The sequence below is a fragment of the Rhinolophus sinicus genome, chromosome 15 (genome assembly GCF_057876585.1).
Source record: "Rhinolophus sinicus isolate RSI-liver-muscle chromosome 15, RSI-T2T, whole genome shotgun sequence".
Classification (NCBI taxonomy): domain Eukaryota; kingdom Metazoa; phylum Chordata; class Mammalia; order Chiroptera; family Rhinolophidae; genus Rhinolophus; species Rhinolophus sinicus.
The window spans coordinates 8,985,302-9,129,480 of record NC_142515.1 but is presented as its reverse complement, the minus strand read 5'-3'; the positions used below and the strand labels follow the sequence as shown (position 1 = coordinate 9,129,480).

Sequence of the window (144,179 nt, the reverse complement as noted above, 5' to 3'; positions counted from 1 at the left end):
TGGGCTATTACCACCGTCCCCCCCCCCCCCCCCCCCGCCACATTCACCTCTCACCTGCTCTACCGCGATAGCCTCTCACTTGCTCTCTCTGCTTTCACTTTTGCCCCTTGTAGTGGGTTCTACACAGAGCAGCCAGTGAACTTGATCTTTGAGATGAATGAGTCAAAACGTGAGTCCCCTGCTTAAAATCCTTGGAAAGTTGCTGCTTCAAAAGAGGAAAATCCAAGCGACTCAGCACAGCCCCTCCCCCCTCTGGCCGGGCTCACGTCTCATCCCCTCACTCAAGCCCCACACACATGAGTTTCTTTGCTCTTGAACACGCCAAACTCCTGCCTCAGACCCTCTGCTTCAAAGCCTTCACCTCCGCCTCCCTGGGCTGACTCCTTTGCCTCAGTTAAACCTGTGCGTAGGTGTGACCTCCTCGGGAGGTCACCCCTGACCCTCCGTGATAGAAGGACTAATGGTCCCTAAAGACGGCACACCCTGATCTCCAGAACCTGTGAGCATTTATTTCACACGGTGAAGAGAGAGACGGCAGAAGTAATGAAATTCAGGATCTTGAGATGGGGAGACCAGCCTGAATTATTTGGGTGATTACAGGGGTCCTTACAAGAGGAAGAGGAGGGTAAGAAAAAGCAATGTAACGAGGGAGATAAAAATAGAGGGGAGAGACAGACAGACAGAGGGAGACGAGAGAGAGAGAGAGAGAGAGAGAGAGAGAGAGAGAGAGAGAGAGAGAGAGAGAGAGAGAGGCTGCACGACTAGCTTTGAAGACGGAGTCTGGGGTGAGGAGCCACACAGTCCACCTCTAAAAACTGGGAAAGCGAGGACATGGCTTCTCCCTTAGAGCCTCCGGAAACAGCACAGCACCTGCCGACATCTTGATTTTAGGGCTTCCGCCCTCCAGAAATGTAAGAGGACACATGTATGTTCATTTGAGCCACTAAATGCGTGGTGATTTGTTACAGCACCAGTAGGGAAGTAATACCCCTTCCATGAATTGTTACCCTGGATTATCTTTTCCCAGCACCAACCACAACCTGATCAGTCAGATTCATTGTTTGTTTGTTTGTTTACTTGTTTGTTGTCTGCGACCCCCAGTAGAACCTAAGTCCCACGAGGGCAGGCACATTGTATCAGTCACGGCTCTACTCCCAGCAGCACCCAGAGCCGGGAGGTGGCTTTGCACCGTCTGCGTGGTCACACAGGGCCCTACCAATTCTCTGCCTGACACTTCTTGTTGCAAGTGTGATGACTCTTTCCACCATGACCATCGAAAAATGCTTTCTTGTATTGACAGAGACTGACTGTGATCCTTTTCTAGCTATGCCTGAATTGAAGGGGTTTTTTCTCCCCAGGTTTGATATGTTTGCACTGAGCCAGTCCAACCTTCCACCCGGTTTCGTCATGGGTCCAGTGGCACTGGCTTGGGTCTTTTGCTTGCCAGGACCATTCAAGTTATCCCCAGCAATGGGGGTGGTTATTCCAAATGAGAAGGACAGAGCAGCGATAGAGCTCGGTCTCGCCTGGAGCTGGAAGTCATTCGGGTTTGTTTTACTACTATTTTCGAGGTGATGTCATTATGTCTCCCACTGGAGGTGGCCATTCACATTGCTCCCTTTTCTGGAGCTCAGCCCTCATGGCAGAAATGCTTTGGGCCTGTTTTTGCCACCCCCATGGATTTCTTTCTATCCTATAGTTCCTACTTCCTCATAGCTTCTGTGCACATGGAATTTCTACCCACTCATGGTTTCCATCACCTTATGATTACAACGCTCTGCCTTCCAGAGAGGAGCAAATGCTTGTTGTACAGACACCAACTTGGTTCCCTGTTGTCAACAGTGGAGGAAAGGCAGATTTTGTAGGTTTGCAGTGTAAACTACTTTTGGTCAAATTAACACATAAATTAGTGAGGCTGTGAACTGAACACCAAACAATTTACATTGGGAGTCAGAAATTTACCAAGTCATTTCCTCATTAAAGGAGAAATCACTTTGAACAGCCACCACAGGCTTGGTGAAATTAGCATTTTAAAACAATTGAATGCATTCTTTCATCTTTTACGCTCTTATATAGACTTTAATGGAGTAAACAGGGGAGGGGGAAAAGTTAGTAAAATATGAAAGGGAGAAATTAGGCAGACTGCTAATCCTTTAGCAGAATTAAACTCAGATGCCTCAAAGGTATTTCTGGGCTGCTTTACAGAAAATAGCTAAGTAATGAATTCACTTTATATATCTTTGCGTGGCCACAAACGCCAAATCTCTTTAAAATGTTGTAACATTTATTTCTGCGTTTCTCTGGAAGTTACATGAGGAAGGACTTTTAGGTGGCAGTGTTCAGAATCTCTAAAACATGTACCCTGTCATTTAGAAGAAGTGAAAATTGTCTTAGTGGACTGTGCAGGATTCCGGGCCTGGGGTCGTGCCAGGTGGAGGAGGAGGGAGCAGATTGCTATCCCTCTGGTTTCTTGGGAGAAACACCTCCTGATGACAGATTGGTGGAGATGTGCTGAGTCTGTGAAACTGTGTGCTTGGTCCTGGAAATGTGGTTGGTTAGGTGGGCAACCGGAAGAGCCATTAAAAACAATCCTGGGGAGGTGGTGGGGCTCCTTACTTGAGCTGAATCATTTACTTAGGGCAGTGTATTCATTCATCAACTAGTGTTTCTGAGCACCTACTGTGTACCTGGTGCTGTCCTTGGTGCTGGGGCAATTTGATGGTTTGGCTGCCAGACCTGGTCCTTGTCCTTTTCGGCCTGCATTCTAATGGGACGATAACTGAGGTTCTACCCTCTTAGGTTCAGTGCCTGGAGCCTGTGAATTTAACTGACAAAAGACAGATTAACGGGAAAAAAGAATAGAGATTTTATTAATAAGTTACATGCACAGAAGTTTACAGAAAAGAAGTAAAGCTCAGAGAATTGGTTAGACTTGGGGGCTTCTATACCATTTTAACAAACGAAAGAGGGGTTGTATTTCAAGGGAGGATAAAGTGTGAGAAAGTGACTAGGAAATGTATGGGGAACTAATGGAAGATCAGAGTTATCTCAGTACAGTGTGTTTATGTAGACTCATTGGGGTGCGGACCCTCCACCTCTGGTGATAAGGGCTATGCTCCTCTTCCTGGTATAGGGGGACACATTCACAAAGGGGAATTTATGCCTGGCTTGTAGGCAGAAAAGGGAAGGTAAGAGAACTCTTCCTGCATCTATTGACTCTCAAATCCTTCAGCTCAAAATAATCCTCATTCCAAAGTGGCCTTTTTGGGGATGGGATATCCTGACACCTTTAAGAGGCACAAGGGTAGGTAGCAGAGGGCAGAGGCTATACCTTGGAGATGCCCCTGGTTGGTAGAGGCAGAAGCTGGGCACCTTCACAAATAAAGAAGGAAAGATTTCTTAAATTACCCTTCATCTCTCCCTTTGTATGTTTCTGTAATCATTGGAAATTTCTTAGGGAGGAAGAAGAGGAGAAAGAAGATTCTGACTTTTTAAAAAGTCTGGGATGTTTGAATTTTTATAATGAAAATGCAATCACATATTGCTGATTTATATTGCGTTCATATTGTATTGAAACGGTTAGGGGAGGGAGATAAGTCATACTTGCTTAATATTGGCAAAAGTTAGATTTCAACCCTTGTTGACTTTTCTTTTGTAAAATGAAGTGGTCCACTTTTAGAAAAGTTCTAGATTATGGGCACCAGGATTGCTGTTCAAGGACAGCCTCCTGCACATTGATGCAGCTTCCGGTGGTAAGGAAGTAAATTCAGAGGGTGGCGGTGGGACCAGGCTCAGGATCTGCCCGGAAGGGTTCGCTCCATCCTGCGGAGGCTTGCGTGTGGACCGTGTGTTATGCAGACGTCCTCGCCTGTCTCTTCAAGTGAGAGAACACCCAGCTGGTCCTGGATGGGAGGGTTTTGCAGGACTGCCTGATGTGGCACTGCAGCGTCCTCACCGACACTAATGTGACAGGCGGTTTTCCAACTTGCTGTGGTGATTCCAAATCCGACACAGCCGGATCTGAAAACGGATGATTCAGTACACTCCACCATTCAAACAGACACTTTAAATAACACTTATCAGTGTCTTTTTTATTCAAAAAAGTAGAATAAGAGGAGGGGAAAAGTCTACCATTCTATTGCCCATAAATTTAGTCTATTAATTCAATTTACTTTTACTTTATTTAAAAATAAATTCATGTTTATTGAGGTATAATTTACAAGCAGGAAAATTTACCCTTTGGGAGTATCCTGTTCAGGGATCTTGGATAAGGCCATGTAACCACCACCACGACTGAGACACAGGACATTTTCATTACCCCAGAAAGTTCCCTCGTGCCTTGTGGCATCTCTTTGTTTCACCTCCAGTCCCTGGAGATTACTAAATTGATTCCTGCCCTTACAGTTTTGCCCCAAATCTTAAGAAATAATATAAAAAAATTCATTCATATATTTAAAATCTATTTTTTGAACCAACTTCATGCCAGGGCAAAGGGCTTTGATTTTCACAAATCCTGAATTAGTGGGGTGAAAATTAAAGTGGTTTTCATTGTTTTCCCATTCATATTCACCAGCCTTCTGACTCTTTTGATCCTGTGCCTGGCTTCATGGGAGAAATCCTGCAAAGAAAGTGCACCCCTGGGGCTGTGTCAGCTTGTTGTTTTTTTTTTTTTTAAATGAAATTCTTTAACATTTGTTCATGAAACTTTCAAATTTGGAGGGCAAGGTTGCTATGGCAACTAGTGTACCTGGACAACTCCTGTAACTGGATGAACAGCTGTCTGGAACATTCCTCCCACAGGACATTGCCTCTGCATCCTGCAGCCATTGCCTTGCTGGGGCCTTGCAAGAGTTCTGGTCTGTATTCTAACCCCAATACAGGTCATATCTGAAGACCCTGTCACACTGCAGCCTCGAGACAAAGTCCGTGAATGGCTTATATCTAGCATCTTCACCACAACTTTTATTCTCCTCATCATAGAACTTGCCAGTGGGTGAGAGACTTGCGTGATGGTAGAATTAGTGTTTTACCTGGAGAGATGAAAAAAATATTTTCTAGACCCACGAGAGCCTGAAGAACCAAAGAAGAATACAAATGAAGTTCATATTTTCTTACGCTTTACATTTTACAAGATGGATGGCTCTAGAAACACTACAAATTATACTTCCTAAAAGCTGGCATGGAGTAGGGAAAAGAACATGAACAATCGTTTGCTTAACAAATATTTGTCTTTTGATGGTTGCCAGATGGGAGGGGAGTTGGGAAAGGGTGGAAAAGTTGAAGGGATTAAGAAGTACAACCTGGTCGTTACACAGTAGTCGTGGGGATGTAGAGTATAGCATAAGGAATATAGTCAATAATATTATAATAACTACCAATGGTGTCAGATGGGTACTAGATTTACTGGTGTGATAGATGAGAAGAGGGTTGGGAACAGGGTGAAAAAGGTGAAGGGATTAAGAAGTACAAATTGGTAGGCACAAAATAGTCACAGGGATGCAAAAGTACAGCATGGGGAAGATAGTCAATAACATGTTAATAACTATGTATAGTGCCAGGTGGGTACCAGATGATTCAGGGGATCACTTCTTAAATTATATAAATGTCTAACCGTATGCTGTACACCTGAAATTAATGAAAAATAATATTGAATGTCAACCGTAATTGAACAATTTTAAAAGGGGGTAAAGGTGAAGAGGAATAAGAGGTCCAAATTTCCAGGTATGAAACAAGTCATGGGGCTGTGGGAAATATAGTCAATACATGGTACGGCGTCAGATGGTTGCTAGACTTATGGTGATCTCTTCTTTAGGCATATAAATGTTGAACACCTATGGTGTACACTGAAACTGATATAATATTATGTATTAGCTATATTTTAATAAAAATCCTAAAAACTTTTTATTGAGCACCTACTATGTGCTGAGCACTGTTCTAGATGCTGGAGATTCGAGGTGCTGGAGTCAGATGGTTGCCAGTTGGCACCTCGCTAACCGTGTATGAACAAGGGTGATTATGACTTGCTCCATGGAGAGAGTGCCCTGGAGTCTGTCTTGCGTGGTGTCCTGTACATAGCAGGCGCTTCACAAACATTGTCAGGACGGTAATAAGGGTGAGGAGCAGCAGGCTGAGATAAAAGGAACAGTGGGTTTCAAATCAGGAGGCCTAGGGACCCCAAGACAAGTCACTTTTGCCTCCCTCAGCCCCCTTCGTTTTTTAAAAAGTGGGAATAGTAATATCTCTCTTGCAGAGGTGTTGTGGCAGTTTAATGAGCTAATATCCTTGAAAGTGCCTCGCGTAGTGGCTGGCATTAAGGAGCCCTCTGAAAGAATGTCTGCAAGGTGTGGGAGAGGAGGGTGGGGAAGGAGCAGGCTGCTGAAAGAGTCCTATTAGCCATTTTGGACTTTCTCCTAAAAGCACAGGGAGCTGCTGGAGGGTTCTCAGTGACAGGGCCAGGCTCTGCGTTTTTGGTAGCTCCCTCTGGCTGCAGCCTGGAGTCGGGAGAGACAACTGGCAGGCTTCTGCCCTCATGCAAATGTTAACCTATGCAAGGAAGTGTCCCAGCCGGGCTGTGGCAGGTGCATTCAGGTGGGTGCGTCGAGGGTTTAGTGCGTTGAGGGTTTAGAATTAGCACCTAATGTTTGTTAGTAGGGGTGGGAGATGAAGGAGCTATTCAAATGCAGAGTCAAGATGACACCCTCATTTTTAGCTTGTACAACTAGGGGAAGAATTGTGCCTCCAATCTGAGGTGTTGAGTAAAGTAGGAGGAATGAGACTGTGGGACAAATTGCAGAATTTAACCTTGCACACAGGAAATGTGAGGGGTCTGCAGGCTGACCCAAGGGGAGGTCCAGGACTTGGCAGCAAGCCAACAAGCCCCAGGGAAAATGTGCTCCTCCAATGAGCCTACAATCAGCAGATCTGTGCTTGTGTTTCAGCCAAATGCTTTACTAATCACATCACTCGTGGTTCCATACCGACTAAGCACCAACGTCCATGACACAGCGGTGAATGAGACAGATCTGGACCCACTAGAGTTTGCATTCTGGTGTGGGAGACAACAGCAAGCATGGGACCAGTATGTGGATAGAATAATTTGCCCCCAGTTTGAGTAATGGAGAGAAAGAGGTTGGAGTGTTTGACAGTAGCTGATGTGGCTTGTTGGTGGTGTGGTCAGGGAAGACATTTAAAACAGGTGACATTTAAAACCAGGAGGAGGTGACCTTTAAAATCAGGTCAAAAGAATCAAAGACCTTGGGTGAGTCACACAGACTCTTGGAGCCTCAGTTTCAGAATCTGCAAACAGGAATGATGATGTTTTCTTTATAGATCAATGACACCATTCATCAGTGCAACTTTTAGCTCCACAAATGTGAGGCCCTGTTATTGGGTAACAATGGAAGTGTGGGAATTTTTTGGCTCTGTCCTAATGGCTTTGATGGCATCAGAAAGAGAGAAGGGCATTTGCTTACTGCCCAGAAGTTTCCTTAGAATCAGAGGTCCTGGCCTGGTGAAGCAGTCAAGGTTTCACATGTGGACTCAACTCCACCCCCTCCACAACTGAGGGCTGGGTGTGGGGGGAGAGAGGGGAGGGTGGTGGTGGTGGTGGTGGTGGTGGTGGTGGTGGTGGTGGTGGTGGAGGTCTTGGCTGCATTGCACTTTATGGCCACAAGAGGGCTCATAGCTCACAAACTTTTCCTCCAATAAATCTTCTATGCTCTCTTTTGACACAGTTTCATTGAATGGAGGCCCATCCTGTAACGTTTGTAATTGCTATTTAATTATGCATGATTATCGGACAATTAAGCACTTTGATAATAGCTAAACATTAATTTTAGCATTTTGATTTTTGTAAATGTTTAAATATGTTTCTCATACAGAGCTATTCAAACGCTGATGATTAAATCAAATGGTTGGGTTTATAATTTTCTGGAGGTGTTTCCTTTGAAATTAAATTTCCCCACTAAAAGTTTCCTTTCATTGTACCCTTGGTCAGCTGTTGGGCTCACGTTTACAATGGTAATTGTTCTCTCTCCACCTTATGCACGTGTGAGCCTTGGTTTCAGCTGCCAGATTTGTTAGGCACCCTGCATGAGCATAGAGCCCTGCTCGGTGATTCACTGTCTGACCATCCAGTATCAAGTTGGAAATAAGCAAAAAGAGAAGTCTGCAATAACTAGAGACTTGGAGCATCACTGTGCAATAAATAGAGTTCACGCTGAGATTTTCAGGTTGGCACAAGCACAGGCAGTAAATTTGGCTGCAGGTTCAGCCTTTGCTCAGATGGAAAAAAACATCCCATGGTCATGGTGACTCCTTCTGTTCATAGGAGGTCAGCAGAGAGCCGTGAACTTCACCTTCTCAAGTGCATTTTCCTGCTACAAGTCCTCTGAACATCGGTCATGCTAAGAGCAATGTGTTCAGGGTGGTTAGGAGAAAGAGCTTTCCAGCCCACTCACTCTGGGAGTATTCAGTCATATTATGGGCCACCACACACCCATCACTTGTAACAGGAGCTGTCACCTGGTTGGGATTGGGACGTCTAGATCTTAGAGCTTTCCTGAGGAGCGGGGGCCTTTTCACAAGGCTGACTGGTGATGCTGACCCCAGTCAGCATCAAGTGTGGATGTCTTTAGTGCTCAGTAAACTACCTCATGAAAGAGGCATGCTGGTTCCCCTCTGTCTTGAACACGTGGCTTTGGCATCCAGCTTCGCTGGTCTTCAGGATCTCTGCTCACCTGGCACCGCGGCATCTTTGCTCACGCCTTCAGCAGCTGTCGTGGATGTTTGGATTTGGGAGGGGTCACGAGGGCCTCCTGCATTGTGCGAATCTTGGTGCCAGAGATTCTGGAAGCTGAAAGAGGGTTTGTCCCCGGCCCACCAATCTGATGCCCTCACCTGAGGGCATGACACACCAGTGATTGGACACTGAGAGCTAACTCACAGCCAACGGTATCTGAGTCAGGGACAGGACACAGTTCAGGGTCTGGGAACAGTGTCCCAGCCAGACTGTTCTTCGGGTGTGACCACAGGATATTTTCTGCTGCTTGAATCTCACCTGTTCTTGCTTTTTTGTGGGTTGGGGGTGGGGGCTGGGTCTGGTTCTTTGTCTTTTCTTTTGATGCTATAAAATCCATCCAAAGAATTGCTTGTTAGCTTAGTTAACTTCTGTTCTTTACCACCAAGACCCTTGATGTAGCTACTGACAAAGCAGCTCTTCTTCCTCACTTCTCCATTCTTTTCTTCTGATTTGAGACTGAGTTGTCTTTTTTGGCACTTGCTTCTGGCCCAGGGCTGGCTCCACCCTCTTTTTGACTCATGCAAATAATTTCCCGAAGCTATAATGCAAATGATTTTCCCAGCCCACACTCACTCCCTGGTTCTCCCTTCATCTCTAGGCCTACGTGTTCCCTTTTCCTAGAGAGACAGCTTGGGAGGGTGAGTTTTCAAATCAGAGTCCCCAGGTTCAACTCCAGCCTCTACTATTTACTTCTGTGTGACTTTGTGCCCTATTCTAATTTTTCTGTGTGTGTATCTCAAATGCCTCATCTGAAAAAATGGGCATAATCATGTATAGTTTCTACTGCTGCAATAAGAATTCAGTTCATGGAGACATGAAAGTACCTAGGACAGTGCTTGGCATATAGTGAGTGCTCAGTAACAATAGCTATTACTATTATTGTTTTGTCGATTTGTTATGAGAATTCATTGAGGTGATGACTGTAATGTGTTCAGTGTGGTTCCTGGCACATAGTAGGTACTCACTTGTGGTTAATTATTATCATCCATCTGATGGACTCTCTCACCCTTTAGATATGGTTCAAGTCAGCTCTACACAAAGTGTCCTGACCTTGTTTGTTGTTGGTTGACTTAACCCAAAGGAGCAAGTGGAAAGAAAAATAAAGAGATGTAGGTTTGGGTTAGGAATTCAAATGTGGTGGACAAAGATCCTGCCCATCAACTTGGGCTCCCTTGGCTGCTGGCCTGTCTCTCTGGACAGCCCTGTGATCTCTGTTTAATAGGAAAAATATCAATTAGCAGGTACTTATGGAGCTGTTATTGTAGGATCAAACCCTAGTCCGCAGTGAGCATTACTGGTTTTCTGGGGTTTGCATTTGTTTCTCTGATTCCTTCGCACTTCTTTATATATATATTTCCCCTTCTCTCTCTTTTGGTTTTAATACAGTTTTGGTTGGAAAATTCCAGCCTGTGTGGGAGGATATGAGGGAAAGGCTTGTATGGAAAGACAGGAGAATAGTACATTTTAAAGGCAGACCATGGGGGTGCAGGTGGGCCAAGGAGAGAGATCTGGGGAGAGACAGGGTGAGGAAAGAGCTGGGCTCTGCCTAGGAGTGGTCTCCACCTCCTTCCTCATCCCTGTCCCCATCCAACCCATTCTTCCTACTACGCCAAGGCCCTCCCCAACTCATTCTCTTCAAATATTTCCTTGGTTGGGGAAGAATCTGGCTGGAAGTGTCTATTGAAAGAATCATGTCTACATTCTAGGGCCCCTCAAAGCCAGGAGTGTTGATGCTCTAGGCTAAGCAGGCCAGTGGGAGGAAGAGTTTGGGCAGACAGGCATGTACTTTGCGCAAGATGGATTCTGTCTACAACCTTTGCCTGGGCACTCTCTGAGCTCCTGAGTTGGAATAACTCTTCCTGTGCTACAGTTCCCACTTGTGACTTACAATTGTTTCCCTTTTAAAAAATATTTCTTACCAAATGCTATTGTATTCATACAGGTGATAATAGTAATAACCCCGCACAAACATGTCCTGAGCATTTGTCGTATCCTATGCACTGTCCGCATTCTGGATGTGTTTTCCTCATTTAATCCACGTAACACCCTATATATTAGGCCTTATCATCCCCATTTCGCAGGTAAAGAAACAGAGATTTGCAGAGATTAAATGATTTGCCTAAGGCCACATAGGTAGTAAATTGTAGAGCCAGAATTTGATCATGGATAACCTTGTAGAACTCTAACTCATGGCAAGGAATTTACATGAAAGTTTTGTTATGGTATGTTCTAGATTTGGTTATTTTTTTCTAGGCCAGTTTTCTCAAATTTGGAGGACTTGTGAAAATACAGAATATTGGGCCCTATGCTACAGGTTTTGGTTCAGTAGGTCTGGGGTGGACCAGAGAACTTGCATTTCTAGTAAGTTCTTAGGTGATGCTGCTTCTGCTGGTCCAGACCACATGTTTCGAACCACTGCCCTAAACCAATATCAACTGATGGTAGTGTGTTGATGGGAAATATTCAACTGTAAAGATTTTGTCAATTTAGACTCAACTTGTAGAAAGTTTCTGATCACGTAACTAGGGCTGAGATGTCAGTTTGCACACACAAAAAATAAGGTCTTTCTAGTGAATCAACAGCACATATGGTTCTCCAGAAGAGGTTTGAACTGTGAGAAAGCAAACTGCCCTCTGGCAGTCACAGGTGTGCTAAGTACAAAGCCATAATTTATCAACAAGTTGTTTCCCTAAGAGGTGCCATAAATTACGCCCTTGGCGGCACTGACTCCCAAAATGCGAAAGTCACTCATTTTAGCTCTCTTTCAGTTCCAATGATGTCAATAAGAAAGCTTTAGTTTTGAGCTATTTCCTTTAGCACCGTTCAAAAATGCTCTTTAATCTCCTCTTTCAACAAAGAGAGAGTCAGCCTCAGGACAGGCAACAGTAACCAGAATTTAGCACAGAGTTTGTTTTTACTGAAGTGCTTTATTTTGCCATGCATTCACATACACCCTATTTACACAGCTTGGCACAAATGATGAAGGCAGACCACCTTGGTGTTGAATTGGTTCTGCTATTTACCTGCTGCGTGACTGTGGGAAAAGTTCTGAACCTCTCTGTGCTTCAGTTGCCTCAGTTTTAAATGAGTATAAAAATAGTCTCTGCTTCGATGTTGTGATAAGGATGAAATAAGTTCATGTCTATAAAGCTCTTAGAAGATTGTCTTGAACATAGGAAATGCTGTACAGGTACTTGTAGATAAATATATAAGTAATTCACAGAAGGATGAAAAGTGTTGTCTTAAAGCACTTCCAGGGCAGAGATGGGGTCCTGGAAACCTGAGGCTGCCCTGGCCGTCTCAGCCCATGCCGGGCTTTGAAATCTAAGGTTCTCACAGCTATGGCTGAGACTTAGCACTCATGACGGTCCATTTGCCAACACTGGTCCAGACACTCCAGCAGACCTGGGGTGGGGGCTCTGGTTGCAGGAGGTTCAGCTCTGGTCAGGGTGCCCCCGGCGGTGGTGAGGCCATTCAGGGAAGCTGACAGTGGGCAGTAGAGGCTTCCGCACCAGGTGGGCCATTACTTTCTTGTCCTCATTAATTAAGGGTCCTGGGGGAGTAGTGGTCCACTGTCTCCCCAAAGCCACACAATGGGAGTGTCTAAGGATATTGGAAGTGGGGATGTCGGGCCATGAGGCACATGAAATGGGGCACAGGGAAGGGGGTCGGGGCTGTCCACTCAGGCAGGCCCTGGGCCCATGAGTCCGTTCCTTACAAGCTGGCCTTTTGATATGCGACCCTACGGACCAAAATCATATTTCATCTTACCCACCATCTTGCCGCAATCAGACCTTTCCTTATTTAATAAATAAGGGGTCTTATTTAATAAAAAGCAGATCCAGGGCCAGCATTCCCAGAAATTCCAATTCAGTAGGGCATCTGCATCTTTAATAAGCACGTTAGTGACTCAGATACAAATAGTTCATGGAACACACTTGCAGAAATCCTGTTTCCGTCTCATTTCAAAGTGTGTATGTGGGGGGGTCCTTTTGTTTTTATTGGTTTACAATCTTCTGTGTAATTCTTTGCTGGCACAAAGGTCCCTTTTGAGAGGAAGAAAATGAAACAATGCTGCCAAATAGGTATGAGTGATGGCACTGAAAGGAGGAATGAATTTATAATGTGTAGACGGCTTCAAAAACATCGTCACGGTCTCCATTTAACCTTTTCATTCCTTGCCTATTATGAAAAATTACAGATACGGCTCTTAGGTTATTAGCAGAACGTTATGCAGGCCTAAAATTTTAGCTTAAAAAAAGAGATTTTTTTTAGTCTATGTTAAAAAGTTCAACCCAATGTGCATTTCTGTGCCGAACTTTTGAAATAGGAAGCCTAGAGTTTAGGATATTACAACCCTGTTTTTGTTTTAGTTCTGCCCCCATAGTTTCTTACATCCAGTGGAAAGTCTATGGCACGGGGCATCCAACTTGAAAAGAGTCATTTGTCCCAGAAGAACACCTTGTCAGCCTCAGAAAAAAAGGAGGTGAAAATGCAAATGAGAATGTAAATGAGAATCAAAGGGGTCCACAGTGAGAGCTTTGAGGGTTGCTGTGAACGTTGCTGTGTTTGGTTATTTGGTTGATCTAAAGACATCAAGATGGGAAATTCTTCCAGCAGGGGATTTTTTTAAATTGTAGTAAAATACAAGTAACATAAAATTTACTCTTTAAGCCATCTTTAAGTGTACAGTTCTGTGGCATTAAGTATATTCACATTGTTGTACAACCATCACCACCATTATCTCCAGAGCGTTTTCATCTTGCAAAACTGAAACTGTCCCATTAAACACGAACTTCCTCTTCTCCCTCCCCTGAGCTCCTGGCATCCACCCTTATACTCTGTCTCTCCAAATTTGACTACTCTAGGTACCTGATATACATGGAATCATACAGTACTTATACTTTTGTGTTGGCTTATTTCACTGAGCACGATGTCCTCAGGTTCATCCATGTTGTAGCAGGTGTCAGAATTTCCTTCTTTTTAAGGCTGAGTAATATTCCATTGTAAGTATAGACCACTTTTGTATATCCAGTCATCTGTCAGTGGACACACAGTTTGCTTCCACCATTTGGCTATTGTAAATAATGCTGCCCTGATATGCAAGTCCTCCAGCAGGGGATTTTAATATAAAAATCAATGACCCTCTGCCAAGTCTGGTCTGACATTCTGGAGCTAGCAAAGAACTTGCTTGAGTAATGCTCAATAAGAAATGGGCTGAGCGAATGGCTAGTCTCCCAGAATCACTGGCCAAGCTCATCACAATTTCTGTTCAGGCTGAATATTTTCGGGTAGTCCATCAATTTACACGTTCTCACACTTTCCCCTACAAGGAGACAGTAACAAATCCTCTAAGCAAAGCTGTTTGTTTATTTTTTTAATTGAATGAGACCTAAACATTCCATCAGATGATTTGAAACCACAGAAAATAATGACGTTTGGGGGTGGGGATGATAATATTATTGTCATCTTTTGCATTAAGTGTTGCTCCCTGTCTGTGTGTTGCATGCACTTTATTTTACAGGTGTAATCTCAGAGTTAGCTAAATCACAGTGGAGCAGAAGAGAACTCCTGGTGAATTTGGTTTGATGTGCAAGTCGGAAGCATATGCTGCTTGCTCACTGTCTGACAGATTTATAAGGTGGTGCATACGAGTCGCTGGGCAGCGAAGGCCAGCATCACAGAGGCAAGGCTTGTTTCTGAGCAACTTGTAGGAAGTTCCCCTCCCAAATGCCAATTCATCTGTAGGAACAAGAAATCAGATGAGACGAGCAGTAAGATGCACCTCCGATTTCCAAGGCTGGACTGAAGGTCAGCAACCTACTCCCTCCGAAAGCGGTTTTTCAAAGTTGTTGAACGCCCTGGAGCAGCGGTGGGTGGTCAGACCAGAGCATGGCTGCCTTTTGCTTTTTCCTTCTGGTTCTGGCCCCTCTTTCTGAAGTGTGTCTTTGCTAATCCACCGAGGTCCCACAGCCTTCCTCCCAAAATGTTCCTCTCGGCCCTTCGGCTGCTGTTTCTCTTCCTCGGTTGTGTACTCAGCTGGCTGCCTTAGCGCTTCTGTAACGAGGAACCTGATGTCTCACATGCCTTTACCAGGGCGTGGCTAATCCACACCATGGAAATAGACTCTTCTGAAGTGAAACCTAGACATCACCCACGATTCTTGTTGGGAGTCTCAGAAAACACATTGCGTCCTTAGGTTCCATTTAAAAGAGAGGGTGCTGAACATAATTTAACCTTTATGTGACCTCTTGTGTTGGGCACTGTTATTAGCCTGAGTGGTATTTCAATAACACTGTTTGTTTCTGCCACCCCTGAATGCTGACTCGTAGTTGATGTATCTGTCTGGCCATTTTCTGTTTCTAATTGGCTGTGGGATAAAAAATAGACTAATCAATTAGTTAACATAATAATATGAGAATGAATGAGACTGAAATTTGGTGGCGTGATAAAGGGCAAAGATTTTTTTATTGGGGAATATTGGGGGACAGTGTGTTTTTCCAGGACCCATCAGCTCCATGTCAAGTTGTTTTTCAATCTAGTTTTGGGGGCACAGCTCAGCTCCAAGTCAAGTCGTTATTTTCAACCTAGTTGTGGAGGGTGCAGCTCACTGGCCAATGTGGGACTCGAACCGGCGACCTTGCAGTGGACCCTTCTTAATCTCTTTAAAGGAGGATAAGGAGCGGAAAGATGTTTTTAGAAGTTGGGCTCCAAGATGCAATCTTAACATACCAGGGGGTGCCAAAAAAATGTATACAAGTGGGCACTTTGGTCAATTTTGCTCAAGCAGTACTTTGCCGTAATCAGAAGCGTCTGGACGCTAATGGCAACCACTTTCAGCACCTCTTGTAATTGCAGAAGTCAAATGTGACTTGCATTCATCTTTTGTTATTGGTATATATTGAGTATTACAATTTTAATACAGTTTTCCTTTCTTAGAATGTGCATACTTTTTTTGGCACCCTCTGTGTATGTTAATTTGTGAAACATGTTAATTTGTGAAACATAATGTTACCTACACCGTGATAGAAAATAGCATGTGTTACCTGCTTAAGCTTATGTGGCAAGTGGGCTTTCAGATGGGTAGTGTAACATGAACAGGCACATCTGCTGCATGTCATTGAGGACCCAACTCTTTCCTGAAATCCTTGTTTGGACCAAAGAAGAGGTGAGCAAAACAAAATCATGTGATACCATATTCAGCAGATTCTAACTCTGCTGGAAGTTCATTCATTTATTTGGTCAAATAACAAATGTTAATGTATATGGAGCACCTACTCTGTTCCAGGTATTTTTCTAGAGGCTATAGCAGTGAATACAAGAACGGTCCTGTTCAAATGGTGATTTCCTTCTAGTGAGATCTATGTGGTGGGCGTTTGAAATTTGCCTTTCCAATATTGTTCGCCCTCCTGGTAATAGTAACTGCCGTTAGCTTAAGGCTGTACCCTTTTTACACTCTCAGTCCTCTTGCTTTGAAGGATGCCTGTGACCCAGAGTTACCCCGTCAGCATAATTACACCCCAAATCTCTAGCCACAGTGGTCACATCACCCAAGCTGGTCTAATCAGAGAAGAATCTCAGGATTTTTGCAGGAGCTATTGGAAACACACACACACACACTCACACACACACACTCACACTCACACTCATTTTTCTTTGCTGAACTTGAACCCGAGAGGCTATAAGTTGCAGCTGCCAAAGTCAACTTGCCCCACAAAGAGAGAACCAATCTAAGTACAGAGAGAACAAAAACGTAGCCTTGAGCAATAGTGCAAAAGACACGGAGGCTTCATGACATTGTTTGAACACGGGATCAAGCTGAGCCCGAACCTTGAGTCCCCTCTGGACATTATTGTCCAGGTCAATTTGAGTTGGATTTTCTCCCAGTTGCTACCTCGGAATCATGACTGATTCACCTGCTGGCCTGGAAGACAGGTGAAGCAGTTTCAGCTCCAAGCACATTCTGAGTACCCGGCCTGTGCAAGCTCCTCTGATGACAGATATGCCAAACTGCGTGCAGAGCAGGAAGAGGTGGGTCTTCCTTCTCGGTATCAACCCCTTCTACTCACCGCCCAGTATTCTACCCTATGCTGCCTTCCTACCTGTCCCAGCCGCTGGTCCTGCGTTCCATGTCTGCTCTCCCTGCAGTCAGTCAATACCCACTGACTGAGGGCGGGGGCCTTGGCATCCTGGGAAGAGCGCTGACCTGTTAGTGGAAGACATACCCTTTAGTTCTACTCTGCAATTGACCATGTACGTGGTCTGCGTGAGCCACACAACTCCTTGAGCTTTATCTCCCCCCCCCCCCCCCATAGAGGTGGAAATAACAGCAGCAACAACAACAAAAACACATTCGCTTCCACGTGAGCTCGTGGTGAGGATCAAAGGAGGTCAGGTAAGGGAGAGTGTGTTGTAACCAGCAAATTGACAGAAGAAAAAGAAGACATTATTAGTAATAAGTAGCCTGAGGTATGACTCCGCTTGGGAGAATTTGCTCTTTACAAGGGGTGGTTGAAGAGGAAACGCCTTCATTGCTACATGAATGGGGCTATAATGGTGCAAATGGCAGCCGTTAGCAAGGGCTGGTGAAAGTAAGAGGCCTTTCCTACCCATCCAGTTACGTGCACAGGTACCTTATCCCTTGGTGCTTGCAGGGCAGGCCCTGTAGCTGGCTTCGTTCTCAGGGTAGTAGATATGACCTGGAGGACCCTGGTTCATAAAGGAGAACATTTTTCTTCTATTGGCGGATATTTTTGCAGCACTCATAGAAGGCAAGAGGTTGATGGAAAGGGACCGGCCGGATGAACAGGCTGGTTTCCCTCGACAGCAGGAGAAGATGTCAGTGGCGAGCTGTGTGGCGCTGTCCTTTCCTTCTTCTGAAAGGAAAAGGGTGACCGACACATGAAGCTACCAGGAGACAGATTTCTGGCCATGAAGGCTAAGAACTTGAAAACAAATGGAGAGTTGTCCCAAAAGAACGGGCTGGAGGTGTGGAGTTCACCAGTCAGATCACATCAGTGGCCAGGGAAAAAAATGCTCATTGCTTATCTGAGTGCCTCCTTGCAAGGAGCTTTTGAGCCGCTCCAAATATTTCCTGGAAGGAACCTTTCAGTTTGGGTCTTTGCAAGACAAGCGTCACATTTTGTGCTGAGTGCATTTGACCCCATGGCAGACAGAATACTTGGGGAACTGAGGCATTGGCATGATTTGTGTGTGTGCGTGTGGTGTGTGTGTGGGGGGGTGGTCCCAGTGAGAATTTCTTCTACATCCTGTGAGCTACTTTTTCTTTTTCTTAAAATTGAGATATAACTTACACACAACTAAATACACAGATTGAAAGTGAACAGTTGGATGAATGCTGGCAAATGGATGCCCCCATGTAGCCAGCCTCTCGATTTAGTACAAAATATTTTTAACACCTCAAAAAGTTCCCTTGTGTCACTTTCTGTCTCCACCCAGAGGTAACTATCATTCTGTTTTCCATCACCATAGCCTAGTTTTGTCTGTTCTAAAAACTCATGTAAATGGAATCATATGGCATGCTATCTTTTATGTCTGGTTTCTTTTGCTCAAAACTATGCTTTTGAGATTTATGCATGTGTTTGCATGAATCAGGAGCTCCTTCCTTTGTATTACTGAGTAGTGTTCCATTGTATGAATACACCATGATTTATCCATCCTCCTGTTAATGAACATTTGGGTTGTTTCCAGTATTTGGATATTATGAATAAAGCTGCTATGAACATTTGTACAAGTCCCGTGGTCTTGCATAACACAGAACAGGCCCCCCAAGAGATGGGTGGAGAAAATGAAAAAAAGTCGAACAGACCCACACAAATTGTCAGTTTTTGACAAAGCTGTCAAGGCAATTCAACTTTAAAAGATGGTATTTTTAATGAGCAATACTGGAGCAACTGAAAATCCTTATGAAAAAAGAAACTCAGCCCCTACTTCATGTCTCATGCAAAAATTAATTTGAGATAGAACATAGACCTAACTATAAAAGCTAGTATTACAAAGCTTCTAGAAGAAAACACAGCAGAAAATCTTCACAGATGTGGAGTAGGCCAAGATTTCTTAGGACACGAAAGGAACAACTAGGGAGCTGATGAATTCAACTTCATCAAAATTAAAAATGTGTGCTCTTCAAAAGGCACCGTTAAGAAAATGAAAAGTCAAGGCGCAGATGGAGAGAAGATATTTGTGATATGTATAGCTAACAAAGGACTAGTATTCAGAATATATTAAAATGCCTTCAAATCAATAATAAAGAGCAAAAGCCCAATTTTAAAATTAGGCAAAAGACGTGCATAGGTATTTCACAAAAAAAGGTGAAAGAATGGCCCAAACACATGGAAATATGCTCAATGTCACTGGGCATCAGGGAAACACAAATCAAAATCACAATAAGATTTCCCCCAAGGTACAGCTCGGTACCAGGAAAGACACGAGACCGTGAAGGAGAAGACTTGGGTTCGAATCCTGCCCCTGCCTCCCTGGGCCCCTGACAAGGAGCAGAACGAGCCGTACAAAGGCTTCTTAATCTTCCATTTTTTTCCTTGCACAAATATTCCAGGATCTTTATTTGTGTCACAGCCTCCATGACAATGTGAATCCTGTTGGTGGCTCCACACAAAGACTTCTCTTCGGATGAGGTAAAGCAAATGATACTCTGACTTTTCACATGAGGAGTTAAAAACTATGAGTAATAGACAAAGTCCTGCTGGGAAATAAAGTTCCTAACTGAAGACACTCTAAGAAATGAAGTGACATGTTCCCCTCAAGTCTTCATCAATTCATACATTTTCTCCTTTGAGGAAATAACAACTGCTCTAAAGATATGAAAGGATTAATGCACTTTCAATGTGCTTTCTCTCCTTCCTAGACGCTGGAAAATTATCTTTTATTATGTGGTACTTGGCTTGAGGCACTTCAGTGTTGGATCTGCAGTGCTATATCCTTGTAAGAATGACTACTTGAAAGAAGGTACAAGAACAGAACATTTAGATTGGAAAGAGAAGTTACTCTCTCTTCCTCTTCCTCCCCCCACCCCGCTGCCTGTTTCCTTCTCTCTTCTCCCCTTCTTCTCTCTCCCATCTCCATCTCCATCTCTCTACCTCCATCTCCATCTCTCTATCTCCCATCTCCAACTCCATCTCCATTTCCATCTCTTTATCTCTTTCCAGTTGTAGAATAATTAAAGGACTATCATGTAGAAGAATAGGTATTAAATTTATTCTATGCGGTGCACATGACACAATTTGGACCCAGGGATGTAGGCTACAGGCAAATATGTTTGTACTCAAACAACAGCAGATCTCTCCGGAAATGGAATGAGTAGTGAGTGAGTTCCACATCCATGGAGGTGTTCAAGGAGACCATCACGGAAGATATTCATGCACCGGATTGAACTTGATGACCTCAAGTTCAATCTGAAATTCCTCTTGGATCCTTGGCGTGTTAGTCACATTATCAAGTCTATACGAGGCCACCAGAGTGGAAAGCCTGGATGCGTGGGTCTTTGTAGGTAAAGCTCACCGTGCTGTCTGCCTATTGCCAGGTCATACTCTTAGAGAATCTAGGTAGGTGCCATTTAGATATGAAGCATAACTTTGGGAAATGAAATGATAAGACATGGTTGCGAAGCTGTGTTCTCCCAAGGTGGCTTTGGTTTTTGAAAATAGCACCAAGTCTGGTCAATATGGGATCATGGTCATGGACAATATTGTGTGAGGATTAAAAAAAAACCCATCCAACAGCAGACGCATGGCTCTGGAGGGACAAAGGTGATTTTCTTGACAAGCTCATAAGCTTGATATGAAATAGAAGAGATTTTCTGCAAAGTGGCACTTTGAAAATGTCTGTAGCCACAGAAGCATTGGAGAACGTGCGCTTATTTGAGTGTCTACATTCTGAAGTGATTTTTCAAAGATGAGTCTCACACTTTTTAGTTACGGTGCTCACCATGTCCAGGCAAGGGACAAACGTGTTTACTTTATTTCTCATGCTAGAGCGTTTCTGAGACTGCCAGAACCTCTGACCTATGCTTCCTTCACTAGAGAACACATCACATTCCATGGGAGTCTTGTGAGGACCCAGCAGGGGCTGCCACGCTGGGAACTTGGGTGCTTTACCTGGATTGCTTTATCAAACCTGCCTTTACTTACTCCCTGTCAACTTATTTGTCTAGTGGGATAGCAATATGGCACTTCTGGAGGGCTCTACTATTTGGCACGTGTTTGAAGCTGTCCACCATGGGAGTGGCTGTCTGCTTGTGGGATTTGGGACGAGGTTGCCATCTTCAGTTCCTTTCACGGGGAACACAGCCTGTCTGCCCTCAGGAGGGACCTGTCTTAAATTATAAATTCTTCTGTGAGAGAGAGCCCACAGAATATTCTGGTCCAGGTTTATATAATGAATGAGGCTAGAGCTTTCCCTTGACAGCAGACTTTGGTAAGTGGCAAAGAAGATTATTAGGGCAGAAGACAGAGTTGCCAAAAAGAGTGGAGAAGGAAGAGACGGGGCAGCTGAGGACAAACCTAAAGGTGACATCACAGCTTTGTTTAAAGGCCATCCTGCAAATCTGTATTGACAAAGGTGGGGCCTTACCATGGAGCACTCAGGATGAATTTTTTTTTAAATTAGTTTTCAGGTGTACAAAACAATGTAATCATTAGACATTTATCATTTATATCCCTCACACAGTAATAATCCCCTCCCCCAATCTACTACCCCTCTGACATCGCATACAGCTTTTACATTTCCACTATCTCTATTCCTAATGCTGTGCTCCACTTCTTGTGAATATATATATATATATATATATATATATATATATATATATATATATAAATAAAATTATGGTTGACATTCATTATTGCTCAGCTTCAGCCTCAGGTGTACAGTGCAGTGATCAGGCATCTACATCACCTCTGAGGTGGTCTCCCTAATAAGACAAGTGCCATTGGATACCCTAGAAAATTCTTACAACCTTATTGATTATATTCCCCAAACTGACGTTCGTATCCCCGTGGCAACCTTGTGGTTACCAGCTGTGCTTTCTAATCCCCTCACCTTCTTCCTCATCCCCCCCTTCCCATCTAGCAACCCTCAGTTTTTCCTCTATATCTCTGAGACTATTTCTGATTAGTTTCATTCATTTATTCTATTCTTTAGATTCCATACATAAGCAAGATCATATGGTATTTGTCTTTCTCTGTCTGACTTATTTCACTTAGCATAATGTTCTCTAGGTCCATCCATATAAAGATTCTGTGTTTGGATAAAAGCTCAGGGAAGCACCCTAGTTGTCTTCAATCTGCCTGGTTGAGGCATGGGAGGGGGCATCCCGGTCCTTGTTTGTTTGTTCCCCATCAAACATTTCCCTAGTTCAATGGACCAGACCTCTGTTTGTGGGTTCACCTGTCCCCCATTCTCAGCTCAGGGCCATTGGGTGAAGATTCCACTCCGAGCTTAGGGATGAAGCATTTGGCCCACGCTTGAGACTATCAACCCATCATGATTTCCTGGCCACAGTGATTGGTTCAGGGGTGGGCAGCGCCAATGACATTCAATGACACCTTTTCTGGAAGCGCTAAGATTAAGGTAGACATCTTTCCCACCAGATTTGATCATGAGGGCAATTACCAGGAACCTGCGATTGAAGCCAATGCAGTGCAGACAAAGCAGAGAGATGGAAAGAACCAAGTCCCAATGATGTTGCTTGGACCCTGAGTCCAGCTGTGCCTGAAGCCTGCCCCATCTTCTCCGCACTTGTCAATTTTTTTTTCTCAAATAAGTTGGGGTAGAGCCATCTGTTGCTTGCCATCAGAATTCTGACTTCATCAGTTCTGTGCAGCCAGGGGGGGTGGTGGGGAAGCAGGTGGGGCAGGACTAATGCACTGATATAAGTTGCAGGATGGTGTGTTGCAATTCCCTATAAGGAAGAGCATTCAGCAAAGCTGTATGAAGAGGGCACAAGCTCCCTGAAGAGAAAATTCCTTATCAGTGGCAGGATTTCCAATAAGCACAGGATGACCACTTGGCGGGGGACAGCATAGAATATATTCAAGCATCTCACAGAGGGTTGGACTGGGCAGCTCTTTAGATCTATGTTTTTCAAAGTCTCTTCTCAATGACTAAAGCAATGAGGTCACACGTCCTTTCCAACTTCCTACCTAGGTATCTCTAATACAAGGAAGAAATTATACACGTAATGTGGCGCATAGATTCTAACTCTGTGATCTTGATAACTGAGCCCACTGAGCAGAACTGCCATGACAAGATCTCCACCATGAATTTCATCTTGGTTCGCCCCTCTGCTCTGCCAGAGAGGTCGACCCACTGTGCCCTCCAGACCCCTCCCACCTCCTGCCCCCTGTACCTATGCTCTGCCTTCATCCAGAATTTCCTCTCTTTCTGCTTTCCTACCTTGACGTACAAGAACCCACTCTCCCCTATAAAGCTGTGTCCTCTGGCCACCCCAGACCACAGGGGTGACTCCAACTTCTGACCTCTGAGTGATCCAGTTTTCTGAAGCATTTCCTTGGGCTTATTCATGCCTTTGCATAGGACCTGACTCTTCGGCTTCCCACCTTCTTGAGGGCAGATACGGTTTACGAATCCCAGCACCCGGCACGTAGCTTTGCACAGGCTGCACTCAGTCCATGCTGATAGGTAAGTGATGTCTTAACGTCATGGGCTCTTATTAGTATCCCCTCCTGGGACATGGCCGCCTGACAGTCTCAGATCTGGCTCATCAAAGTGCACTAGGTTGACTATGGGCTCTCCTGCACCAGTTTGCCCACCTAGGGGAGTCGAGTTGTGTCAAGGATGGTTGCAGGGCCCAAGACACAGAGGAAACAGGCCCCCACATGTCCTCCCTCCAAATCCTTTCCACTCCACCCACACCTGACATCCCGTGTGCCTGAGGATATATATCGTCATTCATTCATTCATTCATTCATTCATTCATTCATTCATTCATCAAAGGCGCAGCAAACACAGTGGGCCAGACATCAATGTACAGTGAGGAGCAAATCAGACGCAGTTCCTGTGTGTGGGGCTGCTGGTACGGGTCCCTTCCACACAGAGTCAGGATTGTTCCTCCTCGGTCCATCTCTCTCTTCCTCTAGACCCTGACGTGTCTTGGCTCAGGAATATTGGATCTGTCATGTGTCCCTTTGGAGATAGGGTCTGTTTGTCCTTTGCTGATGCTGAAGCTCTCCTCCTAAAGTCTTCTTTCTACCTATTCCCGCCTTTGTCCCAAACTGAGATATGGCTACTTGTTCCCAGGAATATCTTCTAATCCATTTCCCCTGCTCACAAAATCCTCCAACCCAGGAGAGAGCTGGGCTCCCCAGAAACAACCTAATGGTTATGGTTAATGTGAGTTTTGCATCTTGAATACCCATTTGGTTTAAATTAGTAAAGCTAAGAGCAATAAACCCTCGCTGGGCTCTGACTTGAGGTCGTGACCCCCAAGTTACCAGTGAGGGGTGAAGGTATGGCCTTCGACTCTGACCCCTGCGGATGGATGAAGGTTCTAGTCCTACCTGCAGTCCTGGCTGCCTGCCTGCCACGGGAAGGAGCTGTGATTAGTCTCTTTTCCCCCACTTTTCATTGCCTGGCAGTCCACAGCTGCTGGAGGTGGGGATGGGGGTGCAGGGATCACATCCCCAAGAGCCACCTGGCGATGGTGGCTTGGCAAGGAGCCAGGCTCACCGCCGTCGCCTTCGGTCTGTGCCAGGGCTCTGGAGCCTGGCTGGCACTTCCTGAGGGCAAAAGGAAACCTGCGAGTGGTCTAGGGAGAACTTATTAGAGAGAAAAAAAAAAAATTTCAGGTTGGAAAGGTGTAGGGAGGGCAGAAAACAAGGAAGGGAGCGCTGCTCAGCCCGAATAGAGGGTCCCAGGGCTGCCTGGAGCTCTAGAGAATTCCCCAAGCGTCTTGTACTATATACCCACGTGCGCGTGTGTGTGCCGGGGAGCGAGAGCCAGGAGAGCGAGAGTAGGACGCAGAGCGAGGAGACGCAGAGGGACCGCAAGCAAAGACCCAGCGAGCGCGCTGCTCCGGGTCCGCCCACTGGCGGGGGGCGGGGGAGCATGTAGGGGCGGCGGCGGCCGCGGCGGCCGGGCTTCCCCGGGCTTCCCCTCCCCAGCCGCGGGCGCACGGCGCGGGCCCAGAGCGCGGAGGCGGCGTTCCGGAGCCGGGAGTCCCCGAGGCGCCTCCCGCTCGGCGCGGGGACGCGGGGCCAGGAGCGTCCCGCGAACTGGCGCGGCGTCGCCGAGCCCCCAGGCCAGAGACGGGAGGTTTGGGCTGAGCCCTCCCCGCCGCCGCCCGCCCCCGTTTGGCGTCCGCCTCCCGCCCCCGCCCGCGGCCTGGAGCGCGCCTCCCTCGCCGCCCCAGGTCTGGCGAGCCGACGCCGGCCGAGCTGCGGGAGCCGCCGTGAGAGCACCAGCAGCCGCCTTCGCGGGAGCCGCTCCGGCCGCACCATGCGTGAGTTGGCCATCGAGATCGGGGTCCGAGCCCTGCTCTTCGGGGTCTTCGTGTAAGTAGTGGCGCGCCGCGTGCGGGGCGCACGGATGCGGGGATCCACAGACAGAGCGTCTCTGCGCCCCAACTTTGTTTGCGCCACCGCGTTCCGCCGGGGCCTGGATTCCAGGTTCCCTCCCTGCCCGGTGGCCGGGTGTGTCCTATGGGACCAAGAGACACCCTCCTGGTCCCCTTCCTGGGACCCTCGGCGCGGAAGGAGCCGCGCAAGCGGGACTGAGACCTGCTCCCGTCACCTCCGCCAGGCGAGGGAGTGGGTCCAGCCGCCGCTTGGGTCCCCTCGCTTGCAGGGCTTTCCCCTGGACGCGGCCGCGCACCTTGCTCGCGCCCTCGGGAAGTTTCTCGGGTGTGAGCTTCCAAGACCAACGTTTGCAGTCGTAGCTCCTGGCTCATCTGGAGACCATTGCCTCCCGCTGTACTCAGGACCAGGCTCGGCGTCCTTCCGTGACCCTGGCTTCAGCGCCCGGGGTCCTGGTGAGCATTTTCCCAGGAGACGTTTGCAGTACACTTTGCTGCGACTGGAAAACTGTTGCTGCGCAGGCTCGGGAAGTCGGGGTTCGCAGCCGGGGGTGTGGGGCTCCATACGCCCCCAGCCCTGTGCGGAGTCCATGTCCGCTTAGGGTGCAAGAGAGGGCTCTTCGTGGGGCAGCAGTGAAATGCGCCGGGTGGCTCTGAAGGTCTGGTGTCTGGAAATAGCTTGGAAAGAGGAGGGGGCGCTGTCTCCGGTTTTTTCAGAGATGGCAGAGCCACATGGTGCCCGGGGGGCCCGCTGCCCACCGGCCTCCCGGGGCCCCATCAGCAGGGAGCTGCCGCGTCTCTGCCTTTCGGACCCAAGCCCAGAGCACCAGCTCAGACCCACTCCACAGCCCCCTGTGATGGGCTGTTACCTAGGTGCCCACACCTGCACTTGTTCCTCCATCAGCCAGCCAGGTTCTCTCTGTCCATGGCTGTTTGATGACACATTTGAAGTGTTAAAGTTGCCTGAACTTTCTGGATTTGCCTTTTTTTTTTTTCTTCTTTTTTCTTTTTGTGGTTTGTTTTGCAAAGCTCACTGAGCCATTCTAAACACGAGGCCCCTCCTCTCTGGATTTCTGCCCCGAATCTGGAGTCATTGCTGGCAGGTGGGAGGCTGTGAGATGACTTCTGTTCTGGGCAGCCCAGGATATACACATGGGAAGAAATGCCCTTTCTTGCATGTTTTTCTTTACTAGGGATGAAATTCACCCGGAGTATTTATTCAAACCATCAGAAAGGGCGGTGAGCAACCCCAGATGCAAGCAAGCCCTCTCCCCCAGCTTCTGACTAAACACTAGTGTTATTCAATGAGCAGAAGGACCGAGGAGAACTTCAATGGGTCTGGATACATTTGGGAAAGCAGAAAACACTTTTCCTTCCTTTTATTATATTTTTCTACCTTTGGAATAAACATTAAAATTAGTGATTGTCTTGTGAGCCACTGAGGACAGTTTGTAATTGGCAGATAGGCTAAGCCCCGTTAAATTATTATGTGATGGAAATGATAAAATGTTCCGTGCACAGTAGTTTAACATTTGTTGAGTGACTGTGAGTGATGCTGAAGGAAAGTGAAATGGGCTGTTAGGCTGCTTGGTTTGATAGCTGCTGGGAGTTCTCGGATTTTTTTTTAAAAGGGGTCCAGTAATATTTATATTTTCAGATTTCCCTTGAAATTTCTTCAAACATTTATGTGATGTTTACAAATGTATAATGGCCTATGCGGTGGATTTGAAGATTTGGTAATTATCGTTTATGTGCTTCTTGCATTCTCTAAGAATGTTATGTAAAAACCAGACAGGCAGTTTATATTCTTTTCTCCAAACTTCCCCTTTGTATTAATTACTTAATAGGGGATCTGCTGACACCCAAAGGGAAACACTTGGGCATTGATGGCATTTTTGGACGGTTCCCTGGTTTCATATCAAATTGGAATTATTAGCACCGTGTCTAACTTGTGGCTCTTGTACCTGCAAAGACCAGCTTTGGTATCTGCGGGAGACTCCTGGGTGGGAATCTTGGATGTTCAGAGCTGTTATCATCAGGCAGATGATGACTTCCGGAACTGGCTTGGAGCGCACAGATACAGATGACCCTTTGTTTTCTCAGATCAGCTTCTGGCGAGATGACAGAGGCTGAATTTTGCGGGAAGTTTTATTCTTCCTTTTGCCAGCACTAGTCTGATGGCAAGATTCAGTGGCTTGTACTCACCTCTGCTCATGACGGTGGTGGTCTCAGCAGCAGGGCCTCAACGGGGTAGGTTTGGAAGGTCCCTCTGGGCAAGCAGAATCCAGTTTCTCCGCTGCTGGGTCCAACTTAGCTGATATAATTCATCTGGTTCTGCTTGGTATTTCTACCCTATTTCTCAGGATAAGAGAATAATCTTACTGGGGGGGGAAGCGGGGATGGGGGGGATACCTTACTTTGCCAACTTGTACCTCTAGGGGGATGTCATCTGTGGCTGCACCTTTTCTGTGACCACATTGGTTCTGCATGAGGGCTGGAATCCCGCCACACTCTGGCCGCACGCTGCCAGAGGTCCTAAGTTAGCACCAATGAAATGCCTTTGGGACCCCTCGATAGTGGGGATGTACGCTTTCCCTGGCTCTCTTAAGGAACCAGTTCTCTGTAGAGCAGATTTGGTGCTGAGGTTTGGTCTCAAGATTCCAAGAAGACACTCTCCAGGCAACCTCCGTAGATTGCCTTATCGTTGCCCAGAGCCTTTGGAAAGTCCTGCCCTAGAAATGCGAATCGCTGGGAAGAAAATTAGTAAAGAGTAACGCCAGTCAGAGCTGGCACATAAGGTTTACCCTCACAGGAAGTAAATTGGTGAGAGGAACCCAATGTTTAGGAAACATCCAAGTTCACTGTGTAGCTTTGAGGCTGCATTTAATGCTTGGGGGTCTAGAGGCCCCTTTTCTCTTCATATGGGAGGTGGGCAGAGCAGGGAAAAGGAGAAACGCAGTGGACTTCCTCTATCCTGCTGCCTGCACCCCACCCCCCCTTCCAGGAGAGATTCTGTGAGCATTTCTGCAAGTGCTAAAGGCAGCTCTGGACCTTGTTGAGGAGCACAGTGTAGAAATGAGGTGGCCGGTCAACAACCTTGAAGCCCAATGGCACACTGCTAGTACACTACTTCCACTTTTACTCCTATCGCCACTACAATAGCTACCACCTCTGGCGGGCTTACCATGTGCCGCACACTAAGGAACACAATCACATATACCACGTAGCCCTCATATGCACCTCAGGAGGGGAGCGTATTCATATTTCTGTTCTTGGACGAGGAAAGTGAAGCACAGGCAGATTAAGGAACTGCCCGGGTCTCGGAACTAGGAAGGGCGCTGAGATCTCAATCGCGATGCTTCTGCTGCATAGTCTGGGCTCTCAGTCACCTCGCTGTATTGCTTTAGAAAACTAGCATCCAGGGTTGGTCAGTCGGGAGTTTACTGCGTGCCAGATATTCCATGGACTTTCTCGTTTAAGCCTTGTCTCACGGAGGTAGACACTCTTCATTCTCTCTACACTACGAATAAAGAAAACAAGGTTTAGAAAGGTTAAGTAACTTACCTGAACACACTCAGCCAGCAGGAGGTACCACCTGGGTTCAAACAGGCAGGCGACCTCCTGTCTCTAAGCCATTGGCCACTGAGATGGAATGTGTCCAGCACCCGGCTAGCAGGCTGGAGCGAAAGTGACCACATCCTGGAAGCGGTCCCCTTATGTGACCCGTTATCTCCAGAGAAGCAAAGGGGTGGCCGGGAGTCATATGTGGCAAGAGATGTCACTCTAGTTCTAAAATCAGACTCTGAGGATGGCACCTCAGCAGTGGAGCGGTGGCAGCTGTGGCTCACATCCCCTAAGAGATGGCATGAGGGTGTCTTACAGATTTTGAGAGGGTCTTTAGGTCTTTGGAGCCCAGAGGCCAGATGTGGTGAGTAAATTGCTGGTAAGAACATAAAAGGTAGTTTTAAAGAACCAGCAACATACCACTTCCTCTTGGCAGCTGTTGGCCATGGCCCTTCAGGGTCAGATAATTCGGGAAGCACTTTATTTACAGCCTGCAGAAAGGACCCTGGGAGAATAATGACGATCTGAAATGCTGACGGGGGAAAGGTGATCTTTCTATTTCACTTGTGAGCCCGGGGTCCTCAGTGCCTCCCTCTACCCCTCCCTTCCTCCTTTCTTTCCTTCACTGTGGCTGCTAGTGGCTCCCTGTCTGGGATTTCCCTCCAGGACCTGTGGGTCTGCTCAGAAAGCTGCAATGCTGGGGTAATGGCATTTGTCTCACCTCAGATCAGTCCGACATCCATCTTTGGGTACTTCCTATGCAGGAGGCCTGTGCCGGGTGCTGGGGATGATGGCGGGGCGGGGGGGTGAGGCAGGAGTTTCCAAGATGCCCAGTCTGGCAGGGCAAGCTCACGCAGGCCGCTGTTGATGTCCCCTGTGCAATCATTAGTTTTAAAAGGTTTGCTTCAAACATTTCTCTTTTTATCATTTATTCAGTCGACAGATGCTTATTTGTCACCGTCTAGGTGCCTGCCTTGTAGCAGTTATTTTTTCCCCGCTTCATTAGTAAACTTTGGTTGGTGTAATTCTAAACAGACACAGGGAAACTTGATGCTTTTGCTGGTCCAGGTGACTTGCTTGAGGGCACTGGGTGTCAGGTAGATTTTGGGGAATACTGACAGTAACTAACAGATCTCTCATCATAACCCCAAGAGTCCAGTCTGAGGCTCCAGGAAGGAGGCGGTTGTGGGAGGTGGAACGAAGTGCTCAGTTTCCTGAGATGGAGGGATTAATGGGGGATGAGGGGCTGACAGGTGCCAGGCTTCCCAGAGCTGACATCTCACCGGAGTCTTGAGTATCGAGTGGCAGGTAGAGAGGGCCTGGCCCAAGGACAGTCCTTCAGATGGAGTGTCCTGGAGCAAAGGCCTGGAGGCCTGGACTCACATTTTGGGTGGGGATCATGTCATAAGGTGTGGCCTCAGCATAAAGTGTGGGTTTGGGGCTTTGGATGGTAAGAGTGGCAGGAAGTGTCTGGGGCAAGAATGTGATGCCCAGCTGGGAAGTGGGAACGTTTTCTCAGAGGCTCTGACTGGGGAGCCCCGGGAGGTTTGAAACAAAAAAGCTACATGAGCAGATACTTGCCCCCAGGTGAAAAGCGACAGCTCCCTTGGGCACATAGTCCCTGTTTACTTTTGTGAGCGACAGTGCACAGCTCTGCTGCCGCTGCTGAGCCACTGTGCTCCCTGGAAACCTGTGCTTTATTCCGTCTTGTGTTGCTGTCGGTCACCTTCATGTCTGGCTCAGGACTAAACACCTTCGGACAGTGTGGGCTCATTCTGCATCTTCACCCTCTTGGCTTTCCTCACATTACCAGCCAGGACTTGGCACGAGCATGGTGGGCTCAACACATTGCATTTGATTCCCAATGATGGTTTTTGTAGACCTCTCAGTGTTCTGCATCCATCCTGGAGCAAGGCTTCCTATAGCTCCGCCTGCTGAGCACCTGCCTCAGAATTACCTGGGCCCAGTGCACACTTAATTATACCCTAATTTTACCAACATAGCAGTGGGAGCCCTGGGAATCTTCATTTTCAACAGGTGACCCCTCTGTCCACCTCGTTTGGGAGCTGCTGCCGTGCATTCTGCCCCGTCTTGCGGTTGAAGGTCTCCTCTGGTTCTTCTCTCCTTTCTGGCCACACAGGAGGCCACCTGACCCAAAGCCCTGCTTTTAGTGAGGCCACGTGGAACATGGGTGTAATGACAGGTGTCACTCCGGGTGAGGCAGCATAAGTCCCCTTAGTGGCCTGTCTGTTGGTGGCAAGCATGGGGCTGTGTGTTGAGATGGCCAAGCTGTAAGACGCAAGCAGCAGGACAGCTGTCCTGGGGTGCCATGCTCTTGGAAGTGGACTCTGTGGGAGAGAAGGAAACTTGTGTTCACTGCGGTTTGCAGATTGATTGATGATTGTAGCCTTAAGTCTGTTCCAGCTGACTAATACACCTGTGATAATTTTGCGCTCTCTCTCTAGAAACAAAATGTTGTTTGGGCCAAAGTGGTGTAATGAAAGACCCTGAGCTTTGGAGCTAGACAGGAGTGTGTCTGGGTGTTGGTTCTACCACTAGCAAGTTGCCTGACATCTGTGAACCTCAGTTTCTTCATGTGGGAAATGGGAATAATTCTGTAGTACATATAACAAAACTTAGGGGTCTTCTCCCCACTCTTGTGAATCCTTGTTGTATAAATTTTTGTCTCAGAGTGGCGGTGTGTGGTGGTCACAACTGTGGCGTTTGGCTTTGGGTTGTTGGCGCTTGCATCCTGGTTTTGCCTCTTATTAGCTGTGTGAGCTTTTTGGGAAAGCATTTATCCAGCGGAAGTCTTTGTTTCCCCATCTGTTGGGTGGGACTATTCCATGAATGTAAGACTTGTGAGTATTAAATGTGAGCGTAGTCAGCTCATTGTGGGGGGCTCAACAAATGGTTATGTTACTATTATTGTTATCCTTTTATTAAGAGGAATCCATAAAGGACACTAAAGAGAAACACCATAGGTAGCTAATGATATTTTTGTTACAAATAATTTACTACAGGATTTCTGTAAAATGATAAACTCTTTTAAGTCTATTTCAACTGATTCCTTGTAGCCCCCCAAAGTGAGGTGTGAGTTCATGGGGCTCCTTCAGCGAGCTGTGCCCCCATAGAGCAGTGTTGGTGGCTCACTGTCCGATGGAGGGGTGGGCTCAGCCCTGCAGTGTCTCAGGGGTGACTTAAATTACTGGCTGTTTACAACAGTGATTCTAGGATCTGCAATCGAAAGTGTTATCCATATAACTGCGTTAGATAATGTACAAGGAAAAGGCTGTGTGCCCAGCATTTGTTTCCGAGTGGGCGTTCATCAGATTTCTGTTAGAGGCCTGGGCACGAGTTCTTTTCCTCAGCACCCTTCCCACCCCAGCCGCGGGTGCTGGACCGAGCGTGCCGGGCGCTTCTCCCCTCCCGGGGGAGCCTCCTGCCTTTCCTCTCATGCATGGCGCAGCCGTACGTTTGAAATATTATTGGCCGCTATAAAGTGAGTCGGCTGTACCCAGAATTCTGAGAATTGATGATGTTTTTCCTCAGGGAGATAGATGCTTATCACACTACAAAAGGAGCTCATTAGTTTTATAACTTGTGGATAACGTTATCTCAATTAGTTAGAACGATTGTGCCTTTTATGACTCACGCAAGGCTCATAAAAGCTCCGTACCTCTATTTTTCTGATAGTGTTTTTAAATATGGAAATCATCTTCGTAATGTTGCTTCTGTAAGAAATATAATCTTGGTGTTCTGTGAGTAAGTTGGAAATGCTGGTCCACAGCGAGGAAGTGAATTCAGGCGGGACCATGCCTAGCAGTGTGTCCTCATCATTCAACTAAGGGCTCCAAGGTGTGAAGGGGGGTGTGTGGAGAGGCGAGCAGCGGAGAGGAGCTGGGACTGGAAACCAGGGACGGCTTCGTCACAGCCTTTCAATATGTGACAGTGAAAAATTGTCCTGCAGAGGTGAGGGACTGGTTGTTATTCTGTCTCCACCAAGGAGAAAGGAGCAAGAAACGGGAGCGTTTGCTCTTGCAGAGGCATTTAGGTTGGTTTTCAGAAAAGTAGCAATCAATGCTAATCAATGCTAGACATTTCCTTCTTCTTTACCAGGTTTTTTTTAAAAAATGTGTTTTTATTGAAGTACTAGTTTGAGCCACATGAAATTGCTGACATTTGACTCTGTTGACCTATGAAAGTGGGAATTTCATTGAGTTCAACCTAAAAATAAAATGTACAAAGAAAAGTGCACGATACATAATTGAACAGCCGGCCAGAGTACCTACCCCCTTCCTGCCAGGCCCCCTCCGCCGCCCCTGAGGGTCTCCACCACCCTGACTTCTCACATCGTTTCTGAACTCTGTATAAATGGAATCGTACAGTGTGGACTGTTGTGTGTGATGCTATTTGCCCAGCATGTTTTTGTATTTCATCCATGTTGTATATAGTTGTAGTTTGTTAATTCTCGTTGCTAGAGCATTTCGTTGCATGAATATACCTCTATTTATTTACTCATTTTACTTTTTATGGGTTTCTGGATTATTTATTGTTTTTGGCTACTAAGAGTAATGCTACTGTTTTTTTTTTTGTTTTTTTGTTTTCTTATTTTTTGGTGAACATATTTATAATATCTGTTAGGTATATACTTAGGAGTGAAAGTGCTGGGTTATTCATCTGAGGTTTTTAAAGAAGGATTTGGCTTCTCTCTTTGTCCACCTCCAATTCTGAAAGCGAGGTCTAGTCTGTATGCTGCTTTAATCTCGATCTGTTGAACAGCTCCTTTGTGTAAAGCACGTGGTGGCTCTGGAAAGTGACACGAGGAAGCCCAGAGCTGGGTCCCCACTCTGCAGGAGGGAGGGCAGCGTGTCCCCACAGTCCACTCATGGGCTTTGGAGTTAAATCGTGACTGCTGATTATAGAGATGTGCTTTGGAATCTTATAACTTTTATAAGCTTCCTGATCTGTGAAATGGGGACAACAGGCTTACCTCCTGTAAAGATGAAGTGATGTGTGATGGGTGCCTAGGACACAGCTGGCACATGGTAGATGTTAAAGCCAGTGTCCTTGCCTCCTCCCGTCTCCCTTCCCTCCTATGAGGAGGTGAAGATACAGGTCACTTAAAATATACCTAATAATCACAATGTAATAATAATAATAATAATAATAATGAGTGCAGCTCTTAGTACAAGAGCGCTCAGCCTTGAACTAGGATTTAGGAAGTTTGGGGAGGCATTCTGAATAATTGACCAAGATGCCGTTGAGAAAAGGAAATGGTCCATATGTATGTATGTGTAGGTATCTTTTAATTGATCTATATGTCCACCTTGGGTAGGAAGGGAGGTGGAAGAAGGACAGGACACAGCTTTCCCTTACTGTGTGCCAGCTTCGCACTACGGTAGGTACTTGTCACTGCCCCCCTCACCCCCCCACCCCCCTGTTAACTCTGTAACCCTAATTTACAGAGTTAAGACTTGATGCTCTTCATGGGCAGACAACGCTTACCAATCAATAAGGAGAGAGAAGAGCTCTTCAGTAGAAAAATGGGCAACAGACAGGAACAGGGAACCAACAAAAATACAAATAACTAACACACCACTACATCTGTGATTTCCATAGAAGTGCAAGATACACATCTGAAGACAACAAAGTAGCATAGGGGTTTCCTGTTTGGGGGGAAAAAAAAGAAGCTAATGAAATAGCCTCAGAATTGCAACTATTTGAAATATGTTTGATTTGGGCAAATATTAGAAAGGATTACACAAAAATGAATGTAATGGGAATGAATGTGTTTCCATTCATTTAAAAATTCTTTTTAAGAATATAAAATAGTTGTAAAAATCCAAACAGTTCACAAAATGTCAGACTCGCTGAATTCCTTCACTTCTCTGTGCCAATTCTAATCTGTTCACTTTTTAAAGTTAAACTTTTAAACACACATTTGTATATAATAATAATAATAATAATGATAATAAAGGCTGAGAACACATTTTCTCTATAGTTTAACATTTTTTGCTTAATTTATTTTGGAGATATCTTTTATCTATATAGATCTATTTGATTCTTTTTACTGGCCATGTGGTGTTCCATTGCATTAACGTATTCATGGAATTTTAGGGTGTTTTCCTTTTTTGCCATAACAAACGACATTGCAATTGTGCATCTGTCGTAGTGCATCTGTTAAAGAATTGTTGTGCTAAAGTTTTGCAAATGAAATTTCTTGGTCCGAGGTCACATGCATTTTAACTTCTGATGGGCACTGCCAAATTGTCCCCCCGCCAAGGGCTGTACCTTTCGCCAGCAGAGCGAAGGTGTCTAGTTTTTGACACCCCCGTCAATGCTGGATGTTGTTAATGTTTTTTATATTTATACCACGGAGGTAATATAACATTTGCATCTTTTCACTCGTGTATTGGCAATTTGTATTTTTTCAGTGAAATAGCTGTCATTTCCCTTTATTCATGCTTTTATTGGATCTTTAAATTTTAAAAAGATTGTTATTAAAATACAGCTAACGATCAATATCATATTAATTTCAGGTGTACACCATAGTCACTCGACATTTATACACCTAAAGAAGTGGTCACCATGATAAATCCAGCCACCGTCTGACACTGTGCCAGCTATCACGATATTATTGACTGTATTCCCCAACCCATACATTACAGCCCCATGACTTGTTTTATACCTGGAAACTTGAACCTCTTATGCTCCTTCACCTTTTAAAAATTTTTCAATTACAGTTGACATTCACTGTTATTTTATATTAGTTTCAGGTGTACAGCATTGTGCTTGGACATTTATATAATTTACAAAGTGATTGGATCTTTAAATGTATGTTACTATTATGTAGGAGTGCTTTATGCTTTAAAGATATTAACCTTTTATATGTTGCAAATATTTTCTCCAGATTTATGGTTGACTTTTAAGTTTCTTTGCAATTTCTATTATTGTGCACATTTTAAATTTTATGTAGGTACATCTATCAGTCTTTTCCCGTATTGTTTCAGTGTGTCTGTCCTACTTAGAAAGTCTTTTCTCATCTAAAATAGAAATATATTTCTTCATTGTCTAGTATTTCATACTGTCATTCTTTAATTTTAATTCTTTAGTTATAAGAAATTTATTTTTTTATTTATGGAGTAAGGTAGAGCATTTATATTTTTCTTGTATATGGTTTGTTAATTGTTGCAAAAGACATTTTTTCATCAGTGATATCTTTACCAGATACAAATTTTCATATACAGGGGTACCTCTGTTTTCTAATGTAATCTGTTCTGGAAGACCGTTCCAGTTCTGAAACGTTCGAAAACCGAGGCACGATTTCCCCATAGAAGGTAATGCAAAATGGATTAATCCATTCTAGACCTTTAAAATCAACCCCTGAAACTGCAAATTTAGCATGAATTTTACTATCTAATGATACCATAGGTCCATAAAATTTACGGCATTCATAAACTGAAATGTTCGTCAACAGAGACGTTCGAAAACCGAGGTACTACTGTGTCCATGAAATTGCCAGTGAATTCTATTCTGATTATCTATTTGCGTGGTGGTGGCTCAATATGATTTTAATTATTGTAATTTTAGAGTATATTTAGCAATCCGAGGGGAAATGGCCCCTTCTCCCTGGGAAGGAATGTAGCATAGTGAATAAGACTGCGGGCTCTAGAGCAGGGGCGTCCAAACTGCGGCCCCGCGGGCCAACTGCGGCCCATGATCCATTGTTAACTGGCCCGCAGCAAATTCCAAAAATATTTTTAGTTTACTTAAATAAACCAGGTGAGGCAATACGTACTTCACCTCGAGTGAGTGGCCCGGCTGTTTGTGTATTTTACCGCGTATGGCCCTTGGTGCAAAACGTTGAAAATAGTTTGGACACCCCTGCTCTAGAGCAAGATACCTGGATCCAAGACATTGATCTGCTATGTACCAGTTATGTGAACTTGGTTGCTTTATCTCTTTGTGCTTCAGTTCCCTCATCTTAAATATGGGGATAATGATAGTGCTGAAATAGTTTCATTGTATTGAGATCAGAGACTGCGGCTTGTGTAATTTCTGTGTTTTGTTATTTGTTAGGCTTTTCTGTATGGCCACACAGCCAATTTTTTGTAAATTTACAAAGCTTGAACATAATGAATAGTTTCTGTTTGATGGGTACAAAGCTCTAAATATATTAAAGCAAGTTAGCTGTGCTATTCAAATCTTCTATGTTCTCTTTTATGTTTTTCTTTTTAATTTATAATTTTTAATGTGAAGATATGCTACCTCTGTCAAACTAGGGTAATAAAAGTATTCACTTTTTCTGGAGCTAATATTTTGTCTTATTGCTGCCAACATATTCTGTTGACTTTTGTAGTGCTTCATTTTAATGTTCTTTTCCTTTTGTTTCTTGCTTTTAACTGAATAGATCAAGTTATTTTTTGTTTTGTTTTTGCTACCCTCCTTTATTTCCTTTAGTGATAATTTGAAGGTCAAAATTCCTGTTTCCATTTCTAGTTAGAGTTCTTACATTTTGTTTCCTTCCGATGATCATTTTATCATTAAGTTCCATCTTTGTGTTAATGTTCCTTATCTTGAAGTCTATTTTATCTAATATTAATATATAACTACATTATTTTTCTTAAGATTAATGTCTTCATAGAACATATTTTTCTATCCTTTTACTTTTATTCTATCTGTGTTTTTATGTTGAATATGTCTCTTATAAACAGCATTTAGTTTTACCTTTTGATCTTATCCAGTCTGGCCAATCTCTGCCTTTAATGGGAGTGGTTAAGTCTTTTACAGTTCATGCAGTTATTGATATGGTGGAGTTGTAAGATTGCAAAAATGTATAAAGGAACACCTCATTCAAAGTGGAGTCGGGAAGCTCTGAAGCGGGGAGCTCTCATGCAGTTACCACTCATTGAAGCTTTAAAAATTTGGGCTAGAAGAAGCTTCCTTGCTGCTCTAGTATGAGGAAGGAACATTTTTCTTCTTGCCTAACAACAGTCCAGCCAATGAGAAACCACCTTACTCAGCCAATGAGAAGCTACTGCCACCTTGAACTCTCCCTCTTGTCCAGTGGACTTTTGCTCATAACTGCCCCTTCCAACTTCCTTCTTTTTCTCTATTAAATGAGGCTCCCCTCCTTTGTTCTCCAGACTTGCCTGTGGTTCACCATCGTTTGCATGTCCTGAACTACAATTCCTCTGCTATTCCTGAATATACTCATTTTTGCTGGTAAAATAACTGGCTATTTTATTTTTAAGGTTGACAAGTCCGCCATGTTGTTATTTGTTTTCTATTTGTCCGGTTTTTTATTGCTCTTTTCTGTCTTCTTGTTAGATTTATCAAATACTCATCCCATTTTTCTTCTTTATTGTATTTTTAGCTATACATCTTAAATTTTTAAAAATAGTCTCTCTAGAGATTATAATATGCATTTTTTACCTGTCACCATTAAGTCAATATTACACCATTTCACATAAAATGTAAAAATCTCATGACAGCATACTTTCATTTATTTCTTTGGTATATTGTTATAGATTTCACTTCTACCTGTAAGTTGCATTAATCATAGAAATTATTTTGTCTTAATCAATACCTCTTTACAGAAATTACATTAAAAATTTTACCCACATATTTACCATTTCCAGTGCTGTTTATTACTTTTTTTCAGGTTTGGTTTTTCTTTTAGGATTATATCCCTTTGGCCTGAAGAACTTCCTTTAGAATTGTTTGTAGGGCAGATTCGCTAGACCTGAATTCTCTTGGCTTTTGATTTATTGGAATTGTCTTTAGTTTGCCTTTACTTTTGAAAGATATTTTTGTTGGATACAGAATTCTAGATTGTCAGTTTTCTTTCAGCACGTTAGAGATAGCTTTGAATTATCTTGTAGATTCCATTATTCCTGATGAGAAGTCAGCTGCCACTGTTATTGATACTTTCCCAAATGTCCTGTGTTTTCCCCCGTGGCTGCTTTTGAAACTTTCTCTTCATCTTTGGTTTTCAGCAGTGTGACTATGACTTGTCTAGGTTGGTCTCATGTGTATTTTTTCTGCTTGAGTTTATGGAGATTATTAGAGCTATGGTTTGATGTATTTCATTAATTAAATATTCTTGACATTATTTTTCAAACATTTTTTCTTTGCCATTGTCTCCTCTCCTGGTTCTTCAATTTACAGGTATTAGATGGTTTGATATGGGTCCACAGGTCTTGGATGTTCTGTTCTATTTTATTTTTAAAATCTTTTCCCTCCCTCTTGCTCATTTTAAGATAGTTTCTATTGACTTGTCTTCATATTCACCAGTTCTTTATTCTACTGTGTCTATTCTGGTGGTAAGCCCATACAATAAATATTTTATTTCAGAGGCTCATTTTTTTTTTTCAGTTCTAGAATTTCCATTTTGTTCTTTTTTTAGAGTTTTAGTTTCTTGGTTGATGTTTTCCACCAGTTGACCTATTTTCTTCATTGTTCCCTGTAATCTTTTATCATATTTATAACAGAAAGTCCCTTTCTGCTAATTCTGAGATTGGATGATCTATGGTTCTGGGTTTTTTCCTGCTGATTATGGGTCGTATTCCTTGCACATGTAGTAATATTTTGTTGTATATTCAGCATTGTGCATCATGTATTTTAGAGATTCTATATTGTTATTATCCACTAAGAGTATTGAGTTTTGCTCTTGCATGCAGTTACTTTACTGTTGGGTCATTTTAATTCTTGGCACCTTGGTCCCAGGCTATGTTTGGATAAGTCTATTTTGGTTTTTCCTTTGATCCTAGGGTGTATCCTGTAGTCTTGGGGTGTGTTTTTTACTCCTATGGTTTGGCCCTTTCTACTGAGGTTTAAGTAGAAAGTCTAACTTGGAGAAATTTCAATTCCACATTCTATCTCCTAGCATTGACTAGCTGCTGAAACCTGTGCTTCACTCTTTTAAACTGTGGCCGTTACTTTCCACTGGGGCCCTTGGAGTCTTATCCTTTACAGTGCACTTTCTAAGTTAGCCAGTGACTTGAAGGAAATTTGTTCACAGAATTTTGGGTTTTCCCTCTCTGGCTATACACCTTTCCAGGGAGGTTTTTTCTGTTGTATTATCTATTATTTTATTCCCATTTGCTTTGTCATTTTCATAATTTCTTTTCCTATTATGCTTTGACGATTGGCACTGTTGAGGCTCGTCAGCCTGGCTATAGATTTGTTTATGTTTTCATTATTTTCAGTGGAGTTCTGAGAGGGAAGAGGGACAAAATGTATGGGTTCAATCAGCCATCTTGAACTGGATGTCTCTTTAAAAAGATTCTTCAAAGTTCTCTTTGACACAGTGTTTACACTTTTATGTATAAAATTATAATTTAAAGATACATTGATTCTTGCTTTTACCCATGAATCTTTTTGTGGTTTTCAGAGTCATCATTCAGGTGGTCTCTCCTTTGCCTCTCCAAAGTCCTACCTATTTTCAAGACTGGGCTCAGAATTTGCTTTTTGGTGATATTTTGTATGATCATATCAGCCCTGAATAAATGTATATAATACGGATGACAGAGTTATATAGAAATCTCACATTTTTCCTTTTTTTAAAGGTGGAAATACTTGGTTCCTGGATGTATTGTGCTTTAATTCAGTCTTGTGGACCAGTGGAAGGATCTTCAGTCACGTAATGAGAACATACTAAATTGGACTTTAAAAATATGAATGAATAACTTATTTACAAACCAAACACAGGGAACAAAAATGTTTTGCTTTGATTTTTTTACTGATCATTTTACAAATGACTCTCTTACTGTTCGCTAAAAGTGGTAACTGGAATGTTTTGGCTCCAACAATGGTAATGATAACGGTGATGATGATAATGATAGTAATAGCTAATATTTATTGAGCACTTACTATATGCCAGGCAGTATGGTAAGGCAATTTACTCCTTAAGTCTTTGAGCAACCCTATGACGTAGGAATTTTATAATTTTTCATATTTTTGGATGAGAAATCTAAGGCTTAGAGAGGTTAAAGAATTTGCCCAGTGTCACTCTGTTAATAAGTGACATGAAAGTGCTTTTAGCGGAAATTTTAAATTGAGTGTTTTATGTGTTGGAACGATTTACATAAGATTTGGGTGGGGATGGGGAAGAGAAGGGACTGGAAATAAGGCTTTTTGAAAATTAAATGACCCTGACAACCTCAGTGAAATCTTGACATCAAGGGGATAGACACACACTGAACAAATGGAATATTGACATTTTACCAAAAGGCACCTCGAATGAATTATATTATACCCAGTGTCTGACCTGGGAGAGTCTCTAGGCATTGTCACATCTGTCTTTCTTTCCTTTTTATAAAAATAAAAATATTATTTTTAACAGAGGGCCTTCTTCTAATTCTCTTGTTGTTCAGCATCAGAGCTGAGCCTGAAACCTGTCTTTTGACTTTTGGCCCCACAGGTTGCTCTAACATGTGACCTCCTCTGCCCCTAAGAAGGCATAGGTTCTGCACATTTGAACTTCTCCTTTCTTCATCCTGTTGGGATCCTTTGAAGGCAGCTGTGTTTCTAGACGGCCTCTGGGGGCAGCTAGTTGGGAGAGCTGCTTTTTATCAAAACAAACTTGCTCAAAAGGAAGTCTTTTGACCAACATCTCCCCATTCCCCCCCACCCCCCAACTTCCAGGTGTAAGACTTTTGGAGAGCTAATGTACAGCATGGTGACTATAATTAATACTATTATATATTTGAAAGCTGCTAAGAGAGTAAATCTTAAGTGTTCTGATCACAGAAAAGAAATGGTAGCTATGTGACGTGAGGGAGGCATTCACACTATGGCGGAAACATTTTACAACATACAAATAAGTGTATCAAACCAACAGGCTGGACACCTTAAACATATACAGTGCCAAGTATATGTCAATAAACCTATGAAACAGGAATTCCTGGCTATTCCTCTCCGTGTGTTTGTCACAATTCTTTGGGATGTATGAGAGAGACGTGTCCACAGGCCCAGAGAACAGGAGATGACAAGTGAGCCATGGCTTCGGGTCGTCGTCTCTCCTCATGGCTGCCCTGACCTGAGGTTTTCTGTGATTTTGTTTTAAGAATCAGGAAAAGGGATGGGACCTACAGTTCAGGGATGGCTGTTTTTGGAGGTGTTTCTCCACAAAGACCAGCTTTAAAAACTGGAGGGCACCACGTGTTGCACTGAGAATCCCTGCATTTGGGGCACAGTGTCTACAGATGGTGACATCACTTTCTTTGGTTCGGTTCCCTTGTCCTGGAAGCAGAAGTGGATGACATGTCAGGTCAGAGTCCAGTCGCCTCACTTAAGAGAGTGTCAAAGTCACCTCCCTGCCTTCATTCCTGCAGTCTCAGATGTGTATTGGCTGTGTCCCATTGTGCCAGATCCTGTGCCAGGCTGTGGGAACACAGAGATGAGTGATGCCACATGCCCGCCTCGCTAGCTCAGGGCATGTTGCCGCTGGACAGCAGAGTCCTTGGGGGTCGAGATGCAGCCAGCCCAGTCTTCCTGGCATGGGGCATTGCCAGTGCAGGAGGACTTGGCAGGAGATATAAGGGTAGAGTGCAGTTGGGGGCTTGGGTGGGAAGAATGGCACTGCACAGAGTAGGGAGACAAAGCAGAGTGGAGGTCGTCAGGGAGCAGCTTTGCCTGGGGCCAGCTGTGCCCTCCTCTCTGTAGACCTTGATGTTGGCTGCCCAGCCCCAGGGTCTGCCCTTACAACTGATTTTCCAGGAGTAACAGCAGCTTCTTTCTTTTTGAGTGCTGACTCGGTGCCAGGTGAGGTTCTCATTCTTTGTGTGCAGTTAGCTCATCGAATCTTTAAACACCTCTGTGATGTAGAGGCTATTTTCTCACTTTACGGATGGAGAAGCCAGGTACAGGAGGTGAGGGAGCTGTCTCTGGTCATTTGTTCCCATTGCTCTGTTGTTGCAGTTGGGTGGAGGCATCGGTCTGTCCTGAGCTACCCACACACTGGCCTCCTGCCCGCTGTGCCTGGCGTGGATCTTGGTCATAACAAACTCACAGTGAGATGCGGTCGAAGTCTAGTGCTGAGGATCCCAGGATCTGGAGCCAGACTGCCTGGCATCAAATGCTGCCTCCACCTCTGCTTGGATTGCTTTAACCTCTCCTCCCTCGGTTTATGAATCTGCAAAATGGGGATCAATGGAGTACCTACTGGAACCTGTCAGGAGTAGATGCCGGCATGCAGGAAGCATGCCACAGAAGTAAACCATGGTCATCATATTCTTTGCTGCTTATCTAGAAATTTCTGTACCCTTCTTGTTCTATCTTCCGAGCAAAATGTCTTCTGTGCCCTTATCCCCATAGTCTTCCTGTCACCCTGACCTTGTCTTGCCTGTAAGAGCCACTTGTTAATAAGAATCATCTGTTGTAAGCCACCATAATCATTTCTTTCCTGAAGAAGTGGAACTTCTCTCTGAATTCAGCAGGCTTTGTTGGAAGACAGTGCATGCCTTAGAATAGCGAACATAAAAAGCATCCAGAGCCTCGGACAAAGCTTAATTAATTATGTGTACTTTATGCCTAAAGTGTGGATCCTGGCTTTCATTTTCCTGTCAAGAATGTGTGCCATCTGCTTTGAATTAATACAGGAGAGCAGTGTTTTAAAAAAGTCTCTCTGTTGCTGCGTCAGCACTTAGAATTATTGCCGGAGGGTGTTTCTTTTTCCTTCTCAGAGAACCTAAAGGTATGTCAAATAATTTTGGGATGAAATTTAATTATTTCAACTCAGAAAAAGAAGAAAAGAACTTGGTGAAGACTGTGCTCCAGAAAGAAGTGTTCCCGTTGTCACTTTTGCTTTTTCCTGAGGTTTTGAAAATCACTGAGTTTTCCTGCTGGCTGTGGTGGAAACCAAGAGCCCTTGTCTACAATGGGAAATCAGAAGCAGGTCTCGCTCTGGACTGAGCCGGGTTTGATTTCACATAGAATGGACTCAAATCCTAAGTACAAATCAGTGTCAGATATAAATAAGTCTGGGGATAATTTCTGTTTGTGGCCTTGGGTCATTCTCCCCACTCGATTATGAGCTTCTTGAGAGGAGAGCCCTTGTCTTTTGTGTTCACCTGCCACCCCTGGCATATGCTTGGAACATAGTAGATGCTCAGAAAATATTCATTGAGTGAATGAGTGAGCTGTAGTGAGGTGACTTAGGATCACACTTCCGCCTACTGCAGGAATGAGCTCTCCAAGTTGGGGTCTCCTGGGCCTGCAAACAGAAAGTGAGAGGTCAAGGCTTGTCCTTCAGACGGACAGAGAAGCTCAGAGGAAAAGTTGCAGGAAGGCAACTTTTCATCCCCAGGGAGAAAAGCAGTAAAGAAAAGGCCAGGCATTGCATTGAGCTACCCTGTGGGTTTGCAGCTCTGTCAGCCCCCCCAGAAGGGAAAGGGAAGAGTGTCCCCTGGCATACCCGCATTGGGCTTTGTCATTTAGAGGCTGTGCAGGGTAGGACCGAGCAGGGAGGTGGCAAAGGTGACCGTGGGGCAGTGTGGCTATGTGTGTATTTGATTAAATGTTCAGACACACACCATGGTTTGCCAGGTCTCCATCCCCCTTAGAGTCCATGCCCACAGCTGACTGTCCACACCTTCTCCTAAGGGGTCCTTAGTGGAGTCGGGTCCATGTCCCCAAGTGCCAATCCCATGCTCAGTGACTGTGCATCTCTTCCCAGAGGGTAAACTGTTTCATTTGGCTGCATTACTTCCCAGCCGAAGCTTACTTCTTCCACAAATACAGCTTTTAAACAAGTTGTGTTTGCTAGAATTCTTTTATTTTAAATAAGTGATTTTTTATATTATGGAAAAAAATAGGCTTGGTGCAGGAAACTTATATAATACAAAGAGAAACCCTGAAAGAAAATTAAATTATTTATGACCCTATTATCCAGAGAAAAACCACAGTTAACATTTTGGTTTGTATGCTTTTAGGGTTTTTTTTCTTCCTTTGCTATAATGCAAGATACTCATTATAAGGTATGCCTCATCTGAAATAAAATTTTGTAACCTGCCTTTTTCACTTGGCAATGCACCCTTAACATCTCTCTATGCCAATACATACTCTTCCACGACTTGCTTTTTTTTCTTTTTCTTTTTAAAGCTATGGAGAGTGGCAGAATATGCTACCCCAAAATATGCCACTTTGGCATAAAGATTATTTTGAGCTGAGGGCAGTTGAGAGGAAGCAGATGGAGGAAAGGCTACCTGCCTTCTTCCTATTTGCCTAAAAGCAGGGTATAAGTTTGCAAGAATATCCTTCCTCCCCTCTCTACCAGGAAGGGCAGAGGTGGGTCATTGGAGACATCTTTGGACCCTCTCAGCCTGGGGATTGTTTCTGGGGAATCTACGTAATAACTTTACAACTAGCCTTTATGTACCGTTAGTTTTCTTCCATACATTGACCTTCCTACAATTTGTTGTCTTTGGAGGCCCCAAACTCCTTTCATACGTCCTGTCATTTCTCCACAAATTATTGTTCTTTATTGGGGATGCTACGTAAGCTGGAGCTGTAAGCCACCATTTTGAGTTACTCATTTCCCTTTGAGTCTCTTCCACGTATACAGGAGCTATGCACGGTCGGACAATTAAGTTCGCGAACATGTTGCAACGACGTTGCTAACCTTTTGTGATATCAGAGGGTTTATTCATTATGAATTTGTACCAACTGGACAAACAGTTAACCAAGTTTACTATTTGGAAGAGCTGAAAAGGCCATGTGGAAGAGTGAGACGACCTGAATTTTTCACCACCAATTCATGGCTCTTGCATCACGACAATGCACCAGCTCACACGGCACTGTCTGTGAGGGAGTTTTTAGCCAGTAAACAAATAACTGTATTGGAACACACTCCCTACTCATCTGATCTGTCCCCCAGTGACTTCTTTCTTTACTCGAAGAGAAAGGAAATATTGAAGGGAAACATTTTGATGACATTCAGGACATCAAGGGTAATACGATGACAGCTCTGATGGCCATTCCAGAAAGAGTTCCCAAATTACTTTGAAGGTTGGACTAGGCGCTGGCTCCGGTGCATAGCTTCCCAAGGGGAGTACTTGGAAGGTGACTGTAGTGATATTCAGCGATGAGGCATGTAGCACTTTTTCTAGGATGAGTTCGCAGACTTAATTGTCAGACCTCGTACCTTGTTAATAAACTTCTGTTTATTTTTCTCTTGTTAAGCTGTCTTTTGTTATAGTGGTTCTAGTTACGAACTCAGAAGAGTAAAGGGAAAATGGTTTTTTTCTCCTCTCCAGCTGCAACACAGTTCATTAGATAGAGGCAATTTACTACAATCAGCTCTGGCATTGGACACGAAGAGGCTGCCTTTGGTTTTCAGTTGACTTGGACGACACGGTGTGGGACTTCCTGCCTCCTGCGTTGCTCTGGAGGGACTTCCTGCCTCCTGCGTTGCTCAGAGCCATATAATCACGGCTCTGATTATACTCTGATGCTTAATTCTTGCATGAGGAATTTCTGGGTCGAAGCATTTTCCCCGTCTGCGTTCGCCAAATCGCCCCCAGAAAGACTGTACCAATTTACATTCCCTCTGGGATACGGTACGTGACCTGGCCGCATCTCCTCAACACTCCTGCTCCAGTATCCCTCGCTGGTGAAGCCTTCACCGAACGTTCTGTTCAGTGTCTCACACGCCATCCTATCGCGTTACCATACGCGTTTTACTTTTTTGATAGCACTTATTTTCATCTGAAATGGTGCCGTCCATTACTGATCGGCATTCCTGTGTATCGGCAACCTGCTCTGCAGGTTGTAAGCTCTGTCAGTGCAGGGACCTTGCCTGTTGGGGTCACTGCTGTCCGGCGGTGGCTTTCCATCGCACCTGTGCGTCTCAGTATACAGGACAGTGTGCTGCGTGCGTACATGTTACCGCACTGCCAGAGACCCTCCCATCATCATGTATTTTAAAAAAGTATCATCTTTATTCTGAAACAAAGGATGCCAAACATAATTTAGCCCATTGCTGGTGCCCCGGGGCCCTCAGGTGGTCCTGTGATTCCTTTGGATGTACTGAGGCGTAAGCCCCCTTTCCCAGGCCCTAACAGGATTTTAATTATTGTGATCTGTTCCTTAGAGTTCAAAGGTTTTCCCTCTGCTTGAAACGTTACAGACAGTATGCTTACTTAACACAAGTTGTAGTTCCACTTCCCGTTTGTAGCTTGGAACCGGCCCAGGCCTTGAAAGGAGACAGTCACCTTATAAACACTGTGTGTAAAATAAGAGTTAGTAGACTTACCTTGAGGGTCTGCATAGCTCTCCTGTGTGTAAGTGTTTGAGTAGTCTGCATGCCCGAAGGCCTTTTGGTTGCTGGCTGGTTCTCATAGAGGGGTGGGGTTGATATTTGAGTTCTAGATGATTAAGGTATTACAGTTCTTGTTACTGAGTCTGTGCCTCCCTCAAGTACAGTGGAAAATGTCTTCTGGCTAATACGGTCGTTTGAGGTTGAACAAGTGGAGCACCCAGAGAGCACTGGCAATGGCTGTGCATCCGGGGCACAGCTGGGGGATGCTGTCTTGGGCCCCACCTCAGGACTCGCATTCTGACCCCCCCTCTGTCCAAGGTTGTTATCGGCAACTTGGATAAAGACATAGAAAGCAGGCTTATGACACAAAACCAGGAAGGAAGGCTAATATGGAAGATAACAGAATCAAGATTCATAAAAATCTTGGCAGGAATGATGGGTCTGATAGTAACAAGGTAACCCTAACCGGATTACACGGGAAGCCGTGCAGCTCACTCCAGCAGAGCCAACAGCAGCCGCCAGCAAGGGGAAGGCCTGGCTCGAAAGCAGTTTGTGTGTCGTAAGGCCTGTGGGTTTCCTAGATGGTAATTTTAAAAATTAAGTATGCCTTATATACTGTTAACTGCAGTAGGACCTCCAGAGCTAAAGGGTGGTAAGCTGGCTCATAGCACTTTCTTCCTGGAGCACTTCTCCTAACTGTCCCCCTCTCCCATACCCTCGCCTATTTCGTACTGTTTTTCAAGCCCGACCTGGACTCTTACTTTTTCCAGGGAGCTTTCTCTGAGCCTGCAAGATGGAGGGACTTACATTCTCCTGGGTGCTCAGACAGCACCCCTCTCTACCATTGCAGTGCTCACCAAATGATGTGGGCTTTATCTGTCTGATTGTCCGTCTTCTGCTTTGGACCCAGAACTCCTGAAAGGCAGGGACAATATCTGCCTGGTTAGATGCTGTCCCCTGAGCAGTGACACCACGACCAGCACACAACAGATGCCCAGTGGACGCCCTGGTTGGTGGTATCTCCATTCCCGGAGACCCCACGCTATTGGATCTTGTACCCTCATTGCCACCAGGTAGTGTCAGGTTTGCAGACCCTTCCTATGGGGAAAAGGTGATGGACCTGTGGGTGCTTAGCCAGACAGTGCCCAGGTATGGACCATCCTGGGGGTTCCAGGGCAGCACGGGGGATGGCACAGGGTAGGGATGAGTGTTTCTGGAATGGCAGAGCTTTAAAATCACTGGAGCTGTCCACATACAGACTGCTTACTTGGTGGGGGTCTCCGATTAACCTTGGATGCTGAACTGTGCAGAGGATTTTTAAATTGGAAGGGGAGGAGTTGAAAACGAGTGATAATAACACCGATACCATCAACAGCTAACCCTTCCTGGGCCCTCCCGGGCATCAGGCACTTTGAATAACTGAGTCCTCAAGGCTTCCCTACAGGGTTTGGTGCTCCTGTTATTTCTATTAAGCAGAGGAAGACACTGAGATCTTGTTACTTAGACCCAGCTGGTAAGTAGCTGATAACTAAAGACTATGCCCACCCTAAGGGCCGCTGATGCTGGATTCTACTGTCTTGAGGTTTAGCAGTACCTCCTCCGGTACCTGCTAAGTGTAGGAATTCAGTGACCACCTTGTGCCTGCCTTGTAGAGTCCCTCTGCCTCCTTCGTCAGGGTTTTTGGCTTGGCAACTGACCCTTCACTGCCTCAGTGTGCGCGCCCCTCGGGTGGTGGAGAACCCCAGCCACACACTGGGACTGCAAGTGGCCAAGCACGTCTGTGTTGTTGACACGCACACACTGGTCTTCCGTGGGCTTCAAGGCCTTGTGGGGTAACGGAAAGACCTCACGAACCAGAAGTCAGACAGTTCTGGGTTCGAGTCCCTGCTGCCACTTACTGGCTGTGGGACTATGATCTAATCACTTACGTCTCCGGACCTCAGCTGTGAAATGTAGAACAAGCCTCCAGTTCTGTAAAGTACTAGATTCAAGGTGCCCACTTGCTGGTGTTCCCATCTGCTTTCAGGTTCTCAGCTCCGGGTTGAGGTTGTTAGAAATCTGTGGTTCAGGTAAGCTGAGCATTTCCATGAAAACTAATTTGATTGAGAATTTCCACACAGTGAGTGTAGCTCATGCGTGGAGCTTTTCCTAATAGTCAGACATCAGAGCAGAGGGAAGGGAGAGAGTCGAATGGTCCAAGTCCTCTGGCCTCATGCTGCCCAGGAGGGTTCCGTATCCAGGCCTCTCAACCCTTGGCGTCCTGCCTGCACTCGGCCTCCTCAGTTGTCTGGGGGTGTCTGTGACCTTTCAAAGTAGCATTTGTTTTCTGTAATTCTTCTGTAGCCAGAAATATGATTACAGACCATTTATCGGAGGGGATATCAGTAAATATGTGAGTCTTTTTCTCCCCTCTGAAATTACAGAGAGCGGCTGTTCATTCCTCCAGAAATTCTTTTGTGCACCTGTTGGCTGTCAGGCAGAACTCTAGACCCTGGGCATTTAGCAGCGACCAAAACAGATACAGTCCTCGTCCACAGGGAGCCAACATTCTAATCTGGTGGGAATGACTAAATAAATAAACAAGTTAAGAGTACAGTCTGTTGGATGGTGATAAACAATAGGGAAAATATGTAGGTGAGGAGGAGAGGGAGGACTGGTTTGTGATGGGGTGTTGCTGTTTTATGCAGAAATGTTCGAGAAAGCCTGTGACAAGATGCTACTTGAGCAGAGACCCGAAGGAAGTGAGGAATGAGCCATGCAGGTCTGGGGAAGACCATCCTAGGTAGAAGGGAACAGCATGGACAAAATTCCTGACATGAGGGTATGGTTGGCAGGTTCCAGGGGAGGCCATTGTGGCTAGAATGGGGAGGAGGATTATGAGGAGGAAGGCATTACGGATCTGCTGGGAAGGAGCCTCTGGGCCCTGGGTCCAGCTGCCTCGTGCATCTCCCCTCATCCTCACTGTTCAGAGACGATGGCCTCTGACCGAGTCAGGCGAGGTAGCTGACACACATCCAGGATCATGGCTCTAAACAGCAGACCCAGGATTCTAGCCCAGATTCACCTGGTTCCTACGTCTTTGCACCTCCCACCATCCTGGGCTAGTGGAGACCGCCACCCGCCCTCTCCTGGTTCCTTGCACCCCTGCGCCTGAGCCCTACAGAGGTGGCTACTGGCGCTGACCGGGAACAAAGCCCTGCTCTGTGTGGCTCCCCGTGAGGACTTCCTGCTAGGGTTTCAGCCTTGCCCATGTGCTCTCCCGGAAGAACCTTTTCCGGGTCGGAACTGAATAAATTAGACATAATGTTTGAAGACAGGAATGGAACCAGCCCTGGCCTCCATTAGTGGGGGGGGGGTAGTGCCAGGTGACGCTCTTGCGTGCCCTGACAGTGACTTTGGGAGAGGTGGACTGCAGTAGTTTGCTCCTGTGCACACATGGTGGAGCTTCGTGACACTGTTGTCTGGGGGTCTCAGGTGGACCGAGTGAGTGAATGTGTGTATAGCACTCAGAACGTGCTGGGCACACTGGGAGTTGGACCACTGTCCACTGTGGTCACCATCCTGGGCCCTGGGATGGAGGGGGCGGGGAAAGACAGACCAGGGCTGCGCTCTCATGCCACTTCCAGCCTGGCAGGGCTCTCCAGCGGTATCAGGTATTTGCGTGGTAATACATGCCACACAGGAAATGCACGGTGTGATGTCACAGTGACTGAGCAGCTAGAACTATCGCTAACATTTTGAAGATTTTCTTCTCTCTCTCTCTCTTTTTTTTAAATGCATGCTTGCATGTAATGCAATAATGCACAAGCGAGAGAGCACAGGGTTTTCCTTTCTCATAATAGTGTATCATCGCAACCAATCGATCTCTGGAAGTGACCAGTGTGTGGCAGAATAATGTTCCCCCAGAGGTGCCCACATCCTAAGCCCTGGAACCTGTGGATATGTCCCTTCACCTGGCCGAGGGGAGTAAGCTTGCAGATGTATCTGAGGTTATTAATCACCTGGCCTGCAGATGGGGAGGTTGTCCTGGATCATCTGGGTGGGGCCAGTCTAACTACGTGAGTCCTTAAAAGTGGAGAAGAAAAGACAGAAGAGAGAGTCAGAGAGATGCAGTGTGAGCAGGACTCGACCTGCTGTGGCTTTGACGATGAAGGGGCCACAAGCCAAGGAATGAGGGCAGCTTCTAGAAGCCAGACAAGACAAGGAAGCGGATTCTCTCCTCGAGTTTCCAGAGAGACATGCAGCCCTGCTGGCACTTTGATCTCAGCCCAGTGAGACGTGCATCAGACTTTTGACCTCCAGAACTTGTGTTGCTGAAGCCACTACGTTTGTGGTCATTTGTTACAGCTGCGGGTGGAAACGGGCACAGCTGGTTTTGAGCTGGGACCTTGCCCCTAGACTGTGAGCGTCCTGAAGGCAGAGGCTGTGTCTTGTTCACTCTGGATCCCAGTGCCTGGCACAGCCTCCGGGCTCAGAGAACGTTTGCTAAACTCTGCACCTGCTTTGGAGTTCAGCCTCCCTCTGAGTCTAGGCTGCAGCTTTCATCCCTTTTTCTCTTGTCCCCAAACCCAGACCCTAGTCTTGATGTTGCCCTTTGGGAGTGGCCGTCAAGGCTTAGGGATCTACTGCCAGCCCAGGCCAGTCTCAGCCCAGGACAGGTGGCACAGACAGAGTGCTGCCCTCTGGCTTAGCTCACAACCATCGGGGTCTCCTTCAGAAGAGGAGTCTCCGTAAAGTAGAAAGATTCAGGGGTGCAACTGAAAATGTGCACATTTCTTGATGCTGGATACTGTGGATTCTTTGTAATACTTTAAAAATGACCATTGTTGATTCATTCAGTAGGGAAATAAATGAGGTACAGACAAAAATCAAAGAAAATCCAAGTAAAAAAGACCAGGAGAAGTGCAAAGAATAAAGAGATGTGTCCCGTTGACCTCCCAAGTTGCCTCCTGCGTAGTGCCCCACCCTGGATGCCCAGAGAGTCTGGTTTAATTGGTTTGGAGCAGGTAAGGACAGTGACACTTTGAAAAGTTCCTGGAGTGAGAGTAATAGGCAGCCAGGGCTGGGAACCAGCGCTGTACAGCATTCGTCGTGCTTTGTTCCGTTCTTAGTTAGCAGCTCTCCAAACCCTAAGAGTCCTTAAATGGTATTGCTTCGAGGCCGCCCCGGGCATTTTACAAATGGAGACACTCAGGTTTAGAGATGCACATGCCATGTACCAGGTCACGAGGCGGTTGGTGGCCCAGTTAAGACCAGAGCCTCCGTCTGCAGACTTTTCATGTTCAACATAGATCCCACTCATACTGCCAGCAGCCTCAAATCAGGATGGCCCCACCCAATTCCATCAAGTGGCTTTCTTTCAGTTTCTTTAAAGTTTTCTTTCTTCTTCCCAAATGCTCCTTGAAAAGATCAGCTGATCCCTCGAGGTGACCATGGGCCTCTCTCTCTGCACCTCCCCTTGATGGGGCAGGATCACTTAGTGAGTATGCCCACAGGCTCTGAGGTCTGGCTGCACTAAGACTGTGTGGCCTCTGAGAGCCCTCAGTTTGACCATCTGTAAAATGGGAGTGATACGCGTGATACTCGCTAGGGGTTGTGGGGTTGAAAAGACATACGGTGCATTTAATGTGCCCAGAACTGTGTGTGGTGTATGAATGCTAGATGTCACAAGTTGTAGTATTGTTTTAAATGGCTATTAATATAGGGAAGAGAATGGGAATTCAAGTGTCAGAGTCAGTAACAGGCATTGATGGATGCATTTTTTCTTGCTTTTCGCCTGCTGTGGAATGTACTCGCTGGTGGTCAGCAGTGTCCACTCCATAACCAGACACGAGCAAGTCCTCTCTTGGAGGCTGGTAACCGAGTTTCCAAGTGAGTGTAGGGTACGAGGAGCTCGTTAGGTTTGGAACGGGGGCTCATTGGGCAATTGCCCCGCATTTATCCTACGAGTCTTGAGGTCAGCCTGCCCAGGGCCATTTCCTATAGGGGCCCAGGATCATTGGACAAGCTGAGCCCCTCGCTCACTACAGGATTCAGAAGGGTCTGGCGCTTTCTCCTGCGTATCTCCATTACATAAAACTTTTCCATGCACGTAATTGCAGCACAGGGTAACAAGGAGAATAATAGGGGGAGTAATGTGGATAAGTCAGCTTGATTACAGTCTTTCCCAAACTTCATTACCCAAATTGGCAGTGTTGTGCAAAAGTCTCAAAAGCCAATTAAGGTTAGCTTCCCATAGTGACTGCAGATTCTGGGGAGGTCTCTCTCCCAAGTGTCACAAGCCGGCCAGCAGGTTGCGAATGGTGAGATTCATTCTTCTGCTTCTGATTTTTTGTATTGCAGAGACAGCTGGGGAGTTTCGTTTTGTTTTTAAACACAGCAATTACATGTACAGGTGGGAAGGTACCGACTCTTTTGCTGATTGGGCATATTGTGATTTAGATGCACCTTTGTTATTTTGCAAGGGATCATGGTAAGGGGAATATTCTTAGTTGCACTGTCTACTGATTCGTTTGAAGGTCCGTGGTAGCATTTATAAAATAACAAGTTTAAGGACTTTGGGGAATCATTTAAGGCAGAGAAGCAACAGTTGATTTATTTAGCAGCATACTATTAATCTCCTTTTACCGGCATCACTTGACCTTTAAGCTCTTTTTTTTTTTTTAATCTTTTTCTGGCTTCATTGAGATGTAATTTACATAGAACACTGTAAGCTTAAAAGTGTTTAATGTGTTGATTTGATATTCTTATATACTGAGAAATGATAGTCACTGTAGCATTAGCTAACACTTGCATCATGTCTCATAATTTATATTTCTTTTTTGTGGTGAGAACATTTCCCATCTACTCTCTTAGCAACTTTCAAGTATATAATACTTGTTATTAACTATATAATGACTATGCTGTACATTAGATTTCTAGAATTTATTCATCCTATAGCTTTACATTTGTACCCTTTGACCATCATCTCCCAATTTTCCCCAACCCCCCAGCCCCTGGTAACCAACGCTCTACTCTGTTTCTATGAGTTCAGCTTTTTTAGATTCCACATATACGTGAGATTATACAGTATTTGTCTCTCTCTGTCTGACTTATTTCACTTAGTATTGTGCTCTCAAGTTCCATCCATGTTGTTGCAAATGGCAGGATGTCCTTTTTCACAGCTATATAATATGCCATTGTATATGTACACCACATCTTCTTTATCCATTTGTCCATTGATGGACACTTAGATTGTTTCCACGTCTTGGCTATTGTGAATAATGCCGCATTAAACATAGGAGTGAAGATATCTTTTCGAGATCCTGTTTTCATTTCCTTTGGATGTATACCCAGAAGAGGGATTGCTGGCTCATATGCTGGTTCTATTTTTAATTTTTTGAGGAACCTCCATACTGTTTTTCCATAGTGGCTGCAGCAACTTACATCCCCACTTGCAGTGCATATGGGTTCCCTTTTCTCCACATCCTCACCAGCACTTAGCTCTTGTCTTTTTGGTGATAGCCATTCTAATAGGTATCAGGTGATATCTCCTTGTGGTTTTGATTTGCACTTCCTAAACTCAGTTTCTTTGTAGGCAAAACTGACATTGTAGGGTGTGGCAAAGTCTGAGTGAAATAATATATGTTAAGTGCATAATTCCACACCTGAAATATGGAAGGTGTTCTGTATCTGTTAGAGTCTCCATTGTCTGGGAGGGAGATTCACAGCATTTAGACAGAAAGAAAACTCTGAAGTCATGTAGTCCAGTTCCTTCAAGAGAAAAAGGAGGAAAACAGAGCAATTAAATGACTGACTCAGGTTGAGTTGGCAGCTACACCAACGAGAGCAGAAGTGGCTGGCTTGCAGTGTTGGTGGCTGCTGCCCACTTGGGACTGATTTTTTTCTGATGCCAAAAGGAAACCCAGAGCTGTCTGCCCAGAAGCAACTGGAGATGCCAGGCGGCATGGGGAGTGAGAACTCAGGGATGCAGACGTTGTTTGGAAAGACCAGAAGTCAGGGGCTGGAGTGGCCCCGGGAGCACATGTGACCCCACTGCAGGAGAACCCAAGTTCCAGGATGGCCTCATGGGGTGACATTATTCATGAAGGGCCTGGGGGGAGGGAGAGGAGCCAGGGAAAGAGAAAGTGAGCAGGGATAGGGATGGAAGAACAGGAGGACAGTGTCCCCAGAGCCCAGGGTCAACACTAGCCTCTTGAGTGGGGTCACAGAACCTACTCGATAGATGGGATGGCAGTGCTTGCTGAGTGAATGAATACGTGATGAGTAAAAGCCAACGTTTCTTGGCACTGTTTCCTATATGCCAGTCATCTGGTTTATAGTAATCCTTACACAGATAATATCCTTTTATAGGAACCTGAGGCGCATAGAAGGAAAGTGATTTGGCCAAGATCAAACCCGAAGAACCGTATTTCAGAATTGGTGCTTTTCGTTTAACTGCCTTGCTGTACTGCATGTGAATGAATGAATACACGAGTGAATGAAGTTCCATTTTACTGACAAAGACATAGGGAGGGCGAGTAACTGTCCTACAATTACAGACTAGCCAGTGGTGGAGTCAGGGCTCGTTAGTGTTTTGGGTTCCTGGTCTGGACGAGCTGAGCCTGCGTCCCTGTGTGGCCTGGGCACACTCAGTCCTCCCACTGTCCTCTCAGCTGGGTTGAGCTGTTGTCTGCAGCCCACTTGTGGCCCCTCTCCCACCTCCGTGTGCTCTTGCCCATGTTCCCCAAAATGAGGGCAGTGGAACTAGCCCAGGAGTTTGGTTAGAAGACCTGAGTTTGGGTTCTAGTTTTCACTGCTTGTTTCGTTGACTGACCTTGGGCAGGTCAAGAAACCTCTGTGAGCCTCACTTGTTTTCTCTGGAAAATGGGGAGAACAGTGCCTACTTTTCGTTTGTGAGGAGTGATTGCATTAAGGGGTAGGAAGTGCCTTGTAGGTTTCTGGAAGGTAGGCAGCACTCAGAAAGTGATGAGCTGATCCTTCCCCATCTCTTTCCTCTCTCCCTTCTTCTCTTCCTCCCTTCTTCTCTCCCTCTGGATGTCGCCGAAGATGACATGGCATCTCATTTACTGTGTGAATAAGAAGTCATCCAGCAGTCTGTGATGTATCAAACCCAGTTCTCAGTAGTGCCGTGGGACAGATGACGAAGAAAGCAAGGTCTGCACGTTGATCTTTCAGCTGGGAAGTGGAGGTGCTGGTGGTGTGGGAGGGGCACAGCTGAACACACAACTGCTGTGGACCAATTAGTCCTTATAAACCCCTGAGCAGGTGAGCACCCAACAAAACCAGGCTTCTTGAGAAGAGAGAGACAAACACTTGTCCACAGGGGGATCTGTCTTTATCAAGTGGGTCCCAGGAGTTCCTAGGGACTCTCAGGTCAGCCAGCAACCAACCTGAAGCAGCCACGAGAGGGGAGCACAAATGTCACCCTGTGCCATCAGGATGGGGGTGTCACAAACACACATGGGTGGGCAGGACCCCGGACAGGCCTTCACCCCATCCAAAGTGGGCAGCTGCTTCTCAGCTCCTCGGACTGTCTCTTGCCCTGGAGAGATGTGGTCCCAACGTGTCCAGACCAAATTCTTCAGCAGAAGCCAGAAATCCAGATTTTGCTGTAAGAGCTCCTGGTTTTTAAATATTGGTCATGAATTACACATTTTTTAAAAACACAGAGCTGTTTAAACCAACATAGCAGCAGGCTGCATTCAGTCTAGGGGTGGCCAACTGCCAGCCTCTGACTGAAGATTCCATGTGGCAGAAGATTGGATCTTTACTGAAACAGCGGACGTGGATTTCTTTGTTTAGTTTTGATTCAACAAATATTAATTGAGCATCTAATATATGCCAGGCACTGTTCTAAGCCCTGTGATCAAAAGCAGGCAAGAATCCCTGATGCTCTTTTGGAGCTGACGTTCTGCTGTCGCCTTTACATCCTCCTCTGTGCTGCTGCATCTTTGCAGTGGTGACGATGACCTGGTTATTCCTGACCCTCTTCTTAGGGAGACTCAGAACGAGCCGCTCAATCCCAGCCATAGAGCCCAGTCGTACCAATGGGCAGTCATTGCTTGGTCCATGACTCAGGAGCTGGCCGTTGTGGGGGCCGCAGACACCAGCATGGGCATGTCTCCAGCTGTCCATGGTCAAGTCCATGTCCACAGGCCTGTGTCTCAGTTTGATTTGCAGTGAGGAGTTCAGCATTTGCAGTGCAGGTGGCCACGGAGACAGCGAGTGATGTTCACAGCCAGGAGATAACTCTGAGGGCAGAATGAGAGTTCCTTATCTGCTCAACAACCATAGATGTGGCCATTCCTCAGGGTAGAGAGGAAACTTCCGCTTTCGCCAGACCTCAGCCGCCCAGCAGGCTAGCATGCCACCGGAAGCTGTATCCCAACATTTTATGTCGTACTCACATGTTCTCAGCCCTGGCCTGGGACCTGCCATCGGCTTCTCATCGGATCACGACTGTCCCCAGCCCTCGGCCTTCGCATTTGTGGCTATTCTGTCTCACTTGTCCACCTCTTCTTGCCTACCAGCCCAATTGAAGACCATTCTAGAAGGACATGGCCTTCTCCCTCCATAGGGGAAAATAGGAAAATAGGTCCTGGAGAGGATGGTCAGGGGGTTTGTTCAGGTCAGGACTTTGCTGATTTCTGCCAAGGATACAGGTAGGGAAGGCCTGATGTCATCCTGCCACTGCTAAATTACATGGGGAATTCAGAGGTGGTTATGAGGGAGGAAAACCTCAAAGACACTTCACAGGCCCCTGTTTAGGAACAAGCGCTCCCCGGCTGGTATATTTTCATTAAAATTATAGCTCAGAAGCCCCTTCAAATTAAATTTCTGTCTTCACGTGTTTGCCCTGAGCGTTGAATGGCATTCTCTTCTGCCTCAGATCTCTGCTCAGTGGTCTGTCCCAGGATCTTGCCATGGCCTGCTGTAGGCGTGGGTGTGTGGAATACTCCATTGGTTTAAGCAATGGCTAAATTCCTAAAGACTCCTCTTTAATCCAGGAGTGAATGGTTCACTGGGCATTAGAGACAAAAAGATTAACCGGAGACAGAGGTTCTGTGAGTAAAGAAATATACACTTGTGTTCCTCTAACATTTTTTTTTTTTTTTTTTTTTTTTTTTAAATTTATTATTTATTTATTTATTTACTTATTTATTTTTAGTCTTTCATTTTATTTTTTATTTTTTACAGGACTTTATTGGGGGACAGTGTGCACTTCCAGGACTTTTTTTTCTCCAAGTCAAGTTGTTGTTCCCTCAATCCCAGTTGTGGAGGGTTCTGTTCAGCTTCACGTTGTTGTTCTTTCAGTCCCAGTTGTGGAGGGCGCAGCTCAGCTCCATGTCCACCTGCCGTTGCTAGTTGCAGGGGGCGCAGCCCACCATCCCTTATGGGAGTCGAACCGGCAACCTTGTGGTTGAGAGGACACGCTCCAACCAACTGAGCCATCCGGGAGCTCAGCGGCAGCTCAGCTCAAGGTGCCATGTTCAATTTTTGTTGCAGGGGGCGCTGCCCACCATCCCTTGCGGGAGTCGAGGAATTGAACTGGCAACCTTGTGGTTGAGAGCCCGCGCTCCAACCAACAACCGAGCCATCCGGGAGGCAGCCCAGCTCAAGGTGCCGTGCTCAATCCCAGTTGCAGAGGGCAGAGCCCACCATCCCCCGCGGGACCCGAGGAATTGAACTGGCAACCCTGTGGTTGAGATCCCACTGGCCCATATGGGAATCGAACCGGCAGCCTTCGGAGTTAGGAGCACGGAGCTCTAACCGCCTGAGCCACCGGGCCGGCCCTAACATTTTTTTTTAACTAGTGTTTTCTTTGGAGTGGATTTTGTTTGCTTGTGGTTCAGATACAGTCCAGTGGTCCCCACACAACACATCATTTTCCGTGTCTGGCCCAGAGGGTGATCAGTCGTGGACAGCTGCTGGGAGGGGGCCCTCATAGCCTTTCGGCGGCATCTCCCACAGGCTTCCCTAAGTCCCAAACTCGGTGGCCTGGCTTTGCCACAACTTCCGCTGGTCCCTCATCACCCCAGTTACTAGGCATCTGCTTTCTGAAGCATCCAATCTGGACAGCATCCAGCAAGCAGCCACCTCATGGCTCCAGGTTCTGGGGCACCTTTCACCTGAGGGTTTGCAGGCATGTCCAGGTATGCAGGTTTTTGAAGGCAACTCATTTTGTGAATGACCTGACCTCTTCCCATTTTAGTTCTTCCGTTTCTGATTTCCCCCTGTCCTCCTTCATTATTTCTGCTTTTATTTATTACTCTTCCCATTGTCACACTTAACTGAAATCGATGGCGCCCAGAGCTGTAAGGACTTAGGCCAGACACCCTGTGTCTTGTGGCCTCACTGCCCTCATCTCTAAAATGGGAATAACTATAATTTCTGCCTCATAGGGATCTTATGAAGATTAAAGGGAGTGATGTGGGAAAACACAGAGTAAAGGGCTTAGCACAAGATGGCTCCAAAGGTAATAACTCGGTATTATTATTACATTTGTTACTTTTGTCTGTGGGGGTGGCCATCCATCCCGGCTCAGGAGGCAGGTTGCTTATTTCCTGGCTCACAGGAGTCATTCATATGTTCCCTCAATGGCCTCACCTCACTCCCTTCCCCAGCACTAGTGGGAAATCCGGTCCGCCTCCTCTCGGTCAAGTGGAGCCTCCTGCCCGTTGCGCTGACCGCACTGTTGCCCATTTGTGGGTGCCCTCTGGCACGGGAAAGGCCTATCAGAGAGGAAAAGTCAATAGTGCAATTAGGAAACATGCTTTACTCTTTGCTCTGGCCTGGAAAGCTATTCTTTGTCATGCATCTCCTTTTTTCCTCCTTCCGGTTGCAAGGTTCAAAAGTGAGTTTCTGGGCCAGTGTTTGCTTAGAGAACAGCCAAAGGATGAGTGTTGGTGGTTGACGTTCTTCCGTTCCAGCTCCTCCTCTCAATCTGGAAACTCACTGCCCTGGTGGGGCATAAAAAGGGTGGAGAGGCCTTCTGAGACCCAGTCATTATGTCATCAGCATCATGCTTACTCTCATTTGTGAGAACAGCAGCCACCTTGGATCCAGGCCTTCGGCGCCCCAGGCTCTGTGCCAGAGCCTAACATTTCTCACTGCAGATGATAGCTGTGCCATTACTGCCCTGGAAGCTGTGGCCATTCTGAGGGGTGGGGGGAAGATGTGAAGCCTCAGAGAGGGCAAGTGACCTTTTCCAAGCCACCCAGCTGGCCAAATGCCAAAGCAGGGATTTGAACCAAATCTAATGGTCTAATTGAATTCATATTTTAGTATAGTCTTATGTCATTTAAGGTTGGGGGAAAAGGAGGTAGACATCTGTATCTAGTAGGTGACCGAAGTGTTAACCTTTCTTAAAGAAGGCATGTTATCAAGGTCTGTGAATTAAAAGTCATTGACAAATCTAATGAATCTTTTACAAGCTTGTGGGAGAGATTCTGGGGCTCTGAGAACTTGCCTTTAAGTCAGAAGAGGCACAGGGCACAGTGGCATCACTGTCCCTTGTTCAGGGACTTGCTGTTCCTGTTGTGTGGTGTCAAGATGGCACTATTGTTCTGGGTCCCCCACTTTGGGTGGAATCTGTCGCCACATTCTCCATGTGGATGGTGATAGGTACACACCTGGAACAGCCGTCGTGAACCAGTGTGCTCATAGGTGACTCTAGTTGGAGGCCACCTGGGTCCAACTGTGGAGGCCCCCAAACCCAACGTCTCCTCAAAGCAGGTGGCGAACTTCTGTGTGGACGGCGTTCCCACACCTGTAGCCAAAGACCTTGACATCTCATTTCCCAGTCAGGTGGGATTTGGGGTCCTGTGACTGTCACCTTCATGAGAATGGGGGCCGTGTGTGTTTTAGTCACCAGCGTTCATAGGCTAGGACCTGGCTCATTGCAGGCACCGAGTTAGTGCTGAATGAATAAGCAGTAGTTACGATGACCGTCCATTGTCTCTCCCTAGTGTGTTCTTTTCTGTTTAAGCAGATATGTATCCTAGGGAGGGGGAGAGAGAGAGATGTATCATGTATCTGTCACCACTGTAAATGCCACCACCCCCGCCAGCCCTAGTCTGGCGACCCTCTGAGGGGCCAGATGATGTTTTTATTTGACGCCAGGCTGGCCCAAGGCCTGAAGGGCCCCCATGTGCAGTGTGTGCCTCTGAAATTGCATCCACTGCTGCCAGGTGAAGATTCAGGTGACCAGTGGAAGAGAGGCAGGCCGTGTTTTTGTGATTCCATGTGAAGGAGTGACAGCCGAGGTCCACCAGGAGGGAAAAGGGAAAATACTGAGATGTTTTTATCTGTTATGTTTTACTTTGGCTTCACTTCTCCTTGAGATTTCTGCCTGTTTGTCATTTTGTGTTAACATCCGATCTCCCTTTGCTGCTTTTCTGTGTCCGCTAACTTCAGTGGATTATTTTCTCTGTATCTTAGAAAATTGCTTGCTTTTGCTTGCCTTCCACTCAGTTAAGTTTGGGCTTGGTGTGTGTGTGTGTGTGTGTGTGTGTGTGTGTGAGAGAGAGAGAGAGAGAGAGAGAGAGAGAGAGAGAGAGAGAGAGAGAGAGAGAGAAGCACCTGGTCTAAGGAGGATTTAAGCATCTATACCATGTACCATGTATGAACTGTGTATGAATTATAGAGAGAATTGTTCAGCATAAAGTTAGAATAACATCTTTGAATTTTCATAAGTGTGTATTTTCCAAGTTCTTCAAACTGTTTCCTCAGCAAACTAAGGAGAAAACAGGTAACATTGTCCTTGCTTTGCCAGGAACAAATTAAGATGCTGTTAGACTAAGATAACTGTCCAATCAAACAGTAAAGAAATTGAAGAAGTGTGTCTTGGATCAAAATCCAACCACAGGTTAACTGACTTTGGACCGTTACAATGTTCATGAAAGAAAATTATAGGTTTACTTCAGTAGTAACTCCATGCTTTTCACATCAAAACATTTGGCCAGTACAGTTTAGACATTTTGTTTTTAGTTTTGAGCCCCTGGTAAGTACAATAATGTTGACAATAGGTAACACTCAGCAATGCTGGTGATGGGAGAAAGAAGTCAGTTATTTTGAGTCTAGACTGGTACTAGCTACTGAATCAGATTTAGTTGATACCACTGAAGAAAACACTGCTTTCACACCTATGCAGTCTCATTAAATAGCTTTTTTCTTTGAAACAAATAATAAATGATACCTAATGACCTGTTAGATATCTTTATTTATTTTTTATAAATTGAGGCAACATTGGTTAATAACATTATGTAAATTGCAGGTATACAACATTATAATTCAGTATCTGTGTACCTTATAACATACTCACCACCAAAAGTCTGGTTTGCATCCGTCACCATACATTCACCCCCATTACCCATTCCGCCTCCCCCCACTGATCTGTTGTCTGTAACTGTGACTCTATTTTTGTGTCGTTTTGTTTGTTTTTTGTTTTATATTCCATATATGAGTGAGATCATATGGCTTTTGTCCTTTTCCATCTGACTTCTTTCACTTAGCATGATACCCTTAAGGTCCATCCATGTTGTCACAAATGGCAAGATGTCATCTTTTTTATAGCTGAGTAGTATTCCATTATATCGATATATCACATCTTCTTTATACAGTCGTCCATTGATGGACACTTAGGTTGTTTCCATATCTTGGCTACTGTAAATAATACTGCAGCGAACATAGGGGTGCATGTATCTTTTCCAGTTAGTGTTTTCATATTCTTTGGATAAATAACCAGAAGGGGAATTGCTGGATTGCCTGGTAGTTCTGTTCTTAATTTTTTGAGGAACCTCTATACTGTTTTCCACAGTGGCTACACCAATTTACAATCCCACCAGCAGTGTACAAGGATCTCCACATCCTCACCAACACTTGTTATTTCTTGATTTTTTGACGACAGCCATTCTAATGGGTTTGAGGTGATATCTCATTGTGGTTTTGGTTTGCATTTCCCCAATAATTAGTGATATGGAGCATCTTTTCATGTGCCTGTTGGCCATCTGTATCTCTTCCTTGGAAGAATGTCTATTTAGATCCTCTGCCTATGTTTTAATCTGATTGATTTTTTTGTTGTTGTTATTAAGCTGTATGAGTTCTTTATATATTTTGGATATTAACCCATTATTGGAAATATTTGCAAATATCTTTTCTCATTCGATTGGTTGCCTTTTTGTTTTGTTGATGGTTTCCTTTGTTGTGCAGAAGCATTTTTGCTTTATGTATTTATTTATTTATTTGTGTTTTTGTTTCCCTTGGCATTGGAGTCAAATCCATAAAACTGACGTCCAGAAGCTTCTCACCTATGTTTTCTTCTGTGTATTTTATGATTTCAGATCTTAACATTCAAGTCTTTAATCCATTTTGAGTTAGTGTTTGTGAATGGTGTCAAATAGTTGACCTAGAATGTTCCTCATTCCCCTTTTTGCTTCCTTCTTTCCTCTGTGTTTTCCTCGTCTTAACCTTGTCTTCTCTTGGAGGCTTTTCCTTCTCACTCTGCCCTCTAATGGTGGTGAGGGTGGCAGGGCACCCGCAGGGTAACACGGAGGGAAGGACTCCACCAGTTCTTCCCCGGGTGGTGCCAGCTGCTCCCTCACCGTTGCTCCAACTCAAGTCCATTTTGTTCCCAGAGACTGTGCTGTGTTGCTTTGCTCTGGTCTGAACCACCGTTTTGCACTTCAGCTTCCAGTTCACGCTGGACCCCAAATTCTTACGATCTTTGTATGTTGCCCTCACAGCTATTCTCATATGCCCAGGATTGGTCCTTGCTGGCAGGTGGTGACAGAAGATTCTACAAAGTCTCAGTAATTCTTTCGATGTTTACTCAGTTAGACCTGGCTGAGCACCACGAGCGGGGGCAGCCTGCTGTCCCCCCTCCTCTTCCCTAGCGGGCTGGATTCTCCACTTGAGGGTGTGCAGGAGACGTTGTCTCATGAAGTAAGGGCAACTGCTGAGTGCTCAGCTCTCATGCATCTTTCTTTGTTTTGTTTCAGTTTCACAGAGTTTTTGGATCCATTCCAGAGGGTCATCCAGCCAGAAGAGATCTGGCTCTATAAAAATCCTTTGGTGCAATCAGACAACATACCTACCCGTCTCATGTTTGTAAGTACCATGGTTTCATGGCTGATTTGACCACTCTCCCAAGTCTGAACCGAATGAGTTTTCATTTCTGCTCTTCTAACCCTTTCTGAGGATGGTGGGCAGCCTGAAAGAACGAGAAGGTGAGCAGTCCATCAAATTAAAAGTCAGTTTCAAATCATGATGGGCACTGCTGGGTCACGTGAGAAGTGGTAATTGCCCGACACTTTGGAAAGAGAAGGGACCTACCTACCTGAACTGTGCTGAGCTGTTTGCAAATATTTACAGTATAAAATAAGACTAGAAACTGGTGAACAGGTTTTTCTGTTCTGTCTTCTTTGCAAGCTAAGCCTCCATTTTGCCAAACTCAGGCACCACAGATGTCTCTGTTAACCACTTTTCTGGTTTGAGTTGGTCACCGATGATGAGACACCCAGTGTGACACAACCTCTGGTTGAGTGTCCCATGTGTCTCAGCTTCTAGAGTAAATGGGTAAGCATCCACATAGCTGGTGGATATATTGGGATTATTTTTACTTCCTTCATCCCATCCCATGACAAATGCAACCTCTAAAACCTCACTTTGTTAATTGCTTCAGAAAGATTGTCTCCTTGAGTCCCACCCAACATCCCAGTGAGGAAGGTGTAATTAGCATCCCCCTTTTGCAGACACAGAACTGTATTCCAGAGAGATAAGGTAACTTGCCCGAAGTGACACAGCTAGTGAGTCGCAGAGCCAGGAATCGCGTCCAAGCAGCCGGCTCTGAGCCCAGGTCTCGGCCACGAGGCTGCCCTGTACTCCTTGCTGATGCTAATGAGTCCTGGGGAATTGCCATCAGGCCTTTCTGTAGCAGTGGAAATATTTAAGTTCCCCCTTGTTATGGATCCAAATGTGACTTTTGGATGGGCAGCCTCGGAGCTGGAAGGTTATTCCTGTTGACCAGCCATTGTGTCTCATGCCTCTGGGACCTGAAATGACTCTTCCAGAGCTTTCATTGAGCACACGAGAAATATTTTTGCATTTTTGCAAGAAATCCCTCTGATTTCATGCAGGACCTCTTGTTAATTAGTGACGATTGGAAAGATGTTTGTGTCTGCAAACTCCACTCAAATGCCCAGAACACTAGCATTAAAATATTGTTTTAATTGCTTTATAATAATTGCTTTTCTGCTGGAAAATAAACTGGACTTTTATAAATCTCAGGGGAACTGAAAAATTACGGTGGTAATGAGTAGACCATTACCTAACACTTGAGTACTAAAATGAGACTTTTTCCATTTCGGCTTTAACTCAAATCTTCTATAAATCCTAGAAATAAAGGAACCAGTGTGTGTCCACCTAGTTTACTCCACGGCTTTAATGGGGTGGAGGGTGGGGGTGCTTCCCTTTACACTTTATCCCCGTTCTCCAGAGATTTCACATTTCATGTGCTGTCAAACGCCATTTGCAGATGACTGCCCATATCAGCTAATGTGAGAAATTTGTGGCTATGTCTTAGATGTATGTGAACAATGGATTGTTTTGAAGTCCAGCTACAAATGCTGCAAATATTCTGGGTGTGGACACACAAGAACGCATTTGCATGTTGGCCGTGCTGGGGAGGCGGCAGTAAAGGAGTTATTCAGTGCTGTGTTTCTGAGAGAATAGAAGGGTATTCAGCCTCAAATACTGATTCATACCCACTAATCTCCTGATGAAATAAGTTCAGCCTTTTGTTTCCTTAATAGTAGTTGATGAATTTCATTCATTTGGTCACAAGATTCAGTGGGGTTCTGTAATAACCCAAGGAAAGCAGTAGATACATTTATAATACCTGTAACATGAAGATGAAGACTACTTGGTGACCACATCAATTAGGTTTGTTTTCCTGGGGTTTGTTGAGAGTTTAATGTAAGGTATCATTTGTCTGCTTTTCATCCTGTAACGCCTTCAGGTGTTTACAAAAGAATGTAATAGAGCACATATTTTCACAGTTTTTAAAAAATAATGTGGTTTCCTTAGAAAGCTCAGTTTTCATTATTTGAATCAATAATGAATGATGAAACAATCCTGGGGTCTCTTGTACTTTTGGTCGGCATGTTTTAATCTGAAGGCTAACTTTCTAACCCACAATGTTTTTTTTAAAGGCAGCTGCTATTAACCCTGCTGTTTTGTTATTGGGAAGTTAGTATTTCTGGGGGGGGGGGGGTGGTGGGGGAGAGAGAGAGAGAGAGAGAGAGAGAGAGAGAGAGAGAGAGAGGCCACTCGGTCAAATAGTATCAGCTCATGCTTAGGGGATTAAGTTAAGTGTAGAGTAAATGGTGACACGTAACATCACCAGGAAGCCCCGAAGTCTCACTTCCTGTCTTGGCCAACGTCAGCCGTAGTGGAGATACCTGTGCGCAAGCAAGCTGGGTGTGGCTGGACCTTTTGATTCTGAGAGCTTGTTTCCCTTGCTGACTCCAGCTTCCTATTGACCAGAGAGAAGGGCAAGAATTCTTTTCACATGTGATGAGTCTGACTTAACATTTCCTAGATGTCCCCAAACCCTCAGCTACCTTTATGGACGGCTTCTCCATTATTCAGAAGAGGTCGTGGTTCCTTCCTGAGAATGAGGGGCTTTTCAGAGCCTCTTTGAAATCCTGCTTCTTGGTGTAGGGGCCTCAGTGGGTATTGGGTGTTGCTTTCCAGTGCACTCTTTGTTGTCTGCAGTACTCACGTCTTTGTATGTTCAGAGAACACTTCCAGCAGCCTGCTGTGGATAAGGAAAGCCATAAGAGCCACGGGTGATGGGAAGTCAAATCAGACTTGGGGTACGCCCTCAGGGACCCTGCAGGATGCTGGGGTAAATGGTACTTCAAAGCAAAACCGAATGTGGAGCGGGCCAGAGGAGAGGCTAAGGTGAACTTTTAGGGAGCGTCATTGTCAATCATCATCGTCATTGTCATCGTCATGACAACCACCACCATCATCTCTCGAGTGCGGGAACTGTGCTCATCACGTTGAAGCCAGCATCTCTGTAATCCTACTCAGATTCCCTTGAGGTCAGCACTTGTGTTATCCTATAATTGCAGTGGAGAAAATGAAACTGTTGTGAGATTTACAACTTGTCCAAGGTTGTACAGTTGGCAGTGGCTGGGCCAGGATCTGAACGCCGGCTGCCAGAGTGCAGACCCTCCCAGAACCATTCAGCTCTGAGGCCTCCCCGGAGGCTGGGATAATGTGGAGAGGGGCTGAGTAGCGTGTCACGCACAGAAGAGCAGGTGTGTAAATGGTGCAGGGAGATACGGGAGAGAAAGGGCCATGTGGGCCCTGGGAAGGGGACAGAGGGAGGCAGGGACACTGTGGATGGCTTCATGTTAATTGGTTATTAACTGATTTAACAGACAGCTATGAAGCACCCTCCTTGAGCCAAGCACAGTGCCGGGTAGTAGAGGTACGAGGCTGGACAGAATGGCTTTGAGTTGAGTGGGGGTCGCAGACGTGAACATGAGTCGGACGGCTCAGCGTCACAGGAGAGCTGGAGAAGAAGTCAAATGAAGTGTGGCATTGAGGAATGACAGGTGTCCCCCGTTTCTTCCCTGGGCTTTAAAAGAATCTACCCAAGACCCATCCTTTGTCCGTGTCTCTTGTTGCACCGGCCAGGACATGTCCAGATTTATTTTTGTAGAATATTACTGATAGTGTGTTGATTTGATAAAAAGGGTTTCCTATTCTGGAATAGGACCCTTCTAAGGAAGACAGAAATGAAGTCAATTTGTGGGGAGGAGGGAAGGCAAGGAGACAAAGCTGGCTTGTGATAGACAGTTTAATTTTTAGACTCTTTTGAAAGTCGTAGACAGCTCTTTTGTCTGTGAAGGGCTGTAATTGTTTACCCACAGCAGGGCCCTTTCCAGGTGTCTTCCTGTCCTGTGCTGTCTTTCCAAGCACTTCGCAGCACACCTTTCTGTCAAATTCTGTAAATTAAGTCACTTCGGGCCCCTTGTTTTGTCTGATGTGAATGGACTCCAGTGACAAGCTCTTCTCTGCCTAACGTCCTAATATTAGGGTGCTCTGCTCTGACGCCTTAGGTTGTTGAAAGTGTTTGGCATATCCATGCCCTTCCCCCTTCACTCATGCTGCTCCCAGCGTTGTCGATTCCCAGAAGCCTCCTGGCAGTGCAGTCTGTGCATCAGCGCGTGGGGGTGACCCACTTTCGGGATGTAGTGATGACCGGGCACTGGTGGCACTTCCTGTGTTGGTTTCATTGGTGGATGCACAAGGCAGGGCCCTTGTTGGGGATGTCAGTTATGTAGGGCACGGGCAAAGTACATGGCTGGATTAGGCTCTTCCTGTCCCCGACCTCCTGTCTGCACTCAGAGGTGCCCCGCTACTCAGACCTCAGGGCACAGTGGGCTGGAGCTTAACATGCATCCTTCTCATGTGCCGGGTCACGGGGTCATGGTCACCCTTTACTGGTTTGGGTCGTGTGTTTGCAGTTTCCTTGGGAAATGATGACACTCACCAACAGTCAACATTTACTGGGTGCTCACTCTGTGCTGGACGCTGTGGGGGGCGGTTGGCATGGGCTACAGGGTGGACTGTTTTGGTCAACTCCCAGCTTTGCCACTTACTAGCTCTGTGCATCGGGAGAATCACCTACTGTCTCAGGGCCTCCATTTCCTTATCTGTAAAAAGGGGCCTTTAACAACACTTGCCCCTCCCTCCCTGGATGTTGAGAGCATCAAACCACAGGAAAGCCCGTGAAGAAAAGGCAAGACTTGAGTATGGAACTGAAGAAATGATGGGTGTTCCCCAGTTTCTTTCCGTGGCTTTAGGAAAATATCTACCCAAGACTTACAACACTTCTCTTAGTGTGTGGCACATAAGAGGCATTCAGTAACTGGTAGTGAATGTAAATGTTAGCAACAATACTTTACTGTAGATATTATTATTATTATCCTCATCATTGTATAGATGAGGAAACTGAGACCCAAAAGTGAAGAGGTTAAGTGACTTGCTCAAGGTCGTAGAGTTGATAAGTGTCAGAGCTGGGGCTTGAACCAAACTCTCTTTAACCAGAGTCTGTTCCACACATTTCCCCTTATAGCGCTCTGTTCCCAGCCTGTGGAATAGCCTCATGCAAAACCACATGTTCCAGATCCTGCTTAATGATTTATGTGTGGGTGCCATGTAGTATAATTAATTAGGAGTTTACAAAATGTTCTTTAATACTAGATCTATCTTAGCCTCAATTTCCCCATCTGTAAGATGGGACTGTTGGGCTACGGTGATCACTGCGACTCAGTGCTCTAACCCCGGCAGCCCGGCAGCCCCAGTTGGGCCATCCTACTCCCACTAGCTGCATGCCCTTGTGCGTTCAGATATCTCTCTGAGTTATAGTCTTGTTATCTGTACAAGATGGAAAATGTTTCCATTCAATAATGTTTAAAGTAGTGAGAGGATTAGACAAACGTGGCGAAAGCTCCTAACACACAGTAGGTGCTTAATCCATGATTCTGTCACTTACATTTCTATGACTTACTCATGTTCCTAGAAATGAACCTCTTTACTTCCTTGTCCACTCGAGAGAAAAGGCATTTACCATGTTTTATTAATGCTTCTAACTTTCTACAGTGAGAACTGTTGTAACACTGTGGTCAAAAGCGCCAACCTTGATTTAGTCTAGGTGCAAATCTCCAGTTTAGTACTTATTAGCTGTGTGACTTTCAGCAGGTTGCTTAACCTCTCTGTGCCTTTGTTTCCTACCCATTAAGTCAGGAGCCTACTTCATAGGGTTGCTGTGAGGATTGAAGGAGTTAATTTGTATGAAGTGCTAGAACAGATCCTGGTCCTCAGTAAGTTCTGAGAACATGTTTGCTTTGTTATCTAACGTGTATACATTTAGCAGCCCGGTACTCATAACTAGTGGGAAAAACTCAGGATAGAGTTCAGTATATTCCCTGCATCCCACAGCAGTGATTGGTTGGAATTCCTTGTTCTGGTCTCTCTCAGGTCTCATTTAATAATCACTAGCCTTTCACTGTCTTTCTACACGGCACTGATACATAGGATTTTCAAACTTTTATTCTTAAGACATGGAAACGTTAACCTAACTGAAAACAATACCAGGGGAAATTTTCCGGCCCATTTTGGTCCTTCATCTCCATCCCTGTTTGGAGATAGAAACAACCACCCCCCGACCTCCATGTCTCCGAGTCCGTCTTTATCTCCTCCACGGCTCAGGCGGCAGCACAGTGGCTTCTCAAGGATTTGGTCAGAACTGTGGAAGTGGATTTGATTCAGTCTGATTGCTGAGTGCAAGTGGGGTGCTAATTCTCTCTTCATTTCACTTTTACTGAATGCCCAGGTGCTTTGTCCCCAGGAGGAAGTTGTTTTCCTAATGTGCTGGCTTCTGCGGTTCATCTCTTAATTCCAACTTTAAGTTGAAAAATATTTGTAACAAAGGGGGCAGGTGATAAATGGGAATATGTCTCTCTCTGTCCTGATTAGAGGACAGTGCTGCTGTTAGGATATGGCAGTTATGTTTCCGGGAAGAACAAATGAGACCCGAGCCCAAGTGCCATTGGGATGAGAGGAGGAGAGAAAGACTGTCACACAGCCACATGCAGACATTTCTGTTGCAGCCACTCGGGTGGGTGCTGTGACTCTTCATCTGGTGGCTGCTTTCCTTCGTCTGTGAAGCTCGTGAGGTGGGGAGACTGGGCCCTCCTGGGTGCTTAGTGGGCCCAAGAAGCAGTTACATTAAGTGCAGTCTGGTTGGGTGAGTGGGGTGGGGACTCAGGGGAGAGCTGAACCAAGGAGCAGTCCTAAGAGAGACCCCCTTGGCCATCAAGCCACGAGCCTGGAGCCATTGGGCTCCCAGCCTGGGGCTTTGATCAGTGGGTCTCCTGGGTGGTGTCCCCATCTCCTGTCTGGTTGACATACTCCCCACGCAGCTTCTGGAACCTCTTTGGAAAAGTCTTCCCAGTTCTTGTTTTTTCTAGGGTTTTATTTCTGTCAATGACATTCAGGATAGAGTATGTCGTCTAGGCTTGTCTCTTAAGGTTTTCTTCAGTTCTGTGTTGTTCTCATATTTAAGGCTTGATTGAGGGTGGGGTCGTCGCAGTGCTGTTCATGACCAGTGCGTTGCTTTCTCCTGTGAGGGAGCAGTGGCCTGGTCTATGGCACCTAGAGTGACAGGAAACAAGGAGCTAAGGACTTCTGCGGTGCTGACCGTAAGTTTGGACTTGAGTCAGCAGGGGCTTCGGGCATCACTCTTTAAACACTGAATGTGTGACTCGGGGCTTCTTAGTCAGCACCAGCACTGGTATCACTCGAGGTGCTTGTTACAAAGTGTGGATTGTCCAGCCCTGTCCTGTATGCATATTGAGGGAATCAGCATTGTCACAGCCCTGCAGTTATTCAGGAGCGAGAGCCACCTAGGCACGTGGGGACACTTTCACGGACTCATTGGAACCCTTAACTCACAGGTGTGTGATTTACCCCTGAGCACATTCTCTGCTTCTCTGCTTCAGTTCTGTGTCTCCTGTCACGCAGCGGCTCCTAGTCCTGTGCCATACTCTTCCGAATGCCCTCACGGGACAAGGGCCACAGCTGAGGAGGAGGCTCACCAAGCTCGTTGCTACCATGTGTGGTCAGAAGGAAGCCCACGCGTAAGGAGAGGGGTTCTCGTATCTCAGGGACTGGCTCTGAAGGCAGTTCCCAAAGAGGGGTCCCCAAGATGTTTAGAGCTCTGGCGGTCTGGTTGTAGTAAGTACATAGCACCTCATCAATTATTTTGAAGGACCAGGTTCATTTGGATGAATTCTGTCTTTAGAAAAGGATCTCCTAGCCATGCCTTAGTCCTATTAGGAAGCCCCTCTCCAAAACGTGACCTCGCCTTAGAGCCCAGGCGGAGATTTCCAAAAGTGGGAGCAGTATTGATCAGTAGTGAATCAGAGCTGCACCCCTCCTACCGCTGACTGTGAGGCCAGGTGTGGATTTGTGAGCGAATCCCTTCTGATATTGGTATCCTGAGACGTCGTAGCCATAAGGAAGTGACGTAAATATCTTTTACTTGGTCGTTGGAATGTTGCAGACAACTTACTAATTATAGAATGCTGCATAAAGACCAGATGTGGGAGGTAGGAAAGCTGGTCTCCAAAGACTGGCCCTGCTGCCCACCAGCTGTGTCTCCTCGGGCACATCGTTGAGTCCCCAAGCCTGACAAAGAGAGTCCCAGAGCCATTGTGATGGTTTAAGAGACTCTAGTACCTGACAGACACCTAAGCGTAGTTCCTGCCTCATAGCGGGTTCTGTAGTGAGTGCCGCTTGCATCTGAATCCAGCTTCTCAGTTCACTGGGCACATAATGCACTTCTGTGTGCTTTGGGTCAGGGGAGGAAAGGAAGAAGAGGGACTTCATGCAAAAGGACTGACCTCTGCTTTGCCAAGGAAATGAATATTCAACAAAAGAGCACCAAGAAGGTGCTTTTTTTGACCTGAATTGATTGACACTGAGCAAACCCCACATACTCCCATGTTGCCATAGAGCTGGGGAATGGGAGGCCAACGGTTTGTCCACCCTTCTGCAGGCAGGGACACGAAGGGCCTTCCTGGCAAAGATGAGTCATCATAATTATAGACGCTTCTTTTCTGTTTAAAAAGCCACCATTTTAAACATGGCTCCCAGCCATTACAAATCAATTATAACCCACAACCAGACCTCCAATTTTTGAAGTCTGCAGAGTCTCTAAGTATAGATATAAATCCTCCTTCTTTGTTTGAGGTCAGGAGTTCAGGAAGATCATTCAGCTCGTGAGTCTAAATGAAGCTAACTGGAACTAATTATCAATCAACCCTCTGATGGCAAGCTGCTGTCCTCATAAGGGATTATTTGTTATTTCTTCCAGGCAATTTCTTTCCTCACGCCCCTGGCCGTTATTTGTGTGGTGAAAATTATCCGGCGAACAGACAAGACTGAAATTAAGGAAGCCTTCTTAGGTAGAGTATCCTTAGTTCCTGTATTAAGGGATGGGGCTGAATTGAATTAGATCACTAGATGAAAAAAAAAAAAAAAACCTCTCAGCTGCACACAACTGATTTTTCTTTTGGTCACATAAAGCTTGGGAGAAACAAGACAAGATAAACTTTAAGTCCTAAAAAGCACCAGTGCACAGATAAGTAACATATATTCTGTGGTCCCCCATTGTCGCTGTCCTTTGTGCTGAATGTGAATTGTCTGTATCATCAGAGATCTGTGCTGCTCAAGCTGTAAGGGAAAATGAATCGGAAAGGTTGTCACCATTGACTGTCCAATCTCACATTTGTGGGCAATAGACCCACATTACAGGCAATTCAGAAATCGACCACAGACTCCTTAACCAATCGCCATTGGCTAGAGGCAACTATGGGCAAAAGCAAATGTAAAATAAAAGAGAAATTGGACACAACAAGCTCCATAACTCATCTTCAGTTTAGGGACATTTTGGCAGTTAAGCAATTGTTATTGTATAAAGAATGCTAAAATCTTTGCCATCAATTATAACACCATTGTTAGAAATTGTCCCCAAGCTAAGCCATATCTGCATGTGACACGTTTGACATTGTTAGGACTAAATTCGTTTTTTTCTGAACTGCAAAGCTACTTGGCTTGTTTAGCAACCAAAATAAACTTCCTCATAGCCAGGTTTCCAGCTTTTTTATTTTTAGGAAAACTGAGTTATGTTTGTTTTTTGATACTGCACATTAAAGTACCCAAACCCTCACACAAATGGTGGTGGTGGTGTGTTATATGGACTTACATTCAAATCTGGAAATGTGAGATTCCCCACTAAAGGGTGTATTTGTAAATGGTTAGGCTTTGAGAGAAATAAAACGTAGCAAAATGTGGCCCTCCTTTTCTTGGTAAAGGAGTGAGGGTGAGGGCGAAATCTAGGGTACACAGAGCAATTAAGGGGCTTTCTGCGTGAATCAGGACAGGGAACCTTTCTTACGTAACCTGGCGTTGGGTGGGCTTTGTCTAGTTGAAAAGAACAGAATCCTTCTCAAATGAGCTCAGATAAATTAGGGGGTTAGTTACAGGGCTATACAAGCAATCCCACAGACATCCAAGATTGGGGGGAAAGGACAGGAACCTCTTGGACACTGGCATTACAGAGCTGGGCCATCGGGGTGGAGACACCCTTCTCGGCTCATGACGGCTCCTGTCTGTAAAGTGACCTCACTCGTCTCCTCACTCTCATGCCTCATTCTCCTGGCTGGACATCGTTTCTGCGACCCGGGCTTTTGGTTTGTATGAGGCTTGGCTTGGCAGGGATGGGTGGTCCTGCCCAGACCTGCGTGACTGTTCAGCTCCAATGCCACCTCCATGTCACACTGCATCTTGTGGTGGAGACTTCCCAGGCAGAGACTCTCGCTCAACTCATTTCTCAAGCCTGGCCACAAAAGTCGTGCCTGCCCTCAGGCCAGATGTGTGCCCCAGGCCACTCATGTGTGGTTTGAGTGTTTGGTGATCACATGGTTTTGGTCTGCTCGTCTGAGGTGGTGGAAAGGTCGGTTTTTCCAAGAAGGGCATAGGTGACCCTGCCACCCGTGGCTGGAGCAGCTGGGGCAGTGTTTGAACAGATACCACTGTGGTCCCCACAGTGTCCTGTTGGGGGCCCTCTCAGTTGATCTGGAAATCCCTTTGCCTCATTCTTTATTTTTGCCTCTCTGGCGTGGAATCCCACGATATGTGACTGTGGGGAAACACCATCCTTCATGCTTATGGTTACAGTTTGCTGCCGGCTTTTGGAGTCGGGCTGCAGTTAATGGCAGTGAGTAGCTCCCAGTTCCTTTCTCAAAGACTTTTCATTCTCAGCTAAATCTTCCTTAGGTGACAGTTCATAATTGCCCTCCATATCCTGCCTCCTGTACAGTCGCACGGAAGGTGGGATGATTGGATGTTCTGTTAGCCTAAGTCAGTGACAGCCTGCCCTGTAGAAATGGTGAAGAGCTTCACGTTGTTTAGGAAGCCTTGGCAATAGGGAGTAGAGAAACGATCTTTAAAAATCAAGGACAGGAAACTAGGTGCAGCTTTTCCAATGTTACCTGGAATTCAGGACTTTCTCAGTGAAAGTGGTTTAGTGCTCAGGTCCCTTCTTCACTCAGACATCTTCTGCAGACCTGGACCCCAAAGGCTCCCCTTAGCTGCATGTCCACAGGGGCCACCTTTGTGCATCTGTTGTTGGGTGAGAGGAGTGAGGCTTGGCCCATGCAGTGCCGGGTTTTAAGGGATTCGGGCAGTGGGCCCCCAGGCCTGTATAACAGGGAACCCTGGTATGGAAGGAAGGTGCTGAGTCCCCCAACAAGTAACAACAAGTAATAAGCCTCTGGCATGCTTATTCATTCAGTATTACTTATTACAACAAGTAATAAGCCTCTGGCATGCTTATTCAGCAGTACAGGCCACTCGTGGGCTAGCTTGCCTGACACATTGCTTTGAATTTCTTTAGGAGACACAGACAGTCTGATTTGTCTCTCTGGCTGCTCTCAAGCCTGCAGTGCTGCGGGATGCTGTAAACACAGCCCTTATGAAGCAGACCCACTGGGTTATGGTTAATCAGCAAGCACTCCTGATGAGGGTCATTCATTTCCTGCTCGGCCAGCCTTTCGTGCATCTGATCTGAGCCCAGCCTTCTCCCTGGTACCAATGAGAGGCCTCATATTGGTGCCCTGGGGGTTGTGCCATTCAGATGAAAATAATCATCGGTTCAGTTTACTTCCAGAATTCTGAGATGACTTTCACCCTAACTACGGTCACTGCAGACCCTACTCCATTCTGTCTCCTTCAGGCTTTTGGATCACAGTGACGTTGCCAGCTGTTGGTGATTACATCACATCCACACATTTTCTAGCTCAGCTACTGGAAACTTTTCAAAGAACTTCTCTGTGCTACAATCAGCCCAGTCGGTGCAGAGGTTGGGGAGGTGTAGGGCGTTCTGGATCAGTGGCGCGGCCTGTGAGGTTCCCCAAGGGCATTGGTAGATCAACGAGTGATGCTTGTACCCGGAGACATTTTCTGTGCTGAGGCAATGTTAGGATCTGGCTAAGGAGGAGTCTGGCCCTGCTGGACAACACAGCAGTGGGCCCGCTGGACCAGCCCTAACAGGAAAGGCCCCCATCATTTCAGGGTGACCTCCCAGCCTGTTCATTGTCACAACTCTGGGAGAACACAGCAGTGAAGATAGTCCAGGGAATTTTCCCTTCTCTCTGCCAAGGAGACCTTTTCAGCAGTGCTCCGAGCTTGTGAGAAAGAAGGGGAGCCAGCATTTTAGAAAGGAAGAGTCTGTGCGTGCAGAATGTAATCAGAGGATTCCTCCGGCTTCCCCACTCTCAGTTCCAGTTGCTCCCATGCTGCTGACTCACACTCTGCTCTCCACCCCAGCGGCCCATCCCTCCTTTGCTGCCACACTAAGATATGGCAGTGTTCCCCATCTCGCACTTGGGTGATTAATTTCCCTTTGATGAAGGTGTGCATTTGTACTGGTCCCTCCCATTCTCTCTGCTTCCGGTGACTTGTTCAAAGCAGGTGGGTTTTGTCTCCGTCTCTGTGGCCTGAGCCCTTGGTGACCGTGCTGTCTACTCCACAGCACTTTCCGCTTGGAGAACAACACATTGGTCTCCCTTGATGACCATGAATTGCTCTAGGCAGCTCCTTCTCGAAAATGTCCCTCCACTGCTATTTTCTTCCATAAATCCCAGCTCGTATTGAATAGTTAGTATTTGCCGAAGGGAAATGGTAGCTCATATGCTTTATTATTCAACAAAGCAATGGAACGGGCATCAGTAGGTTTTTATTGCACATGCACAGCATTTGACTTTCCGTCACATGGACTTGCCTTTTTTGCAGTCTCGGTAAACACAGGAGAGGGCTGTGAAGTCCTTGCAGAGGCAGCTCTGTGACTTATGTCACCTGCACTCTTTGGATGACCTGTGCTTCATCAAAGTTCTTCCGAGCTGCTTGGGGAAAGTCTCCATGCTGTATATTTAAAATGATGCATTCTGGAAGGTCCTGCTGTTTGGGGTGGCAAAAAGCACCACCTGGACCACCATTCTCAAAGAGATGTTGGGACTCTTCTCCGTCTCAAAAACAGGCATCTGCTTGATAACAAATGGACAGCTGTTGGTGGGTGATGGCTCAGCAAGGACATACTGCCAAGTGGGAATGTCCCAGACCACAGCAGGATTCCTGCCATGGCTCTGATGAGAATTATGTCTGAGAAGGTTGCCAAAAGGAAAAAAAGAAGTTAGTGTTTCTTGCAACCAGGAAAAGAAAGTCTATATGCTGTAGTATTAAATCTGTTCATATCAGTCCAGAACATGACAGATGGGCTTCTCTACAATATGGAAAATTTCAGTCAAGGAGAAGAGAGAAATTTCATGTCCTAGGGACTTGAAATTTCATGAGTCACTCTCTGAAGTCCTGTCCTAATTACATTTTACTCTAGCCACCTAAACTTCCCTCTGTTTATTAAAGTATTGGTTCAGATTTCTGTGGTCATGAATTAAATAGGATGATGATGATTTTGATTTGAGAGCTAGCTGGTTATTTTTCTGTCTGTTGGTTTTGTTTTGTAGCCGTGTCCTTGGCTCTTGCTTTGAATGGAGTCTGCACAAACACTATTAAGTTAATAGTGGGAAGGTAAGTTCCAGAAAGAAACAAATGATGGCGTAGATGCTCCAGGTCATCTATGTAGGGACCTTGGCCACAGACACTGGATGGGACAGATTGGAGCTCTTCTGGGTTTCCCTTACACTGTTGTCCTTCTAGGATTTCTGTCCTCAGCACACATCTTTCTCTTCCTTTGAATTACAAGCTCACTGTTTCAGCAAGCAGGAGATCAAAAGTGAAGGGTCCGCTGACTACACTTTCTAGTGTGCCAAGCCCACCGCTGGCATTTCCAGTCCATGCACTGGATCTCCCCAGACACCCACTCACTCATCAGCTCTGGCCTCCAAAAAATAAATCAGGTGACTTTATTATTGTTCTCCTTGGGGTAAGAAGTATGGCTTGGCATTTGAGTTTTGTCTTACGGCACACTTCCCTTAACTCTCCTGGGAAATGATTTCTATTCTCCGTTTATCTTGTGTTCTCCCCCAACTGTTCTGGAAGTGAGCTAGTCTCTGTAGAGTCTAACAGTCGAAAGACCTGAATTCGAGACCTGACCTTGGCCCTGAGCCGCTGAGGACCTTAGGCAGGTTAGCTCCCCTCTCAGAACGTCAGCATTTACTCGGTTCCTGTTTGGTGTGGGGTGCTGGCCAAGTACCAAGGGAACAGAAGGAAGATGGATACAAATCGGGCATCCCTGACCTGATGCTCCAGTGTTCCTCCAATAAGCCATGCTTGGAGCTGCCATGGGGCCCTGATAAAATGCTGATTCTCAGGCCTTGCCTGCGTTGGTTTTGGCTCAGTAGGAGAATAACCACTCTTAGAGAAACACTAGCCAAGTAGGGGAGAAACAGTATACCAGCAGCTCTGATAGATCATTGAAATTGATTATTGATATGCTATATTAATAGATATTGATAGATTATAATTGGGCCTAGATCCCAGAGCTAAGTCAGTGTGTGTGAACTGTGACCCAGTATGTGCAGAAAAGGGGCTCGTGTTCACAGCAGTAGCAAAGCCTTGCCTGTGGTAAGTATGGGGCAAATATTAGTTGAATTGATGTGACGTGACCGGCCATCACACACCTGTGTGAGAATCCTCACTTGAGTGAGGCAGAAAAGCACCGGCTGAAATGTGTAGGTGCAAGAATCCAACTGCTGTGGTTCAGAGCTTGTCTTTGCCACTTACTGGTTGTGTGTGACCTTGGGCAGAAGTGTAATCTTTCTAAGCCTTCACTTTTGCACCTGTGAAATGAAGAAAATCCCAGGGTCTGCCTTGGGCTTGTCACGAGAATCATATGGCAGGACACTGGTACAGGCCGGGTACCAGGTCTGATACCCAGTAAGGACTTGATAACGGTTCGCTCGACCCCACTCCCCTGTAGAGGTCTCTCTTCCATCACACTGGGTGACTGTGTGTCCTGCATCGTGGGGGAGGGCCTTTGGGTCCTCTCAGTGAGGTTCACTGAGACCTGCATCTGAGAAAGGGCACTTGGCCATCCAAGTTCAAGATAAAGGGCCATGAGCAGCCTGGCGTCTGAGATCCAGGAAGCAGCTTCTGAATGGCGGAACCATAGGTGGAGGCAGGAGCTGCCTTTTGCTCCAGCAGTGCTGGTCTTAGATGCCTCCTGTACGTCGTTAACTTTAAAGTATGGGAGCTGGGGCAGCAGGGAACGGCGGGGGTCAGCTCGGGATTCGTTTGTGATGGCAGCATCTTATATTGAAAATGTCCATGGTGTCTTTTGTAGACCTCGCCCCGATTTCTTTTACCGCTGCTTTCCAGATGGAGTGATGAACTCGGAAATGCACTGCACAGGTGACCCCGACCTGGTGTCCGAGGGCCGCAAAAGCTTCCCCAGCATCCATTCCTCCTGTAAGTTCACTGGCTTGGGACACTAGTTCCCCGGTCATGTTTTCTGATCACTTTCTTTGGGAGTTTAGGTGGTGGGGACCGTGTTGAATGTTGGGCACAGTTCGTTTTTCCTCGCTGTAGTGGTTGGCTTAGAAACAAACCTTCAACTGGAAATAATAAGCGTGCGAATGAGGCTGTGGAGTTTCAAAAGCATTGTATGCGTTGCTTCTGTGAGCTTGGCGCCATGTAACACGTGACACTTTGCCCTGTACAACTCAGGAACTTGACCGTGCAAGGGAATTTACCACGCTCCCTGGGACCTTCTCCTTTTCAGCTCAGTGTTCACTGTAGTTTATTCCTTCAATGAAGGTATTGTGTGTGTGCACCAATATATAGCTTCTGTATGTATACATATGTACATATGCATGTAACACCCACTATGTAATCTGGTTATAGGTATTTGAGCTGGGCCCAGCCTTAAGACAAAGACTAAGTAATATGAGTCAGGTGCAATGTGATGTTGTGGAAGGAACAGTCTGTGAAGTGTGACCAGCCCTGGCTCTGCCAGGGTTTAGCTCTGTGACTTAACCTGTCTGTGCCTCAGTTTCTGCTGTGTAAAGTGGAAATGACAGTGCCTCTGGTTTCGCTCGGGGTGAGGCTGAAATTAAGCGATAATGACCACTGACATTTCTGGAGCGTCCGCCATGCCAAAATGTTTGGGTGTTGACTTAATCCACTCACTCTATGTAAAGTACTTAGGATAGTGCTTTAAATAAACAGTAGTCATCCATGTCACCGTTTAGTGCCAGAGCTGAGGTTTCCAGAGAATCCTGGCTGATGTCTTCATTCCATCAGTGTTTATTGAATGACTTAGGTACCAGGCACGGTGCCAGGTGCTGGGGACACAAAGATAAATAAGACAGAGCTCATGTCCCAGGGGGTCCACAGGCTTTGGCAGAGTGTATGTTTAGGTGATTCTGGGATAATTGGAGAACCATGGCCACAGGTGACCTCTTGGGAGAGGACAGGCTGCTGTCATGGTCCAAAGCCTTTGATCCCCATGGGACTGATTGTTATTTACCTTTGGCAGCCTGTTACCTTGGTCTTTTTCATTTTTTCTAAGTACCTTAGACACGCACTGATCGTGGCAGGGCCACGAAATAACTGGATTTCCTGCCGAGTGGTTGCTGGACATTCTGCTCAGAGCCACTGGATATTAGGGTTTGTCCACAAGATATTGGGGTGCCAGGTACTTTAAGTTAGTGGCCATCAACCTGCACAACAGCCTTGCCAAGTCCAGTTGTCCCCATTTTATACAAAGGGATGTTGAAGTTCAGAGAGACCCCATCTGAGGACACTCAGCTGACCCTCCCACCAGCCTCTACCATGTGAGTATCTTTGGGCTTTTGGTGATTAAATACAATGAAGTATGCAGTCCATTTAAATAAATAACTCATTGTCTCTGATTTCTTGGAGACTACGGTGGGTTGAATAGGGGCACCCCAAAAGATATGTCCAAGTCCCAGCCCACAGAACCTGTGAACGTGATCTGATTTGGCAAAAGGGTCTCTGCAGATGTAACTCAGTTAAGGATCTCAAGATGACATCATCCTGGATTTAGAGTGGGCCCTAAATCCAATGACAGCTGTCCTTGTAAGAGAAAGGCAGAGGAATATTTGAGACAGAGACAAAGGGGAAAAAGCCACATGAAGATGGAGGCAGAGACCGAAGTGACGCAGCCACAAGTCAAGGAGTAGCTGCCCCCAGACTCTGGAAGAGGCAGGAAGAACCTAGAACCCTCAGAGGGAAAACAGCCCCGCGGACACCTTGGTTGGACTTCCAGCCTCCAGAACTAAGAGAGAACAAATTTAGATTAAACACTTTGCACTTAGTGGAAAGGGTTTGGCGTTAGGATCATGGGAGAGGTTGAGAGACACATGTTATCCTGTGTATGCTTCTTTAAAATGCCCTCTGAGGTGAATGTAGCATGGGGCTCGGAGGTGATGCATGAAGATACAGGCTTTGAGGTTCTTCTGGGCTTCAGTTATTCCTGTTACTTGAGGCAGAACATCTCTTTGGAATCGCTCCCTCTCTGCTTCTCCTCTCTGCAGCCACATTTTCAGTGAGTGTCTGTTTGGGAGGAGTTGCAGTCGCCACTGGAGGAATGCCTGCTGTGTTGAGTCATTTCTCCTCATCATCAGGGCTTCCCATGCTGGCATTGTTTAGAGGTCCCTGGGATGGCATCCACCTGGATCGGCTCCCACCTGCCCTCCATCTCTGTCCTTGCGGGGTCACTCAAGGTCTCTGTTGTTTTAGGGCATGTTCTGGCTTCCCAAAGACTTGGTGCTGAGCATTAAGGTGCTTCAAAAATTAGAAGCAGCAAGCAGTGAAACCCTATGGCTGTTGAATAGTTAACTGAGGACTGCAGCACGATTTAGTATTTACTGTTGCATTTGAACTTGGGAAGGAAACAGCATTCATGTGAATAACTCAAGCTGGAAGACTGCTGGATCACAGAAATTAAGAGGGGAGGCACCCCCCTACCCCCCTACCCAGAGGGATACACCCTCTGTATCCAATGCTTTTTCTCACAGGGCTGCCTGCCAGCTGCCTTGTCAATGCATGGCTGATGTCCCATCCATGCTAGACAAGCTTTTTGACAGAGGCTATTACTATCTTTAGCTTAAGATGCTACTTAAAATGTTACAAACTGTTACTACTTGGCAGACACAACATCCTACCCAGCTTCTAGGCTTTGGTGGTGGTATTTCCATCTGCTTTTTCTCTCTTTTATGATAGGTCAGTGATTGCCTTGCAGGGAGCTGCCATGTCCATTTAGAAAAACCATCAGTGCTGTTTTCTGGATTCTTTTTGAGTGAATAAGAAGCCTAGTAGTGGTGTCACTCTGCTCCTCGGAGGAGGTGGTAGACCTCAGAGCAGTGACCTCAGTGGACTCCTATTTTGTACACACATTGTTTCTCCCTGCAGTAAATCAGTTTTGTAGTGAGTGGACACAGCGTTCTGGACCAAGGAGTCTTGTAACACAAATACCCCATTCTGGGTAAATAAGGGCTTGCTTTGCTGTGCTTACAGGTGATTGGAGACCGGAAGGTAATCCTGTCCACGTATCATCCTGCAGAGCAGCTGGTTTTCTTTGCACTGAAGAACAAGCATTGATTTCTTTTCAAAACAAAAGATCTTGTTTGTAATCTACCATGAACAGTCAAACCACACTCCCCTGAAGTGCTCACGTGGCAAACTGTCCACAAGCAGCGTGTCCCCATGGCAGCCATCTTAGGGGACTTGTTCTGTAAGGCAGCCCGAGCCACCGTGATGGCAAAAGCGGAGACCACCGTTTCCAAGAGCCAGGGATGTCCTTTAGAAGTTTTCCGGAAGTGTAGGGTTGAAAGTGGAGAAAGGTAGTGGAGCTTTAAAGCAAGGATATTCTGAAAAGCAAGTAGGCTTGCATCACATAATCTCAGCTTTTAATGAGTATTGATTCACCTTCCAGAAAGAAGATGGATTTCAGAGGGAAAAGTAGAAAAAACAAATTATTACTGCCAGTCAAGCTATTAAGAAACTTCTTTCCTGTAAAAATGGTAGACTTGAATAAAGTGGTACTGTTGTCGAAGGGTTGGCAAACGACAGCCAAATGCCGTGGCTGCCTGTTTTTGTAAATAAAGTTTTATCGGCCCCATTCATTTATGTTTTATCTATGGAGCTTTCACTTGATAATGAGACATGGCCCACAAAACTGGAAACAGGTAGCATATCACTTCATGGGTTGGAGTGGGGAGGCGGAATGAATAGGCAGAGCACAGAGGATTTTTAGGGCAGTGAAAATATGTCTGTGTGGTCCTATAATGATGGACACGTCATCATCCTTTTTTCCCAAACCCACAGAATGTACACCACCAAGAGTGACCCCTAAAGTAAACTGTGGACTTTGGGTGATTATGAAGTACCAATGCGGGTTCATCAATTGTAACGAATGTCGGAGGATGCTGACTGTGTGGGGCGGGAGGTAGGGGGCAATCTCTCTACCTGCTTAATTTTGCCGGGAACCGAAAACTCAAAACAATTAAAGTAAACAAAGAGCATTACTAAAGCAAGACCGGTGCATTTGAACTGTGCACATAGATGTTTCCTTTTTAAGCAAGTAAAAGGGGGGCATTTGTAGGACAACCCGTGCTTGTGGGATGTAGTTTTAACATGACAAACAAAATTTTAAAGGTGTGTCTGGCTAATGATGATGTAGCAGACTCTTCTTGAGCACTTACTGTTTTGTAGGTACGGGGCTAGCACTTGGGGAGGGTACAGGATGGTCAGACATGGCCCGTGTTCTCTTTCGGGAAAGGGCAGGCAGGTACCGGGGTGCTTCAACACAGTGCTCTGGGATTGGGGAGCTGAGAATTCCTGCCGGCCGGGGGCCAGCCCCTGGGAGGCAAAACGCTTTCTCCTGTGCTCTCCCAGGAAAGTGCATACAAGCTACATGTTCTGAGCTATTTAGGTTTAAAGTGTGTTCATTCTGTTCTTTAGCTGCTGTAGAATCCTAGATTGAAAATCACTTCAGTGCCTTTGAGAGAAGCCTGATGGCAGTTTTTCCCTTTGTTTTGTTTTTCTCTTTCTGTTGCTGGAACCTCTTAGGATCCTTTCTCTATCTCTGAAGTTTCACGATGATGTGCCTTACTGGGATTTTTTTTCCTGTGGTGTTCTGGTCCCCCAGTGGGTCCTTTGATTCTGGAACCTCATGCATCTCCTCTCGCTGTACTGTTTCTTTTCTCTGGATCCTGTATTAGGCAGATGTTAAATCTCCTGGATTGATCTCATCCTTTTATTTCCTATTGTCTATCTTTTTGTCATTTTTGTTTATCTTCCCAGGAGAACTTTTTAAAATTTTATTTACCAACATTTCTATTGAATTTTATTATGATTTTTATATTTGTTATTCCCAGCAGCTCTTTCCTGAACTCATATATATATATATATATATATATATATATATATATATATATATATATACATACATAATAGTCCTTTTTTTTTTTTCATGGGTACAATATCTGTTTCCTCCCTTTGTTTGCAGGTGTCATCTGTTCCCCACCTTCTGTTTATTTACGTGTTTTTGTATCTAGCTTTTGTTAGATCACCAAATAGCTGGTGATCTTCACCTGTACTTATTTAAAATGGAAGCACTAATGCTAAATGGGCGGAGCTTATTAGCTGGGCGTCACTGAAGGCTGATTGAGGAATAAGCTGGGTTTTCACTGATTGGCTCTGAGTATTGGCATCTGGCCTTCACTTTGAGGCGGTTTGATTCCACCGGAGGAGTATACATGAATTGACATCATGGGAGACATGCAGAAGGGGCTTGGGTTCTTGAAGGTCACTTCGCAGACGTTCCTGTAACCCTCCTGCTTTCATCTGGTTGTTCAGCCCTGTTCCCTACTTGACTGCTTTCCTCAAGCCTGGAGCCACAGCTGATTAAACCTTGTATCTTCGTCAAGAGTCAGGTAGGCGGCAGTTTCCTGGTTTGCAGGATGAGGTGAGGACCTGGAGAGTTGAAGTGCTCTTTATAGGGCCTTTCTACCTACTTCCCTGTTTCCAGCCTGTGTCTCACCCTGCCCCCTGCAGCACTTGGTACCTCTGGTTCAAAGCTTTGCAGGGTCCTGCCTGGTGAATGAGCAGTTCTCATGGGTGCCACTGTCAGCAGGCATGTAGACTTGCCTCTCCTCGGTTCTGAGTCAGTATTGCTTTGCCATCTGCTTTCCATCTTGATACCCTGTGGTTTGCAGTTGAGGTGCTTCCGTTTAAGATAGAATGTGTGTTCCTGTTTGCATTAGTCAGGGTTGTCCAGAGAAACAGAACCATTACGGTGTGTGTGTGTCTATATAGAGAGTTGGGGGGTGGGGATTTTAAGGAATTGGCTCACATGATTGTGGGGTTTGGTAAATCTGAAATGTATAGGTCAGGCCAGCAGGCTGGAAACTTACCAGGTAAGAGTTGATGTTACCGTCTTAGATTGGAAATCTTCAGGGCGGGCCTCAGGCTGGAAAGTCCAGCAGGCTTCCTATGTTGCAGTCTTGAGGTTGATTCCTTATTTGGGAAACCTCAGTCTTTGCTGAGGTCTTCAACTGATTGGACGACGCCCACCCACATTATGGAGGGTGAGCTCCTTTACTTAAAGTCAACTGGTTGCAAATGCTCATCACATCTGAAATAGACCTTTGCAGCCGCATTTAGACTGGTGTTTACCAAACAGCTGGGCACCATGGCCAAACCAAGTTGACACGTAAAACTAGCTATCACACTGTTGTTTCTTTGCTTCCCTGTAATTTTCAAATCAGAAATACCTTAGTTGCAGAGGTACCGTATGTTAGAAGATGCTTGTTCATCCTTGGTGTTACTTTGATGACAGAGTCCTTAAGAGTGGAGTACCTACACTGAAGGGTCTTTGCAAGCCATGTCTGGGAGTTTGCTTTCGCTGAATGAATCTAAATGTGTTTTAACTATGGACTGAGAAACTATCGTAGGATATCACCTATGCTAACCAGCCATGTTTAACTCCACCAAGCACGGATAGTCAATATTATGAACCAGCTTGTTTTTAGACTGGTTAGGCAGGCTTTTGCATAAAGAAACCAGAAACAGGAGAGCAGAGGAAATTGCAAGATTCGTTTGTTTTGCATCTCCTAATGAAATGAAATTGCTGTCTGGGGATGTTGCTGGTAGATGGAAAGCTTAAAAAATGCCACCTTCTTCTTCTTCTTTTAAAAATCGTGTAAAATTAAAAACAAAAACTCACAGACGCAGACACAGATTGGTGGTTACCAGAGGGTAAGGGGGGAGGGAGGTGGTAGATGAGGGTAAAAGGGATCAAATATATGGTGATGGAAGGAGAACTGACTCTGGGTGGTGAACACACAATGTGATATATAGATGATGTATTATAGAAATGTACACTTGAAACCTATATAATTTTATTAACCAGTGTCACCCCAATAAATTTAATAAAATTTTTTTAAAAAAGAAAGGTGATTGGTGGTTGCCTTGGTAATATAGGAGCATAAAAAAAGTTTCCAAGGAAACAATTGGAATGATGGCTATGGTTATTATCTTGACCACGGATATGTATTCATGAGTGTGTGTGTGTGTGTGTGTGTGTGTGTGTGTGTGTGTGTATAAAATATTTTAAAATTATACGTTAAAAAAATGGTATAAAATGGCATGGGCTGCTGTTAGGTCCTTGGTTCAGCTAGGACACACTGGTGGTCAGTTGTCTGAGGTCAGCTCGACTTGTGGGGTTTCTCTTATTGACATAGTGATGAAAGGTCCCAGGTTCACTGTCGTGTCAAGGGATGTCATCCAACTTGGCAAGAGCCCCTCAGAGCTTTTCTCCTAAGTTTGTATTATCCTACATCACAAGCTTCCCAGACAATTTCAGAGGCTCTGAGAAGCACCTGACCTAATTTTGCCACATCTTCCTCATCCAAATGGAGATGCCCCTGAACAGTGGAAAGGCTTGTTTTGGGGTTGCCAAACCCCTGGAGGGAGTGAGTGCTTTAACTAGCATCAGACCTCTTTGTAGGATGGTGTGTCTCAAACTTTCTTTCCTTGTCACCCTCTCCTCCTTTTTTAGACTTTTTCCCCCTAATTGCTCATCTCTACTATGAAATGTTAATACTGCAGCTATACTGTGTATCTGTGTCCTGTCGCCCTTTGGAGATTTTCTCATCTCCCCAAGAACCAGTTCTCATCCCCTTGGGGATAGTGTCCCGGTTGAGAAGTCATGTTTTGGGGGGGTGGTAGTTCTCAACTGGACAATTTAAACCCCCCTTGCCACACACACACTCTGGGGGACATTTAACAATTTCTGGAGACATTGTTGGTTGTTGAGGGGTGTTGCTACCGGCATCTAGTGCGTAGAGGCCAGGGATGCTGCTAAACATCCCACAATGCACAGGATGGTCCCCACAACATGGAATTATCCGGTCCAAAATGTCAACAGTGTCCGGCTGAGATACCCTCTTCTGGGGTGATTAGGCAAATAGATGGGAGAAATCGATCACTCACATATTAAATTCACCCACTCTCCAAGTTCCTGGTCTGAATAAATAGAATATTTTTAGAAACGCATACTGTTTAATTAATCAAAATACTCTCCCTCCAAGACCTGGCTCACTATTTGACTTCTATGGGGAAAAAGATCAGGGTTAGATTAAAGGTTATAATTAAAGCCTAATGCCTTTTCATTTCTGTGTTTTGAAACTTTTTGTTATAAAAATACTTCAGACACATACAAATCAGAAAGCTAGTGAATATTCATGCTCCAGGTACAACATTCTGCCATTCTTGCTTCCTGCTTTTCTCTGCCCATTTCCTGCCACCATTTCAATAATGACGATTTTTAATTATTCTATCACTTTAAAATTTACATTGAAATGCATAAATCATTGCTATTCAGCTCTGACAAATGCACACACTATGTAACCCTTATTACCACAAGGTAGAATATTTCTGTAACGCCAGAAAGTTCCTTTATGTCCATTTCCAGTCAGTGTCCATCCCCTCAAGACAGCCATTGTACAGGGTTTTGTTTTTAACTTTCGATTAGTTTTACCTGCTTTAGAACTTCACATAAATGGAATCGCACAGTGTGTTCTTTATGTGTGGCGGCTTTTGTTCAGTAGAATGTCTTGAAATTCTCCATGTTGTTAGGAGTATATATCAGTAATGTATTCTGTGTTGTTGCTGAAATGTATTTCATGGTAATGAATAGTCCACACATTGTTTATTCATTCTCCTTTTGCTGAGCATTTGGATTGTTTCCAGTTTTTTCAATTGTCAGTAAAGCGGCTATACATATTTGTGTGCAGTTCTTTTAGTGGACTGTGTTGCCTTTTATCTTGGCTAAATATCTATGAGTGGCTTTGCTGGGTAAAAAGTTAGGTATATGTTTAACATTAGGAGAAACTGCCAAGTATTTTTGCAAAGTGCTTATGTCAGTTTCCATTCCCACTGGCCATGTATGAAAATTCACAGACGGCTCGTTGTCACCAACATTTGGTATTAGCAGTCTCTTTAGGTTTAGTCATTTTGGTGGGTATGCAGTGGTGTCTCATTGTAGTTTTAAGTTGCATTTCCCAATGACCAATGATGCTGTGTGCCTTTTCATTTGCATATTGGCTGTTTACATCTCTTCCTTGGTGCAGTGTGTATTCAGTTCTTTGCCCATTACATTTTTTGGGTCTATTTATAATTAATTAATTGGTGGAGCTTCCTCATATTTTGTCAAATAAATATTTTGTGAATATTTTCTCCCATCAGTGGCTCACCTATTCATTTTCTTAGTGGTGTTTTCTGATGAGCAGTAGTTTTAAATTTTGATGAAATCTATCACTCTTTTTCTTTTATGGTTATTGCTCTGTGTCCTATTTAAGAAATCTTTTCCTAGCCTCCAGTTGCCAGGATATCTTCATATGTTTTTTTTAAAAATCTTTATGATTATTGTTTTATATTTAGGCTTTTCTCAAGTTGACTTTTGTTCATTGTGGGAAGTAGAGTTTGAAGTTCATATTTTTCTGTATTGATAGTCCACTTTTTTTCAGCACCATTTATTGAAGAGACTTTCCTTTCACCGTCAAATAGGTTTGATGCCTTTGCAAAAATTAATAGACTGTAGAAAAGCGGGTCTCTTTCTGCATTTATTAATCTATATGCCTATTCTTACGCCAGAACCACCCTCTGTTGATGACTGTAGCTTTCTGGTAGGTTTTGAAGTCAGGCAGTTTGAGTTCTTCATCTTTGTTTTCTTTTTCTCAAGGTATTTTGGCAATTTTAGGTCTTTGGAGCAGGGGTCAGGGACAGTGGCAGGTTCTCTCTGAATGACAGCCATGCTGTAGGACTGGGCATTGCAGGCAGGGGAGCATGGAACCTCTGGTCTTTCTGGGGGATGAGAAATGCTGACAGCTTGCCCCTCCCAGGAAGATACCACTGCCCTTCCTAGCAGGGGAGAGAGGGAGGGAGCCCTGTGATCCAGGCTGCACCCACCTGGAATGGAGTTTCCATCATCCTGGGCTGGAGGGAGGGGGTTCGGGGTTCATATACCACAGACTCACTGTTCTTACTGACGTTAGTATATTTTCTTCAATATATGTTTCTTCATTTGGCATATGCTCTTAGGACCATTTCCGGAGACTTAAAGACATTTTTTAAAAATAATTTTCCCCAGTTTTCCTTGGGAGAGGGTCCATATAGCTCCTCACATTACCATTCGAGTAGCAGAATTCCCTATGTCAGTTTTGATAGACTGTGTTTTTAAATCAGTTTGTATGTTTTATCTAGTTTGTTGAATTTATTAGTATAAAGTTGTTTATAATATTTCCCTATTGATTTTTTGATGTCTGTAACATCAGTAGTGACAGCCCCTCTTCCATTTCTCTCATAGGAATGTGTTTTTCCTATTCTTTTTTTTTTTTAATTTTACTTGGGATTTATCAATTTTACCAACCTTTTTTAGAAAACAAACTTTTGTTTCTATTCTACTTCATTGATTTTGGCTCTTATCTATATTACTCATTGTTGTTAATTTGTATTTAATTTGCTCATAATTTCATAGCTTCTTAAGTTGGAAATAAGCATTTAAAGATATAAATTTCCCCTAAACCCTGCTTTAGCTGTACCCCACAAAATTTGATGATTGTATTTTTATTGTTATTATGTTCAAAATATTTTCCACCTTTCCTTGTGATTTCTTCTTTGATTTATGGGTTATTTAGAAGTGGGTGTTTTACTTTTCAAATAGTTAAGGCTTTCCGGCTATCTTAATGGTATACATTTTTAATTTAGTTTTATTTGTGAATAGAAACCATGCTGTACAAAATTTCAGTCTTTTGAAATTTATAGAAATTTGTTCTGTTGCCTAGTGTATACTTAATCTTGGTGGATGTTTCCATGCAGACCTGAAAATGAATCCTGCATTTCTTGGGAGTGGCATTCCATATGTGTCAATTAAATTAAGATGCTGTCATTCAGAAATTTTTGATCCTTGCTTTTTTTCTTTTTGTCTCATTGTTCTGTTCAATTAATGAGAATAGAGTTTGGTAATCATTAACTATGATTATAGATTTGTTTGTTTTTCCTTTTAGTTTTGCACTGTTTTACCTAACATATTTTGGAGCTCTATTTATAGGCATAACACATTTATGTTTGTTATGTGTTCTTGATATGTTGGCCCTTTTATCATTCTGAAATGTCCTCTGCTCCTTATTTTGTCTCTTCCTAGTTCATGGAATGACTTCTTGTGGCTGCAAGGCCCATGGGCCCATCAATTGTGAAACATTGTCATCACAGAGATCTTGTTTTTGGCCCTTGGTAATGAAATAGGCTTGAATTAGAAATGAATTATTGGTTAGACAGCTGTTTTGTGAGGGTTTCTTTTACCACTGTTTCAAACTATTGGCTTTTAACTTAGTCTTCCAATTTGGGCCCAAAGATCATTCAAGATGGTAGATACATTCTAAAAATAGAAATTCAAATTATCACATGTCCTCTGCAATTGACATCTTTTGGGATATGGTTAAGTGAATGGATTGATATATGGGTAGAAAGAAGGAAAGAAATCAATTAATGAATCAGTCATGAGACAACAATGTCATACAATCCCCTTCTCTGGAAATTGGCCCAGTCCTGAGGAGGTGGATGGCCGTCCTCAGCTGGGGCCCTGCCATTGAAACGTGACCTTTTGGGTTCAGAAACACCAGGCCCTTTCTTTGTGTTTTCTCAGATTCATATCTAGTATGTATATCCTTAGAACCAGCGTGGTCTTTCTTTTCCCTTTTGGGTAGAACTCATAAACCTACCTAAATTATTCCCATGGGCATCTCCACAGAAAACATTGCTTCCTTATGCCTCCCAGTGAGTCTGGGGGCTGCCTCTCCCACCTCTGTTGGCATCAACTTGGAAAATGCAAAGTCATTTTAATGTTAGCTGGAGCCAACCTAATTAGAAAGTGAAGTCTGCCGAAGGAAAATGAAACAGCTCATTCCACAGCCAAGTCTGCGTAGTCTTTGGATGATTCAGACCAACACTTCTTTCCTTCCATCAGCCTCTGGAGTCTGCTAATTAGTGCTAAATAGCACCTTCCTCCTATGCCAGCAGTGGATTTGGCGCTGGGGATGTAGAAGGAGAAAAAGCATTGGAAGCCTTTGAAGAGTGTGGCCTTCTGGAACGATGGTAATCAGCACACTTCACAGCTTCCAGCTCTTCGGTGGCTTCCAGTGCACCGAAAGGATAACCCAGCCTCTTTAGCGTTGTCCTCCGGCCTTGCCTGCTCTGGCCCCTGCCCCTCTTCAGCCTCATGGCCGGTCCCCCCCACCCCTTTGCTTTCTGTGCTCCAGCCACTTTGTCCTTTTGATGATAATGCAAATGCCTATCATTTATTGAACACGGGAAATGTGTCAAGGTCTGTGTTAAAGGCTTTAAAGGGCTTAACCCCATTGAATCCTCACAACATACCTGGGGGGTCAGACTATTATTAATCCTCTTGTCCAGATGAGGAAACTGAGGCTCAGGGAGAACAATAATTTGCCCCAACATCACACTGCCAGTATATCACAGAGCTGGCATGTATACCCAGATGATGTGACTTTAGACCCCAATCTCTCGATTTCAGAGCCCAGCTCCCTCAACATGAGATATTCCTTCTTTCCTTGGCCTTTGAACTTGCCCTTCTCTCATATTTCTCAAGTCTTGTCAGAACATCAGAACCCCACCCATATTCCTTCTGCGCTTACTGTGTCATGTACACCAGTCCAGTTTCCAACTCCCAGCACGTGCTTCTGTCTCTGAGGGTTTCTGCTGGCTGCCAGACCCACTCTGCCTGTGCTCACGGCAGACTGGATGTGCAGTGAATGACGGCTTCCCCATCTTCTAGAGCAGCTCTCAGCTGCTGATTAATGGGGGTTGGTGTATAATCACCCAGCTTCCTTGCCGCTTAGGTGGGAAAAGTCTGAGGTGTTTATTTTACACTATCTCGCAGAGTTCCCCAGTGACACTGAGCTCGTGCTGCCCACAGCCGTACCGTGCTTGGTGTGACATGCTTCCCATCCCTGCCTCCCTTCCCCACGGGTGTTTCCTGGCCTCGTCTTCCTAATGAATTACTTGCACTCGACTCCATCTCAGGACCATCCTGAGGGAACCCAAGTGTAGATGTGACCATGGCTAATCCTGCTTATTCCTTGAACTTCAGCCTAAGTGTGGCCTTGCTAATGAAGCCGTCCTGAATGCTTCAAATCTTCCTCCTGTAATTCTTGCCATGGCACTTCGTGGAGTCTGTAATCATCCTGGTTGTTCACTTGTTTTTCCATCTGCTTCTGCCATTAGCTCTGAGCTCAATGAGGACGGGAACCTGGTTATCCCCAGGGCTGACGTGTTCCCAGGGCCCAGCACAGAGAATGACTCATTTTAGGTGCCCTGAAATGTTTATTGCACTAAATTCATGCACTTAAGTGAATAAAGCCTTAACCGAAGCTACATTTATGCTATAAATATTTATTATGTAATCAGGACCCCAAATTCAGAGTTCTTAGAACCCCCTACATCTTCCCTTGCTTAGAGCAAGCGAGAGACCTGAGCTGTGAGGCTAATGTGTTCAGCTCTCCTGATAATTAACAGTATAATCTAATGGCAAACCCTGTAACTGCTCGGGCTTCTCTTTCCCTTTTAGAAGATGAAGGGATATGGTTCGGATAGGGTTTTCATAACTCACTTTCAGTTACGGAATTCTGTGGTCTCTTTCAGCCTCCGTTTCATCAGCTTATAAGACGGTTTAAAAATACCTACCAAAGGTGTTGTTATGAGAATTGAGAGGGATCAGCGTGTGAAGCCCCTTGCACTGTGCCAGGCACATAGTAGGTGCTTTGTGCATACTGAATGACACCATGTGTTAGGGTCCTTTTTGCCTGGAAGCCTGGGTGGGACCTGAGACTGGGGCCTTATGGGAAGAGAGCTTTAGTCCTGAGCTTTGACATTCGCTTGTCTTTTTTTCTTTCTTTTTTTTTCCAATAAGCAGACATGCTCAGAAGTTAAAAGTTCTTTGGGAATCTCTTGATACTTATTTTCCCCAATAAATGGATTTAATGTCAAGCCACAGGTTGTTCTCTCTCATGGGATTATCTCCCTTAGTTTTCTGGGTCATGATGAAATGTATAATTTTTCATCAGAAAGAAAGGAAGGAAGTGAGGGAGGGAGGGAGGCAGGCAGGCAGGCAGGCCAGCCCTTACTTTTCTTACAGTTCACATACTAACTAGATGCGGGTCAAACATGATATTCTTGAGAGCCTCCAGCTGAGCCTCTCCAGATCCCACAGTGATTAGTAACCTTGTGAAAAATGTGGCTCATGTCTTCGTCCTTTACTAATATGACATTGTGGTCAACAGTTCGAACATTTTGGCCTGGGTATTATTTACCACACCCTACAAATAAAACAAGGTTCTGTTTATTGTCTTTAAAAATGATTCCCTTCTGGAAAAGAAGAAGTGTGACTGGCATTTACTGACCTTGGCTAGAGCGACGGAGCCCATGTCTCCTCGCAGCTTCGTCCTACGAACCGAGGGGTCGTCTCCTCTTGCTAGGCTTCAGCTGCTAAGACGGGAGATGTTGCCCCATAGTTCACAACTGGGCCTTTGTCACATAGCTGTGAATCCAAAGTAGCTTTGGTCACTTTGGTAATTGCTTAATTTCTCTAAGCTTTGGTTTTCTCATCTTCCAAATGGAGATAACAATATGTCATAATATTAATGTGAGGAGTATATTGTTGAACTTTCAAAATATGCTATTTTTTTTCTTTGTTTTAGCCACGTATTGACTTTCTTCAGGATAATGAGCACATATGGACCCAGATTGATTTAGATGTTGACAGTTGTTTGGGATACCAACACATTTACGTTAAAAGACTTCTCGTTTCAACCGTAAGGGAGAACCTGGTACTAAACTTGCCTTTATTGTCGCTTTTTAAAATTAATAAAAATGATAAACTCCTAGCAAGACTGATCCAGGGAAAATAGAGAGCACACACAAATTACCAATATCAGGAAAGAAAGAAGAGCTATACCCAAAGATCTTAAATATATTGAAAGGACAATGAGGAAATATTGTGAGCAATTTTATGCCCATAAATTCAACAATGTATGTATGTAGAATGGTCAGATGCCTTGCAAACCACTGCTCGCCGAAACTGATGAAGAAGAAACAGAGATCTAATTTGTAATTGAAAAACTTTATAGAAAGAAATCTCCAGGTTCAGATGGTTTCACGGGTGTGCTTCCATCAAACATTTAAGGAAGAAGTAATATCAATCTTACTTTTACAAAACTTTCAAAAAGAGGACAAGGGAATACTTCCCAACTGGTTCTGTAAGACTGTACAAATAAGGTTATAGAATAACCCCGGTAACATCTGACAAAGACAGTACAGAGAAGAAACTTGGTAGCCCATTATCTCTCGTGAACATAGATACAAAATTTGTGAACAAATTAAAAGTTAAGTCCAGAAATACATAAAGAGGGATTTGGGATTTATCCCAGGAAAGCAAAGTTGATTTAAAAAATGAAAATCATTGCAATTTACCACATTAACAAAATACTGGAGAAAATGATATCATGTCAATAGATGTAGAAAGAGTAACACCCATTGATGATAAAAATCTCTCATTAAACTAGGAATAAAGTGGAACTTCCTCAGTTTGATAAAAGACAGCTATGAAAAACCTACTCCTAACTTCCTACTAAATGGTGAAAAGACTGAACATTTTCCCCTTCTGATTGGGAACTTTGTCAAGGGATGTCCTTCCTCACTGTATCTATTGAAAATTGTGCTGGTGGTCCAATCAGTGCACTTAGACAAGAAAAGGAAATGAAATAGTTGTCCACTGAAATAGCGATTCAGACCGATGGGCTCTTGTGCAGCCTTCTTTCTTCCTTTTCTGCTCATCTCCGGGCCATTCACTCAGCAACCCGTTGATTTGCTGCTACTCTTCTCTTGAAAAGTCTCAGGATGAAAATCCAACTCCTAGAGTAAAATTCAAGTGACGTTCCATGTTCCACAAAGCCCTGCAAAAATCTAGCCCCTGCCTGATCGTCTGGCCTCATGTCAAGCCATGCTCTGCTCCGAGCACACTGACCTTCTGACAGTTCCCGATTGTATGCAGCTCCCCCTCTTCAAGGGTTCTGCTAATTTTCTGCCATGGACACTTTCTAATGCTCTTGGCCTATCCAGCTCCTTCTCATATCAGCTTTATATAAAGCGGAATCTCTCCAGGTGTCATCAACCATTCTGTCTTCCAAAAGCCTAACTTGTTCCTTTCCAGACATTCTTCACAGTGTGTGAAGAATTCTTCACACTTTTAATCTCTAGATTCCATATGGACAAGACCCAAGTCTGTCTCATTGTCTTAGCTGAGCAGAATACTTAGCTGAGCTGTTACCAGCATGTAACAGGAACTGAATAAATATTTGTTGAAACAATAGCTGCATAATAGAGTTCTCAACCGTATAGCTCCAGTTGGTGATGTTGATGGTAGTTGTTTTGAGAAAATGTACGTATGTCTTGTGAAGTACACCTATTTTTCTAAATCCCGGCAGGTCAGATTTTTATTCGTTGACAAAAACTTGTATTATCATAGGGGATAAAGTCATCTTTCTCTCAACTCAGATATTTGGCCACCGATGGTTTGATGACCTTGCATTGAATTGCAGTTTCTTTATCTGATGGATGAAACACTGAAGCCAAAATCAGGGTAATTCTTTTTCATCCCGCCTCTGGGTAGAAAGTTGGAATCTGATTTGATTGCAGGGTTTTGACATTTTCCATCTCCTTCTAGCATCGTTGGCCATCACAGTGTTTTGGGAAGTCCATCATTTCCTGCATTCCATATGCAAATCCTTTTGTGCTCATTCCCAGGAAAGCAGTCTAGCTGGTGGGCCAGATGGACCGTTTTGGCTGACTTGACAAGTGGTTGCTACTGCTGCTGCTGCTTTCCCTTTTTTAAAAAACTGGACTGACTGAATCCATGACCTACTTTGGCATTGCAGAACACAAACCCTCTTTCACCTCTGAGCCTCATTCCTCCCAAATTGCAGGTTTGCATCAGTGACTAGAAAGGCATAGGCTGATTGGCAGATCTCTTTAAGGAGCTGGGAGACACGGACTGGAGCTGGTGGAATTGATGCATGCAAAGGTCTTTAAAAGATGCCATGAAGGGAGCTGGGACACCGCTGTTGAGATTCTCTTCTCCTGATGACAAATACAGAATCGGCAGAGTTTCACTGCATTAGAGGGTGGTGCGGGCATTGGGGTTCTCAACACCTAAGGTATTGTTATCTGATTCGTTGCAGTTATGAGATTGCCCGGGGAAGCTAAAGTCAAGGAGGAAACACATAGTAATGAATCAATCACCTCTAAAAGTAACCTGCTCTCAAATGTCTATTCCTGCCCCTGGTGGAAATTTCTCATCCTTGCTCAGTTCTCACTGATTATTGGGTGTTTCAATATGACAGTACAATGCAAACAAATTTCAAGTTAATGATAAAGGTGCAGGATTTCATGAAGTCCATGAAAGTGATGTATACAGATCAGTTAACAATCGGAAAGGAGCGTATCCACTACGATAAAGCCCGCAGAGTTGTTTCAGAAGAGACTGATTTGAATATCAAAGGACTATGAGCTGTAGTTGAGGAAAATTGAAGAATACTACTATTTCTGTAAAAAATAAAAAGGTTCTCTTGGTGATTTTCAAAATGATGTAGAAAACAATCAAAATGGACTTATTCTAAAAATTAGCTTAGTTGCAATTATAACCCATATTGTGTTAAGTACAAGATAAAATAAATGTATTTTCAAAAGCTTTAGTTTAATTTTTAAGTTGGAATCTCAATAAAATCTTATTTAATTAACTATTTTATTAACTATTTACTATGAAATGTTGCTCTCTGTTTTGAGTGGATTCACTATAAGCAACTTGTGCTGTCAGTGAGATGGCCTTTCCCTGAGAGTAACCTGGGTTCCATGTCCCTGGGACCTCCCGATGCCTGTGGTTGTCTGAGATTTCTGGAGAATCACAGAGAGGTGAGGAGACAGGTCTGAGAGGACCAGTGCAATAGCCTGAGTTGCGATCCAGACTTGGGCAGTCCCCTTGGTGTCCACAGCACTTAGCCACCCAAAGATCCACGGCAGCCAGTTCTGCCAGCCCACTCCTGCACCGCATATGCCTTGCCTGCCCCCAAACCTACCTTTACGAAGTTTGGAGGAATGCTGTTCATTAATCTGAGTGTCAGATTTGGAGGGTGGAGGTGGAAGGGAATGGAGAATAGTTCCAGTAAGGGAGAAATAAACCCCAAACACCAAAAACAAGCAGGCTCCAAATAGCAAAGCACTTACTTTGGCCTCTAAAGAAGAAAAGGCAAAACGTGGCACCATGGAAGAGCTTCTACTCCTGGCCCCAGTTGGCTCTTCTTTAGTGTTTGAATCACATCTTAGATAAAAAGAACTGTGACTACTTGTCAGCATCCCAAGGACTTTATGTCCCATCTCGCTTTTCAGTCTCTTTCACCCAAGTCATCTCAGAAGATTGTGGACAGAAATAAGGCCAAGGGTCCCTGGTCGAGTTAGTATTGGTACATTGGTACTTTTTTAGGTTAGTTCAGCTACCAAAACCCCAGAACAGCCAGCCCGCTATGGCTCAGCCTGTTAAAAGTTCTCAGGTGCAGCTTTGGCAAATGCCCTACAAAAGTTAAGACCCCTGGAGAGTGTCATCGTGCAAAACAGAAAGGGCATGGGACTTGGGAGGTCTGACTAGCTTAGCGCCTCCTTATTTGAATGCATGAATGAGTGAAAGAATGAGTGAGTGAGTGAATGAGTAAATTAATGAATTGATGGAAGTTTGAGTATCTCTCACTTCTCGCAGTGTCCTTGAGCTGCTTGTTTGACGTCTCATTTACTCACCCACCAGACATTTATTGATTGCATCCTGGGTTCCAGGCACTAAATTAAGTGTTGAGGTTATTCAGGTGAATAAGACAGCATCTGTCCCCAGAGCGCTCTGGTCTAGTAAGGAAGTCAAGACAATAAAGGAGGGATTCTTCCAGGGGAGTACCTGGCTCCGTAAACCTTGAGATGAAACTGTATGTGTAGCTATCCCCCTGATTTATTGTTTTTGCAGACTAGTGGCTTGTATGACCCCCTCCATCTCCCCTCCCTGCCTCAGCAAAATGGTGAGTGCCGTTAGGAGATCACACACTCCATGCTAAGAATATTGCCTGAGAATGATATCCGATGTTTCAGTATCTAACTTCCAGAATTCTAATTTCTTCTTTAAGCCTTTAAAAAAAAATTTTTTTTTAAAGAAATTAGGTTACTTCCCTGGCATCAGGGCTGTAGCACCTTTCCTGTTATTTGTGCGTCTGCAAAGATTCCTGTAAGTAATTTTTAATTACAAAGGGAAGAGCTCTTAGTGTCCTGAGGAATAATTGTTCTCCTTCCCATGTTGGATACCACAGTGGGAATGGAACAGGTCTGGCAAGCATCTGTGTGTGAATACAGGGTATATTCAGATTTCACAGGCAGGACGTCAGATGGTGTGGCCATGAGTATAGAATTTAAGCTCGCCATTTGTAGAAGAAGGGACACAGAGAAAGTCTGGTCTCCCATTGAGTATATTGAACTAACATAGAGGCTTTGTCCTGGCTATATACAGCTAACGTTTATTGAGCATTTAGTATATTCTGGGCATGCACCAAATGTTCAACATGCATTGTCTTATTTAGTCCTCAGGAAACCTCCATGAGTCGATATTCTTATTAATCCCATTTTGCAGGTGACACCCACAGGGTTAAGCTATCTTGCCTAAAGTCACACAGTTTGTGAGTAGTGAAGCTTAGGATGCACTTTCTATACTACTTTGCATAAGTATCCATCTTATATTTAGACAAAGATGTGGTCAGTAAAGAACTGTCTATTTGAAGATTGGTGATGGAAGAAGCTGTTTTCTTTTTCGAAAACTCTGTAGTGAGCGTGTGATTGTATGTTCATGGTTGTGGGCCATACTTTATTGCTATTAATGTTCAAAGAAAGTCAATCATCCAAGTCTTGGCTCAGTGTATTTCTAAGCCTGTGCAAATCATGCAAAACATCATAACAAGTAGCACAGAGTCACAGGCGTGTGTTCCAAGGAATGAGAGAAAAAGGGATGAGGTCTGTCTTTTCACCCTTAAGAAATAGCTACATTAGAAAGTAAAATAGCAGTGAAGCTTGAAATATGTCCTGGTGTAAGATCTGTAACAGGCATCGTGGCCAGTTTCATTTATTCTGTATTTATTCCCACACAAGCCTTGAGAGCTCCCTGGGCTCTCTCTTGCTAAATCAATGTTTTCAGAATTCTCAGTGGCTTGAATTTTGTAATCTGAGAAATCCATCAGCGGCCTCGGGAGATTGCCATGTCTCATTCTCCCATTCTACTCGAGCTTCCAAACGCCTCTTGTAATTAAGTATTAGCTGGAGTTCATTGCACTTGAATAATGAGCCGGTGCTCGGTAGGCGTTCTTGGTTGTTTTTTCTTGAGGGGCATGGCTTCTGTTTTCTGGTTAAACAAATCACTGTCGTCATAAAAATGCAATTTAAATGCGTAATTATGATGTCCTAAAACCAAACCCAGTACTTTCTGTTTATCAGTGAGTTGCTCGGGCTGGTACCCTGGGGCCATAGAGCTTTAGGCATTAACCTAAAGAACCAGGTTGGGGGACTTGAACTTGCATCTTTTTTTTTTTTAAGTTGATAGCTCAACTTTATTATTATTATTAGTTTCAGGTGTAGAAAACAATGTAATTGTTAGACATTTACACCCCTCACTGAGTGACAATGCCCCTCCACCAATCCACTATCCCTCTGACATCATACATAGCTGTTACAATTCCACTGACTGTATTCCCTATGCTGTACTCCACATCCTGTGACTATATGTATAAAATTATAGTTGACATTCATTATTGTTCAGCTTCAGGTGTACACTGCAGTGGTCAGGCATCTACACCGTCCATGAAGTGGTCTCCCTAATAAGACAAGTGCCATCGGATACCCTACAAAATCTTTACAACATAATTGATTACATTCCCCAAACTGACTTTCGTATCCCCGTGGCAAACTTGTGGTTACCAGTTGTGCTTTCTAATCCCCTCACCTTCTCCCTCATCCCCACCCCCCTCCCATCTAACAACCTTCAGTTTTTCCTCTATATCTGAGACTGTTTCTGATTAGTTTGTTCATTTATTCTATTCTTTAGATTCCACATATAAGTGACATCATTTGCAATGATATGGAGGGACCTAGAGAACATTATGCTAAGTGAAATAAGTCAGATGGAGAGCTTGCTCTTTTCTTAAGTGATCTGAATTGCTTGATGACCAAAGGAGTGGCTGAATAGGCCCCGTTGTGGGGCGAACAGTTTGGTGACTGGCTCTAATTCTGCATTTGCTCCTGGACCATACAATTTTCTTAGTACCCTGCTATTGTTTTATAGGGATAATGAGTTAAGAGTAGACTATATGTACAAAATCATATATAAAACATATCCATATGGTTTGCATAATATTTTTACTGTTAAATCATAATGTTACTAAATATTACATAATAGAAGACATACCCTCATGTACCCACCACTTGGATTAAGAAATAGAATTTAACTATATCCCCTTAGAAATCCTACATAACCCACGGTAGTGTCTTATTGTTCTGTCTCCCACTATAGCCATTATCTTGAAATTTTAAAAATAGCTCCTTTGCTTTTCTATGTAGTCTTACACAGGCACACACACGCGCATTCCTAAACAATATATTGCTTAGTTTTGCTTGTTTTTGAACTCCATAAATGCAGTCATGCAGAAAATACTTTTATAATTTTCTACTTTTGCTCACCATTGTTTCCAAGGTTCTTCTAATGATTGATGCAGGTAGCAGGAGTCTGCTCGTTTTCATTGCTATATGGTATTCTAAGGCATGACTCTACCACAGTAAAGTTTAAAAACCCTTCTAATGTTAGCACCGTGTTGCTAGGAATTCTGGTACACTTACTGCAAAAATAATCCTCGGATGTATTCCTGGCAGTAAGATTTCTGGGGCATTTTTTCATGTTCACCTTCACGAAATAATGCCACACGGTTGTACACTCTCACCAGCAAGCTCTGAGAGTTCCCACTGCCCCACAGCCTTGCCAGCACTCGGCATCATAGGATTTCATTTTTTGCCGGACGGGAGGGTGTGATGGGAGCTCCTGGTGGTTGTGACATGTATCTTCATGAAGACTAATGAGCTGGACCAGCTTCTCCTAAGTTTAATGGAATTTAGATTTCCTCTTTACATGACATTACTGTTCATGTCTTTGCCTGTTTTTCAATTAGGTTGTTTGCTTACATCTCATTGACTTAAAGAGTTTTTTAAAAAATTCTGATGTTAGTTCTTTGCTGGTTATATGGACAACACACATCTCTCTGTCTCTGCTCGTCTTTTAAATTATCTTTGTTTTTGCTTCCTACAGTGTGTGTACTTATTCTTTCATTTATTTATTCATTCATTTATTTTAATGTTTTATTACAGAAGTAGTACATGCATACAGTAGAAAGTTAGGATATACAGAGAAGCAAACTTTTTTAAAAAAGAACTTTATATTTTTACAGCCCAGAGGTCACCAGCATTAACACAGCGCATATTCTAATAGGTTGGGTGTGTGTCTATAATTAAAATGAAAGCTCGGTCAACAATTTTCACCTTTCCATTTGAGTAAATTTTTATCTTATGGCATATGCAAACCATCTTCAGATTTCCCCAGTTTACCACCAATATCCTTTCCAACAGTGGTCAAACCAGTATCCAATCCAGAATTTATTGTATATTTGGATGAACCAAGTTCTCAATAGTAAATGCAGTCCATTTTATCAATTCTTTCCTTTATGATTAGTACTTTTTGTGTCCTTTTACAGACAAGTCTCCCAACTTCAAGACTGTGTTACCTTCTAATTCTCTTCAGTCTTGCTTTCTGTTGTAGGTCTATGATCCACCTGGAATTATTTTCTGGGTATTCTGTATGGCTTACAGTAGCAGTCCAATTTTACTTTTTCCATATGGACAACCATCTTTCCCAGCACTGTTCATCCATCTACGCTGGTCTATAACACGACCTCTGCCATGTCTCATGTCCATGCACGAGTGGGTCTTTTTCTTGGCTCTCTCTATTCTGCTCCATGGCTCTATTTGTTAGCCCCTGTACCAATTCTGCAGTGTTCTAATCAGTATAACTTTGTGATAAATTTTGAGATTTAGTAGGGTTAATCCCCGTGTTCGTCAGAATTGGTTGGTTTGTTTTTGAGTATAAATCTCAGTGGTTTAAAACCAAAAAGGGTTGTTTCTTGCTTACGCTACATGAATAATTGTAGTTGCTCAGGGGCCCAGACAGATAGATGCTCTGCTGCCATCTCAACAGGGGCTGCGACGGGGGAGAAGAGAGCATGGAGAGTCACACATCAGCTCTTACTGCTTCTCCCAGGAGGGACACGTGTCAGTTCTGCTCGTATCTCATTGGCAGAGCTAGTCACATGACCATACCTAATTTCAAAGGTGTAGGGGAATATCATCCTTGTGTAACTCCAGATAAAGGATTGTCTACCAGCTCCCCAACTGTTCTTCTTCAGTAGTGGTTTGGTTGTTCTCAGCCCTTTGCTTTTCCATATGTATTTGAGAATCAGCTGATCAAGTTCCATGAAAATCCTTCTTGAAAATTTCATTGGCCTTTCTATTGAGTCCATGGTTCAATTTGGGGAGAAATGATTCCTTCCTAACCAAGGTCATGGTATTTTTGTCTATTCAAGTCTTAATACATTTTAGTAGTTTTATACTTCTCTCTTTCAAGGATGTGCACATTATTTATTAGAGTAATTCTTAGGTATTTTATATTTTTATTGCTATTGTAAAATTTGTATTTTAAATTATGTTTTCTAGTTGATTGTTTCCTGGTGTCCAGAAAAGCAGTTGACTTTGGTATATTGATTTTTTTAAATGCAGAAATTTTGCTATCTCTCCTAGTAATTCTAATTCTTTATCTGTAGATTGTTTTGGGTTTTCTACATAGACAATTATATCACCTACAAATAATGAGAGTTTTACTTCTGCCTTTCCAATTCTTAAGCCTTTTATTTAGTTTTCTTACCTTACTTCACTAGCTAGGATCACCCACACAATGTTCTTGAAGTGAGGATAGCAGGCATCCATGTCTTGTTACTGATGTAAAGGGAATGCTTTAAACATCTTACTGTTAAGTATAACTTTTTTTGGCAGGCATTTCAAAAACGTCTATCAGGTTTGCCAGGTTTTTTCTGTTTCTAGTTTGCTAAGAACGAATTTTGAATTTTGTGCATCTAGCAAGTTGGTGTTTTTCCCTTTTTATTTTTAATGTGTTAGTGTGATGATTTATAGTTATCAATTTTTAAAATATGAAACCAGCATTAATTAATGCATATTAAATATTCTGCTATTACAGTAGATGTTGTCTTTCTGTGGTCTTTGAAATTTCTCCGTTTTTGATCCATATATTTTAAAGTGATGTGTAAACATATTTTAGAATTGTCATACTTTCTATTATATGTTCTACCTTTATAATTAAGTCATGACCATCTTTATTTCTAATGCTGCTTTTTACAATAAAGAACATCTGACTTTAATATTGAAATCAGCTTTCTATTGGTTAACATTTGCTTCTTACATCTTTCTGTTCTATGACTGTGCTCTATGTTTTATGTATATATTTTTTTAAACTATAAGCTGGGGAGCTAATTTCAATTATATTTGTTGCCATTACTGATATATTAGGATTTATTTATAGCATTCCCTATGTTCTGTTTTCTCCTTGCTTCTTGTAATACTTAATATTTTCATGTTCTGATTCCATTGTTTTCCACTTTTTGTTTGTAAATTCTATCAAACCTGTAGTTTAACACACATGATTAACAGATATATGATATTTTCTTTGTTAAGATTTTATTAGGTTGGTGCAAAAGTAATTACGGTTTTTGCAATTTTTTTTAACCTTTTAAACCACAGTTACTTTTGCACCAACCTAATAAATGAATTACCGTTTAATTGCATTGTGGATCTGATAATGTGATCTGTAAAAATGACCAGTCCTTTGATCTTAAGGCTAGCTTTGAGGCTTAGCATATGGTCAGTTTTCATAAATGTTCCATATGGCTTCAAAAGAATGTGAATTATAAAATTATTGGACATAAAGTTCGTATCTCTTTTTCTGAGCAATATAAAGACTTGAAATGCATTAGATCTGGTAAGCCTTACCTGGCAAGTTTGCTTTGTTTAGTGTTTTAATTCTAGACTGCTTCTTCCTCTCCCTGCCCCCAACAGAACCATCAGCCTGTGCATAGTTTAACCCTATATGTACCAATACCTTTGTTTATAGTCCCTTTTCCATCTCAGCCTTTCCACCTTCTACTTAACATATGTCCTTTAAATTTCCTTCTTTGATATGCTTTGGTGAAAAATGTTCTGTTTTTGATTTTTCTAAATGTGCTTTAGTTGACCTCAGTCTTGAAAGATAACTTTACTAAATTTGGAATCGTAATTGGGCAGTTACTGTCTTTCTCAACTTTGATGATATTTCACTGTTTTTTAGCGTCAATTTTTTGGTGTTTTTCAAGTCAGTTGTCAGTTTTATTGTTGCTCCTTCATTGGTAATCTAGTCTTCCCTTCTGGATGCTTTTAGTATCTTGCTTTTTCTTTTGTGTCATAAAGTTTTATTACTATGTGTCTAAGTATGGATTTTCTATTACATATCTTGTATGAGATTCATTGGGCTTTCTTAATCTCAGGTTTGTGTCCTTCCACGTTCTGAGATATCCTCAGCCATATTCTTCCCATTTCCTCAAATATCTTTTCTAATTTGGAACTCCAGTTGGACATTTGTTAGACTTTCTCACCATATTATCCATATCACTTAACCTCTCCTTCAAATTTTAGATGTCTGTCTGTCTGTCTGTCTATCTATCTATCTGTTTTTTACCAATTCTAATTCTCTGTTACGTTTGTCTCACATGCTATTTTATCTATAAAATATTTAAGTTCAATTACTTTTATTTATAGCAATTCTATTTGGTCTTTTAAAAAATCTGCTTCATTATTTTTTATAATGCTTGTTCTCTGTTCTTATTTTCATGCTGCCCTATACTTTCCTTAAACCTATTGCAAATCATGATTTTATATTCTGTGCCTTATAATATCTAAAATGGTTGTGATTCAGTTCTCCTATATATACCCTGAAATCATGTGTGTGTTTGGTTTTGTGTGTGTGTGTGTGTGTTTTGTTTTGTTTTTGGCTTTTCTTACTCTAGGCTTTTACTTTTCCCTAGAACTTTATTTTGGGGAATATTTTGACATGTAGGTTGAAGTTGAATTCCTCCAGAGAGGACTTCTGCCAGTTCCCTGGGAGCACTGCCTACTCCTGGGCCACCCCAAATGAATTCTCCTCTTAAGGTTTCTTGGGGACCACATGAAAAGCATGAATTGGACAGCAAAAGCCTGTGAGAGTCGTTTTGTGGTTACGCAATCTGTCCACACAGCACAAAGATGGAGACCAGCAAGTGTCCATACTTCCTTCTGAAGAGCAGGCTTTCTTTCCTACTTGTCTTAAGCCTTTAAGATCTAAGGTGTTTTCAGGGTCTCCCGTTATATTCTCCCCCGTGGACACAGCTGAGACTTAGCCTCTTCGCCTCTGTGCCCCATGGAGACATCAGAGCGGAACCTCAATGTCTACAGGTTCCCTTCTTTTTGGGAGACCTTGTTTTTGTTAATTCTTCTCTTTGTGTTAACTCAGTGATAGGTTTAAAAAATTGCTTGTTTTTATATTTCACTCAACATTTAATCATTTCAGTCAGGATATGTAGTCTGCCACACCACTGGCTATAAAGTCCTGGGTTTTGGTAATTACTAGGTGTTTCTGTATTGGAAAAGGGGACTTAAATTTTGGGCTTCAAAGCAGACAGCTCTGGGTCTGAGAACAGCTGCCACATTCAATGTTTCTAGTTGTCCGTTTCTTCAGCTTTACTAACAACACCTTTCACTTGTATGTTGAATTTCTGTTTACAAAATACTTTCACAAATACCACGTTTTTTGAGAGTTGATTGAGGCAGGTGTGTTGTCCCCATTTTTTGAGAGTTGATTGAGGCAGGACATTTGGCCAATAGATGAGACCACTGTGGAGCACACCACTCTGACCTGGAACCCGAATCTTCTAACATGGAGGACAGTTCTATTTTTGTTCTATTTTGTGCTGTCTTGGATTAAATGATTTAAAAGAAGCCAGCACGTGGATTTCAACTTGTTGCATGAGGCAAGTCACTACTTGAGGAAGATTCTGAGCCCAAAGCTGGCTTTTTTGATAAAAGGTCCGTCAATCAATTAGAAGTGTCTGCCAAGGTCATAGGAGGTTAAAATGCCACATTGGCTTTCCCAAATTTTAATGGTCTTCCTAACTTAAAAAAATGCACAGTTCTTGTATGAACAGAAAACAAATCTCTTTTGAATTTGGGTGGTGGACGTAATGGGAGCCTGCATATGTCAAATAAATGAGGCTCTTGACCCATTTGTACTCAGTTTCCTTAGGGGTGGAGTGAGAGATGAGCATGGATGGTCGTTGGGGATGGGAGTTTGCTGTGAGAGAAACCAGGACATGGAGGGAGTTTGGTTGGGAGGCCGTCTGGTCAGCCCGCCGGTCACCTGGCGCTTCAGTCCTGAGAGTCGGGGTGTTGCAGTTTTTTTCAGTAACCAAAACGGTGGCCTACCCTAGCTCAGGACAGTAAGATGAAGTGTGCCTTCCTCTTTCCCACTGACACAATACTGAGAGGATTTATTCGGCTGTGTGGTCAGCGCCCTCTTAGTCAGCATTTGAGCCAACACCTCAGGGCTCGCGGGTCACCTTCATGCCCAGCCCATTTACGTTCTGTGTAGGTTTTCCTCCTGTGTTTCTCTTTTACTCTCACACTACGTCACATTCACAACACGTCTGACACCAGATCTGCGGGGGTTTCCCCCGCTAAGCAATGCTCTGTGCCACCAGCTGGGTGTCCTACAATTTAACTCAGTTCTGACAGTCACAACCTGGAGATAATGTCAAATCCCACAGGTTAAGTCGCAGTCCCATAAGACCGTGCCCACCCACTTCAAATGCCAGTCCCAAGTCCAAGTTGTCACCTGTGCTTCTGACTGATTGGCTATAAATTTGGGGTTTCTATGACTTACTCCTTGGGTTTGATTAATTTGCTGGGGCAGCTCACAGAACTCAGGGAAACACTTCCATTTACCACTTTATTAAACGCTACGATAAAGGATGCAGATCAACAGGCAGGTGAAGAGATACGTCAGGCAAAGTCTGCGAGGGTCTCAAGCACAGGGGCTTCTGTCCCTGAGGGTTGGGGTGTGTCACCCTCCCAGTATTTGGGTGTGTTTACCGACCAAGAGTCTCTCTGTTGGGATTTTTATGGAGGCTTCATCAGATACGCGTGACCAATCCTTAATTTCATTTCCATCCCTCTCCCCTCTCTGGTAATGAGAGAATGGGGCTGAAATTCCAAGCTTCTAAGCATGACTTCGTCTTCCAGGGACCAGCCCCCAGCCAGCAGCCCACCCAGAGCCATCTCATTTGGACCAAAGATGCTCTTCACGCTCTTCTCATTTAGGAAATTACAAGGGTTTTGGGAGTTCTGTGCCAGGAACTGAGGGCAGAGACCAGTATATATACTTTCGATGATGTCACACCTGCCCTTCCTGTGTGGGCTGAGATCCCCAATCATCACTGCTAGGGGCAGGTTAGAAAGGTTGGTTTTCCCTGACAAATCAAACTACAGGTGGTATAACAGCTCACAAAAGGCAGGCGCAGTTGAGGCCCTTCCTTAGAACACAGCTGGAGAGTAGCAGTCATTAAGGCTACAAGGACGTCTCCTGAAGTCCCTTCACCCCAAGCAGAGGCTAATCAATCAGAGGAGCACACTGGGTGAAGTCATGGCTACTGCCTTTGTCATTGTTTCTCAAACGTGTGCATTTGCTATTCAAATCCTGCCATCAAATATATGTTCTGCTAAGGCCTTTGGAGGTAAAATGCACTTATTTTTCGTAAACATGTTATCTTTAGCTAATCCTGCCCATGCTTTTATCAGCTCCCCTAACGGTAATCTGGAACAAAGTAATTTCTCCCTTTAGAAGGCTTACTCTTATGTTTCAGATCATTGTGGCATATAATCAAGATGGAGGAAAGCAAAGGTTGTCCTGGGGATTTAGACCGTCTGTAGATTCGGATGCTCTGATATGCAGAACTGCTTCCCATCTTGATGACGGATGTTAGCTCTCTCTAGGGCCAGGAGTAACATTTATGACTCCTAATAATTTCTCATCAAACAGTGTGGGGTGGATGGGGGGAGCCAGAGTGGCTTCTGTCACTTAAAAACCCTTAATACTCCTCTGTGGACACTTCCCCGCCCCTAGGACCAAAGCATCAGGGGTTGACAAAGGGACTGCCATCTTCTTCTCCCAAAGCCACTTTCCTCCCTGTCGCTCACGCCTCTCTGCAGTTCTTAAGCATTGTGCCCCAGTGGGTTCTCTTATTCAGAACAAAATCCTCCTTGAAGATGCAAACGGGAGTTATATGAGGAGTTTATAGTCTGTTTTTTTATGTTTGCATTTCCATTCTCTGACATTTGCTTTCAGACTAATTATGAACTTTTGGGTTCCTTTTCCCCATTGCACATTCTCAAACAAGACTGTACAACCGTTTCCATCATGAGATGGAAATCCCGTCTGGCTCAGGTAGCTTAAGTATCACCCTGCCTAGAAATGGGGGATGAAGGGCATGACCTTTCATGGCCCGTTATGTCTTTCTGTCTCCATGGACCTTGGCCTGTTGCAGGAAGACTTAGTAGAGTCCAGTTATATTTTTGTATTTATTCAGTCATCATGTGTTGGTGACTTCCCTTACCAGGCAGTGTGCTGGGTCCTAGGGATTCATTGGTGACCTCCATGCCCACATGGGTATAAAAACAAATAGGCAGTTAGCAGTGCTACACATGCAAGTATGCTCAGAAGAATCTGGGACTTTTTTGCTCTATTTAGAAATAATTTAAGGGCTGCACTAACCTTCGGTAAATAATTTGACCTATCTGTGCCTCTATTTTTCATCCATAAAATGGGCCTACTATCTATGTCACTGTGTTGTTGGACAGGAAGTGAGGTCAGGTAATGAAAGCTTCTATACCTCAGCTTCTCGCGGTCTTTCTTCTGATGGAACACTCCTTGTACCTGCTCATGTTGGCAGAGTTTCCCCTTTCTTTCTTTCCTAGTTCATTGAATGGCACTCCGGTGGTCCATGCTTCAGACCCTTGGAATCTCGTGTTGCTTTCCTTTGTAGATCTTCAGCTGATCTGAGAATATCACGTTGTTCCCTGGAGTCTAGCCCAGATACCTGGAGGGAGGTGACTGTCCGCCCCCTGGAGAACAGAGGGACTCCTGTTCTGAAGTCTCCAGGAGGATTCTGGGGTCATCCTTATAGGAAGAGCCCAGGAAAGTGCATGTGTATGTTGGGGAGTAGAGAAGGGGGACATGGAGGAGGAGAGAGAAACACTGTGTACGTGTCTGGAGGGTGGGAGGTCAGAAAGAATTCAGGGTAGGCTCCCGCTTTCCTCCCGCCCATGTATTATCCGGAAACAGTGTAGTTCCAAGCCTGACTCTAACCCTTCTCCTCCTTCTGGTGCATCCCTGCCTTCTTTTTTGTGTGAAACCTTCCCTGATCATCAGGTCGTCAGCCTGATACGTCCTCATTCAATATGTACATTGTTTGTGCATCTAGTGAGCTGCAGGCACAGGGGACACAGCCTCTGCCCTCATGGAGCTTAGAATCTAGTAGAGGGGAGATAAACACTAGACAATCACATGAATAAAAGGAGTCGTGTTACGTGTTATGAAGGACAGGGACAAAATGCAGTAAGAGCCTGTTATACCTGCTAGTGGGGCCAGGGAGAGCCTCTGAGGAAGTGCCATTTAAACTGAGACTTGAAGAATGAATGGGAGTGAGGGAGGCAGAAAAGGGGTGCTCGTTACTGTGTTTCCGTCGAGCCCCCCAACATATGCATCGTCTGATCCAATTTTCATGTTATCCTACTGTTCCTTCATTTCATTAATTTATCTTTCACTTGTATTTCTTGAGCACCAGTGATGTGCCTGGCACTGTCCTGGATGTGGGTCACAGAATGGCAACAGAGGCAGACACCATCTTGGTCATGGAACCGTGCTGGTGCCGTGAGCGCCAGTCCTTGCTTTCTCTGCACATGCACTTGCTGTGTTTCCTCTCCCACGTTCTCAGATTCACTTTGGGGAGGGAGCACGGTTTGAGCAAGAGCATAAGTGGAGAAAGTGGAGAGAAGGGAGAAGAGATCAGACTTTCACTGAGGGCCTAATGTGTGCCAAGCTCTTTGTCCAGTGTATCATGGACGCTCTGTCATGGGTCTTGTATGATGGGTCACTTAGCACGGGAAGGGCCTCCGGGCTGTCTGATCCTCTCATCGGAGAGCTTCAGGCATTCTGCCAGGTGCGATAGGAAAGATACATTCCATTGGTTCGTCTCACTGAACCTTCAAGTGTGTTTATTTTATCAGCTAAGATCACTTTACCTCTGCTCAGAGCCCCCGGAGGCTGCAGAAGTATAAGAACTTGAGAACCTGGCTCTAGAATTCCCTCTAAGCAAACATGCAGTTATATAACGAAAGAGCTGCAGATTGCAAGAGTAGCCCTTGTGAAGCCTTTTCTTTCAGGATGGAACTTTCCAGAACCGAGGCTGTGCACAGCGGCAGCTACTGCAGCCAGCAGTGTTAGGAGAGTGATCGCTAGGTGCCAAGCGCTCCGCTAGTATTTTATAACACCTCGTGAACTAATCCTCAAGATAACTTTGTGAGTCAAGTGCTGACCGCATTGTCCAGATGAGGAAACTGAGGCCCTGACGGATGAGCTCACACAGGCATAGAGGCAGAGCTGAAAGCAGCACGCACTCGGTTTGTGTCAAAAGCCCAAACTCTTCAACAGCACAAAGACTCCCTACTGTTGAATGGATTGTTTGGTCCCCAAATCCCCTGTGTAACTTAATTTGCTGTTGTGATTGGTTTAAGCAAAACCACCGCAAACTTATCGAGTGTTTCTTTGCTCATGTGTGGAGAATAGGGATCACCTGACATGTGTCATTTTCAGCTCAGGCTTGGAAGGTCATGTAAACAAACAGCAGACCAGGGGCACCAGAAAGCAGGACTTGAGTGAGCTCCCAAATTGGCCACCCGCAGACCCAGCCCTGCTGGCCCACAGATGAGTTTCTCTCTGTCTGCCCTTTATTTGTTTTTGATTCGTTGTTAATATTTAAAAATGGAAAGAGTCCTGTAAATATCAGCATTTCCCTGTTCTGTTGGGAGATCAAAACTTCTGGGAACACAGCCCACATTTCCCCATGACAGACACCAGCTGGAGTGGACGCAAGGTGGCATCTTTCAACAGGGGAGTGTCCCCCATTAAGCCTAGTCTTCACCATTCCCAGTTGTCTCCCCAAAGTGAGGCTAGGTATTAGTTGCCACTTAGTATTGCAAATGAATCCTTGATTTTTTTTCAGAAAGCGAAATACTTATTGGACCTGAGCATCTAGCAACAGTGGAATAATAGAAAATAGTTTTCTGTTGTAAAAAAAGTTGACACTAACATCCAACACTTTACTCATGTTCAATCTCTGCCCAGCCATGGACATCACATGGTGGCCTCTGGTTTTACAGAGCAAACTGAGGCCCAGTGAGGGAAAGTGACTGCCCAAGATGATGTGTTCAGTTAATGACAGAGCCAGGATGGGAACCCAGATCCCTGACTGCCAGAAGCACGCTCCGGTTTGTAAGGGGTCTGCAGGCACTGAACAGATGTGATTGTTTCCATGACCTTGGCTTGGGTGGTCTTGTGGCGATGCCCTGACATCCTTCTCAACGTTCAGATTTATTCAACCACCTACCGGGTATTGCCCATCTCCCTCTTGGAGAGGAACATATTAATTCTTGGGGCATCATCAAATGAAAAATGTGTACAGATTACCTTATCAGGCCCTAATTCCATTTTCAGTGCCAGGAATGATCTGTTTGGAGAAATTTATTATAATTAGCAAAAGTGAAAAATGCAACACAAAAAGCAGGGTATGTCCTCTGATTATCATCTCATTTATTTTTAAAGCTTTTTCTTTCTTGCGGGGGAGTGGGGGGTGGGGGGGAGGGGTGCCAATTTTCTTATTTCTTGCAGTCCTTGGGGCCCCTAGGTCTTCTACTCCATTTAGAAATCATATGGGGAGGAAAGGCAAACCACATTATTGCACCTAAGCTAGCTCAGTAAATGGACCTTTCTTTGCAAAGGGCGAGTTACAAGCCTGTGGCAGTTCATCTGTGTAACTGAAGGCAAGAATCAGTGGTTCCGTTGCTGGATAGTCAGGCAGGCAGACGGCCCTGTTCACGGGGTGTGGCTGGCAGTCGCCTCCTGGACCAGCAACTTGTACTGTGATGCTTTGCTTATCTACTCTCATTAACAACAGCCAAGTGAACACACGAAGTGCCAGAACCGGGGTGGGGAAGCCATCCTCTTTCATCTGTTTCCAGGTTAGAGGCTCCAGGAGCATCTTTGTGTTTTACAGCCTGATCAACATATAAATATTTACAGTCAGCTGCTTCAAGCCAAGAAAACCTGCTCCAAGCTGAAAGCAAGGGGCATACGTGTATGCTCTTCCCCACAGAGTGCGTTTGTGTGTGTTGCATACTCTAGAGAGCAAGTAAACATGTTCTGAGCCTCTAAGACAAGGAGACAGTATCCTCTCACCCCTGGCTTGCGGGGGTTCTAATTGTATTGCTGTTGTTAATAACGTTAGCAAAACATGAATGCATGTATCCTATTTTATAACCGCCCATCTTCCACGGTGTTCAGTGACTGCCTACGTCTGTGAATGATGAATTCTCAGCTCTCCTAATCGTGCTAGAAGTGAGGGCTGTGTTTAAGGGAAAGAGAGTCCCTTGGAATGCAAAGCTCACCAGTAGCACAAAAGGCTTTACAGCCCCTCCCTGTCTCATATGCATGTTTCTCCGAGAAGAGCTCACGGTGTTGTTTGGCTAGAGTTGGAAAGCATTCCTTTAACAACCTTCCTATTTCTTTGTCGCCTGGTTGATTCTGAATCTGAGCCTTGATGAATCGCAAGATCTCAGAGCTGGAAGGCTCAAGGGGAGAGCTTATCCTGCTCCCAAACCCCCAGTCTCACTGGAGAAGGCGGCAGAAAAACTGGGGGGTCATATGAGTTCAGTGTGGTTTGGTTGAGCCTAATTCTTCCTCAGATAGTGTTTGGAAAGGCAGGAATGCCAGGCGCTGGGGCTGCCCATGGCTCAGACACGCCTCCTGGGTGGAAGTCAGTCCCTCAGAGGCTCCTCGCCAAGGGCATTAGGCTGGTTTGGCGACTGTGTAAGTGTTAATGAGAAAGTGGCAAGCCTGGGGTTTAGCATCAGATTGGAGCCTCTCATGGTTCCTAGAAAAGTAGGAGCTCTTATCGCTGCTTTAAAAGTCACAGCCTAGAGGCCCCAAAACACGTGTCAGAGAAGAACAGCTGCTGCCTGATAACTGCAGGTCTAGGCTGTGGAGCTCAGTCTTTAACGATGCCTGGGAATCCGCCCTCTTTTCTCAGAAGCAGATGCTTCAACCCTTGGGAGGGCTGCAGCGTGGGCCCCACTGAGCGGGCGAGAAGACGTTTTTGCCTGCTCTGCGAAGAGGGAGCCGCAGCCCCCTGCTGCCAAGGCTGGCCAAATTCAAGTTCCTCGGGCGAGGAGGTGACAGGGTGGAGGCTGAGGGAGGGTGGGCCTTGAACCTCCTGCCCCAGGCCTTGCCTTTGGAGGGTTTTCAGCAGCCCAGCCCTTGTCCATCTCCTGAATGTGCCCAGAGGTTCAGGCAGCGTTGGCTGTTTGCGCTGGGACTTGACTACCTGAAAGCCTCCAAACCATTTTTGTTACGGGTATATGCACGTATCCCTACTCCACATTGATGGTTTTTTTCAGTTTCTTTTCCCAAGAGATGCCAGTTTGGTGACACCCAGCCAGCTTTCCTCTCCTGGTTGGAATCTTGGAGATGTTAATCCCTAATCCAACAGCCCCAGGGCAGTTCTTTGTACTCCGCACCTTCCATGTAATTGGGTGGATAAACTTGCTAAACTGTCTGATTTGTAGTCCATTACTCTTCTGGTGAGAGCTCAGGATGGGGCCAGTACCCACTGGAGCCTGGTGTCCAGCCTCCCCCCTTCCCATTCTGACACCTCAGGGGAGAGTGTCAGTGAATGGAAGGGACAGAGGAAAGTGGGTGAAGACGGGAAACTAGAAACCCAGTGTGCTTGTTAGGATGGGGGCTACTTTGCAACACCCTGTACATCACTTAATTCCCTTCATCATAGCAAATAATCTACAGTAGGCCTGGGCAGTGCCGTTTCTCACATGTTCTTACTTTAAACAGAATATCCAAATATGTTGGCACTGCTTTGCTGTTTATTTGAGGGCTTATCATTATTCAAAAAATATTTAAGTGCTTTGTTTTTATTCCTGGGATAAACCTGGTTTAATATTCTGTTTAAAAAAGAAAAATTAAAACCAGCTCTGTTACCTTTTTTAATTTGGATGCTGAAACAGTTCTACCTCGGTATAAACTATGTTTTTTCTTGCGGGCTCCCATTTAGGAAGATTCATGGTCATCAGAGATAATTTGGAAAAGTTTCAAGTTATTCATTTTTATGTACTATCTCCATGACTATGTTGAACCTGCCATTTGGGGTTCTGCTTTTTTCCCTTCACATTATATCCTAAGTATTGTCCATAGTGCTACATAATTCACAGTAATTTTCATGACGAATGGCAGTGTCGCAGCTTGCTTATCTATGCCTCTGTATTGATCACTTTTCATTTTCCCATAGTTATAAATAACTTTGAGCAGACTGTCTTCTAGATGTCCCCATATTTTTGTATTGTGTCCCTGAGGTGAGCTCATAGAGATGTCTTATAAGAAGAACGAATGTGTTTTAGGCCTTCTCAGACTTCAGTGGGAACACAGGTCACTTGTGGGACTTGTGAAACCAGATTTTAACTCAGTACGTCTGGGGCAGACCTGAGATTCTGTATTTGTAATTAACTCATCCTGAGGCCTCTGCTCGGGTGTAAAGTGTTTATAAGATGTGTTTTACCAAGGCGCTGCGTGGGCTGGCTCCCAGGGAGCTCTGTACCTCAGCACTATTTTCTAATCAGGAGGAAAGTTTTGGTTAGGCTGGTGTCCAGAGCTATAGCACTTGCCTTCATAGCATCATAGCTCGATCCTGGATGCCATTAGAGTTCATGCACACTTGCGCGCGCGCACACACACACACGCCAGGGCCACTATACCAGTATAAACAGAATGTCTAGCTGGGACCTGGCTGGAGGTATTTTTTAAAGCTTCCCAGCTTTTAAAGGTGTAGCCAGGGCGGAAGACGGTTGTTCTAAGACCACAGAAGACCCACCTGAAATCTCACTGAGTTCCAACTGTTTTAAACATGACCAGATGAAAAGCTTGGGGGTTACAAGAGGCTATACCGAACTCCATACTTTTGCCAATGAATTTAGCACAGCCATGAGTTGTCTTAGCAAGTGTAAAAATCAATAACCATAATTTCTTAGAGAAAACAAGGAATTTGATATCTCTGGCTTCTCTGTCAAACTCACTCTACAGCATTTGCTGGTCCCGTCTTAATGAAGGCCACCAAACCAAAAATCCCTTACCTTTCCTCACCCTTCCAGTGTAAGCCGTCATCACAGTCTTTTGTTCTGTACACTTTTTTCCTTACAGAACGCAACACATTATATTAAAATTATCTTATTAGCATGGCTGTGTCCTTCAACCAGACTGTGAGGCCCTTGAGACCAGACGCAGCCTCTGATACATCTTTTTATTCCTCACACCTAGAATAATGCCTGTCTAGCACACAGGAGATACCTATTTAATCATTGTTGAATGAATGAAACAGAATAGATTTTGATCACTTGTAAGCCGGGAAGGTCGTTCTCATGGTTGAAAGTTTAATGCCATAGTGGCTCCAGCAGGGACACAGATTGCCTCGTGGTGCCTGTTGCCAGCGTGGTCCCAGCCTGGGGGGTCCCAACCTGGGGGTGTGCAAGATGGCAGCCAGGATGCTCGGATGCTCTGTGTCCCTGCCACTCACCACCTACTAGAATAACACCTGCTGTTTCTCTTTGACAGTTGCCTTTTCGGGTCTCGGCTTCACGACCTTCTACTTGGCTGGCAAGCTGCATTGTTTCACCGAGAGTGGGCGGGGAAAGAGCTGGCGGCTCTGTGCTGCCATCCTGCCCCTGTACTGTGCCATGATGATCGCCCTGTCCCGCATGTGCGACTACAAGCACCACTGGCAAGGTGAGTCCCTGCCCAGGGCCTGCCCAGCCCTCGCTGCATCTGCCGGTCCTCCAGGGGTGGGTGTAGAAATGCACCTATTTGGGGAGACGTAAGTGCCACTGTCGGAAGCAAGAGTGGGCTGAAATGACAGAGCAGGCACAGTTTTAAGGGAAATATGCCTGTTCAAGTGAGTTCTGGCCTTAGTACTGCCCTTGCTGGAGACAGAATTGGAGCTCTTCCTCCTTCATGCTCCAGGACACTGTTCGAGTCCTGCCAGGATGGCAGGCCCTTGGCCTCCGACCCAAATGTGGCTTCCCTATGGGATCACTTGCCTCAGCCCTCGGACTTGCTGCCAAGTTGTTCTTGGCTCCTCTTATATCTCAGATCTATCCCACAAGGACGTATTTCTCACTGTGTATGTACTTCCAAAGGAGGTGTCCATCCCAGGGATCGGTGGGATGGCAGCAATGTCCCGAGCAGCTGCTGCAAGGCTGGCGTGAGGCTTATCTGGAGGGAATCAGTACTGCAGTAAATGCAAAAAGTCAAAACCCACAAAACAAGGCACGTGCTTAATCCTGGAATAAAGTGAAGCCCTGCCATGTGCCTCCACAGAGCAGCTGCAGCTCACAGCCTGCCTGAACGCTAAACAGAACCCGTCGCAGCAGACAGGGAGCAGAGACAGAGGTGGTATCCACAAGGTGAGGCCTTCAGGAGCCCAGGGTCTAGGCTCATGTTGCCCAAAGGACAGTCCTTACATCACGTGGAATCAGACTCGGGTGGTTGGGTCTGGATTGGTGGCCAGGAGTCTACATTATTAACAAGCAAGTCTGTTATTTCCAATGAAGTCTGAGAAGTGCTGGTGAGGAGCTCCACTGGGTCACTGAGGGCCAGCAAACTGACCGGTGTGCCTAGATGCAGCTCCCCTGAACGAGTGGCCTTCCTTCCGCAATTAGTCCATGGCCTGACGTGCACTTCCTTTCCCGTTCTCTTGCTCCCACCAGGCACTGTTCCCCTCCTCCCTTTTTTTCTGTTTCTGCAGCCAGGGCCTTGTAGGACCGCCCTCTTCTCACCTCTTTCCAGGTGTTTGTTCTGGTGGTTGGAGGCAGCAGTTGAGGCCAGAGGCAGGGGCTCCTTCTCCCTGTCCTCTCCGGGGGGACCTCCTGCTCCTCTCAGCACCTCCCCAGCTTCTCCTGCTCCTTCCCCAGCCTCAGTTCCACCCTCTGCCTTCCTGGAACTCATGCTCTGGGTATCATAAGCCTCCTGCAGCAGTTTCGACCTGGAGGAGTGAAGGGTGCAAGGGAAAGAGAGGCTGATGCGTGGTGTCACAGGCAGGTGTGTCCCGCGCTGATCCGGGTGTGTGGCCCTCCTGTTGGGTGTGGTCAGAGAGGGCCACAGCCTGGGCCCTGAGCCCTCCCTGTTCTTGACCTTTATCAGTGACCTGGATGGAGTTCTAGGTAATCTGAAGCTACATCATGAGAGGGAAGCAGGGAGAGCGTCGCTGAGCCAACAGCATGAGGACCTACCCATTGCACGCTTGGGACTGGGAATATTTTCCAACAGAGTCATCGTTTCTATAACTAGAGCCTTTTCCCATGAAGAATAGTGTGGGCTGGATGGCGTTTTATGGGCTGCTTCTCATTTCTCCCCCATGAACTGTAGTTCCTTACTCTGAACACAGGAACAGTAGTCCCAGATCTTTCACAGAGCTGGGGACTAGCTGTTTCTGAGACTCAATGAAATAATGGATCTGAATATACTTTGAAAATGAAAACGTACAGCACATCGGTGTTGCTTTAGAGCCTTGTTTCCGAAGAAGGATGTGTTGTTTCCCAAACAACTGATTTAGTGGCGGTCGTTTGGGGAACATGGTCTATTTGTAAGTTATGAATCCTAGTTTTTACTTTGGATTTGAGAAATGATTAAGGGTCGCAGAACTGAATAGATCTGTGCTGCATGTGGGAAGGCAGGAGGGGCCTTTTGCAGTGATCTTGTCTTGAAAGCCTAAGACGTGAGGTTGGCCTCACTTAGACCCCCGTGGTCCTAACGGGTCCTGTTGCTCATCCCCTGGCCGTGGCTGGTGCATCATGAAAGAATGAAATATCGGTTCTTGGCCTTAGGGAAATGGTGGACTCATGATACAGCCGGTGTGCCCACGCTTGCTGGCCATGGGGCTTCAGACCCGTCCTATCCTCCTGGCACAGAAAGGGATGTGGAGCAGTCAGGGAGAATATTAACGCTCTGTGGGCTGATGGGAAAACAAAGCGAGAGAATTTATGTTCAGTGATGTTTAGGGCCATACTTCGGGGGCAAAGTGAAACTGTCATAGTCGACTTCCGCAGCCAAAATTAAAGGTGCTCCAGTGGTACGGGTCATTGATGTGGCCACATACCCGGTCAGCATGCCATCATCTGTTCCGCTTGTACCCTTGGGTCAGGCACGAGAGGAGTGTGCCTCTTTTCCTTGGATCCTCCAATGGGCCCTGAGTCGGACTAATTTTACCCAGATTCCCCTTGCGAGGCCATCTATCATGGTCTGCACCAGTGGTCTAAACGTGGGGGGCACCTGTACCTTGCAGTAGATATTTAGCAATGTCTGGAGACATCTTTTTGGTTTTCCCAACTAGGGGTCATGGTAGTGCTGGTCGCTATGCGTGTAGTGGGTAGAGGCCAGGTATGCTGGTAAACACCTTACCAGGGATGAGGGAGCCCCTCCCCCACCACATAGGGTTATCCGGCCCCCAATGTCTACCCCTGAGGTTAAGAAATCTTGGTCTACACTGTACCTCAGCTCTAGCTTTCCTTCCATTATTACACGTTAAGAAGCAGCAATGTTCAAAGGGTGGGAAATTATATTCATTCAATATTCATTTATTAAGGCAGTAATGTAGGGGCCCCATGTTTCCAGCTTGGAGAAAGGATGGACTGTGAGGCCTTCACCTGCTGCGTAGGTGGGTGTTTGAGGCAGACTGCCTGATTGAGATAAATAAGTTGTTTTTGTTTGGTGGACTGAGCTGCCCAGTGACCGTGGGCAGGGGCCATCCATCATGACAAGATTTCATGTGGAACCCCACTCGAAAACTCGAGTCCCTCTCATTATAGACTTGAGTTAGCAACGTTAATATTATGAGGTTTTTTTAATGACTCCATTTCAATTTTGATTTAAGCAACTGTGCCTAATGTGGAAGTACATCTTGGGTAGTGATCTTGCGAAGTATGTGTGGTTTCTCGATCACATATTCAAACCCAATAAGCAGCCGTCCTCTCAGATGCCTTGCCCTGCCCATTATCATGGCCGCTCCCAAGTCTCACTGACAACCTTGTTTCGTTTTACGCCAGAGAATCTTTCTCCCCTCTGCTTTCTGGGATTTTCTCTGGTTTCTCTTGTTGGCTCTATGTTCAAAATATTTTCAGATTCCAAGTTCCTTTTCCCACGCGAGTTCAAACCACCACTCTCTGTTGCCTGAATTATTGCCAAAGCCTCTCTGCCAGTCTCCTTCCTTCCTCTTGGCCCCTCACACCGTCGCCAGCATGAGCCTTTCAATTGTAAGCCAGCTTGTGCCACTCGTTTGCTAAGAGTCCCCACCAATGTCCCGTTGCATTCAGCCCCCAAGCTCAGGTCCTGCAATGGCCCACAAAGTCTGGTGCCTCACTTCCTACCTCTTTGATGGTATTTTCTAACTACTTCTCCTCCTGGCTCATGCCAGTGCCATCTCAACTTCTTGTGCGTTTAACCGCTCATTGAACGTGCCAGGCCCATCCTACCTCAGGGCCTTTGCACTGGCTCTTCCCTGTGCTTGGAATGCTCTTTTCTCGGATGTGGGTGTGGCTCAGTCCCTTCCCTCCTCCTAATTTTGGCTCAAGTGTCCCCTTCTTGGTGAGAACATCTGGTGATGACCACTCTGTTAAATTACAGCCCACCCTCCCCACTTTCTTCCTATTGCTCTCACCTTGCTCATTTACCACCATCTAACAAACTAAGTAATTTATTATGTATTGATTATTGTCTGTCCTTATCCACTAGAACGGGCATCTGCAAACTTTTCCTATAAAGGATCAGATAGTAAATGTCTTAGGCTTTATGTGGGCCATAGCATCTCTGCTGCAACTACTCGACTTGGCTGTAGCAGTGTGAGAGCAGCGATGGACAATATGTAAATGAATAATTCACATAGTTTGCTGATTTCTGCACTGGAATATAATCTCCATGTGTCTTTTGTCGGCATGGCACATAGTAGGTACTTGCGTTAGTTTCTTAGGGCGGGTGTAACGAAGTTCCACAAACGAGTGGTTTAGAATGATAGAAATTGTCTCGTGGTGCTGGAGGCCAGAAGTCTGAAATCAAGGTGTCGGCAGGACCACACTCCCTCTGACACCTGTAGGCAGAAGATCCTTCCTGCCTCTTCCATCTTCTTGTAGCCCCAGATGCAAATTGGCCTCTGGCAGCATAATTCCAGTCTCTGCGCCATCTTCACTTTCCCTGTGTTCTTCACATCATCTTCCCTCTATGTGCGTCTGTCTGTGTCTAAATTTCCCCTTTTTATAAGGACACCTGTGATATTAGGTTAGAGCCCACTCTAATGATCTCATTTTAACTTGATTATCTCTGTACAGACTCTAAATAAAGTCACATTCTGAGGTACTGGGGGTTAGCACTTCAGCGTATCTCTTTTGGGGGACACAATTCAACTCATAACAGTGCTCAATAACTTTGTATTGAATGACTGATTTTGACTGAATCATGTGCCTTTCTTACTAGGATCACTTTTTCTCTATATTGGTTTTATAAAAATTAACCTTATTCTCTGCAAGTTCCTTCCTTTTAAAATGAACCAAGAAATTACACTTTAAGCATTCATTCATTCATTCATTCATTCATTCATTTGGTCTCTTGTGCCTGTGTGCCAGACATGCTGCCTGCTGGAGGCATGACACTGAGGAAGACAGACATGGTGACCACCCTTCCACCTTACAGTGTGCCAGGTAGATTGTGTATGTTCCGTGCTACATTAGTTCTTTTAAAGAAACTCAAAGTCACAGAACAGGAAGCTCAACTAGTACTAGAATAAAAAGAACAGAAACAATCACATGGGGTTGTTGAGTTTGCCAGAGCTGATTTTCACCCTTGTATCTTGGGTCATGAAGCCTAAGGCATACAAGGTCCCAAGTCAGGCAGCTCAGTGATGTTGGAGGTTGCCATGGTAACAGAGAGGGATGTATTCCCCCTGGGAGTTGGCGGCCCATCTTCAGAAGCATTTCTGCTTCTTTGTGCCGGAGAAGGTGAGCATGGCCTGCAACTCAGTATGCCAGAGCCTGTGACATCCTTTCCTTTGTCATGAGAAAGAGGTGGGGTCATGCCCATTTTAAAGGTAAAGACTCCAATCCAGGTTGCCTGATTCAAAGTCTGGTCCTCTTTGCACTACCATTGGAGCCCATCCGATATTGATTCCTCCCACCCCTTTTAGTAGCTTTATTGAGGTATAATTCATAACTCATAGTTCATAAATTCTCCCTTTTACAATATATAATTTAGTGGTTTTTAGTATATTCAGAGCTGTGCAACCATCACCACTATCTAATTCCAGAACATTTTCATCACTCCCCCAAAATACTCATACCTCGCTTCTCCCCAGCCGCTGGCAATCACTAACTTACTTTCCCTGTCTATGGATTCACCCATTCTGGGCATTGTACATACATGGAATCATACAATATGTGCGGCCTTTTATAGCTGGTGGTGGCGATTCTTTAGTGCATCTTGTAAATGTTGTCAGTGCATCTCAGTTCACCAAACATTTGCTAAATAATACCTGCTGGGTTCTGGGAAAGCAAAGATGAGTGAAACACTCCAGGGGAATCAACACTGAGCAGTGAGTGTGAAGTAAGAAAGATGCGGAGACAGTAGCCCAGAGGGCCAAAGTGGCCCCTGGTCTATGCTGAGGACAAGAGAGCCCTGAAGCCCCCAGATGACCTTCTTCTCCAGTCCACACCAGGAGCCTGGGCAACGTCTAGCCTATGGAATTATAGACACTGCCCCTGTGGTAAGAGATGGGTCTCCCTTCAGTTTCTCAACTATGGCACGCCTCTTTCTTCTGCCTAGAAGACTGCAGGTGCCCTCCCTGCTTCCACTTTATACTTTCCCTGGTTCATGCTGGCTCATCCTGCAGGACTGTCCTGTGGGCCATGTCCTCAGTGAAACTCCCCTGGTCCAGACTAGCCAGGCCACACCAGTGAGGGATCTCAAAGAGCCATACATCTCTTTTATGGCACATATCACAGCTGCAGCTCACTGACGAGGCTGTCAATATTTAGGACTGTGAACTTGTTTTTGCTGTTCAGTCTCCTGCCCCAGGACCAGGCAGCACACCTCACACCTGATACCATGTACTACATGTGTGATGAATGAATGACATCTAAGCTGAGTAAGGTGTCTACTGTATTTTGTACTCCAGGGACATTGTGATGCATGTATTACCCTTTTGAACCCTCCAGTCCCATGCTACCAGATTTGGGGTGAAGGCAATTACAAGTAATCCACCCACCCCCAATAAAAGCCTGCTTGACAAATACCAGGTTCCAGTCAAGATAGTAGAACAGGTAAACATTGTGCTCACCTCCTCCCACAAACACATTAAAATTACAACTAAATTATAGAATCATCAACCTGGAGAACCATCTGAAGACTAGCTGAACAGAAGTCCTATAACTAAGGATATAAAGAAGAAGCCATTTCAAGACTGGTACAAGGGGTGGAGATGGGAGACATAACAGATATACCTAATACATAGAAACAAACACAGAGAGGCAGCCAAAATGAGACAAAGAAACATGTCCCAAGTGAAAGAACAAAGCTCCAGGGAAAGAACTAAATAAAATAGAGCTAAGCAATCTACCAGATCCAGTGTTCCAAACACTGGTTATAACAATGCTCAATGATCTCAGGGAGAACTGCAACAGAGAGTGTAAGCATAAAAGAGGGTATAGAAACTATAAAAAAAGAGACAGTCAGAAATAAAGAATATAATACTTGAAATGAAGAATACATTAGAGGGAATCAACACTAGAATAGATGAAGCAGAGGTTCGAATCAGCAATTTGGAAGATAAGGTAGCAGAAAACACCCAATCAGAAGAGCAAAAAGAAAATTAAGAATCAAAAAAAATGAGGATAATTTAAGGGGCCTCTGGGACAACATCAAGCGTACCAACATTCGCATCATAGGGGTACCAGAAGGAGAAGAGAGAGAACAAGGAATTGAAAACCTATTTGAAGAAATAATGATGGAAAACTTCCTTGACCTAGCGAAGGAAATAGATATGCAAGCCCAGGAAGCACAGAGTCCCAAACAAGGTGAACCCAAAGAGGCCCGTACGAAGACACATCATAATTAAAATTCCAAAGATTAAAGACAGCGAGAATCTTAGAAGAAGCAAGAGAAAAGCAGTTAATTACCTACAAGGGAGCTCCCATAAGACTGTCAGCTGATTTCTCAACAGAAACTTTGCAGACCAGAAGGGATTGGCATAAAATATTCAAAGTGATGAAAAGCGAGGAGCTACAACCAAGATTACTCTAACCAGCAAGGTGGGACTACATCAATTTAAAAAGTTTTTGCACAGCAAAGGAAACCATCAATAAAACAAAAAAACAGCCTGCAGAATGGGAGAAGATATTTGCCAATATTACATTCTATAAGGGATTAATATCCAAAATTTATAAAGAACTCATACAACTCAACACCAAAAAAGAACAATCTAATTTTAAAAAATAGGCCGAGGACCTAAATAAACATTTATCCAAAGAGAACACACAGATAGACATATGAAAAGATACTCAGCATCACTTATCATCAGAGAAATACATATTAAAACCACAATGAGATATCACCTCACACCTGTCAGAATGGCTAACATCAATAAATCAACAAACAACATGAGGGAACCCTTATGCACTGTTGGTGGGATTGCAAATTGGTGCAGTCACTATGGAAACTAGTATGGAGGTTCCTCAAAAAATTAAAAATAGAACTACCTTATGACCCAGCAGTTCTACTTCTAGGTATGTATCCGAAGAAATCTAAAACACTAATTCAAAAAGATATCTGCACCCCTATGTTCATTGCGGCATGATTTACAATAGCCAAGATATGGAAGCAACCTCTGTGCTCATCAATAGATGATGCGATAAACAAGATGTGACATATAAATACAATGGAATATTACTAGGCAATAAAAAAGAATAAAATCTTACCATTTGTGACAACATGGATGGACCTAGAGGGCATTATGCTAAGTGAAATAAGCCAGACAGAGACAAATACCATATGATCTCACTTATATTTGGAATCTAAAGAACAAAATACATGAACAAACAAAACAGAAACAGACTGAGATACAGAGAACAAACTGATGGTTGCCAGATGGGAGGGGAGTTGGGCGAAAAAGGTGAAGAGATTAAGAAGTACAAATCGGTAGTTGCAAAATACTCATGGGGATATAAAGTATAACATAGGGAATATAGTCAATAATGTTGTAATAACTATATATGGTGTCAGGTGGGTACTAGAGTTATCAGGGTGATCACTCGTAAATTTCATAAATGTCTAATCACTGTGTTGTACACCTGAAACTAATATAATATTGTATATCAATTGAAATTGAAAAATAATTTTTTAATTAAAGTTTATTGGGGTGACAATTGTTAGTAAAGTTACATAGATTTCAGGTGTACAATTCTGTATTACATCAGCTATAAATACCGTTGTTCACCCAGAGTCAGTTCTCCTTCCATCACCATATATTTGATCTCCCACACCTTCATCTCCCACCCTCCTCCCCCCTTACCCTCTGGTAACCACTAAACTATTGTCTGTGTCTATGAGTTTTTGTTTCTCATTTGTTTGTCTTGTTCTTTTGTGGTTTTTGGTTTATATACCACATATCAGTGAAATCATATTGTTCTCTGCTTTTTGTGTCTGACTTGTTTTGCTTAGCATTATAATCTCAAGATCCATCCATATTGTCACAAATGGTCCTATTTCATCTTTTCTTACCGCCGAATAGTATTCCATTGTGTATATATTACCACAACTTCTTTATCCATTCATCTATTGAAGGACATTTTGGTTGTTTCCATGTCTTGGCCACCGTAAATAAAGCTGCAAAGAACATTGGAGCACACGTGTCTTTATGGATAAATGTTTTCAGATTTTTGGGGTATATACCCAGGAGAGGGATTGCTAAGTCATATGGTAATTCTATTCGTAATTTTTTGAGGAACCTCCACACTGCCTTCCATAGCGGCTGCACCAGTCTGCATTCCCACCAACAGTGTATGAGGGTTCCTTTTTCTCCACAGCCTCTCCAACACTTGTTATTATTTGTCTTGTTGATGATAGCCATTCTGACTGGGGTGAGGTGATCTCTCATTGTGGTTTTTATTTGCATTTCTCTGATGATTAGTGATGTTGAGCATTTTTTTCATACGTCTATTTGCATTTGTATGTCCTCTTTGGAGAAATGTCTCTTCAGGTCGTCTGCCCATTTTTCAATTGGGTTGTTTATTTTTTTGTTGTTGAGTTGCATGAGTTCCTTGTGTATTTTGGATATTAGCCCCTTATTGGAGGCACTGTTTGCAAAAATCTTCTCCCATTCAGTTGGTTGCCTCTTTATTTTGCCGATGGTTTCTTTTGCTGTGCAGAAGCTTTAAAAAAAAAAAAAAGCCAGCTTGTCCTCTGTCTGCTTTTCTGTCAGCACACGCCCTTCAGGATGTGAGAGTGAATTCATCAATAACAACAGCCCACTTGAGGCACTTGATGGCCATCTCCCTCATAAAGTGAGTCGTTATTTGGGTCTTGTTCACCATCTTTGTGATAAACAGAGCCCGAATGACTTTGCTGAGAAAGCAGCTCAACTAGCCCTTTCATTGCCCTGGTTACTTGTGATAACTCTGGCGGTACCTGAGTTACCACTTTTCCCTCATTCCATTAAATGGGAAAACAGCCTCTACAGGAATCCACACTTGCTTTGCGTGCTTCCTCCTCAGTAAGCCTGGGGAGCATGTGCTTGGAATGATTTGATGTCTTGGTCAATGATGCACCTAATGAAATGCCCTGTCACAGAAAATAGAAAGTCAAATAGCATTATTTGTAAATTTTGCTGTTTGGTTGTTCAGTAGTCAGCTGCTCAAACACTGATGCTGTGGGTGATTTCAGATGCTAATGAAGCCCCCAGGGGGCTGTTCCCTGGGGTTAGAAAAAACAAAGCAACAGTACAACTCTAAGACCTTGAACTAGACAAAGCCCTGGCACATTTTATACATTGCTGGCCACAGGCTACAGATGGGAAAAGCTTCCCCATTTGAGGAACTTGAGTCAATGACATTAATTATGCTTGTGACACCTCAGGAATTCATGATACATACTGCTTTTCCACTTCTAGAGCGACAGCTGTTTTTTAAGTTCATTAGAAGTTTATTTAAAATGCTATGAAGTTTGGCCACTCTAAAGAGATTAAAACTCTAGACTGCTGAGTTGCTCTGTGAGGCAAAGGACGGGGAAGGATTAGAAAGTCCCCAGTAGCTCTGGAGAGGAACAGGATACGAATAAGAGTGATGAACACTACAGTTTTTAGACACTGTATTTTAAGGTCTCATTTTGTGGCATAATCTTTAGAAGCACGGTCTCATAAAATCGTCTTCACGACGCAATGCGGTAAATATTGAGGTCTCTGAGAGCCAGGGAAACTGAGGCTCAGAGGCAGGGACTTGCCCTGGTGGGGGTGGCCGTGTCTTTACTTGAGGGTTCATCAGCCTAGAGGATTCTCAAGTGGATGGTGAAAACAGGTCTTGGGTACTTCACCGTGACCCTCAAGGGGTTCAGAACAAGCCTCCCCAAGATATGCCACTTCTACATGTGGATTATTTTGAGAAGAAGGCAATCAAGACCCTGCAGGTTCAGGAGCAACTTCTGCCCCTCCCTTAACTACTTAGAAGAATCTAAATTGGGCGCCTTGCCTGTAATAAGAGTTATTACCAGAAATAACTTTTTATGACCTATATACTCATGTGTGGCAGGGCAGACGTCTAATTACTGAACATCTGTTCTTCTTATCGTCTTGCAAATTACCCTCCTCCCCTCTGAAGCCCAGGGCGTGTTACCTCCTCTTAGCTCAGGATGTCACGTGTACCTCATTTTCCCTTTCTGTCTCAGAACCTCTCATGTATGTGGGGTCTCTAATGCTCTCATGTATGTTTCCCGTACCTACATACATATTTAAATTTGGTCATTTTTCTCTTGTTAATCTATCTCGTGTTGGTGTAATTATTAGACCAGCTGAAAGAACCCTGAAAGAAAGTTTCTTCCTCCCTCACATCCTGGTGCCTGTACTGGGAGCAGGTGTGGGCTCCTGGGTTTCAATGTTGTCTCTCAGGTGGTCTTCCCTTCCCCTCCTACCTTGGTAGTTACTCACCAGGGCTTAGCAGGCACTAATATGGCTTCCTTGCCTTTCTGCCAGATGGCGGCCACACAGTCTTACTGTGTTTGAGCAGCTATGGAGAGGAAGTCACCACAATTACTCAGTTTCTCCGTTTGACCACTTACAATGATGTTTTATCCCAATCAAAGTGATGTTTTATCCCAGTCAAAGATATGTGATATTTTATCCCAATCTAAGATATGGCCCACTTTCTAAATATGCTTTGGCAGAGTTTCCAGATAATTTGTAGGCTGACCTTGGGGATCAAATTCCTGGAACACTTAGGTGGGAAGGCCTCTTAGCCACCATGTAGTTGTTGGATGTTCTTATGTTACTGATGAGGTAACTGAGGCCCAACGAGGGTAAGGGGACCACACAAGGACACACAGAGGACAGCAGCCAGAATCTACCCCCTGAGTTACTGTGTGCGTGTTCATTCATCCATTTCCCTCACCAACTTAATTCTGTGTGAACAAAATGCTCCAGATGTTATCAACAGCCAACAAGACAGGTACAGCCCTTGCTCTCATAGAGTTTAGAATTGCATGTGGGGAGTGGGGGGCAATTAAAATGTATGCCTGGGAGATGTGGTCTGGTCTGGAGTCCAGGTGAGGCCTCATGGCTCAGTGACGCTGAGTTGAGCTCCAAAGGAAGAATAGAAATTGAACAGGGGAGAGGGTGAAGGGAAGTGATTCCCAGGATTGGAACAGCGTTTGTAGCAACAGGAAGAAGAGGGAAGAAGCAGCATATCTGTGGCATGGAAGGGAAGTGGCTACAGTGGCTGCAGTAGAGCGAGAGAGGACAAATGGCCAGAGGGTTGGCAGGACCAGGTATGCCGCCTGGAGCGCCACAGGGATTTAGTTCCCTCAGAGCAGTGGGTAGGATAGCGATCAGGGGAATGAGCTCGTTTATTTGCACTTAAACAGCATCCGTAGCTCCTGGGTCCACATTCCACTTGCCAGAGCAGCAGCTGGGCACTTGGTCAGCACACAGTGGACCTTCATGCCGTCATCCCAGAAATCCCCATGTTCTTTACCTGTTTTTGCCACTGTATGTAAATAAAATTATATGCTGTGAATGACTCAATTTATTTAAAAGAACTTAAAGATATTTATTGTACAACTGTTTAATGGTTTACTATTAGCCTATTAAAAACGCCGAAGGTGAAAGCAATTTGTCAAAAGATAACAAAATATTACTCTTTTTCTCAAAAACTATTGCAATATATCTAGGTGGATCCAGAATAACTATAACAGGCTGAAAAAAGAGAGAGAGAGAGAAGTGAAATGCAAACATCTAAGCATTAAACAGTTGCTTTTCTTAAAAGATGTATTTCCTTGACAGCCACCCCAGAGTTCCCTGCAGGAGACAGAGAAGCATGAATTTGTGACTTAAACTGAGGTCGATACTCAGTGTATTGCTTACTGGGAAGTATTTGAAAACTTAACACCCCAAGCACTGATGGGCTAAGGGAAACTGGATGGACTGCCCTTCAGCCATGGCCCATTACCCTCTGATAGCGGATGCAGAAAGCCTGGAATGAACTTGCCAGGGATCAAGCACGGCCCCGCGGAGCAGAGCAGCACAGGTGCAGAATCAGGCCACCAGAGTCCAAGTCCACTTCTGTTATTAACGAGGGGTGTTGCTGGAAAGCTCCATCGGCCTCTCTGAGCCTGAGTTTCTTCTGTAAAATGGGGCTAATGCTACCTGCCTAAAAGTGTGTGCAATCCAACAAGATAAGAAATGTGGAAGTAGAAGCCCCCCAAATGGAGACTCACAGTTCAGCAGGGTGGAGACCTTCACATGAATTCAGAGTTTCTTTTGTGAGGAGGCGTTCCATTGTGTTAGGATCTTTTTGGCAAGAATAATCCATAGACACAGTTAAAAGCATACACACAGGGTTGTTGGGTGTGCTGCTTTCATGGGGTCTCTATTGGGCACCAGCTGAATACACTCTTTGGCAAGGGGCTGCCCCATGTGGTGGTAGGGGGCCTGTTTTGCATGCAGATGCCCCTCGTGCCTCGTCTGCCCCCTCCTGCATCCTCCAACTTGAAGAGATCTGCAGCTTTTTAGAGAGACTGGGCTTCTCACCAGAGGCCTGTTGAGTTTGCCAATCCTGATGTATCATAAAATGTTTTATTCACTTTGTGACTCAGAAGGTTCATTTCTTCCCTGGGAAATCACTTTCCGCGAGGCAGAGGCCGGCATGCCCGCTGGGTTTCTGTGGTACACCAGCAGTATTGCAGGACTCCAGTGGCAACCTGCTAAAGAAAAAGAAATTGCAGCCCCCGAAGGCATTTAGATCCCACAGAGATGGCTAGAATTCTTCTTCCAGAATTTAGAATTGATTTTAAAAATCAAGAATGCCAGTGTGAGCTCATGCAATGCTCAGGTGGCATAGCGAGGAGACAGAGAAGAGGGCATCCAGTACACATTTTAAAGGGACAGTTAAGTTCTAGAAATGGTAAGTTTTGCAGAGGTCACCGAGATTTATACCTCCAGCGTAGTTTCCTCTTTCCTTTGGCGTTCCAGGGGGTCCAAAAAGCAAGCCAGTTACTGGAGCAGGTGGGAAAAAGTGCTTTCTGGAAACCACGGCTGGCCACATTTGAATGACTCGTAACACATTTCTCCCATTTTGCTCTTTCTTGCCTAGATTCTTTTGTTGGCGGCGTCATTGGCCTCATTTTTGCCTACATTTGCTACAGACAGCACTACCCCCCTCTGGCCAACACAGCTTGTCACAAACCATACGTCAGTCTCCAAGTCCCAAGCTCACTGAAGAAGGACGAGAGGCCCACAGCAGACAGCGCGCCCAGCATGCCTCTGGAGGGGATCACCGAAGGCCCCGTATGACTAGTATTTCGGGAGCATGGACGCTGAGCCCAGGGCACGCTCTTCCACCCCAACACCGTAACACAATAGAAGAGGTTTTCTGTAGTGTTTCTCATCACTTGTTTCTCAGCGTTCTCCTTCTGCTTCCATTTGGCCACTGTTGTTCCTGCCAACTCTAAATGTCTGCTTTCAACTCTCTTGAATTTGTAGAGGAAGGACACAGGAACAACCTCTGAGAGACGTGTGGAAGGAGGCTGCGAGGGTGGGGTGGGTGCAGCTCGGGCGAGTCCTCTGAGATGTTTGCTGTAACAGCCACCTTTCTATGTGTTCATGGTTGTGATACATAATAAAACCTCCTACCTGGAAGACATGGTGTTGGCCGTCTAGTGTAGCAAAAGTCATTTGGAAGTCAGTGGGTTTCACAGCTGAGGCCGGGTGGGGAGGCTGTGCTGCACTCAGGGCCCAGCTCCGGTGGCCCTCGGGCAGGAGCCCCTTTCCTGAAGAACCCCTGACCCCCCATGCCCACCCCAGGTAGCCTGTGTGTCCTCAGTAGGCACTGGAGCACTGGGCATGGGAAGTGACTCAGCCTATTTGGACCAGTGCAGAGGCTTCTGGACTCAAAGCTCCCACAGCCCGGGGGCTCAGGTGAAGACAGAGCCTGTGTCTGACCCCACGGTCAACTGTGGATGGTGATGGGACAGGGGCATGGTGGCACTGTTGTTCCCTTTCTCCCAGCTCTCAGGTTGTCGCTCCCATGGAGGTGCGGTGGTTTCCTGTTCGCGGTATTACTGGTTCCTAGGTGCCACCCTGAATCAAATTCTGGGAAAGGAGAGCCAGGAATCTGTGTAGTAAACATTCACCCACAGGTGATTCTCAGGCCCCTATGGCTGGGAGCCCTGCTTCTGCCTCCTCTGTCCCCGAGGCACAGAATGGAGAGGAGACTGTGTGCTTTCGGTGTCTGCCCTTGGAGGGAGGCGTCTCCAAAATGATAATGTTTATTTTTGGTCAGTATTTCGCAGTTAGCACGTTGTGTGTTGTGGGATCACTATTGACTCATCTGCTTAAGCCGCAATCCTAGGCGTCTCCCCGATGGTTTCTCTTCCTCTGATTCTCTTTGTCCAGTTCCCTTCGGTAACTCTTCTTGGTCCTCCCTTCAAACACACCTCACACTTACCCATCCTCCCACCTTCGCTGCTGCCCGCTGAGTCCAAGTCGCCACCTTGTTCACTTAAGTTTCTGTGGTGCCTCCTATTGCCATGACCTCCTCCCCTCCCTAATCCCCCTCCACTCGGGAGCCAGGGTCTGTGTGTCTGTAGAAATGATGCCTAAATAAGGCATCATTTATACAGAATTAACGTCACCTATTTTAAGTGTTCAGCACTTTGAATTGTGATCATTGTCTCCAGTAGTTCAGCCACCACCACAGTCAAGACACAGGGCTGCTTCCTCGTGCTAGAAGTTTCCTTTTGTTCCTCTGCTGTCCATTCCCTCCTCCCATCCCCAGCCCCAGGCAACCACGCATCCCCTTTCTGTTGTTACACTTTCACCTTTTCTAGAATGTCATATAAATACAATGACACACTATTTTCTACTTCTGTTTATTTCCAGCTACCTCATGTCCACCTCACGGGGAATCACCTCTGGGTCCCTTCTCCCCTTTGCTCATGGTGCCTCCTCTCTGTTTATCGAACCAGCTGAGGGGTTTCTTGCCTCTGCACCCGACAGCTGCTTCTCAGTTCCTCAGAGCCCTGCTGTCTGTCTCTCCTCGGGTCTCGGCTTAGATGCCATCTCCTCAGAGCTCTCACCGAGCGGTTCTGCACTCTCTTCTCACAACACCCGTCTACACACACACACACACACACACACACGCACGCACACACAAATATATTTCTCTCATATTTTCCTATTAAGTTCCTTCATGTCACGGTTATATTGTTCATATATTCTATGGGTTGAATTGTGTCCCTCAAAATTCGTATTTTGCTGTCCTCACCCTGCATACCTCAGGATGTGATCTTATTTGGGGAAAGAGTCTTTACAGGAGGTTAATCAATTACAATGAAGCCACTAGGGTGGGCCCTAATCCAGTATGACTGGTGTCCTTCTATGAGGGGTGCATGTGGAGACAGACGTTCACAGAGGGAGGCCTGGAACAGCCCTCAAAAGGAACCAAACTGCTGACCCTGACCTGGGACTCCTGGCCCCAGAACTATGAGACACATTTCTGTTGTTTAAGCCACCCAGTTTGTGATACTTTGTTACTATAGTCCTAGTGAATGAATACATTCTGCCCTCTCCAGAGTGAGGGTCTCATGGGAGCAGAGATCCCTCTGTCTCATTCACAGCTCTGTCCCCAGGGCCTGGCACAGAACCTGGCACAGTGGGGCCCTTGCTATGTTGCTGAGTTAATGAATGGGCACATCGTTTTATGTTTTCTCACCATTATCCCTCTAAGCTTGTAAGGTTGGCTCATCAAGTTTAGGTGACCTGCTCAAGGTGACACATCTAAAAGCAGGAGCATTCCTGATTCCCCGCCTGTGGCATTCCAATTACTCCATAGTTTCTTGAGGGCCTTGCTGAGTGAAATAAAATCTACTGTCCTCCCCATCTTATGGAGATGGAGTGCTTATTCTCTGAAAGTGTATCAGAAGATTCAAAGTTATCTCATTCGGGCTGTGGGGAGAGAAGCAGAAATAACTGCAACATACCAACCAAACCCAGATACCTTGAAGGAGTTGATTTGCATTAAACAAGGCAAACCAACTTAACAAAAGTCTTTTTTTTGTTTAAGCTCAGTATTGACCATCAAACTAATTTACAAAGCAAACGCCCCAATCCATTCTCATATGATATAGTTTATTATAATTCGATTTACAAAGGGCTTTCAAGATGCTGTCTATTGCCCACATAGAGCTGCAGGCCTGCTGATTAAAACATACCTGCAAGCCAACAGGCATTTGCCAGAAAGGCCAGGAAAGGAGAGGCCAAGGTAGCTTTTAACCGACACCTGAAGGCCTATGAGGGCGCAAATTCAAAACACCAAGTGCATGTGGAGAAGTGTCTGGGGAATGAGGGTCGGCAGCGGATAGCTAATATATTACTACTTGAAGAGGCTGAGCCTTGAAGCAGGTTTGCAATAACATAGTCCAAGAAATAAAACGATTTTTTTCCCCAGGTGCCTAAGTGGTATAGTTCCTGCTTTAATGTGAAATTCGTTAAGTTTGGGGAATGACAGACAGAGCTTTTAATTTGCAGCTCAGCACTGGCGTGTTCTAACACTTGCAGCTTCTTTGCAGTGCTTCCTTCTGTCTCTGTCCTTTGGTGTCTTTTCTGGGTTTCTGTGTATTTCTGTGTGGCTCTGACGTCTATGCTCATTCCTCCCCTCGGCCAGGGTGTCTGCTCCTCCGTGTGTCTGTAGGTGGGTACGTGTGTCTCTGTCTCTCTTGTCACAGTATCTGGCGGCTCGTGCTGATATGTTTGGCCGGCTGCCTTAGGACTTCATTAACCTCCCCTCCACTGAAAGCCTAGCTCTTTTATGGAACGAAACAGCATTGTGGAGAGTGAAAAATCCCTTTAAGTGTGTGAATGCTATCTCATTCTGGGACCTGGGACAGGAACTTGGTCATTTCAGTAAGAAAGACCTTTGAAATCTTTACAATTATCCTCACACTCTTGCCCTCGCCCCACTCCTTCCGACACCTGAATGATGGGTGAAGGGTGCCAAATGCTCATTGGCTGATCCAGGAAGGGTAGGGTAATTAATTGAGATATTAGTTTGGATTCTGTCTTTGCTGTTCATCCGACTCACAGAAAAGAATGAGCGCCTTTGCTGCCTTGTGTTCTGGGTTCCTCTCCACCCCAGCTCTTGAGGACCTGCTTGTCTCGATGGCCCGAGGTTACTGTGGGGAAGGTGCTGGGTATTCCAGGGGCATCAGGGAGGGCACGGAGGGCCTTGGCGGTGGGAGGGGCAAAAGGAACACAAGGTTGTCTGTCAAGCTCTGGCTTGGGCACTGAAGAGACATCCGTGCATAAAACACAAATGTTTCTGTGAACATGGAGATCACACGGGGAAAAGACTGAGAGCTGGGATGGTCTGAAGGGGGCATGGGGGCGGTCTTCCTTGGTAATGTGGGAGAGTATGAAGGTTTGGTTGTGTGACCTTCTTAGAAAGGATGGACCCCCTCCCATTCCCACTCCTTACAGCCCCAACCTCAACCAAGATTGACAGACACCAGAGTGGCCAGGCAGTAGCAGAATCTCTGACCTGTGGAACCATGTGGGTTTGGGGTGTGAGTGGATTGACAGACTGAGGCAACCATAGGGACCCCCCTTCTTATAAGACCTGTGAGCCTTCCCGTGATGCTGGGTAGGGACAGGCCCCCAAGTCACTGAGGCTGAATTCCTTGCCAGGCCAGTGGGGACTCAGAGTAAAAGTGAATTTGACTTAAAGAAAATCAAGTAACATGGCATGTCTTGACCACTTAAGTTTGTAATTTCTGAGTTGTACCCAGACTTCAGTGGAAGGTGTGTGTTCAGTGGCATTGTACAGATATATCGGTGACGTTTTTGCTCTTCAGAATATTGTCCCTACTCCCCGTATATTTTGGAGTGAGGAGGGGCATTGACGTCAAATAGGCCTAGAGGTTTAGTTGAAAAAGTATAGCTGAGTGGGTAAGAGTGGCAGCTCTAGAATTCCTCTGATCTTAGCTCAAACACAGGTTTATACCCACAGGTTTCTATGCTAGCTCTGTCATGTGGCCTTGGACAAGTTACCTCAATTCCTTTACTCTGAGTTTGTTCATCTGAAAAGCGGTGATAATGACAGTTTTCACCTGAGGGATTACTATGAGAATTAAATAAATCAATGCATGTAACGCATCGGAAAAAGTGCTTGGCACCTGACAAGTACCAGGGAAATGCTGGTTCCTCTTTTTACTGGCTCCTGATTAATCTTGAAAAAGGAACTGTTAGTGAACACCTCACGAAGCTTTGAACTAGAAGACTTCTCAAGTTCAGTCTTTCTCTCAATCCCATGGATATGGGTCTCTCATATGGCTTAGTCTCTTCTCGTAACAGTGGGCAAAAGCCATGATTACAAATTGGACTGACCATGCAGTGTCTTAACACTTCGCAGAGAAAGACCTGGGGTTCACAGAGGACCAGCCAACAATCTGCGTCCTCTCAGGGAGAAGATAGGACAGGGTTTGGGTTGTGTGTGCGGCAGCATTCTTGGCACAGTTCACAAACACAGCTTCCCTACTTTGGAACACTGGACTCTCCAATAAATACTAAAACTCACCCCAAAGAGTAAGTGACTAATTTGACAAGCAAACTAAAAAGAAGAATAAAAGTGGAGAAGGCATTGAAACAAAGAATTTGCTAGAGAGTGCTGGGGTCGTAAAGCCTTTTACTTGCATGAACTTTGCGTCTCTATTGGGATATGGAGTAGCCCTGGGCTGCCTTACACTTTTGTTCATTTGGAGGCAGGAGGGGCATTGGATTCAAATAGGCCTAGAGTTTGAGACTGAGCTGTAAAAACAGACCTTCAAATCCTTTAAGCCCTGTGAAATGGATTCCTCGAGCACTGCTAGGTAGTGGATCCAAGATAGCCCTGAATAGCCCTTAGTGTTCTCATCTATAAATGTCAGTGATACGCTCCCTACTTAGTACCCAGGGTGGTCATCAGGCTTGTAAAGGAGGGAAAAACCGTCTTTTTCTTCCACCTTTCTAGGTTCTTGGCTGTGGCTCTATAACAAAACACAGATTAACAAGAGAAAATCAAGTGTATTACCGTATGTATCACACATGTAACACATAGGAGTACCCAGAAACCAGTAACTGGAGAGGTGGCTTAGAATTGAGGCTTGTGTAGCATCTTCAACCAAGAACAATAAATGTGTAGATAAATGCCAAGAAAAAAGAAAAAGGATTTTAGGCTTCCAAAGGCAGCAGAACTATGGGAAGGTAAAAATATATGGGGAAGTGATGGTAGATAAAGGCTAGTTAGTAAAGCTTTTTATACAGATTTCCCTGGTGCCATCTCCAGACTGATGAGGGTCTAAAGCTGTCTCTAGTGATCAACTTTTGTCCTTCCTGATAGAGAAAAGAGAGGGGTAGGGACACCTTTGTAAATTTATGTCCAGTTTTTAGGCAAATAAGGGGAGAGCAGAGGGTTTTTGTGTGTTTGTTTGCTTTTTGTATCTGCTTATTAAGTGCCTTCAGTGTCATATTTTGGGGTGACATATACTAGTTTCCTTCAGTGCCCACTTCAGGCTCACATGAGACTGAAGGAGTGTGAAAGCTAAGGAATCTGACCAGAAAAGATTTTATGTTCTCTCTCTTCCTCACTATGCCCTTATATCTGTAAGCAGGCATTTGCGGAATGAATGGCTAGATTAGATGTTGAGTGGATAGTCATGAAGCAGAGTATGGAGGTTCAAATAACACCTTTGGCAGTGCCAGCTGGGGCTGTGCCCCATAGCCAAGGCTGGTCTCTTCTCCTTGACCTTGATCTGCTGCCAGAGAGTCACAAGACCTCTTTGCTTTGAAAACATCACTCCGAATTCTTTCATCAGTTGAAATCGCCATATGGGGACCTGTCTCAAAAGAACTTCTGAGAGAGGGAATGACGATGAGTCAGTAGGAGTGACTAACAGAGAGTCTAGAGAGAAGACGTTGCCATTTTGTGGCCACTTAAATGGATTCACCAGCCAGAAAGAAGGCTCCTGGTAGCTTTCTGTGGCTTTCAGAACAATCTCTCCTGCTTGTCTAACATTAAGAGGAATAGAACACTAGGGAGAAGCATCAATATAATTAACAAACTTAGAAATGGTGATCCCTGGTAAGTCTAATGAAACAGAAAATAACAGAGAAATGTCTGTGACTTTACAAGTTCACACTGGGAACTTCCCTCTTAAGTAATGAATCATGACAGTGGCTTCACTTTTACCATGTTTCCCTGAAAAAAAACACCTATCAGCTCTAATGCGTTTTTTGGAGCAAAAATTAATAGAAGACCTGGTCTTGTATTATATTACATTATATAAGACCCGGTCTTATATTAAAATAAGACCAGGTCTTCTATTAATTTTTGCTCCAACAGACGCATTAGAGCTGATGGTCCGGCTAGGTCTTATTTTCGGGGAAACACGTTAAGAGTCAGTAAAGAAAACATGGAAACTTACAAGCTATCACGAATAATTAAAGGCACTCATTATATATTTTAAACGTTATCAGTCCTCACAACATCTGACTGACTGCTGGTGAGGACAAATTCATTTCTGACTTTCCTGGATAATCACATGCTTTTATCCTTAGACAAGACCAAGTTGGGAGCCCTAGTTCTTCAGCCATTGCCATGGTCAAAATGATGGCTGGAAAGAGCAGAGCCCTAATCAGTTACAGAATCCCCAGAATGTGTGGGTTCATGTGGGATGATGACAAATGAAGCCATCACTTAGTGTTGTATTCAGAAGTCCCTCGATATCCATAAAGTCTGCTCCGGTCCCTTCAATCAATTTTGTTACCTTGAGGTGATTACCTAATTTTCTGTCCTGCATCCTTTCCCCTTGATGGCATTCAACTTTTTTTGGGGGGTTGAGCGGGTAACTGCTCATTCTTCCCTCCTCCAAGTGGTAAATGTTGGGCTGGCCCCATCTGAGTTTCAGAAGTGAAACATGTGACTTAGCTAGGCCAATTAGAATATTGCATCCCTCTGACCTTAGTGATTGGTTGAAGGATGGCCATGTGGCCCACAGCAGACCAATCAGAGCCGCTGAGACTCAATTTCAGGACTTCTGTGGGAACAATTGAAAAAGAGAAGCTCTCCTTTGCCTGGGGTTGCTATGAGGATGGAATGGGAACCTCCAACAGCTGCAGCCATCTTGCCAGCAGAAGAGGGACATGTGCTTGTAGGTGGAGGCCACACAGAGGAAATCAGAGCCACACGATGAAGGGAGTGAAATGGGTATCGTGAGGGCCTCTCCACCCAGCTGTGCCCCAAACCAGCCCTGCCTCTAGCTTCAGTTACTTGAGCCAATGAATTCCCTTTTCCTCCTTAGCCAGGTGTAGTTCCATTTTGCATGCCATGTGACTGAACAAAATGGACACTGCTGTCAGCAAGGGCTAGTAACAGTGAGTCCAAGCCCTAAAACACAAGTAGTGCCCACTTCCTCCCTTCCCACTGGTCTCCTTTCTCTTGAGTGGGAGTCTGTCTGAGCCTTGCATTTCTTGCATGAGTTTCATTTGCTCCTGGTCCCTTCTCTTGGTCACCTCCAGCCCTCGAGCCAGCCATGGCACTCCTTTTGTCCAGCTGACACTTGACTCCTGTAGAGTGAAACTTTTGTGTTATTCACCTTTCTTCCTTTGGGAACAGTGTATTTCTGTGTTGGGTGATGCAGGCTGAATGCAAAACACCACAACACGCTGGTTTGAATTCCATGGCAAGTCAAACCATGGCTGGTTTGAATTCCTTCATCTGCCTGAGTGTGTACACACAGCAGGGCTGCACCTTCCATTTCTGTCTGATGTTTCAGAGCCACAGATTCACCCTGTTACTGATAATCATTATGTCATTTTGGAAAATGTAGGAATATCACTGTCCAATTTTTCCAAATATATGTATATAAATAAATAAATACAGATTTAAATCCACTCTTACTTTGATGTGAACCAAGGGGAAAATGCAGTCTCTGTGGTTTGTTTCCCATAGAAACAAGAATAAAGTGGGTTAATACACCACCAATATCACAAAGAATGATGAAACACATTAACTATCACTTGTAAATTATTTTTACAGTTATGATGTTAGTTTTTCACGAAAGGTTGTAACAGTGGCCTCATTTCATGAAGGACATATCCCTCTGCAGGCCGGTGGGGAGTTTCTAGGACAAGAGCCTTGTCCCCACATTGTGGAAACTCAGGACACTTACCAGAAGGTCTCATGTTTATGAAATACTTCTTCTATCAGCTGCTACAGTAGACCAAAAAGTTTGTCATCTGAATTGAGCCAATTATTGTCTCGACTCTCAGCTTCATTTTGTGTTCAGAAGACATACAGTGAAGTGAAAAGTGGAGGCCTGAGTCTGGTAGATATTGACATTCTGGAAAAAATAAAACCCCAAAGTAATTTTTCACCATGATTTCATGGGTAAATAGGACCCAAGGTTCTATTTTTATGGAGCCAAAATGTACCCTCATTAAGAGCAGACTTGAGGCTGGTATTGTGGGGAATAATGGAGGCATGTGATGATGTTTCTGAACAATGTTTCAAATTGTGTATGTTTTTAATAAAAAGAAAGGAAGGAAAGAAGGAGGAATGAATGGTGTGGGGACAGAGCCCCAGAAAGCAGTTTCCAGGCTCTCGGCCTCACATAGAAAGGTGCTGGCTCAGGTAGTAAATGGCCATCAATGTGATTGCATGGCCATCAGCTGTGGCTAGTTGGCCGTCAGCTGTAACCAGTGAGCCATTGGCCACTAATATAACTGCTTGTGGCTACGCTAGCAGAAAAATGGGGGCTAGCAGGAAGATGGTGGCTGAGCTAGCAAGAGCGGATTGCAGAGAGGTGGATGCCGCCAGAGAGAATATAGTGATATGACGCCCCTACTTATGGCTCCGTGGGTGTTCCTTTTTGGCCTCACCATATCCTGCGTTCTCTTGTGGGGAGCGGGAGCAGAGACCCCGCCGGACGCCCCGCACGACAAATGGAAAGAAGGAAGGAAGGAAGAAAAGAAGTGAGGGAAGGTGGGTGGAAGAATGGAGGGAGGGAGGTAGGGAGGAAAGGAAGGAGGAAGGAAGGAAAGAGGAGGAGGAGGAAGAAGAATGAATGTAGGGGGAAAAAAAGCAGAAAAAGAAGGGAAAAAGAAAAACTGAGAGGGTCAGAATTCTGTCGCAGTGTCATTGGCTAGAGGGAGGCCCCTTAGGCTGACAGGGCTTGGGGAGTGGTTCAAGGGGTTGGAGCAGAGTATGACCCAGTGTGGGCACAGAGCTAGGAGTGCTGTTTCCAGGCTCTCGCCCTCACATGGAAAGGTGCTCACTCGGGTACTAAATGGCCATCAGCTGTGATTGCATGGCCATCAGCTGTGGCTAGTTGGCCGTCAGCTGTAACCAGTGAGCCATTGGCTGCTAATGTAACTGCCGTGGCTACGCTAGCAGAAAATGGGGGCTAGCAAGAAGATGGTGGCTGGCAAGCGCAGATTGCAGTTAGCACAGCGGGTTGCAGCTAGCAAGTGGGGTTGGTTGGCAGAGAGAAGTGGATGGCAGGTTGCAGTTAGTGCGACTCCTGCTTCCTGTGTCTCCAACCCAGCCGCCACTGAGACTACAGTGGTATGACTCCCCTACCTATGGCTCCGTGGGTGTTCCTGTTTGGCCTCACCATGTCCTGCATTCTTATGTGGGGAGTGGGACCAGAGACCCTGCATCGGACCCTGCATGACACCCAGGGCCATCATTTGGAACTCTTAGTTTTGTCTGACTTGTTTCTCACATGGCAGAAGGAAGAATTAGAACCAATAAGTAGGAGAGAGACCTCAGTTCAATAGGAAGAGCTTTTGAAATACAGAACTGGGCTTCCAAGTTCCCTGTCTGGAGATTTGCAAGCAGAGACCAAACACATACAGTGTGTTGATGAGGGAGCTCACGTATTGGGGAAAATGTCAGACTAACTACTGAGAGTCTATGTTTCATGATTGACTCTTGGAAACTAAGAGGTGACCTTATGGAATACCTAAAAGGAGCTCGAGCCATTTGGGAACAAGTAACTCTTAGGCTCCTGGAGAGTTCAGAGGAGGAAACAGTCAGGGCAGCTACCACAAAACACACACCTGGTAACACTTTGCAGTAATGAGGAGGTGATTACTTCCCTTCGAAAACCCCACAGGGAACAATAGTAGGTAAAAGTTAAATCGTCATTTCCCCTCATTATCTAGTACCTAACTTGAATTGCCTTTCTAATGAGCCTGGTGTTGTCAGCTCTGGTAGAGTTCTCTCGGAACCTGGTGAGATGGTTAGAAAAGTCTCAGTTCCAAATCCTGCATGGTCATTGTTGGCCGGAACACCACCACCCACCTAATGACATGTGTGAGAGGCGTAGCAGAAGGCACTAACTCCAGGATGTATAGCATAATAACATTTAGAGCTATTTCATGGCCCTGAAATTCAGTGAGCCTCAGCACATTCTAAGAGTAGATTAACATTCTTCTTCTGGCGAGAGACTTTTTTCACACACAAATCTATGTATCAAGAGCCTTGTGCATGTGTGTGCCGGGGCGCGGGGGCTGGGAGGGGGGGCGGGTGACATTTAAAATAAAGGCTTAAATTTGAATTGGTCACATTTTTTTTTTTTTTTAAATAAAGCTGAGGCAGACCTAAGTTCTTAAATTGCCACTTAGAAGCTCAGATGGGAAATTTTCCTTCTCCCCCAGGCACTTGGTTCACTGTATTGTATGGACTTTCTGCGACAAGTAGCTATTTGTAAAATCATAGTTATTGAATGATAGGTCACTCATGAAAGGAAAATATAGTTTGGCATAATTTCCCCCAAATTATAGAGAAAACCAAGGTGCCATCCAAATAGTCTCCCTTTTGCATTTCCCCACTTTCATCTTCTGGAAGCTTGCCAATATTTGCTATGTGGGTTCTTACTCATTGGCTTTGAAATCGCTGTAGGCGTGGGGCTGGGGAAGTAGAGATGGGAGACAATTTCACAAAACTCAGAGAAGCTGAAAAGGAAATGGGCATATCACCACCCTGGAAGGAATTTATCTTGTATTTATTATTCTCATGTGCCATGGGGTGAGCAGCTTTTCTTTTTGTCATGCAAGCAAGCCCAGCTTTTGGCTCTTCCATGGCAGACGCTGTCAGCTTGTCTCTGAGGATTTTTGTAAATGTTTAGTTAATTAGATGTCAAGCACATCAGATGGTAGATAAACAGAAGTAGCTTCGTATTCAGTGAGTCTGACAGAGCTAAAAGCATTTGCTAAGCATGAGAAGAAAAATTTGGATAAGAGACAAAATACACCTAAGAGTTTAGTTTCTTACTCTGTTTGCATGGCCTAATTCTCCTGGGTATAAGCCACCATTTCTTGCTTCTTGGCATGTTTAGTCATTTTTAATTGTATGCTGGACAGTGTAAATTTTACCTTGTTGGACATCTGGATTTCAGTGCCTTCCTTTAAAGAGAGTTGGGCTTTGCTCTCTCAGGTAGTTAAATTATTTGAAGATCAAATTGAGCCTGTGGAGGCTCGCTTTTAAGCTAGAGTGGACCCAAAGCAGCCTTTATTCTAGGGATTGTTTAGCCCTGATACAAAGGTGTGATCCTTGTAAAGTCTTTATTAAACACTTTGGATATTCAGCTTGCTCGCTCCACTCTGACTGGTTGGAACTAAAAGAGCTCCCCGCCCTGTGTCAGCTCTGGGAATTGTTCAGCTTATAGCTCACAGGTTGCTGTTCTTTACCCAGTCCTATGGAGTTTCACTCTGAAAAATGTACAGCTTAGTATTCAGCCAGAGACTCAAAGGGGGCGCCTATGCAGACTTCTGGAGCTCTTGCTTTGTGTAGCTCCTTCCTTTCCAGTACTTTAC

The 144,179-nt window shown here is 44.8% G+C and overlaps 1 protein-coding gene across 3 annotated transcripts; it reads left to right on the top strand.

Annotated features, from left to right (window-relative positions):
* Positions 1-24,814: 24,814 nt before the first annotated feature.
* On the top strand, positions 24,815-131,960 carry PLPP4 (phospholipid phosphatase 4). 3 transcript variants are annotated; one of them, XM_019752894.3, is made up of 7 exons: positions 24,822-25,347; positions 64,197-64,305; positions 73,154-73,244; positions 77,862-77,925; positions 79,640-79,764; positions 117,149-117,319; positions 131,422-131,960. In XM_019752894.3, exons 1-7 carry the CDS (start codon positions 25,292-25,294, stop codon positions 131,619-131,621), a joined length of 816 nt encoding a protein of 271 aa, XP_019608453.1. In that variant the 5' UTR covers positions 24,822-25,291; the 3' UTR covers positions 131,622-131,960. The 3 variants fall into 3 exon arrangements, with proteins under 3 accessions (XP_019608455.2, XP_074195070.1, XP_019608453.1); XM_074338969.2 differs by lacking the exons at positions 77,862-77,925; positions 79,640-79,764 and having other exon boundaries at positions 24,821-25,347; XM_019752896.3 differs by lacking the exons at positions 73,154-73,244; positions 77,862-77,925; positions 79,640-79,764 and having other exon boundaries at positions 24,815-25,347; positions 131,422-131,558.
* Positions 131,961-144,179: the final 12,219 nt, after the last annotated feature.

Coding starts and splice junctions, on each gene's coding strand:
- PLPP4 (XM_019752894.3), top strand. CDS start 25,292: ATGCGTGAGTTGGCCATCGAGATCGGGGTCCGAGCCCTGCTCTTCGGG. Junction 64,306..73,153: donor TACCTACCCGTCTCATGTTT/GTAAGTACCATG, acceptor TATTTCTTCCAG/GCAATTTCTTTCCTCACGCC. Junction 77,926..79,639: donor ATTAAGTTAATAGTGGGAAG/GTAAGTTCCAGA, acceptor TGTCTTTTGTAG/ACCTCGCCCCGATTTCTTTT.